The sequence below is a fragment of the Somniosus microcephalus genome, chromosome 1 (assembly GCF_052327205.1).
Source record: "Somniosus microcephalus isolate GS21.2 chromosome 1, FLI_Smic_1.0, whole genome shotgun sequence".
In the NCBI taxonomy this organism is placed as follows: domain Eukaryota; kingdom Metazoa; phylum Chordata; class Chondrichthyes; order Squaliformes; family Somniosidae; genus Somniosus; species Somniosus microcephalus.
The window spans coordinates 382,475,236-382,619,414 of record NC_140987.1 but is presented as its reverse complement, the minus strand read 5'-3'; the positions used below and the strand labels follow the sequence as shown (position 1 = coordinate 382,619,414).

The window sequence follows — 144,179 nt, the reverse complement described above, 5'->3', positions numbered from 1 at the left end:
GTCTTTTGCACTTATGTGCTGGGCGCCGGATCTCAGGCTAACTGGCCTGTAGTTCCGTGTTTTCTCATTCCCTCCTTTCTTGAATAGCGGGGTTACATTTACTACCTTCCAATCCACTGGGACCATTCTAGAATCTAGGGAATTTTGAAAGATCACAACCAACGCATCCACTATCTCTGCAGCCACCTCTTTTAGAATCCTAGGATGTATGCCATCAGGTCCTGGGGATTTGTCGGCTTTTAGTCCCATTAGTTTCTCAAGTATTTTTTCTCTATTGATATTTGTAGTGTATACCTTTAAGAGCCCCATATGTGCTGTAATGCCGGTAATGGCCACTCGGGCTATATAAGCCTGTATATTGTGTTATATCCGTTAGTACCCCTCCAGACTTTGCTTAGTAAACACCTATGAACCAACTCCTGTCTTCAGTGTCTCTATCAACACACGGACACTACAGTGGCGACAAAGTGGAAACGGACTTACCTACAATTTGGCAGCACCTCAAGGACATCGATTCCTCTGGTGTCCAGAAGAATCAAGAAGTGAAAGAAGCTGTTGTTTCACCAGCTAGCCAAGCTGGTGGCAGGTACTACGGTAATCCTTCCTGGGCGTCAGGCTGGGGCTCCAGCGGCTGGCTCTACAGTTGGGCCAAGCAGCGAAAGCGGAGGCAAGCAGTAACAGACGGGGAGGGAGCACTCTGGAGACGGCCGCGACTGCAAGCAGGTCGGCGTTCAGACCTACACAGAGAGTCCGGCAGGAACGAGTCTCCAACTGTAAATAAATAAAAAAAGAACGGAAACCGCGGGAAACAGCATTGTCATCGGCAGCAGCGGCGGGAAAGCACGGGAAGCACCATATCTTTTCTACAGAAAAGAAAGAAAAGCGGGGGAAGCGCCATATCTTTTCTAAGATGCCTAATTCTGGCAATATTGATGCTTTTGATAACGAGATAGAGGATTGGACCACATATGTGGAAAGAGTGGAGGTATATTGCACCGCAAATGGAATAGAAGATGAGAAAAAAGCTTCAGTACTTCTAAATCTAATGGGCACAAAGACATACAAGCAGTTACGAAACTTAATCACTCCAGCCGAACCAATGGACAAGAATTTTAAGGAGATTGTTGATACCCTACACTGCCAATTCGAGGCAGGACTGGCAGATTCTCTGCGAGACAAATTCGCCTGCGATCCCCTAAGTGTAGAAACACAAAAAAGGCTATTTTTTGAGAAAATTTAACACTGGACAAGGCTTTCAGTGCAATAGGAGCTGCAGAGATACAGCAAAGGCCACAGGACTTCAGCACCCATGAAATGACACAGGGTTTCGAGAGATGTTATCGCTGCGGCAGATCCACCCGTGACCAGAGGGACTGCTGGTTCAAGGACAAAGCATGCAGGCAATGCAGAAAGATGGGACACATTCCACGTGTGTGCCGATCTGGAAACAAAAATCCACTAACAGGAAAAGAATCAATAAGGAAAAGCACAGAAAGGTACAAATGATGACGGACAGTAGCTCCGAAGACCAGAAGAGCGATAGCGACTCCGGGAACAAGAGACTAAGCTCTCTCAAATTACATAATGTAATTGCCAAAGAAGATTACCAGACCATTTGGGTTACCCTCACAATAGCAGGGTCCCCAGTTAAAATGGAGCTAGATACAGGATCAGCTCTGACCGTCATAAATCGACGGGATTACGAGCGGCTATTTCCGCATATACCTTTAAAAGACACATCCATTATCTTGAAAACATATACGGGGCAGAAAGTATACCCCAAAGGAAAAATAAGGGTGCCTGTTGTATACAACGGCAAGGAAATACAGAAGTTGTATTTATACGTTCTACAAGATGGTGGTCCACCGCTGTTGGGATGTGAATGGATCAGAAAAATACGTTTAGACTGGCACTCCATTCAGGCACTGACGGTGACCAGTAAGGAAAAAAATGATGATGATGTCATACCTGAACGATTAAAAGACATCTTGGCCAACGCCAAGGAAATGTTTCAAGAGAAACTAGGAACCTTGAAAGGCATCACCGCCTCAATAAAAATGGAAGATGCAGCAATTCCCAAGTTTTTTAAGGCAAGACCGGTGCCATACGCAATTCGTCCAGCAGTCGAGGCAGAGCTGGAGAATTTGGAAAAGGCAGGCGTATTATCTAAAATAGATTGGAGTGAGTGGGCAACACCCATCGTCCCAGTCATGAAGAAAGCATTGAAGAATGATAAATCTGAAGAACAGAGAAAAATTTGCATCTGTGGAGACTTCAAGGTGACTGTAAACCCGGTCCTTCACACGGTACAGTATCCTCTTCCGAGGATAGAAGATATTTTCGCCTCACTATCCGGAGGGAAACGTTTCACCAAAATTGACTTGGCACAGGCATATCTACAGATGGAGGTTGAAGAGGCCTCTAAAAAATATCTCACGATAAATACACACAAAGGTCTGTACCAGTACAATCGACTGGTTTTCGGAGTAGCATCCGCTCCAGCTATCTGGCAAAGAGCTACGGAGCAAGTCCTCCAAGGGATTCCGGGGACTCAATGTTACCTAGATGACATCCTTGTAACAGGAGAAAACGACAACGAGCACCTTGCCAATTTAGAGCAGGTGCTCACTAGGCTGAGAGAACGGGGCCTACGAGCAAATCGCCCCAAGTGCGAATTTTTCCGAAATCAAATATCATATTGTGGCCACATAATAAATATAAGAAGTCACACGACACCAGGTTATAGTCCAACAGCTTTATTTGAAATCACAAGCTTTCGGAGCGCTGCTCCTTCTTCACCTGAAGAAGGAGCAGCGCTCCGAAAGCTTGTGATTTCAAATAAAGCTGTTGGACTATAACCTGGTGTCGTGTGACTTCTTACATTTGTCCACCCCAGTCCAACTCCGGCATCTCCACACCACACATAATAAATAAGGAAGGGTTGCATAAGTCACCTGAAAAAATTGAAGCGGTCATAAAAGCCCCAGCACCTGAAAATGTTTCACAATTAAGGTCGTTCCTGGGATTAATAAATTACTATCATAAATTTTTACCGAACTTATCAACTCTTCTACACTCTCTTAATGAACTGCTACAAACAGGAGTAATTTGGAAATGGAACGAAGACTGCAAACGTGCCTTCCATAAATGCAAAGACTTAATCACATCCAAAGAAGTTTTGGCTCATTACAACCCATCACTGCCAATCAGACTGGCGTGCAATGCATCCCCTTACGGCATAGGAGCAGTATTATCGCATAAATTCCCTGATGGCTCGGAACGGCCGATAGCTTTTGCGTCACGCTCATTGAACTCAGCTGAGCGTACTATGCCCAAATCGACAGGGAAGCACTCAGCCTGGTATGGGGAGTAAAGAAATTCAACCATTACCTACACGGACAAAAATTTACCTTGTTGACTGACCATCAACCCCTCATCTCCATATTCAACCCTAAAAAGGGTGTTCCCATTATGACAGCGCAAAGGCTACAGAGGTGGTCCCTTTTTCTAGGGGCACACCAATACAACATAGAATACAAAGGGTCAAAACAGCATGGGAATGCTGACGGTTTATCGCGCCTACCGTTGCCAACGGTAGAAGAGGCACCTACAGTAGACCCAATGGAGATGTTCCACTCTACCATAGTGGAATATCTACCAGTAACAAATTCTGCCATTGAAAGGGAAATGAGAAATGACCCAACTCTTTCACGGGTCTACGATTTAACAGTGAAGGGATGGCCAGCACATGGCGAACGACTGTTGCCATCATTCTCGCAAAGAAGAGAACAGCTGTCAGTGTGCCGAGGAACCTTGCTGTGTGGATCCAGAGTGGTGATTCCACCCAAACTCCAGGATAAAGTTCTAAAGGAGCTTCACGAGGGGCATCTGGGTGGAGTGAAAATGAAGAACCTAGCCAGGGCATTTGTATGGTGGCCAGGTATCGATGGAGACATCGAAGAAATGACCAAGAGCTGCCCAGGATGCCAGAAGGTCCAAAACGCTCCACCACAAGCCCCTCTACATCCATGGGAGTGGCCCTCATCTCCCTGGCAAAGGGTACACATCGACTTTGCTGGTCCATTTATGGACTCAATGTTCTTAATCGCGGTTGATGCACACTCCAAGTGGCCGGAGGTAATAAAGATGTCCTCCACCACCACGGAAAAAAAATCACAGTATTAAGGACCATATTTGCCAGGAATGGGCTGCCGGAACAGATCTGTTCTGATAATGGACCGCAACTTGTGTCCGAAGAATTCAGGAAGTTCTTAAAAAACAATGGGGTTAAGCACTACACGTCTGCCCCATACCATCCCGCCACCAATGGATTGGCTGAAAGGTTTGTCCAGACCTTCAAGAAGGCCATAAAGGCCATGGGTAATGAAGACATAAAACTTCAGCACAAGGTGGATAACTTCTTGTTCGCATACAGGAATGCAACACATATGGTTACCAACCAAACTCCCGCCATGATGTTCTTCAATAGAAACCTAAGATGCCGGCTGGATTTGGTCAAGCCCAACATCAGAAGGGACGTGGAGAACCGGCAGTTTCAAGGCATGAATGAAAGGCCAACTAGAACCTTCCAGATAGGTCAACAAGTTTTGGCCCGGGACTACCGTACCGAGAAATGGCAGCCTGGAACTATCTGCACACGACTAGGACCACTGATGTATACCGTGGACATTGGAGAAAGCATAATAAGGCGCCATGCTGACCAAATCATAGAGTCACCCGAAAAGGGACAACCTACACCACAACTCTATATGCCGGACAATGAAGTAGAGATACCCATATCTACCTCCGATCCAGTGATACTGGAACCCGATGAACCCAACACTGGCATTCAAGCCGAATCAGCCTTGCCAAAAGAACCTACTACACCACCAGAAACTACTACACCACCGAGGCGTTATCCGGACCGAGTCAGGAAGCCTCCAGAGAGACTGACTTATAATTAATTAACTACAGCAATGTGTATATTATTTTCTTATAACATGTAATTAATAATTACTTAAAATATGATGTACTGGTTAGCTAAAAGGGGAGGAATTGTAGTGTATGTGCCTTTAAGAGCCCCATATGTGCTGTAATGCCAGTAATGGCCACTCGGGCTATATAAGCCTGTATATTGTGTTATATCCGTTAGTACCCCTCCAGACTTTGCTTAGTAAACACCTATGAACCAACTCCTGTCTTCAGTGTCTCTATCAACACACGGACACTATAATATTAATTACTTTAAGTTCCTCATTCTTATTAGCCCCTTGTTTCCCCACTATTTTTGGCATGCTTTTTGTGTCTTCTACTGTGAAGACAGATACGAAATATTTGTTTAAAGTCTCTGCCATTTCCTTATTCCCCATTATAATTTCACCTGTCTCAGCCTCTAAGGGACCGACGCTTACTTTTGCTACTCTCTTCCTTTTCACATACTTGTAGAAGCTCTTACAATCTGTTTTTATATTCCTTGCTAGTTTACTCATATTCTATTTTCTCCCTTTTTACCAATTTTTTGGTCATCCTTTGCTGGTTTCTAAAGCTCTCCCAATCCTACGACTATTCTTTGCAACATTATAAGCCTCTCCTTTTAATTTAATACTATCCTTAACTTCTTTAGTTAGCCACGGATGGATCACTTTTCCCGTGGAGTTTTTATTTCTCAATGGAAAGCATATTCATTGAGAATTTTGGAATATTTCTTTAAATACAGCCATTTGCTTATTATGCAGAAAATAAAATCTAATTTCTTCAAAGTTAAAGCTAGCAGACCATATATCGTCCTGCTCTCGTCTGCCAAAACTGTTCACTCTTCCAGGATTAATCCAGAATGCAAAGATAACCCCCAGCTTCTATTCTCTACTGCTAACCGTCTTCTTAAACACCTCTCCCCGTCTCCTCCACCCTCTCCTCCGTCTCCTCCACCCTCTCCCCCGTCTCCTCCACCCTCTCCCCCGTCTCCTCCACTCTCTCCCCCGTCTCCTCCACCCTCTCCCCTGTCTCCTCCACCCTCACTTCCAACAACAAGTGTGAGGAACTCATGGACTTCTTTGTCTCTAAGATTGAGACCATCCGATCAGCTGCCTCTGCTGCTTCCCTTCCTTCCCCTAGCCGACCGGGCCAAACTTCCTCCTGCCCTAGCCCTGAATTCGCATCTTTCTCCAATTTCTCACTGATCTCCCCTCATGATCTCTCCACGCTCATCTTGTCCATGAGACCCACTTCCTGCTCCCTCAACCCTATTCCCACTAAACTGCAGACCACCCAACTTCCTTTTCTGGCTCCCATGTTAGCTGACATTGTTAACGGTTCTCTCTCCTCAGGTACTGTCCCCTGCTCCTTCAAATCTGCCATCACCACCCCTCTTCTCAAAAACCAACACTTGACCCCTTCGTCCTTGCAAACTACTGCCCCATCTCCAACCTCCCTTTCCTCTCCAAAGCCATTGAACGTGTTGGCACCTCCCAAATCTGTGCCCATCATTCCTGCAACTCCATGTTTGAACCCCTCCTATCAGGTTCCTGCCCCTGCCACAGCACTGAAATGGCTCTCAAAGTCACAAGTGACATCCTTTGTGACTGTGACAAAGGTAAACTATCCCTCCTCATCCTTCTTGACCTGTCTGCAGCCTTTGACATGGTTGATCAGTCCTTCCTCCTCCAATGCCTCTCCACCCTCATCCAGCTGTGTGGGACTGCATTCACCTGGTTCACTTCTTATCTATCCAATTGTAGCCAGAGAATCACATGCAATGGCTTCTCTTCCCACTCCCGCATCGTGACCTCTGGTGTCCCCCAAGGATCTATACTTGGCCCCCTCCTATTTCTCATCTACATGCTGCCCCTTGGTGCCATCATCCAAAAACAGTGTCAGTTTCCACATGTACACTGATGACACCCAGCTCTACCTCACCACCACTTCTCTCAACCCCTCCACTGTTGCTAAATTATCAGACTGTTTGTCCGACATCCAGTACTGGATGAGCAGAAATTTCAGCCAGTTAAATATTGGAAAGACCGAAACCATGTAAAGGAAATAGCCATATTCCAAGAGATACACCATCCTATGAACAGATTTCTGATATTATTAATACATGACATACTGGGTTTAAAAGTCTGGAAAGCCTCGGCGACACAGGCTGTCAATACAGGCTTCTGAGATAAGATCAGTTGTTAACACAAGTTGTAAACACCACACAAGCTTTTGAAATGGGAATTGATTGTTAATACTAAAAGAATGGCCCTATTGAAAAAGCAAAGGCTTGCTTCCAAAAAGTCTGCAGTTTGGAACCAACACAATAGCAATACCCAAGTAAAGTGTTAAAAACTGACACTTCGAACAGAAACATAGAACATTAAAAAACCATGTGCCTTTGTAAAAGTAACATCAAATGAAACAGGAAACATGATTAATATACAACCAATTGAAGTAACTAAGAAATGTATGGAACACCCTAGATGAAGTGTTTTTGATTTACATGTTGTAAATATGATACCTGCAGAAGACTTTGTAGATATGACTTCAATAAATACACCAAGCAATTACATTGTGTTTGTGTTGAACTTGGAACACATAAGAGTCATGATGTCTGCTTTCAAACAGCAGAGGCGATTTAGAAATTGAATGAAAGACCTTCGATAAGAATGGCATCAAAGAGATAAATCTGTTATAACCATTTTATGGTAAGTTTTTGAAACACCCATACAGTAGACAGGATTCTGAGAGTTGGCAACTGAAATGACAGTAAGAATAGAAAAGAATTCAACAAACAATGACTAGAGATAATTAGCTTACATCAGCAGAAAACTTCAATGGATAAACTACTAAAAAAAGGTATAACAATAGAGCTTTTCAGATGGAAAGTCAGAAGTTGCTGGAAAGGGCAAGCGTTTCTCAACTTCAGAGGCAGTCTCTGTAAGTTTTTAATTCTTTGAGTCTCGCAGATCAAGAGGTACTCTTATTTGATTTTGGTGGATATTCTGGATTAAGAAATGATAAGAAATGTAAAAATGTACGAAGTTAAGATTTGAGAATAAGGATCTCTGAGAATAAGAAATGTAAGCTATTTGTATTTTGAACTGTTAAAGTCATGATTGACTCACAAGCTGTTAACTGAATGTCGGTTCTTTAATAAATTTATATATTTTTAGAATTGTCTCAATTAGTATTTCTGTATCAAACTCGTGAACTCAATCTCTGTATACTCTTTTGTGAGGAGTTGCAGAATTCTGGGGGGGTTTCCAGACCCTCATAATATCCGGAAGGTTACAGTCTTGTTAAACTTATTAAAAGTGCTATCTGGAGGACGGTAACATCTTTAGTCGTTCCTTTCCTTTAGAGAGAGATAGCCTGGACCTTTAGACCCAATTAAGCGTCTTATAGAATTTGGCTATCTCTATCTTTAGTTGAAGTGAATGTCTGGGGAATACGCCTGATCTGGGGTAGCCCAAAAAGGGCTAGGACTAGTAATTATCCCTTCAACCGTTGTCTTTGGTCCCCGCCACAAATTCCATTCCCTAGCCACCAACTCCATCCCTCCCCTTAGCACCTGTCTGAGGCTAAACCAGACTGTTCGCAATCTTGGTGTCATATTTGACCCTGAAATGAGCTTCCGACCACATACTAAGACCGCCTTTTTCCACCTCCGTAACATTGTCCACCTCCACCCCGCCTCAGCTCATCTGCTGCTGAATCCCTCATCCATGCCTTTGTTACTTCTAGACTTGCCTATTCCAATGCACTCCTGGCTGGCCTCCCCTGTTCTACCCCCACCTCCCCCCGCCCCCCCCCCCCACCGAGATATCTGCGTTCCTCTAATCCTGCCCTCTTCAGCATCCCTGATTATAATCACTCATCTATTGGTGGCCATGCCTTCAGCTGCCTAGGCCCATATCTCTGGAATTCCCCCCCTAAACATCTTTGCCTCTGTACCTCCTTTAAGACGCTCCTTAAAACCTCCTCTTTGACCAAGCTTTTGGTCATCTGCCCTAATTTCTCCTTATGTGGCTCGGTGTCAAATTTTTGTCTTATAACGCTCCTGTGAAGCGCCTTGGGACGTTTTACTATGTTAAAGGCACTATATAAATACAAGTTGTTGTTGTTGGTGAAAAAGAAACAGGGGAAGCAGCTAGCAGTTTGTGACTATGGTTACGTTCAATCGAGAGGAGTAAAGGTACATTTTTCTATAATCTACTCCTGCAATGAGGACAGAAGTTCAAATCAGAAAGTCAGGCACAGAGATCAACGTGTCCAGTTGTGCCAGTCATGGATCCTCTCTGTTGACCCTGCCATTCTCATTCATTTCCAGGTAGCTGATGCTGTTGTGGTAGAATGGCTGTCTGCGGTTGCCTGTTATGGGAGTAGTGCATCACCTTTGCCCTCTGAGCTCTCAGTCCACCCTCTCCTACTGCACTAATTGATACCTAGCAATAGCCCTTGCACCCAAGCCATGGACCAAAAAATTCCTATCAGCTGACTAACACCAGATTTGGCCTGGTGTTCAATAATCATTAGTTTTTTTAATCCCCCTCATCCCTGTGTAATCCTGCATACATTTCTCATGATTGTCCTTTGACTAGCCCTTAGCAAGCAAAAAGCTCCATTTTGCTAATTCCTTTGAACCCATTTTAGAATGGAGGCACTATTTAGAGCACCAGCAGAAACTGACAAATGTCTGTCACCTTTTTTTTTACTGGCCTTGCACTCCTGCTTATACGCATCTATTTTTATATAAATTGTAACCCTAAAAGTCAAGAGTGTGAAGAGTGAACTTAGAGGAAATGTAGGGGCTGACATGCGATTTTCTGACAGCCGTTCACGTCAGATAAAGTTCCAGGTCTCACCTCATCAGCTGATTCTGCTTCTCCTCATTTGCATGACTCCCGCATCATCACCTGAGGAAAGTTCTGTGGTAATTTTTTTGAAGAAAGAGCCTGTTCAGAATTTTTTTTTGAAAAATCTGTTAATGATGTCACCCTTTTAAGATGCTTAGTCTAGCAAACAGTAAAAGCCTCCGGCATCAAGTTGACATTTCAATTCCATGCTTACGGCTGATCAGTAGATAAGAAATGAATCGCCCAATTATGGTTGCAGAGCAACCTCACACAACCAGCACTTGCTTGAGGTCATGGTTGGGGGAAGGTTGGAATGGGGTACAAGCACGAAGCAGAAAACCGCCTATGCACTGTGCTTGAAAGAAGACCCTTCCAAAAAGAATTGCTTATTAATTCCATACATCTAAAATCTAGGCCTTCAAAGAAGTAGAGACACAAGTAGAGCTTGGATACTCCTAAAGTGAGATAAAAAAGAGACAGTGGGAGCTGATTTAGTCCTTTCCTATTTTTCTATGTGTTGGGCAAGGGGGTTCCTTTTCTCTGTAATTAAATGATCCACTAATGAAGTTAAATGTTTCAAAACTGTCCATTATGTGGATCATTAATGCAGAGGAAACAAGCATTGTCCTATTTTTATGAAAAGAGAAATTTCCTCCTGGTTTGGTGCAAGTTGTTTAAAGTTGTTATTTTCAGACTGCTAGCTGTAAGGGACTTTACACAGTTTTCCAACGTCTAGTGCATACATTTAACCATTGACATTACATATTCCAATCTGTTCTATTCAAACCAAAGCCTCTCCACCATCTACAAGGCACAAGTCAGGAGTGTGATGGAATACTCTCCACTTGCCTGGATGAGTGCAGCTCCAACAACACTCAAGAAGCTCGACACCATCCAGGACAAAGCAGTCCGCTTGATTGGCAGCCCATCCACCACCTTAAGCATTCACTCCCTCCACCACCAGCATACTGTGACTGCTGTGTGTACTACTTATAGGATGCACTGCAGCAACTCGCCAAGGCTTCTTCGACAGCACCTCCCAAACCCGTGACCTCCACCACCTAGAAGGTCAAGGGCAGCAGGCTCATGGGAGCACTACCACCTCCAAGTTCCCCTCCAAGTCACACACCAACCTGACTTGGACATATATCGCCGTTCCTTCATTGTTGCTTGGTCAAAATCCTGGAACTCCCGATATTACCGCATTGTGGGAGTACCATCACCACACAGACTACAGCGGTTCAAGAAGGTGGCTCACCATCAACTTCTCAAGGGCAACTTGGGATGGGCAATAAATGCTGCCCTTGCTGGTGGCGCCCACATCCCAAGAATGAATTAAGTAACTTACAGCAGCCATAAGTGAAGATCTTCAGGCATTGCTTCTTTTTATCCCAGTTTTCTTGTTTTCACTTTTTACTCCTTCTCCTTTCCATTTTCTCTTTTTGACTACTTAATTTTATTACTTAGTTTGTCAGATATGAGATTTTCTAGCAAATGGGAATTGGATCCCTTCATGAAGAACTCATAAAATGGTTCAATTCAAATAGGAAACATTTGGGGGTGGGTTTGGCTGGGAGTTATATTTATTGACAGTCATGCTGAGCCAACAGTTGGATCCTTGTTAACTTTGCTGCTCATGAGGTAGGGCCCCTGTGGTCTCCTCACATAATAAGAACTGAAAACATCAGAGGATCCCATTGCTAAGGGGGTTATCAGACATGCCTTCCTCAATGTTGGACTTCCAGCTAGCCATTGTGCTGTGTATAGGATTTGAAGCAGGATCGGCTTCTTGTGCTTAATAATTGCCTACTTATTTGGGAGAAATTATTCAAGAATGGGGAGCTGTATTGGCATATTGAGAGAGAAAGCAGCAAAGGGTCCACACCAGTGTATGCTTGCGATTCCTTACCACCTCCATCAGGAAGGTGCGGAGGATAGAAATGGGCTTTCTTAGGCCTACAGCAGGGGCTGAAATACATTTCAATGATTTCCTGCTGGGGTGTCTGTCCAACATGGGGAGCATTATACAATTGCAAGTCATTGTTGTTGATGTAGTTGCTTTGCTTTGTCTGATTTAAGGTAGTGCTGATCCTCGTTTTTACAGTTTTTGGTTGTTCACTTTTTTATGATGTTTCATTTGATATCATTCTTAGTGTAAGATTCGCAAAATTTGTGCATTTCCCCGAAGGTTATTATCGATAAAAGGGACCCTGCGTGGACATTTCCTTTGAAATTAAAAAATGTACCCAAGATGGCGTCCGTGCCTCGTGGCAGAAAGCCTGCGGGTCTCCAAAATGGATTCTGCAGCCCAGGCAGTTTGAGGGAAATCGAAACTAAGGCTGCAGGTTTCCTGTGAAAAGAACTTTGTGATTTGGGACCCAGGCTAACTGTGAATTATGTATTAGGCCAAATTAGAGGCAGATCTGAATTCAATGAGGCCTACAGTTAAAGCCATCAAACAGTCTGCATACATAATCGGAAACAGATTAAACACATCTATCGAGGCCGGACAAGCCCATCAAGGACTTTCAGGACAATACGAGTCAATTATCGGGCCAGTAGATGCAATTGCCGGCCATCTAAAAACCCGTCAGTATAGATTGCTACCATTATTTTAACTAGCCCGTCAAAAATAAAACAAAGAACTAACCTGATTTGGCGGGCAGATAAGGTTTTTCGACGAAGGTATAATTGAAGGCCCCCAGGTAGCAATCAGGGTGGGTGGGTAGTCATTGGAAGAAGAAGAAGAAGACTGCTGCTCGGCTGCTGTCGGTATTGCCACTCCCTGGTCCTTCAGCCCCTCGCCCTCGTGGCTGCCGCTCTTTCCCCCATCCTGCGCTTACCCCCTGGCCTTTGCCCGTGTCCTCTCCAACTCCATCTGGACTCGCCCCGACACCGGGTCGGGCGAACACGGGCAATTCAGGCCAGGCGAAGCGGGACGCGACGAGGGGAGGAGGAAGACCACCCGGGGAAGGCCAACTGAGGGTAGGCTTCGAATTACCGGGCCTTCAGCCTCAGCCAACCTGCGAGTATCTTCATGCAAACTCAAGCTGTCGGCGAAGAATCACCCCTGCAAGGTAAAGTACCCAAGCAGAGACTGTAACTTTGGGGTACTCGAACCTGGACAATGCCCTTGCAGCACCCGGAGCCCACGTGACGACGGTAGGCTCCAGAGAGCACCAAGAGCGAACCCCGAACCCAACCGCTGTTTTGAGTCTAACAAACCCTTTTGATTGGTGAGCATGAATTCTGACCCCTCATAGATTAATCTAGTTAGGTATAGGGGGTGGGTTAAGGATAAAGGAATTGTTGAGATAGTTGCTTTCCCTCGATGTGCTGTGTGTTCCCCATTCCCTGTATAAGTGTAAAAAGTATTATTATGACTCTCTTGTAATTTTTGCCTGTAGAAGTGTGCACTAATAATTTTCCATAAGATTGTATCAAGTTCTTCCTCTTCAATAAAATCTTAGTTTTGTTCGCATCCAACCACCTGTCTACTCGAGTTTTCTCTGTATCGCTGCCTGTATCCAAGTCCGGTGTCCAGAACCCAGGGGGCGAGCGATTCGAACCGCTCAAGGAAGGTAGTCAGAGGCCAACATAGAAACATAGAAGATAGGAGCAGGAGTAGGCCATTCGGCCCTTCGAGCCTGCTCCGCCATTCAATCAGATCATGGCTGATCATCCAAGTTCAGTACCCTGTCCCTGCCTTCTCCCCATATCCCTTGATCCCTTTAGCCTTAAGAAATATATCCAACTCTTTCTTGAATATATTTAATGAACTGGCCTCCACCGCCCTCTGTGGCAGAGAATTCCACAGGTTCACCACTCTCTGGGTGAAGAAATTCCTCCTCATTTCAGTCCTAAATGGCTTACCCCTTATCCTTAGACTATGACCCCTGGTTCTGGACTCCCCGGCCATCAGAAACATCCTTCCTGCATCTAGTCTGTCCAGGCCTGACAGAATTTTATAGGTTTCGATGAGATCCCCTCTCAATCTTCTAAACTCCAGTGAGTATAAGCCCAATCGACACAATCTCTCCTCATACGTCATTCCTGCCATCCCAGGTATCAGCCTGGTGAATCTTCGCTGCACTCCTTCCATGGCAAGAACGTCCTTCCTCAGGTAAGGCGACCAAAACTGCACACAATACTCAAGGTGTGGTCTCACCAAGGCCCTGTACAACTGCAGCAAGACATCCTTGTTCTTGTACTCGAACCCTCTTGCTACGAAGGCCAACATACCATTTGCCTTCTTAACCGCCTGCTGCACCTGCATGCTTACCTTCAGCGACTGGTGCACAAGAACACCCAGGTCTCTTTGCACTTCCCCTTCTCCCAATCTATTGCCATTCAAATAATAATCTGCCTTCCTGTTTTTGCCACCAAAGTGGATAACCTCACATTTATCCACATTATAGTGCATTTGCCATGTTTCTGCCCAATCACCCAACCTGTCCAAATCGTACTGGAGTTTCACGACATCCTCCTCACAGCATACCCTCCCACCCAGCTTTGTGTCGTCTGCAAATTTGGAGATATTACATCCAATTCCCTCGTCCAGATCATTAATATATATTGTGAACAGCTGGGGTCCTAGGACCGATCCTTGCGGTACCCCACTAGTCACTGCCTGCCACTCGGAAAACGACCCGTTTATTCCAACTCTTTGCTTTCTGTCCGCCAACCAGTTCTCTATCCAAGTCAATACCTTGCCCCCAATCCCATGTGCCTTAATTTTGCATGCTAATCTCTTATGCGGGACCTTATCGAAAGCCTTCTGAAAGTCCAAATACACCACATCCACTGGTTCTCCCTTATCTATTTTACCAGTTACATCCTCAAAAAATTCCAGTAGATCAGTCAAGCATGATTTACCTTTTGTAAATCCATGTTGACTTTGTCCGATCCTGTCACTGCTTTCCAAGTGCTCTGCTATTTCATCTTTTATAATGGACTCTAGCATTTCCCCCACTACCGATGTCAAGCTTACCGGTCTACAATTCCCCGCCTTTTCTCTACCACCTTTTTTGAATAGTGGGGTAACATTAGCTACCCGCCAATCCATGGGTACCGTTCCAGAGTCTATCGAGTTCTGGAAGATGACCAGCAATGCATCTACTATTTCTAGGGCCACTTCCTTAAGTACCCTGGGATGTAGATTATCAGGCCCTGGGGATTTATCGGCCTTCAGTCCCATCAATTTTCCTAACACCATTTCCCTACAAATACTGATTTCTTTCAGTTCCACCCTTTCATCAGACCCTATGTTCCCCGGCATCTCTGGGAGGTTATTTGTGTCCTCCTTTGTGAAGACAGAACCAAAATATGTATTTAGTTGGTCTGCCATTTCTTTGTTCCCCATTATAAATCTCCCCAATTCTGACTGCAAGGGACCTACGCTTGACTTCACCAATCTTTTTCTCTTCACATATCTATAAAAGTTTTTACAGTCAGTTTTTATGTTCCCTGAAAGCTGACTCTCATATTCTATTTTCCCTTTCTTAATTAATCCCTTTGTCCTCCTTTGTTGAATCCTAAACTGCTCCCAATCCTCAGGATTATTGCTTTTTCTGGCCAAATTATATGCCCTCTCCTTGGACCTTATGCTATCCCTAATTTCCCTTGTTAGCCACGGTTGGGTCACCTTTTTTGTTTTATTTTTATGCCAAACTGGGATGAACAAATTCTGTAGTTCATCCATTCAGTCTTTGAATGTTTGCCATTGCCTATCCACCGTCAACCCTTTGAGTGCCATTCCCCAATCAATCCTACCCAACTCGCTCCTCAGACCATCGTAGTTTCCTTTATTTAAATTGAGGACCCTAGTCTCCGAGTCAACTACTTCATTCTCCATCTGACTGACCCGAACACGCCTGTGCAAAAAAAACCCTACATCAGATCTGACATGTCTTTTCTCCAGTCTAGATATATTAAACGTGTAAACATCCAGTATACTCTGTCTCCCCAGCAGCAATCTGTTTCTCAGCTTGCTTCATCCTACCATGAGAAGTTATTGCTATCTTGCCACAAACTGATCTCCATTTTCTTTCACTATAGATGCCTCCTGCCCTTTGCCAAGATGGTGCTGGGGTGGCTATTCTGCACCAGGACAATCACTCTCTTGAAATTGAGATATTACAGTTTTGCTCTGCAAAAGCACCAAAATGCCACTTAGAGGGAATAGAAAAGCTCATGCATTTTGGAAAAAGGATGCATTAGCTTCACAGAGAGCATTGGAGTAAAGAATTAAAGCTCCAGGATCTGCTCACACATCTTGCCATATTCCAGAAAGAGGCGGTACAGGGTAGAAGGCCTGGACTGTCACCTGACAAAGCTTACCTCGTTAGCTAATCCTTGATATAATGATCCCTGGTGGAAGTTGGGTTGCTTCTTAATATGTGCAAAATGTAGCAGCAGGTTGGATGAGCTATCCTCATGGTGCACAGTTGGAAATTCATTCAGGATTCACAGACGTTATTAATCAGGTGGTAGTCTATGTCAGATAGAGCAGAGTTCTTTGAGCTGTGTTTCTATGCCTCAGTTAGATAAAGCAAATGTTAGACTATCCACTCTTTGGTGGACAGTTTGGAAACAATCATGTTCTATTACTAGTGAGTAAAGCCCATGGTTCAGATAGTTTCCTCACTGACTTCTGCAAGAATTCATCACCTGATCTGGCTTCTTTACATCTCAAACTTATTCGCTATTTGATAACCACAGGGTGCATAAAGGAATAAGAGTAGGCTATTCAGCCCCTCGAACCCGCTCCACCTTTTAATTAGATCATGACTGATCAGTACCTCAACTCCATTTACCCGCCTTACCTCCATATCCTTTGTCCCACTAATTCTCAAAAAGGTTAAGTACCATTCCAATTTGGCTCCTACAGACCAGTCCATTTCCTAAATTGAGATATAAATGTCTTGGCAAAGATTCTGGCCATCTGTCTGAACAAAAGCTGTTTTATATGTAGGAGAGACATGTTGAGCAACCTCTGCTGTTGTCTCACAAAGTACAGACACAAGCTGAGGTTTCTGAGTTACTGTCCCTTTCAGCAGAACAAACTTTGTTGGTTGAATTGAGTTTTTTTTCCATGGGATGCTCAGAAAGGGGTTTGCTTTCACATTAGTTCCTCTTGTATTCTAATCCAAAGTCCTCGGTAGCGATAAACAGTATGCGATTGGAAAAATAAAAGGAGCAGGAATGAGTTACAGTACCTGAGTCAGTTAGGGAAATATCAGGGAAGTATGCACGTTAAGAAAAAATTGATTAAGAAAAGCGAGTAACAAGGAGAAAAAAAAAGATAATGGCTAGATGGGTGGAAAATCTAGTCTAATCACTGAAACAAGAAACAAGTCAGCTTCAAGAATAAGAAGTAACCAGGGTGGTAGCAAAGTTTAAATCACTAAATGAGGCCGAAAGACATGAACAGGAAATGGAAATAGCATACACAATAAGTAGGGGGAGATGTTCTAAGGTTTGGGATAAAGATGATTTGTTGAAGGACAGCAGGAGGAGCTTTACCCTACATCTAATCTGCTACACCTGTCTGGATGGGACAGTTTAGAGGAAGTTTTAACCTGCATCTAATCCATGCTGTACTTGACTTGGGAGCACTTGAATTCTCATTGCTAATACTGAGGGCCAAAGTTTTAACATCTTTCACTTTGATAAGCACAAGTGTTCACCAAAATGCAAAAATGATGAAAATTATATGTGAGAAATGTTTCACAATAATGGGTAGTTAAATGATGGCATTCCATTACTTCTGGATGGATATGGGATGAAGGGTATTATGAATGGGTCCTTCCACTCTGTACATAGTTAGTTAATTTGCTAAATCTGTATGTCAGAACTGCTCCCTGCAGACACAAGTAAACTATTTACTAAAAACATTTCTGAGATTAGGGGATCCACTGATTGTAATTTTGTGGATAAGAACATAAGGTTGGAGACATTACTGGAGTCATAATCCTGCCAGGACTTTCCCAGCAATTCAATACTGAACTGTCATCAGTCTTACTCACACGTACAGGAATGAGATTAGGTGGCAGCGGGCAGCACTGTAATGAGTTGTGGATGTCACAGTTACCACAAGTCACGCTCAAGCTGCTTGTTAGGAACCTGAAACCAATGGCAAGAATAGAGAGCTTGTAAAGTTTGAGCTACAACTCAGTGCGCAAAGGGTTAAAAAGCAGCTTCAAAGTGGCTTTATCTCACTTCAGACTGACAGTGTGATTAACATTTTTGGCTTTTTCTGCCAAATCAACAGTATTTTTAATTGGTGTAGGTAATAGTGCTGTCTCTCTAGTCTGTGTGCATATGTAAGTGGAATTTCACAATCTCCAGAACCAGGTGAATCACACGCAGGGGAGGGGAGGGGGGTTTCTTCGGCACAATCTCTACCATAGGTGCGTAGGTATTTTTAGAAACAATGACCTCACTGGTGGGAAAGTTCAAAGTGATTTAGAATGTCAAAGATATTCATTTTTTTTTAATGCAAACGTACCTAATTTGCATTAAGTTTTTTTCTGGTGAATCATTTTGCAGTTCAAGACAGACAAGGAAAGGTTGTGCCTCAACCACACAGGAAGTACTGTAAACACAGACCTGTGCTTCCCCACAGTAACCGCGACCTTTCAGACTCTTTTTGGGAACATGGAGCCAAATCGTAAAGGATAACGCTACAGAATGTGATATTTCATATTATCCCCCTTCCGTCCTCTCCAAAATAGGGGGAAATTACTACATTTTAGTCAGAGGACAGTTAGACCATCAAATTCATCGGTTTACAACAAACGATTTAACAGTGACTGGAAATGAAATTGCATCAATCTGTGACGTGAGTCCCTCCCACACTATTCAAAAGCAAGCAACATCCTGTCCTCAGTTGCCTTCACAAGTACAGTGTATTCAGCCACATCGTTGCCGTGAAATGTTCTCGTCGCTCTGTCCTAAGACTAAAAAGGAAATCGAAGAATTACTGCACTTGGGGAATTTCAGGGCAGATCTCACCTGGAATAACCTTTACATTTAAATTCAGTTTGCACTGAATTCGCTGATATCAGTCAAGGAAGCAGTTGGGACACTACAATGAGTCCCAGTGTCCCTTGGGCTAGAGAGGCGAATCTCAGTCAGGGTTTCCATTCCTGATCACTATCCAGTGATCCCTATTGGAAAGTGCAGTCGGTGGTTGAATAGTTTGCCAACACCCACTGTCTATCCCAATGCTCCCCTAGCCAGCCTCTGACCAGGCACCAATGTTCCCTTTAAGCTGCACAGCCGCGCGGCGCTCCAGGGAACCCGCGCAGCCGGCTTTCCAATGTAAAAACCCTGTTTTGAATGACCCGTGCAGCCACTTAAAAGGGCCGCTCAGGGCCCCAAAAAATTACAGGGAACACTGCCTTGCACCGTCTGTAAACTTGAGCTCATCCAATGCTCTGCTACTCATGTCTTAACGCGTACCAAATCCGGTTCACCCGTCACCCCTGAGCTCGCTGACCTACATTGGCTCCCGGTTAAGTAACGCCTCGATTTTAAAATTCCCATCCTTGTTTTCAAATCCCTCCATGGCCTCACCGCTCCCCATCTCTGTAACCTCCTCCAGCCCTATAACCATCCGAGATCTCTGCACACCTCCAATTCAGGTGACGTGCGCATCCCCGATTTTAATCACTCCACCATTGGCGGCCGTGCCTTCAGCTGCTTAGACCCTAAGCTCTGGAATCCTCTCCCTAAACCTCTCCGCATGTCTATCCCTCTCTCCTCCTTTCATACGCTCCTTAAAACCTACCTCCCCTGTCCTAATATCTCCTTCTGTGGCTCGGTGTCAAATTTTGTTTGATATCGCTCTTGTGAAGCATCTTGGGACGTTTTACTACATTAAAGGCGCTGTATAAATGCAAGTTGTTGTTGTCATCAAGTTCACACTGGAAGAATGGCCACTGGGCTAGGTACTCGAGGGCTGCTGATGCCTAAGGAATTGGAATCCAGTGCTTTCAAGTGAGAGAGGAGAATAAATGTAAGACAATTGCAAAACAAAAACAAAAAACATTTAAAAAGAAGTGGCACAAGATGGTACAGTGGGTTAATACATCTTCCTTCCATCTCCAGCACATGGATTTGAATCAAGCCTTGGTGATGGGATAAAAACATCGGCCTAGAAATTGAGTTTGCGCTGCGCCGGGGCTTAACGCCGGAAATTTAGCGCCGGTGCTAAGTCGCGCTGTGCGCGCCAAAAATTCAGTAGCGCCGCGCCCAAACGGCTGCCGGCGCTACTGAAGGCTGTTTGCGCCTGAAAACTGGCGCTACGCGCCGCATTGCGGCGCTATTCCGGCGCTGCGGCGCCCGATGCGGTGCGGCAGGCTCGGGAAGTGCAGGCCTCCTCCTTCAGTTAAGGAGGAGCTGCCTGCACCCGCCCGCTGGCCGGTTAAATCGCCACAAAAATGAGCCCGGCACCTCGGGGAAGTGCCGGGCTCGCAGCCGAGAAGCATCTGTTCCGCGGGGGGGGGGGGGGTGGGGGAGTCCGGGGAGGGAGGTGCGGGCAGGCGGCCGGCGGGAAAGCGGCCGGCCGCCGCTCCACCTTTATGCGCCGGCGCAAAGTCGTGTAAGACTCTGTTGCCAGAGTCTTAGTTGCGGCTGCCACGGGCGAGGCGGCCGCAACTGAATTTCGGCGCTGGGGCCCATCACCACGGCAACCGGGACGCTGCGCACACCGATGACGTCATCGGTGCCGGCGCAGCGCTACCGGTGTAACACCAATGTTGGGCCCTAGTCAATTTCAAAACCAGCTGTAAATCCAGCGCAATGCCCTCTAGCACCGCAAAATGGGCGCTAAGCCCACTCAATTTCTAGGCCATCTTCTCTCTCTCTGCTGGGTGTTAGGTTCCTCTACAAAATGAGTTTGAGGCAATCTCAACTAAATTCCTAAGGAGTGCCCCACAGCTCAAAATTGTCATAAATCAGTACAGATTGGCAATTTCATGCAGAGGGCTGTTTTGGGAAGGGGAATAATTCATGCTGATGTGTCTTTTGAGATTGGCATTAAAGCACTTGTTTGGGCTGAATTTGGTCTTCTTTACCTGACCTGCAAGTGTTTTACTCTACAACTGAACGGAAAAAATACTTAATTCCCCAACGCAAACATCCTTCAACCTGATGAGGCACAGCATGAAGAAACAAGTTAATGTAACAGATTTGTTTATGTAATTCCAGCACATACAATCAGTGCAGAGTGGGATCTAATAAAACTTATGAACAAGGCCCTTGCCATCCATGAGTTTATGGTGGATGATTGTATCGACATCATGGCCTTGACGGAAACCTGGCTGAGGAGTGATGACACCTTACCCCTAAATGAAGCCTCCCAGCCTGGCTATACCTTCCACCGCCAAGACCGTCATGGTGGCGGTGTGGCTCTCATCACCGATAGATTCCAGAACGGTCCCAACGGATTGGAAGGTAGCAAGTGTAACCCCGCTATTTAAGAAAGGAGCGAAAGAGAAAACAGGGAATGAAGCCTGACATCAGTTTTCAGGAAAATGCTGGAATCCATTATTAAGGAAGTGGTAACATAGCATTTAGGAAATCATTATATGATTAGGCAGAGTCAACATGGTTTTATGAAAAGGAAATCGTGTTTGACAAATTTATTACAGTTTTTTGAGGATGTAACTAGCAGGGTAGATAAAGGGGAACCAGTGGATGTAGTTTATTTGGATTTCCAAAAGGCATTCAATAAAGTGCCACGTAAAAGGTTGCTATGCAAGATAAGGGCTCATGGGGTTGGGGGTATTATATTAGCATGGATGCAGGATTGGTAAACGGACAGAAGACAGAGAGTAGGGATAAACGGGTCATTGTCCAGTTGGCAGGCTGTAAGTAGTGGGGTGCTGCAAGGATCAGTGCTTGGGCCTCAGCTATTTACAATCTATATTAATGACTGAGATGAAGGGACCGAGTGCAATGTATCCAAGTTTGCTGACGATACAAAGCTAGGTGGGAAAGTAAGAGGTGAGGAGGATGCAAAGAGCCTGCAAAGGGATATAGACAGGTTAAGGTGAGTGGGCAATAAGGTGGCAGATGGAGTATAATGTGGGAAATGTGAGATTATTCACTTTGGTTGGAAGAATAGAAAAACAGAATATTTTTTAAATGGTGAGAAACTATAAAATGCTGGTGTTCAGAGAGATTTAGGTGTCCTCGTAGAGGAAACACTGAAAGTTAGCATGCAGGTACAAGAAGCAATTAGGAAAGCAAATGGTATGTTAGCCTTTATTGCAAGGGGGTTGGAGTACAAGAGTAAGGAAGTCTTAATACAATTGTACAATTGTACAGGGCTTTGGTGAGACCACACCTGGAGTACTGTGCACAGTTTTGGTCTCCTTATCTGAGAAAGGACATACATGCCTTAGAGGTGGTGCAACGAAGGTTCACGAGATTGATCCCTGGGTTGAGAGGATTGTCCTATGAGGAGAGATTGAGTAGATTGGGCCTATACTATCTGGCATTTAGAAGAATGAGAGGTGATCTCATTGAAACATTTAAGATTCTGAGGGAGATTGACAGGGTAGACGCTGAGAGGTTGTTTCCCCTGGCTGGAGAGTCTAGAACTAGAGGGCATAGTTTCAGGATAAGGGATCAGCCATTTAAGACTGAGATGAGGAGAAGTTTCTTCATTCAGAGGGTTGTGAGTCTTTGGAGTTCTCTACCCCAGAAGGCTGTGGATGCTCAGTTGTTGAGTATATTCAAGACTCTGATCGATAGATTTTTGGACACTCAGGGAATCGAGGGATATGCGAATGGGGCAGGAAAGTGGAGTTGAGGTAGAAGATCAGCCATGATCTTATTGAAATGCAGAGCAAGCTCGAGGGGCTGTATGGCCTCCTCCTGCACCTATTTATGTTCTTAAAACTGTTTAACAACTCAATTTAAAATCTTGCTTTCATTCTGTGCTAACAGAAATAAAAGCTGATTGTGGTTTATAACAACAACTTATATTTACATAGTGCCTTTAACGTAATAAAACATCCCAAGGCGCTTCACAGGAGCGTTATCAAAAAAAAACAAATTTTCACCGAGCCATATAAGGAGATGGCAGGGCAGATGACCAAAAACTTGGTCGAGGAGGTAGGTTTTAAGGAGTGTTTAAAGGAGGAAAAAAAAGTGGAGAGGCGGAGAGATTCAGGGAGGGAATTCCAGAGCTTAGAACCTAGGCAGCTGAAGGCACGAATGCCAATGGTGGAGCATTTAAAATCGGGGATGTTCAGAAGGCCAGAATAGGCAGAGTGCAGAGGTCTAGGGGGATTATAGGGCTGGAGGAGATTACAGAGATAAGAAGGGGCGAGGCCATGGAGGGATTTGAAATCAAGGATAAGAATTTTAAAATTGCGGTGTTGCTTAACTGGTAGCCAATGTAGGTCAGCAAGCACTGGGGAGATGGGCGAGTGAGACTTGGTACGAGTTAGCACACGGGCGGCAGAGTTTTGGATGATCTCAAGTTTATGGGGGGTGGAACTAGGGAGGTCAGCCAGGACTGAGGAAAACTCATATCCTGGACTAATGATCCAGAGACGAGAGTTCAAATCCCACCACGGCAGCTGGGGAATTTAAATTCAGTTAATTAAATAAATTTGGAATAAAAAGCTAGTGTCAGTAATGGTGACCAAGAAACCCATCTGATTCACTAATGTCCTTTAGGGTAGGAAATCTGCCGTCCTCACCTGGTCTGGCCTATATGTGACTCCAGACCCACAGCAATGAGGTTGACTCTTAACTGCCCTCTGAAATGGCCTAGCAAGCCACTCAGTTGTACACAACCGCTACGAAAAACAGTAATAAGAATAAAACCAGATGGATCACCCAGCATCGACCTCAGCACCAGCTTCAGACACAACAACGGCCCACCCAGCCCAGTCGAACCTGCAAAGTCCTCCTCTCTAACATCTGGAGACTTGAGCCAAAATTGGGAGCGCTGTCCCACAGACTAGTCAAACAACAGCCTGACATAGTCATACTCACAGAATCATACCTCCATCACCATCCCTGAGTATGTCCTGTCCCACTAGCAGAGGTGGCGGCACAGTGGTATACAGTCAGGAGGGAGTGGCCCTGGAAGTCCTCAACATTGACGCCAGACCCCATGAAGTTTTATGGCTTCAGGTCAAGCAGGAGGTTTCCTTACCACCTACCACCCTCCCTCAGCTGATGAATCAGTACTCCTCCATGTTGAACACCACGTGGAAGAACTGAGGGTAACAAGGGCACAGAATGTACTCTGGGTGGGGGACTTCAATGTTCATCACCAAGAGTGGCTCGGTAACATCACTACTGGCCGAGTCCTGAAGGACATAGCTGCCAGACTGGGCCTGTGAGAGAACCAAAATAAGGGAAACACCTGTTGCAGATGCATCTGTCCATGACAGTATTGGTAGCAGTGACCACCGCACAGACCTTCTGAAGACGAATCTCTTCTTCACACTGATGACAGCCTCCATCGTGTTGTGTAGCACTACCACCATGCTAAATGGGATAGATTCAGAACAGATCTAGCAGCTCAAAACTGGGCATCACTGTGGGCCAACAGCAGCAGTAGAATTGTATTCCACCACAATCTGTAACCTCATCGCCCGGCAAAACCCTCACTCTACCATTACCATCAAGCCAGGGGACCAACCCTGGTTCAATGAGGAGTGCAGAAGAGCATGCCAGGAGCAGCACCAGGCGTACCTAAAAATGAAGTGCCAACCTGGGGAAGCTGCAACACAGGACTAAACAGCGGAAGCAGCATGCTATAGACAGAGCTAAGTGATCCCACAATCAATGGATAAGGTCAAAGCTCTGCAGTCCTGCCACATCTAGTCATGAATGGTGGTGGACAATTAAACAGCAAAGGGAGGAGGAGGCTCCATGAATATCCCCATCCTCAATGATGGTGGAGCCCAGCACGCGAGTGCAAAAGACAAGGCTGAAGCGTTTGCAACGATCTTCAGCCAGAAGAGCCGACTGGATGATCCATCTCGGCCTCCTCCTGAGGTCACTACCATCACAGAAGCCAGTCTTCAGCCAATTCGATTCACTCCACATTATATCAAGAAATGGCTGAGCGCACTGGATACAGCAAAGGCTATGGGCCCCGATAACATCCTGGCTGTAGCACTGAAGACCTTTGTGCTCCAGAACTAGCTGCGCCTCAAGCCAAGTTGTTCCAGTACAGCTACAACACTGGCATCTACCCGACAATGTGGAAAACTGCCCAGGTATGTCCTGCCCACAAAAAGCAGGACAAATCCAATTCAGCCAATTACCGCCCCATCAGTCTACTCTCAATCATCAGCTAAGTGATGGAAGGTGTCATCGACAGTGCTATCAAGCGGTACTTACTCACCAACAGCCTTCTCACCAATGCTCAGTTTGGGTTCCGCAAGGACCACTTGGCTCCCAACCTCAGTACAGCTTTGGTCCAAACATAGACAAAAGAGCAGAATTCCAGACTTGAGGCGAGAGTGACTGCCATTGACATCAAGGCAGCATTTTACCAAGTGTGGCGTCAAGGAGTCCTAGTAAAATTGAAGTCAATGGGATTTGGGGGGAAACTCTCCACTGGCTGGAGTCATACCTAGCACAAAGGAAGCTGGTTGTGGTTGTTGGAGGTCAATCATCTCAGCCCCAGGAAATCGCTTCAGGAGTTCCTCAGGGCAGCATCCTAGGCCCAACCATCTTCAGCTGCTTCATCAATGACCTTCCCTCCATCATAAGGTCAGAAGTGGGGATGTTTGCTGATGATTGCAGCGTTCAGTGTAATTTGCAACGCCACAGATAATGAAGCAGTCCATGCCCGCATGCAGCAAGACTTAGACGACCTTCAGGCTTGGGCTGATAAGTGGCAAGTAACATTCACGCCACAGAAGTGCCAGGTAATGATTATCTCCAACAAGCGAGAGTCTAACCACTGCCCCTTGACATTCAACGGCATTACCATCGCCGAGTCTCCCACCTTCAATATCCTGGGGGGTCACTGTTGTGTCTCCTTGTGTTCTTAAACTATAAGTAATACAGACACTTTTAGCTCATTTTAGTTACTGCTTTTACTAGCTGTATTTTTGCTTTGTTTCTGTGCTGCCGCATGGTGCGGCGTGATACAAGATGTCCGACGCTGCACTGTGCACTGCCCGTGCACAGTGTGCCACATAGCAATATAACTACACCATACCAAAGTAGTTCCATACCAAAGCAGTTCCATTTAACGATGTGATACTATAACAATGTAACATCCCTCTCTCAAAAAAACTAAAACATGAAATTTAACAATTTAAATTAACAAATATTATATCTAAACTATTATTATCAACTACAAAGAATCGTGAGTTTTTGTTTTATTCGTGATATCGCTCAGGTGGTTGGATGTTGTCCCTCCATCTTGTGGATTTGGTGGTGACCATTCCTCTCTGCGGTGTTTTGGTGTGTTCCGCTCTCGTTGTTGTTGTTGCTGTCGCCTTTGGAGTTGGAGTGTGCATGCTCGTGGTTGTTTGATTTGTAGCGCTTGTTTCTGGTGTTGTACTGCTTGTGGTAGCTGGTGTTGTCAATGTTGCTGATGTTGTCTGCTGCTTATCCAGTTCAGGTGAAGGTCTGATGTGGAGTCTGTTCCGTCTGTATTGGTTACCAGGTTCAGTCTCTACGAAGTAGGATCTTGGAGTATCAGCTTTTCCAATGACCTTGGCTGGATTCCAGGTTTTCAACACCGGGTCTTGCACATGCACTGATTGTCCATTCAGCAATTCTGGTAGCGTCTTTGCATGTTTATTGTAATGTTTGCTTACTACGATTTGTGCTTCTGCCAGCTTTTGTCTGAAGTCCTCCTGGTCCTGGGGAGGATGTATTTTTGCTGGTAGTGTAGTCTTAAACTTCCTCCCATTCAGCAATTCCGCAGGTGATTTCATGACTGCTTTCAGTGGTGTTGATCTGAGTGATAGGAGGGCAAGGTCTTGGTCTTCCCCCATCTCTCTATTTTCTGTTGAAAGATATCTTGACTGACCTTTAGCCCGAATGGTAGCCGCATGGATGAGAAGGATGATGATAATGATCACGACAATGCACTAAACATCGAAACCATAAAGATACAGTTTCACGAGATGGCCAGAGCGGAAAATACTCCGAGGAGAGAATTGCACACCATCATCCAAATCAAAAAAAGGTCAAAGGTCGGCCCAAAACCATCAACTTAAAGTTGAAGCTGGACACAGGGGCTCAGAGCAACATTCTCCCATTGAGACTGTACCAGCAGATCTTTCCCGAAAGCCTGAGAGAAGATGGCTACCCGAAAAATGGTTGTTTAAAGGCAAGTAATGTCACGCTGACAGCATACGGGGGGAGTGAGATTAAACAACTCGGAATAACCTTTATCAAAGGGACACATAAAAGAAAGAACATCAACTGCATGTTCTATGTCACCGACACTGAGGGGCCAGCGATCCTGGGATTAAACAGCTGCGAGAAGTTGAGATTGATCTCAGTGCATCATGAGCTGACAGAAACGCCACTGAAGATAGACAGCAACACCCCACTGGAGAACCGCCCACAAATCAAGAATAAAAAAGACTTGATAGACATGTATCCGGAATGTTTCGATGATACAATGGGATGTTTCGAAGATTTCCAATACCACATCACCATCGATCCAGAGGTAAAGCCCGTTATCCATGCTCCACGAAAAGTACCCATCGAGCTGAAGACAAAGCTTGAAAGAGAGATAAAGGAGATGGAAGAAAAGGGAGTGATCGTAAAGGTCACTGAACCCACAGACTGGGTAAACTCAATTGTGGTACGAGAAAAGCCAAACGGGCGTCTCAGAATATGTTTGGACCCCAAAGATCTAAACCAGGCGATAAAGAGGGACCATGATCCCACCATGTTGTGTCTCCTTGTGTTCTTATACTATAAGTAATACAGACACTTTTAGCTCATTTTAGTTACTGTTTTTACTAGCTGTATTTTTGCTTCGCTTCTGTGCTGCCGCATGGTGCGGAGTGATACAAGATGTCTGATGCTGCACTGTGCACTGCCCGTGCACAGTGTGCCACATAGCAATATAACTACACCATACCAAAGTAGTTCCATACCAAAGTAGTTCAATTTAACGATGTGATACTATAACAATGTAACAGTCACCATTGGCCCGAAACTTAATTGGACCAACCACATAAATACTGTGGCTACAAGAGCAGGTCAGAAGTTGGGTATTCTGTGGCGAGTGTCTCACCCTGACTCCCCAAAGCCTTTCCACCATCTACAAGGCACAAGTCAGGAGTGTGATGGAATAGTGCCTGGATGAGTGCAGCTCCAACAACACTTGAGAAGCTCGACACCATCCAGGACAAAGTAGCCCGCTTGTTTGGCACCCCATCCACCACCTTAAACATTCACTCCCTTCACCACCGGCGTACCGTGGCTGCAGTGTGTACCATCTACAAGATGCGCTGCAGCAACTCACCAAGGCTTCTTCGGCATCACCTCCAAGTCACACACCATCCAGACTTGGAAATATATCGCCATTCCTTCATCATCGCTGGGTCAAAATCCTGGATTTCCCTCCCTAACAGCATTGTGGGAGTACCTTCACCACACGGACTGCAGCGGTTCAAGAATGCGGCTCACCACCACCTTCTCAAGGGCAATTAGGGATGGGCAATAAATGCTGGCCTTGCCAGCAACGCCCACATCACAGGAACGAATAAAAAAAACTGAAATTAAGAATCCGACCCGCAGTCTTTATTTCCTGGTTTCGGGCACGCGATTTCCTCCCCCCATCTCCGCTCGGAACCCTCTTTTACATTAATATCATGGCCTAGGTGTGCAGTGCAAGATCCACATTTTGGGAGTTCAAGACAAGTATTACGGCGTGTGGGGATAAAGCAGACTCTTCTACCTTCCACTAAAAATTGGCTTTTTAAAAATCCAAATCGCAGGAAGTGGACGTCGCTGACAAGGCTGGCATTTATTGCCCATCTCTAGTTCTCCTGAGAAGGTGGTGGGAGGCCTTCTTGTTGAAATGCTGCGGTCCATGTGATGAAGGTGCTCCAATGATGTTAGGTAGGGAAGTGCTTTGATAACTGAATGGCTTGCTAGGTCACTTCAGAGGACAGTCAAGAGTCAACCATGTAGGTGTGGAATTGGATTCATATCTCAGCCAGACTGGGAAAGGAGGGCAAGTTTCCTTCCCTAAAAGATATTAGTGAAGCAGTTGGGTTTTTCCGACAATCCGTAAATCGTAGTCACTTTTACTGAAAGCAGTTTTTGTTTTATTTTCAACTGAATTCAAATTCTCAAACTGCCGTGCTGTGATTTGAACTCACGTTCTGTGGACTATTTACACAGGATTACATAGGATATACGGCACAGAAACAGGCCATTTGGCCCAACCAGTCCATGCCGGCGTTTATGCTCCACTCGAGCCTCCTCCAGTCTTTCCTCAACCCTCTATTCCCTTCTTCCTCATGTTTGTCCAGCCTCCCCTTAAATTCATCTATACTAATCGCTTCAACCACTCCCTGTGGTAGTGAGTTCCACATTCTTACCACTCTTTGGGTAAAGAAGTTTCTTCTGAATTCCCTATTGGATTTCTTGGTGACTATCTTATATTGATGGCCTCTAGTTATGCTCTTCCCAACAAGTGGAAACATTCTCTCTGTATCCACTCTATCAAAACCTTTCATAATTTTAAAGACCTCTATTAGGTCACCCTCTATTTTGTCAAGAGAAAAGAGACCCAGCCTGTTCATCCTTTCCTGATAGGTATACCCTCACATTTCTGGTATCATCCTTGTAAAATATAGTAATCTGGGATGTTATGATTAAGGTTATCCACCAGGTGGTGCTGTAGCTAGTGCTGCTGTTAGTTAAGGTCAGCAAGCGGGAATGCAAGGATGCAGGCCTGTATGTTTGCTACGCAGTTGTTAATAAAGGACACGAACTAATTCTACTATCTCGCCTCCTCGAGTTCCTTGTTTCACTACATGGAGTTATCACATTTGGCGACGAGGTAAAAGAAGAAGTGAAGTCTGCCGGGACTTTTAAAGAACAAACTCACGAGCTAAAGTTAGCTACAAGTTGGACGGAAGCATGGCTGCCACGGTAGGAACAGTCTCTGCTTTTGATATTCAAGCACAAACCTGGGAGGAATACTGTGAAGTGTTGGGTTATTTCTTCGAAGCAAATGAAATAAACAATGCCAGAGAAAGGAAAGCCATTCTGCTTAGTTCAGTGGGAAGCCAAACCTATAGTTTGATGAAGAATCTGCTCAGTCCTGAAAAGCCTGGAGACAAATCAATTGTTGAATTAGTGGCCTTGCTAAAAGAACATTTCAACCCCAAGCCAAGTGAGATTGTACAGTGGTTCAAGTTTAATTCAAGGAACAGAAAAGGGGAAGAGAGTGTAATGGACTATGTAGCGGTGTTGCGTAAATTAGCACAAGATTGCAATTATGGGAACAACCTGAAGGAAATGCTGAGAGATAGGCTAGTTTCCGGAATAATGGACGACCGAATGCAGCGTAGATTATTATCCGAGACTGGGCTTACTTATGAAAAAGCATTGGAACTTGCTCAAGCCATAGAGACATTGAACCGAGATGTAAAAGAAATACAGGGTTCAGACAGGGCTAATGCTAAGCAAGTTGCAGGTCAGGTTATTGTGCACAAGTTAAACATGCGTCAGAAACCACAACGTGAGCATGTGAAGGCATGTTATAGATGCAAGGGCGATCACCTGGCGAGTGAATGCCGGTTTCTGGAGGAAAAGTGCCACAAGTGTGGGAAACAAGAACACATTAAACGAGCATGCAGGGCGAAATCACCTGTGGAGGAATCCAAACCAAAAGGGGGAGGAAAGCAAAACCAAGGAAGAGAAGTGAAAAAACATGGCGCACACCACATCAGCGGGGAAGCTGAGGAAGAAGAGGACATGTTCATAATGTATAGCATGTTAGAGAACATTCCAAAAGTGGCTCCTATCACATTGCAACTGACAGTAAATGACTCTAAGGTGAACTTTGAAGTTGATACAGGGTGCGGTGCAACCATAATGAACAGGGCAGAGTACTCAAAATTGTGGAACCTTGCAAAAGTTCCAGAGTTAAAGTCATGCTCCCTGCATCTTAAAACATATACAGGTGAACAAGTAGTGACATTAGGTACAGCTAATGTAACTGTGCAACACAGGGACACAGTGGAACAGCTACCTGTAGTTATAGTATCGGGTACCGGACCAAACCTGTTAGGTCGGGGCTGGATAAAAGAACTTAAATTAGACGGAGGAGTAGTAAATCAAATAGATGAAGGCAAACAGTTGACTTTGCAAGAAGTGTTGAGTGAACATGAGAATGTGTTCAAGGAGGAACTTGGCACATTTAATGGCCCCCCAGCTAAGATTTATGTAGACAAGGAGGCACCGCCAAGGTTTTTTAAACAACAACCTGTGCCTTATGCCATGAAACCAATGGTAGAGGTTGAGCTTGACCGTCTATTGAGAGAGAACATACTGGAACCAGTGAAATGTTCAGAATGGGCAGCTCCCATAGTACCTGTTCTAAAACCGGACAATTCGGTAAGGCTCTGTGGAGATTATAAATTGACAGTCAATCGGGTGTCCAAACTAGAGCAGTATCCTATTCCCAAAACAGAGGATCTCTTTGCAAACCTGGCTGGAGGAAAGAAATTCACAAAGTTGGATATGAGTCATGCATACTTGCAGATTACACTGGATGACAAATCAAAGAAGTATGTTACCATAAATACACACAAGGGCTTGTTTACATATATTACCATAAATACACACAAGGGCTTGTCTCATCTAGTCCAGCTATCTTCCAGAGGACAATCGAAGGTGTACTGCAAGGGATTCCACATGTTTCCATCTATCTGGATGACATTCTGGTGACGGGAAGAGCCGACCAGGAGCATCTGAGCACTCAGAGAGGTACTACAGAGATTGGAGAGGGCAGGGTTATGGCTCAAGAGGAGTAAGTGTACTTTCCTGGGGAAGGAGACAGTGTTCCTGGGACACAGAGTGGACGCCACCGGGCTCCATCCAATCAAGGAGAAGGTACAAGCACTGCAGGACGCCACTGCTCCTACCAATGTGGCTGAGTTAAAAGCTTACCTGGGACTGCTGAACTATTATAACAGGTTTTTACCAAACTTGTCAACAGTGTTAGCACCTCTTCACAAACTACTGCGCAAGGAGACACAGTGGCAATGGGGAGAGGAGCAGGGGGTTTCATTTGAGCAGTCCAAGAAACGGATGCTGTTGTCGGATGTGCTGGTTCACTACAATGAAGAGAAAGACATCATTCTCTCTTGTGACGCTTCACCTTACGGGGTGGGGGCAGTTCTTTCACACCGCATGGAAGATGGAACTGAAAGACCAATAGGGTTTATGTCCCGAACTCTAACACCAGCGGAAAAAAACTATTCCCAGTTAGACAAAGAGGGGTTAGCAGTAATGTTTGGGTTACAGAGGTTCCACAAGTACATATATGGCAGGAAGTTCACCATATGCACCAATCATAAACCTCTTCTCTCTCTTTTCAATGAAATGAAAGCAGTTCCACAGATGATGTCACCCCGGATCCAGAGGTGGGCAGTGACGTTGAGGGCATATGAGTATGTCATCGTCTACAAGGCGGGCAAGTACCATGGGAACGCAGATGCCTTGAGCCGTCTTCCACTGCCAGGCACACCTATCTGTGCAGCTCCAGAGGACAGAGTTTTGATGTTGGAGGACACTGACACAGCACTTGTGACTGCAGAGCAAGTAAGAACATGGACAGGTAAAGATCCAGTACTGTTTAGAGTTCGAGAATATGTGGTGAGGGGATGGCCACAGCATCCGGAAGGGACTGACTTCACACCCTACAGTGTCAGGAAAACAGAGCTGAGTGTGCAGGATGGTTGCGTGTTGTGGGGAGCACGAGTGATTATTCCACAGCCAGCACGACAGTCTATCCTAGAGCAACTACATCAGTGTCATCCTGGGGTCTCGCGTATGAAAGCCTTGGCTAGGAGTTACTTGTGGTGGCCAAAGCTAGATGAGGAGATAGAAAATCTAGTCAAGACATGCAGCACTTGTCAGGTACACAGGAAGGCACCAGCAGCGGCTCCTCTCCACCCCTGGGAGTGGCCGGATAAACCATGGAGAAGATTGCACTTAGATTATGCAGGTCCATTCATGGGGAAGATGTTTCTCATAATCATTGATGCACATTCCAAATGGATGGATGTTTATCCTGTTAATTCTGCTTCCTCCACTACTACTATAGACTGCCTGCATCAGAGCTTCAGTAATCAAGGGCTACCGGAGATCATGGTAAGTGACAATGCCACTTGTTTTGTGAGTATAGAGACAAAAGAGTTCATGAGAAACAATGGCATAGTGCAGGTGACCTCGGCTCCATATCATCCGTCCTCAAATGGACTTGCGGAGAGAGCCATACAAACATTTAAGGAGATGATGAAAAAAAGTGCAGAAGGGAGTTTAGCAGCCAAAGTGTCACGGGTTCTGTTCAGCTACAGAATAACACCTCAATCCACCACAGGACTCTCTCCTGCTGAGATGTTATTAGGTCATAGACTACGCTCCACTCTTGACCTTGTCCACCCAGACCTAAAAAGGAAAATGGAAAACAGACAAAACAAACGAAAAGAGAACCATGACAAAAGAACAAAGAGCCGAAGTTTTGGAGAAGCAGATGCGGTCCTTACCAGGAATTTCAGTTATGGACCAAAGTGGATTCCTGGCTTCATAGACTCAATGACAGGTCCAGTATCATACAAGGTCAGGGTGGGAGATGGTGGGGTAGTACGCAGACATGTCGATCAGATACTTACCAGACAAGGGGAAATGGAAATCGAGGTTCCAGATGCAATGGCTGAGGACAGGTTTGCCCCCAGTTATCCAAGTGCATCTGTGGTGCCACCACCATGGACAGAGACAATTCCACAGAAACCCATTCGTCAAGAGGAAACCATCGTTGCAGAGTCAGATACTCTGAGCACTGCTCAGGAGCAGCTGGTGGCTTCACCACAAACAAGCAGGGACTTTACTGTTAGACATTCACAAAGGGCTCGCAAGCCACCAGAGAGATTGGTACAGACCTGTTAGATTCGACAAATATTGAACATAGTGAATGGAGACTTCTTATGTGACCCTTACGAATGGTTGTTTGTTAGAAATTCATACTGAAATCTTAAGGGGGGAGAAATATAGTAATCTGGGATGTTATGATTAAGGTTATCCACCAAGTGGTGCTGTAGCTAGTGCTGCTGTTAGTTAAGGTCAGCAAGCGGGAATGCAAGGATGCAGGCCTGTATGTTTGCTACGCAGTTGTTAATAAAGGACACAAACTAATTCTACTATCTCGCCTCTTCGAGTTCCTTGTTTCACTACATGGAGTTATCACATAAATCTTCTCTGAACCCTCTCCAGTGCCTCTATATCCTTTTTATAATATGGCGCCCAGAACTGTATGCAGTAATTGAAGTGCGGTCTAACCAAGGTTCGATACAGGTTTAGCATAACTTCCCTACTTTTAAATTCTATCCCTCTAGAAATAAACGCTAGTGCTTGGTTTGCTTTTTTTTTATGGCCTTGCTAACCTGCGTCGCAACTTTTAGTGATTTGTGTATTTGTACTCCTAGATCCCTTTGTTCCTCTACCTCACCTAGACTCACACCCTCCAAGTGATAAGTGACCTCCCTATTCTTCCTACCAAAATGTAATACCTCACATTTATCTGTGTTGAACTTCATTTGCCAATTTTATGCCCATTCTGCAAGTTTATTAATGTCCTCCTGTAACTTGTTGCAGTCCTCCTCAGTATTGACTATCCACCCGCCCCCACCCCCCCCCGCATTTTGATGTCTTCCACAAATTTAGAAATTGTGTTTTTGATTCCTAAGTCTAAATTGTTCATGTAAATTGTGAACAGCAGTGGTCCCAGCACTGATCCTTGTGCAACACCACTACCCACCTTCTGCCACTGTGAATAGCTACCCCTTACCCCTACTCTCTGCTTTCTGCCCTGAAGCCAGCCAGCAATCCATTCTGCTACTTGTCCCCTGACTCCGCATTCTCTGACCTTGTTCATCAGTCTATTATGGGGTACCTTATCAAAGGCCTTTTGAAAATCCAGATAAATTACATCTATTGCATTACCATTGTCTACTCTCTCTGTTACCTCGTCAAGCAAGATTTTCCCTTTTGAAATCCATGCTGACTATTCATTATTATATTTTTGGTTTCTAGATGTTCTTCTATTTTCTGCTTTAGTAGAGATTCCATTATTTTTCCTACCACCGATGTTAAGCTGACTGGTTTATAATTCCCCGGACATGTTCTATCCCCCTTCTTAAATATCGGTATTACGTCAGCTATCCGCCAGTCCTCTGGCACTGTACCTTTTTCTAATGAGTTATTAAATATGCATAGTAATGCCTCTGCAATCTCGACCCTAGTTTCTTTTAAAATGCGTGGATGCAATCCATCTGGACCAGGGCTTTTATCCTCTTTGAGTTTGATTAATTTATTTAATATATCCCCTTTTTTTTATTTTAAATGCACTTATCTCATAACTAATCTCATTATCCAATGTCATGTCCACCTGTTCTATCTCCCTGGTAAATACTGAAGCAAAATAATTATTTAATATTTCTGCCATCGCTCTATTGTTACCTGTGGTATTGTCATGACTATCCCCTTGATGGCCCTTATTAGTCCAGGCATTTGAATTACTAGTGCAGTAACATAACCACTGCACTACCATACCCACCACACAAAACCTGGCAGCGTGTAAAACAGATCGGCGATTTCATTGCGTCAATTTCCTGTCGCGAAGGTTAGTTTAAAACTATCGCCCAAGAGTTGAGCACATAATCTAGTCTGACATGTTAGACACAGTACTGAGGGAATGCTATACTGTTGAAGGTGCTGTCTTTTTGGACGAGATGCTAAATTGATGCCCTGGCTGCCCGCTCAGGTGGATATACAAGATCCCATGGCACTATTTAAAGAGCAGGGTAGTTCTTGCAATGTCCTGTCCAGCATTTATCTCTCAACCAAGACAACAAGAAACAGACTAAGTGGTCATTCATCTCATTGCTGTTTGTGGAACTGAGCTGTCCAGTTTGCCTACAAAAGAACAGTGACTATATTTCAAAAGTAATTAATTGGCTGTGAAGTGCTTTGGTGCACCCTGTGTGGTATATAAATGCAAGTAGTTCTCTCTCTCAATTAGGTACAGGAGTTTAACCAAGTGTGCTTAAATATAAAAACTTTTATTTCACCGCAAAAGTGGTTCTGTCAAAGCCAAGTAACAGTCACTTCAGGTTTCAGACTATTTGTCCACAGAAGTATTTTAGCGTAATTTATATTAACACGATGTCATCAAGTTAAATTCAATTCAAAATAGATTAATTCCACAATATGTAGTTTCTGAGAAATATAGACTAGATGCAGATGAGTCATCTGTCCAGAATGGTAATTAACACATATCACTTCAATTTAAGACAATGAAGGCTCATTTAGACATTCCAGTAATTGTTCACACCCAGTTTGACCTCGGTAGTGGGGAAGCTTTTAGAAACGGTAATCAGGGACAAAATTAAAAGTCAATTGGACAAGTGTGGATTAATTAAGGAAAGCCAGCATGGGTTTGTTAACAGCAAATCGTGTTTAACCAACTTGATCGAGTTCTTTGATGAGGTAATAGAGAAGGTTGATGAGGGCAATGCGTTTGACGTAGTGTACATGGATTTCCAAAAGGTGTTCGACAAAGTGCCACATAATAGGCTCGCCAGCAAAGTTGAAGCCGATGGAATAAAAGGGATAGTGGCAGCATGGATACAGGTTTGGCTAAGTGATATGAAACAGAGAGTAGTGGTGAAATTCTATAGACTCTGGAACAGTTCCCATGGATTGGAGGATAGCTAATGTAACCCCACTATTTAAAAAGGGTGGTAGAGAGAAAACCGGGAATTATAGAGTGTAAGCCTGACATCCGTAGTGGGGAAAATGCTAGAGTCCATTATAAAAGATGTAATAGCAGAGCACTTGGAAAACAGTGACAGGATCGGACAAAGTCAACATGGATTTACAAAAGGTAAATCATGCTTGATTAATCTACTGGAATTTTTTGAGGATGTAACTGGTAGAATAGATAAGGGAGAGCCAGTGGATGTGGTGTATTTGGACTTTCAGAAGGCTTTTGAGAAGGTCCCGCATAAGAGATTAGTGTGCAAAGTTAAAGCACATGGGATTGGGGGCAAGGTACTGTCTTGGATAGAGAACTGGTTCGCAGACAGGAAGCAAAGAGTTGGAATAAACGGGTCTTTTTCCGAGTGGCAGGCAATGACTAGTGGGGTACCGCAGGGATCGGTGCTAGGACCCCAGCTATTCACAATATATATATATAAATGATCTAGATGAGGGAACTAGATGTAATATCTCCAAATTTGCAGATGACACAAAGCTGGGTGGGCGTGTGTGCCGTGAGGAGGATGCAGAGAAACTCCAGTATGATTTGGACAGGTTGGGTGATTGGGCAGATGCATGGCAAATGCAGTATAATGTGGATAAATGCGAGGTTATCCACTTTGGTGGCAAAAACAGGAAGACAGATTATTATCTAAACGGCAATAGATTGGGAGAAGGGGAAATGCAACAAGACCTGGGCGTCCTTGTGCACCAGTCGCTGAAGGTAAGCATGCAGGTGCAGCAGGTGGTTAAGAAGGCAAATGGTATGTTGGCCTTCGTAGCGAGAGGATTCGACTACAGGAGCAAGGATGTCTTGCTGCTGTTGTACAGGGCCTTGGTGAGACCACACCTTGAGTATTGTGTACAGTTTTGGTCGCCTTACCTGAGGAAGGATGTTCTTGCCATGGAGAGAGTGCAGCAAAGATTCACCAAACTGATACCTGGGATGGTGGGAATGACGTATGAGGAGAGATTGGGTCGATTAGGCTTATATTCACTAGAGTTTAGAAGAATGAGAGGGGATCTCATTGAAACTTATAAAATTCTAACAGGATTAGACAGACTAGATGGAGGAAGGATGTTCCCGATGGCGGGGGAGTCCAGAACCAGAGGTCACAGTCTAAGGGTAAGGGGTAAGCCATTTACGACTGAGATGAGGAGGAATTTCTTCACCCAGAGAGTGGTGAACCTGTGGAATTCTCTGTCACACAGGGCAGTTGAGGCCAATTCATTAAATATATTCAAGAAGGAGTTGGATATATTTCTTGAAGCTAAAGGGATCAAGGGATATGGGGAGAAAGCAGGGACAGAGTACTGAATTTGGATGATCAGCCATGATCTCATTAAATGGTGGAGTGGGCTCAAGGGGCCGAATGGCCTACTCCTGCTCCTATCTTCTATGTTTCTATGAACGGTTGTTTTTTCAGGCTGGAGGAAGGTATACATACTGTGGTGTTCCCCAGGGGTCGGTTCTAGGACCACTGCTTTTCTTGATTAATGATTTGGACATGGGTGTACAGGGCATAATTTTAAAATTTGAAGATGACACAAAACTTGGAAGTATAACAGTGAGGAGGAGAGTGATAGACTTCAAGAAGACATAGACAGGCTGGTGAAATGAGGGACACGTGGCAGATGAAATTTAACGCAGAAAAGTGTGAAGTGATACATTTTGGTAGAAAGAATGAGGAGAGGAAATATGAACTAAATGGTACAATGCTAAAGGGGGTGTACGAACAGAGAGACCTGGGGGTATGTGTGCACAAATCGTTGAAGGTGACAGGGCCGGTTGAGAAAGCAGTTACTAAGGCTTACGGGATTCTGGGTCTCATGAATAGAGGTATAGACTACAAAAGCGTGGGAATTATGATGAACCTTTATAAAACACTGGAGTACTGTGTCCAATTCTGGGCACCACACTTTAGGAAGAATATGACAGCCTTAGAGAGGGTGCAGAAAAGATTTACGAGAATGATTCCAGGAATGAGGGACTTCAGTTACGTTGATAGACTGGAGAAGCTGGGGTTGTTCTCCTTGGAGCAGAGAAGGTTGAGAGGAGATTTGATAGAGGTGTTCAAAATCATCAAGGGTCTGGACAGAGTAGATAGAGAGAAACTGTTCCCATTGGCAGAAGGGTCGAGAACCAGTGGACACAGATTTAAGGTGATGGGCAAAAGAACCAAAGGCGATGTAAGAAAAATCATTTTACGCAGCAAGTGGTTAAGATCTGGAATGCACTGCCTGAAGGGTGGTGGAGGCAAATTCAATTGTGGCTTTCAAAGGGGAATTGGATAAGTATCTGAAGGAAAGAAATTTGCAGAGCTACGGGGAAAGGGCAGGGGAGTGGGACTAGCTGAAGTGCTCTTGCAGAGAGCCAGCAAGGGCTCCACGGACCGAATGGCCTTCTTCCATGCTGTAACCATTCTATGATTATGTGGGCATGGGTCTATTCATTTGAGCTTGCAAGAGTGTAGCTGCCAGCAAACCCCCACCTAAAAGGGCAGTAAACAGTTTAATTAGTGACTCAACTGGCCAATGCCTGGACATGGAAAGCTGGGAGAGGGTAAGAGGTCAAGCCCTTTGCTACTTGTCCAACTAAAGGAATAATAAGCAAACAAAGAAGCGCACGGTCAAGGACAGTTTTGTTTCATCTGACGGGAAAGTGAGGCCTGGAGAGTAAAGCTGCTCTCTTAAAATTCAGGGCTGACCATTTTCAGGGACTCTTCTGATTAGAAGAGTGAATATCGCCCACTAACAGGGACAGGGTGGTGAACTTATGGAAATAATTTGAAGTAAAATGAGATTTACTATAAATTTTTATCTTGTTCATTCACTTATTTTTTGTAAAATAAAATCAACCAGTTAATTTATAAATAGCCACATCTCACTAAAGTGTTCATTAGATTGCCTTTCGGATGATTAGAGACACTCACATAGTGACACATGTGGGATTTCAGTATCCAGTTCATACAAGAAGAGACTTCATTGTTACGGCCCCTCAAGTACCACTGTCCAATTCATAGATATTGAGCAGTACACTCCTAACGATGAGGGACGCAGGGTCCACTATGGAAGAGACCAGTGACGCTGAACCCGAATGATTATCTAGTGCAGACCCAAAATTTGTAACGCCAACACTTTCAAAGCTTACCAGATATCAGAAAAGCAAACTGTGTTTTTATAGGAAGAACCAAAAATCCCAAATCTAAGAAACATTTAACCTTTATTTGCATCTTTCCTTCTTCACTAAACATCCCTGCAACAGTACTTGATGTTACCAAAGAGCCCCTGTTTATATACTCGGTTCAAATTCAGGAATTTCTACCCAAAATTCCCCCGCTTGCTTGAATAACCCTCCTTCAAGTAACCCTTTTTTCTGGTGTTCATATTTTTGGAGCTCTCTCTCAGATACACAAATAAAATAGAGTCAATCACTGACAACACAGCACAAAATACAATATAAACAAACAACACAAAATTTCACTTGTTACACAAGGGATCACATTTTGGCAGTCGGGGTGAAGCCCAAACTCTGGGAGCACAAGGCAAGGCCCACACTTGGGAAGCCAAGCGCAAGGGCCACATTCTGGTACTCCAGTCTGAGAGTTATGCTCGAGTACACTGACAGAAATAGAGAGAGAGAGCCTGAGGTTTGCTGACAAACTCACCTGGTCAATATTGGATCTGCAGCATTCTCTGCAATACACTTGTTTAGCAGTTGTGTAAGCAAAATAAATACATTTGACATGTATAGGGTTTTGAGGTCAATAGAGCACCCTCTGCTGGACAATGGGAGTTTATGTTACATAATGACTTACATGCAAAACATGGAAGCCTTGGTTCTAGGATTCATAGTGAAAGAGATAAGGGGGGTGATTTTCAACGGCAGCTTCAGGTGCTAAAAGGGCCTCCGAGGTACCAAGGTAGGGTTTAGAGCTGAAATGCCGGTTTAGCCCGCATTTAGTGCAAGACGCCATCTTGGTAAAGGAATTGAAGCTTGCACTAGCAACAGCCACCCTGAGGATCATTAAAGGGCTGATGGCCACATAACTTGCCTGCTAGCACTCATTATCGAAGCTGCACGGCATTTTGGTGGATAGCACTTGACCTAACGGCCTTTCCTAACAGTGACCAGCTGATTGGGGCCTAGAGGAGTCCGTGTTCCATGTTTATATAGAACGTGTGAGGTTACAGCCACTGTTCCATTATTTGAAGGGCTGCGTCTTGATTTTTGGTTGCACTTCGGTCCCACGCTCCTGATCTTCGGTCAGTCGGTGCGGAGGGGAGCAGGCAGGTCAGAGGACCTCCTCGTAGGACTGCTTCTGAGCCTGGCCAAAGTGGCCATTAACAGGTCCAGGCAGCGGGCGGTCGAGGGGGTCATCCGGTCCAATTGCCTGTCTCTCTTCCACGGCTATGTTGGCGCCCGGGTGGCCCTGGAGATGGAGCACGTGGTGTCTGCTGGCACACTTGAGGCCTTCCGAGACCGGTGGGCGCCACAGGGACTGGAGTGCATTGTCACCCTGGGCAATGTAATTATAATTTAATTTTATATGTTTTATTTAAAGTTCTGTTAATTTTCAGTTAATTTGGTTCAATAAAAGAGGACCAGCTGATTGGGAGTAGACAAGTTGTTGTAGAAGATTGCGAGTGCTGCTTAAAAGGAATATCACCTTTTACTGTGCACTTGCTGCTGGAGGTTGGAGGACTTTTGAAACACATCAGGAGACTTTCTGGGATACTTTGTCAAAACTCCAACAGCACTCTATCAACATTTATTCTGGAAATTCTCTGAGGACTTCACCTAAAAAGAGTTAGTGCTGCGCTACTCTACCTTATAGGAGTCACTAGGAGAAAGGGAGTGCTTGGTCATGGGCATCTTGCTAGGGGTTCCCCCTTGGTCTGTAGGTGGAATGGGAGGAGGACACAAGGCCAGGCAGAGCAACACCAGCTGCTACAGGAGAGAGGGACGAGAGGGAGTGGAGGGTGAGGTGGACTCATTCCTCCTTGTGGTACTGGAGGACTGCTAACGTGGTACCATTGTTTTAAAAGGGAGAAAGGGATAGACTGAGTAATTACAGGCCAGTAAGCCTAACCTCGGTGGTGGGAAAATTATTGGAAAAAATTCTGAGGAACAGGATAAGTCTTAATTTAGAAAGACACGGATTAATCAGGGGCAGTCAGCATAGATTTGTTAAGGGAAGGTCGTGTCTGACTAACTTGATTGAATTTTTTCAGGAGGTAACAAGGAGGGTCAATGAGGGTAGTGCATTTGATGTAGTGTATATGGATTTTAGCAAGGCTTTTGATAAGGTCCCACATGGCAGACTGGTCATGAAAGTAAAAGCCCATGGGATCCAAGGCAAAGTGGCAAGTTGTATCCAAAATTAGCTTAGAGGCAGGAAACAAAGGGTAATGGTCGAAGGGTGTTTTTGTGACTGGGAGGCTGTTTCCAGTGGGGTTCCGCAGTGCTCAGTACTGGGTCCTCTGCTTTTTTGTGGTATATATCAATGATTTAGACTTGAATGTAGGAAGTATGATTAAGAAGTTTGCAGATGATACAAAAATTGGCCGCGTGGTTGATAATGAAGAAGAAAGCTGTAGACTGCAGGAAGATATCAACGGACTAGTCAGGTGGGCAGAACAATGGCAAATGGAATTCAATCCAGAAGTCTGAGGTAATGCATTTAGGGAGGGCTAACAAGGCACAGGAATACACAATAAATGGTAGGATACTGAGAAGTGCAGAGGATCAGAGGAACCTTGGAGTGCCTGTTCACAGATCCCTGAAGGTAGCAGGACAGGTAGATAAGGTGGTTAAGAAGGCATACAGGATAAGAAATAAGAGCAGGAGTAGGCCATACAAGAATCTGTATGTTTCAATGAGATCAACTCTTATTCTTCTAAACGCCAGAGAGTATAGACCCATTCTACACAATCTCTCATCATAGGACAGCCCTCTCATCCCAGGAATCAATCTAGTGAGCCTTCGTTGCACCGCCTCCAAGGCAAGTATATCCTTCCTTAGATAAGGAGACCAAAACTGTGCACAGTACTTCAGGTGTCGTCTCAACAAGGCCCTGTACAATTGTAGCAAGACTTCCTTACTCTTATACTCCAACCCTCTTGCAATAAAGGCCAACATGCCATTTGCCTTCCTTATTGCTTGCTAGATTTCTGTGTTTCTTGCACGAGGACATCCAAATCTCTCTGAACACCAACATTTGAAAGTTTCTCACCATTTAAAAAATATTCTGTTTTTCTATTCTTCCTACTAAAGTGAATAACCTCACATTTCCCTACATTATACTCCATCTGCCATCTTACTGCCCACTCACTTAGTCTATCTATATCCCTTTTGCAGACTCTGTGTTCTCCTCACAGCTTACTGTCCCACCTAGCTTTGTATCATCAGCAAACTTGGATACAGTACACTCGGTCCCTTCATCTAGGTCATTAATATAGATTGAAAATAGCCAATGCATCCACTATCTCTTCAGCCACCTCTTTTAGATCCCTAGGATATAAGCCATCAGGTCCAGGGGATTTGTCGGCTTTTAGTCCCATTAGTTTCTCTAGTACTTTTTCTCTACTTATATTAATTACGTTAAGTTCTTCACCCTCATTAGACTGTTGGTTCCCCATCATTTTTGGTATGCTTTTTGTGACTTCTACTGTGACGACAGATACATAATAATTTCTACCATCTCAGCCTCTAAGGGGCCAATGTTTACTTCTGCTATTCTTTTCCTTTTTACAAAGTTGTAGAAACTCTTACAATCTGCTTTTATATTTCTTGCTAGTTTTCTCTCATTCTATTTTTTTTCCCGTCTCAATTTTTTGGTCAACCTTTGCTGGTTTCTGAAACTCTCTCAATCCTCAGGCTTACTATTATTCTTTGCAACATTATAAGCTTCTTCTTTCAATTTAATGCTATCCTTAGCTTCTTTAGTTAGCCACGGTCGGATCTTTTTCCCCGTGGAGTTTTTGTTTCTCAATGGAATGTATTTTTGTTGACAATTATGAAATATTTCTTTAAATGCTAGCCACTGCTTATCTATCGCCATACCTTTTAATCTATTTTTCCAATCTGCCTTAGCCAACTCGCCCCTCATACCTATGTAATTGGCTTTATTTAAGTTTAAGACTCTAGTTTCAGACTTAGGCAAGTCACTCTCAAAATTAATGTGAAATATTATGATCACCCTGCCCCAGAGGATCCTTTACTATGAGATTGCTACTTAACCCTGTCTCATTACACAATACAAGATCTAAAATAGCCTGTTCCCTGGTTGGTTCCATGACATATTTGTTCTAGGAAACTGTCCCGAATGCATTCCATGAACTCGTCCTCCAGACTACCTTTGCCAATTTGATTTGTCCAGTCTATATGAAGATTAAAGTCCCCCAAGATTATTGCATTACATTTGTTGCAAGCTCTTACTATTTCATGATTAATATTCTGTCTAACAGTATAGCTATTGTTAGGAGGCCTATATACTACTCCTACCAGTGTTTTCTGCCCCTTGTTATTCCTTATCTGCACCCATACTGATTCTACTTCCTGATCTTCTGAGCCGAGATCCTTTCTCGCTACTGTTCTTAGGTCATCTTTTATTATCAGGGCTACTCCCCCTCCTTTTCCATTCTGCTTGTCTTTTCGAAACATCAAGTACCCTGGAACATTTAGTTCCCAACCTTGGCCACCTTGCAACCATGTTTCTGTAATGGCTATTAGATCAAACCCATTTATCTCTATTTGTGCCACTAGTTCATCTATCTTGTTACGAATGCTTCGTGCATTCAGATAACGAGCCTTTAATTTAAATTTTTAACCATTATTCCCTGCTTTGACCTTATTCTCTGCTGTACTGCTACCATTTAACTCTCTGTCCCTTCCTGTCACACTCTGCTTATTTTTACCCAAATTGCTACACTGCTCTGTTGCCTTGACCTTTCTCTTTAGATTTTTAAATTTCCCCTCACCTGACTCCTCCCCCCCCCACCTTTTTTAAGATACTTGCCTTTATTAGCTGAGGCATAGAATATAAGAACTGGGAGATTATGCTTGAACTGTATAAAACACTAGTTAGGCCGCAGCTAGAATACTGCGTGCAGTTCTGATCACCACATTACGGGAAGGATGTGATTGCACTAGAGAGAGAGGATATTTATGAGGTTGTTACCTGGGCTTGGGAATTTTAGCTATAAGGAAAGATTGGCTAGGCTGGGGTTGTTTTCTTTGGAACAGAGGAGGCTGAGGGGAGACCTAATAGAAGTGTATAAAATTATGAGGGGCCTAAATAGAGTGGATAGGAAGGACCTATTTCCCTTAACAAAGGGGTCAATAACCAAGAGACATAAATTTAAAGTAATTGGTAGGAGGTTTAGAGGGGATTTGAGGAGAAATTTTTTTCTCTGGAACTCTGCCTGAAAGGGTGGTAGGGGCATTTAAAAAGTACTTGGATATGCATTTGAAGTGTCATAACCTACAAGGCTACAGACCAAGTGCTGGAAAGTGGGATTAGGCTAGGTAGCTCTTTGTCGGCCGGCACAGACAAGATGGGCCGAATGGCCTCCTTCTTCTGTGCTATAAATTTATATGATACAGGACATCCCTCCTCCACCAGGAGCTCCAGTGCCGCGTCCGAGAACTTGTGTGCCCTCTCACTCGGCCTCTGAGCCATCTTGAAACCTAGCACTGTGTCAGCCAGTCCACTCAACACCTTCAGTGGAAGTGGGTGCGTGGAGCCCACATATACTGATCCATGAAAATGCGTCTAATCAGCGTTTGAGTGTTAAACCTGCAGCTGTCTGGTTTAGCACCTCCAGGCAAATTCAAATTATGGTAATCAGCAATTAGGACCAAAATTACATCTAAAACCAGACTTTCAAACAAGCTGGCCTAGAAATTCAGTGCCCTTAGCGCCGATTTTGCGGCGCTAGAGGGCCTAGCGCTGCAATTGGCGCCGGCGCCTAAATTGCCTGGGGCCCTTCCGCCGCGGTAGACCGGTAGCGCTGCGCCGGCACCGATGACGTCATCGGTGTGCGCAGCGTCCCGGTTGCCGTGGTGACGGGCCCCAGCGCCGAAATTGACTTGCGGCCGCCTCGCCCGTGGCTTGCACAAGTTTGCGCCGGCGCATTAAAGGCCCCGCGGCGGCCGGCCGCTTTCCCGCCGCCCGCCTGGCCACAGCTCCCTCCCCGGACTCCCCCCCCCCCCCCCCCCGGAACAGAAGCAAGCCCGGCACTTGTCCGAGGTGCCGGGCTCATTTTTAATAAGATTATCGCGGGCCGCGGCCGGGTGCAGGCAGCTCCTCCTTAAGGGAAGGAGGAGGCCTGCACTTCCCGAACCTGCCGCACCGCAGCGGGCGCCGCAGCGCCGGAATAGCGCCGAAATTCAGCGCATAGCGCCAGTTTTCAGGCGCTAACAGCTTTCAGCAGCGCCGGCAGCCGTTTGGGCGCAGAACCAGTGAATTTTGGGCCCGACCAGCGCGACTTAGCTCCGGCACTAACTTCCGGCGCTAAAGCCCTGGCAGCGCCAAAACTCAATTTCTGGGCCGCTGTGTCTTATTAGCACAGCACCCATTTAGCACCTGATTTCACCCTTTCACCAAAATAACTCCCATGGAATCAAACTGTCCTGTAACAGATTCCATCTCCTGAGTTTGAAAGATAGTCTAGATTTAGATAAATAGTGCCTAGATATCAGGACAATATTGTCGTCGTAATTCATGTATTCAATTTACTCCGTTTGTCTCCATAAGGTTCTTTGTAAATTCTAACTTATACTTATAATTTTATATTTTCTTTCCCTCTTGCTCACTTAATTATAGAGGTGAAATTCATTAATCTGCCCCAACCAGCTTGTAGTGGCGCTTCTTAGTTTCCAAACAGGCAGCCACTGAGCTGTGGGGCTGTTAACAACGAGTAGACGCGTGTCGAAATAAAACGTTCCCAAACGTAGCTTTGTCTTTTAAACTGTTTACTGTAACACTTCACAAACGGAATTACAAAGCAAACACGTATAAACGAATACGGTCAAAAACTGTATTGCTCCAAACCTCACAACTTCTGCCTCCTTCAGCCACGTGGAGTTTAAACTGTAAAATGGCTGCACACCATGTGTGGCTTAGGGACTGTACCATTGTGGCAAGAATGAAGGGGGTGTCTCGGACTATACTACTGGAGCAAGAAAATAGGGGGTTTCTTAATACAATAAGTCAATCAGGTAAATTAACTGTATTATGCTATTTAACCAATATTTTAAAGTATTTTCTTAAGCTTTTATGGCTCTTACATTCCAGCCCCTAATTGACTAGGCACATGAAGCGTATCAATTACTCAAACATTAAGAGTCATAAACTAATGAGTTCAACATATTTACAATATAAGTGTCCACTTTTTTCGTTCAGGAACTTTTCACGCTGCTTCTTGTAGCAGGCAGAGCTTTGTGATCGGTCTTTCCAGGGTACTGGTCTTGGTTTGCAAACAAACGCGACGAACGACGCCTCTGGAGTCTGGCATGGTCTTAATTATTTTTCCCATCAACCAAGAATTTCTAGGGGCTGAATCATCCACGATTAAGACAATGTCTCCGACAATGAAGTTCCTCTTTATTTTGGACCATTTTTGACGCTCCTGTAGCAGAGGTAAGTATTCTCTTGTCCATCTGGTCCAGAAAAGGTCTGACATATACTGAACTTGCCTCCACTTCCGACGGGCATACAGATCTCCCTTTTTGAAGACTCCCGGGGGCATGGCTGGCTGTGTTTTCAACAACAACAGGTGGTTCGGAGTCAGGGCTTCGAGGTCATTGGGATCATCTGATGTCTTCGTTATCGGTCGGTCATTAATGATGGCTTCGACCTCGCACAGAATGGTTTGGAGTCCCTCGTCGTCGAGCGCTTGCTGCTTCAGTACAGAACTGAGTAGTTTTCTTACGGTGCGTATCTGTCTTTCCCAGACACCTCCATGGTGGGATGCAGCCGGAGGATTGAAGATCCACTTAATTCCTGTTTGCATCATGGCTTCCTGTATTTTAAGCCGATTCCAACCTTCAATAGCTTCCCGTAGTTCTCTCTCCGCTCCGACGAAATTAGTGCCATTATCAGAACGCATAATGGACACCTGACCTCTTCTACAGACAAAGCGCCGCAAGGCATTAATACAGGAATCAGTGTCAAGCGTGTGTGCCACCTCAATATGAACTGCTCTGATGGTCAAACAAGTGAAAAGCACACCATATCTCTTGACAAGGCTCCGGCCTCGCTTTACCTCGAAAGGCCCGAAATAGTCCACCCCTACGTTTGTAAATGGGGGCTTGTCTGGTAACAAACGGTCTTCAGGCAGGTCTGCCATTTTCTGCTCCCCAGCTCTAGTGTGTAATCGTCTGCAAACAATGCATTCAGAGAGTATTTTTCTTATTACAGAATTAGCTCCTGGAATCCAGTATCTTTGTCTTAGCTTCGCAAGCACGTGATTCCTCCCACTGTGTCCAATACTCTGGTGTATATGCTGAAGAATGAGAGTAGCAACCCGGAGGTCCTTAGAAAGGATAGCAGGATGCTTGGCCTCCTCTGGCATAGCAGATTTGTTTAGTCTCCCTCCCACCCTCAGTACTCCATCTTGCAGTGTAGGGTCCAGCTTGTAGATATGACTACCTTTCTTGATTGGAGTATTTCGCTGTAAAGCTTTGATTTCTTCTGGGTATCTTTGTCTTTGACTGAAGCAAACTATCTCCATCTCAGCCTTGGCCAAATCCTCCACGGTCAATGAATTCTTACCCAATGTGGTCTTGTGCTGATGCATATACTGCTGTAGAAGCATTCTCTGCTTATCGGGGTTACTTTCAGACTGACTGATAGTGGCTCGGTACTCTTTTCTCTTACTGCTCAGGTGTAGCAGCAACTCTTTCAACCTTAGAAACCATGCAACTGCTTTCCTCAACTGGTGCCATCCTGAGAAATGGTTAACAAGCTTGTTCACTGTGTCAAAGTTCTCTTTCGTAGTTATGAGATTTACTGTGACTGATCTCTTGACTTCGACGTCATCTTCAGCAATCTGACTTGGCATATCTGGTCTTTCTGGCCATGATCTCTTTGTTTCCAGCAGATAACTTGGGCCTTGTATCCAAGTTTCACTCCTCATGAAGTTTTCAGCCTTCAATCCCCGTGAGGCTTGATCGGCTGGGTTTAATGAGGTGTTTACATACCTCCATTGGGATGGTTGTGTAGCTTCTCTAATGGATGAGATTCTGTTTGCTACGAAGGTCTTGAAGCGTATCTTCTCATTCTCTATATACTTCAGCACCGTCGTGCTATCCGTCCAGAAGACAGATTCTTCTAGTGGGAGCTGTAACTCTTTCCGCATCGCCTGGTCAACTTTAACTGCAACAACCGCTGCCGTCAACTCCAGTCTCGGGATGGTGACCTGCTTCAGCGGAGCCACCCTGGATTTCCCCATGAGGAAGGCACAATGTTTCTGGCCCTGTTGATTTGTCAGCAAGAGGTAAGTAGCCGTGCCATAGCCGTCCTCACTGGCGTCCGAGAAATGATGTAGTTGAGCCGCCTTTGTAACTCCAAAACTCACGGGCTTGATGCATCTACTGACGTTGAAGCTAGAAAGTTGTTGCAAATCTGTCAACCATCTGTGCCATCTCTGAGCTCGACCTTCTGGGATATCTTCATCCCATCCTCTCTTGTCTCTACACAGCTCTCGTAGCATCAGCTTCACCGGCAGAATGAGTGGTGCCAGGAATCCAAGAGGGTCGTAGATGGAACTGACCACGGAGGGAATCCCTCGTCTTGTGGATGGTCTTTCGTTCACCATTATCCTGAAGTTGAACGTGTCTGACTCAATGCACCATTGTACACCAAGAGCTCTCTCGATAGGAAGGACATCGTGGCTCAGGTCCAGATCTTTGACTTCAGTGGCTCTTTCCTTTCCTGGGATAGAAGCTAGAACTGCTCTGCTGTTGCTTATCCACTTAGTCAGATGGAATCCTCCATTCGAACACAGAGTTCTAAGGTCTCTTGACAGTGCGATGGCATCGTCTTCTGTTGACACGGACTTCAGACAGTCATCGACATAAAAGTTTCTGAAGATTGTCTCCACAGCCTCTGATGGTGCTTTGCCTTTGCCATCTTCTGCAGTTTTTCTGAGAGCGTAGCTTGCACAGCTGGGAGATGATGTGGCTCCGAACAAGTGTACGGCCATTCTACATTCCACCATCGCTTGACTAACGTCGCCATCTGGCCACCAAAGGAAACGCAGAAGATCAGCATCTTCATCAGGGATTCTGACTTGGTAGAACATTGATTCTATGTCTGCCATCATGGCAACGAGCTCTTGTCTAAACCTAGTCAAGACGCCAATGAGGGTATTAGTAAGATCAGGACCTTGAAGCAGCTGGTCATTCAGTGAAGTTCCTCTGAATGAGGCGGCGCAGTCAAACACTACACGGATCTTTTTCTTCTTTGGGTGATCCACACCGTGATGAGGAATGTACCAGACCCTTCCATCGTCTCTGTTCAACTGTTCCTCGGGCACTTTTACAGCATAGCCTTTCGCTATGATGTTTCTCATGAAGCTTTTGTAGTCTTCGTGAAAGTCGGGGTTCTTGTTCAGCTTTCTCTTTAGACTGATGGCGCGTTGCTCTGCTATGCAGCGATTGTTCGGCATCTTCGCGGTCTGTCTTCTCAGTGGCAAACCAATGTGATAGTGGCCATCGATGAACTGTGTAGACCTTGTCATCAAATCCATGAACTGATGGTCTTCTTGTGACATCTCTGTCTTTTCCTCGCAGCTGCGTTCTGAAAAGTCTGCGTTGAACTGCTGTATCAACAGCTCTTCAATGCTTGCGATAGAGATGCGATTAACTGTGACATTTTGTCGTTCCTCCTTGTTCGACTTGTTGCCATCATCTCTCCTTAACGGTCCATTGACTACCCATCCAAGGGCTGTCCTGACGGCGTAGGGTCCGTCATCCTTGCTGTTTATCACCTGCCATGGCTCCATAGTTTTGTAGGCATTGGTTCCAATTAATAGGCCAATTTCTGCTTCAATGTATGGGAGACGCACCTTTTCTAGGTAAGGCCATCTATCCACATCCTTCTGCAGGGCTAAGTTCCCTATTCTAACAGGAATCTCCCTCTGTGTGAAAACATTAGGCAGGTCTATGAAGTCCTTCTCTTCAAGTCCACACACTTCTAGGTCTGACAGGATATAACTTTGCATTGACTTCTCATGACCCATGGTGCGTAATAGGATTTCTGTTCTTCTGCCTCTAACGTTCAGCTGTCGCATGAGTGATTCTGTGCAGAACGTTGCTGAACTACCTGGATCCATGAAGGCGTAAGTCTCCACAAGCTTCTCGCTCCTCTTAGACTTGATCTTTACTGGTACGATGGCAAGAATACAATCACTGTCACCGGCCCCAGTGAGTCCACAAGTCTCTGGTTCTAGCGACACCAGAGCACTTGAAACAACCTTCTCGTCGGTATTGTTTTCTTCACTCTTCTTAGAGACTTGTTCTTCTTTATGGATATGCAGCAGACTGGGATGTTTCCGAGTGCACTCTCTGCATGTTGTTCTTTGCTTACAGTTTCTACTCAGGTGCCCCTGAGAGAGACATCCAAAACATAGGCCGTTGTACTTCAGGAATTCGATTCTGTCCTTATGTGGCTGTGCTTTGATGTCGCTGCAGAAATCCAATGTATGATTCTTCTGGCAGAATAAGCATGGCTTCTGAAAGGCATTAGCAGGCGTCACTGTGCTGCTCTTTTTGGGAGATGAGTTCTGGGGCCTTTCTTCCTTGGCCTGAGTGACGATAGTTGCAAAGCTGCTTCCCCTGGAACCACCTTTCCTGAGAGTCTTTGATTCAACAGGCTTGGCTTTCACTCTTCCATCGGTGGTCGGGCTGGCGTCCTGGATGTTTCCAAACAATGGGTCCCTAGCAATTTTAGCCTGTTTGTCTATGAAATTCACTATGTCTGCAAACCTGGCTCTACTTTTCCGTCTCTCCATTATCTCAAAGGCTGTTCTTCTCCATTGTTCTCTCATCCTGTAAGGAAGCTTAGAGATGATGATTCTCATAGTCGTAGGATTGTCCATCTCTTCCATGAATTCAACATCCTCCATGGTGTTGCGACATCCTATGAGGAAAAGAACATATGCGTTCAATGCCTCTCCGTCCTCCGATCTGATCTGTGGCCACTTGGTAGCCTTTTCAATATATGCAGTGGCTATCTTCAGCTTGTTACCATAGTGCTCCTGCAGCAACTTCCTGGCTTCTATGTATCCCCGGTCCGGTCTCATGTGTTCACAGCTTCTGACCAGGTCTTGTGGTTTACCACTGGTGTACTGTCCCAGGTAGTACAACTTATCACTGCTGCTCTCTGTTTTGGAGTCAATGGCTTGTTCAAAGGATCTGATGAAGGGCTTATACTTGAGTGGGTCACCTTGGAACACTGGTATGTCTCTTTGAGGGAGTCGAAACAGATTCTGTTGTTTTACAAGCATCTCTGTAATTTCGTTCTGACATTGCATCACTCGGTATAGGCTTCTCCCTGTGTCTTCAGGCCTCTGGTGGTCATCAGCAGGGTCTAGTCTAGACCGTCTGACGTCTGGGGTAGCATCACATGCTCCTGTTAGTGGAGAGGCCACTCTTCCACGCTGTAATGCCAGGGGATTGCCTTCGGACTCTCTTGTAACTCTTGAAGGTGCCCTGGATCCAACTCTATGTGACAAACACTGACTGGCAGTATTCGCTCCCGCCGTCCCGTGAGCCTTCATAATCTTCATACGCACTCAACCTGGCGTCTGAGACCGTGATAGCTGTTTTTATCTCCAGCTGTTCTTTCTTTGCCTGCACCTGGGCCTGTTGGGCCTGCAGTTGGGCCTGTTGGGCCTGCACTTGGGCCTGCAGTTGGGCCTGTTGGGCCTGTTGGGCCTGCAGTTGGGCCTCTTGGACCTGCAGTTGGGCCTCTTCCCGTTCAAGAGCTTGCTTCTCCGCTAAAGATGCTGCGCGTGCCATCAACGCCGCCCGTTCAACCTCCTCTTTCATGCGTCGCGACGAGCTTGTGGTAGAAACGACTGACCTGCGTCCAGAAACAGAGCTACCTTCTTTTCGATTTTTGCTCGGTCTGGCTGAAGTCTCTGAAATGCTATCATCTGGTCCGACTTCATCGTCAACTTTATCTTTCTCTGCTGTATCAGCATCTTGACGAATCTTTAACATCCACTGTTCTGTGGCCTTGATATAGTCCTTAATGCTGGTTGATTTAAGATCAAACCAGTTGTGCTGATCAGCGTTTCCCTCTTCTTCAGACAGAAGTGCTAATACATCTTCATTGAGTACATTAAATTCTTCATGCAGCTTGGAGAAATCGTAATACATTATGTCTTCAGCTTTCTTAATATTAGCATTATCTTCCATGAGACGATCAATTATCTTCATTTTTCCAGCTATCTGAGCTAATTTGGCCTTCCTTGCACCTATGCTTCTATGTAACTTCTCTTCCATTGCCTTTGGGGGGAGCTTTATTTCCCTCTTTTGGCCAGCGATCCTTCTGGCTGGGGGAAGCTCCTGGCTCCGTAAGGCCTCGGCCATTTTACCCGCAGCTCTTATTTAGCTTCTCAATAGAATGAACAAAGCAAGTAACAGTCACTGTACCTTCGCTTTCTTATATTGTCGTCTGGCTCCGTGACCATTCATGTATACGTTCGCCGACAATTCCGTCCTTTCCTTCTTAGGGAGCAAGTTTTTGACTAATGTAGTGGCGCTTCTTAGTTTCCAAACAGGCAGCCACTGAGCTGTGGGGCTGTTAACAACGAGTAGACGCGTGTCAAAATAAAACGTTCCCAAACGTAGCTTTGTCTTTTAAACTGTTTACTGTAACACTTCACAAACGGAATTACAAAGCAAACACGTATAAACGAACACGGTCAAAAACTGTATTGCTCCAAACCTCACAACTTCTGCCTACTTCAGCCACATGGAGTTTAAACTGTAAAATGGCTGCATACCATGTGTGGCTTAGGGACTGTACCATTGTGGCAAGAATGAAGGGGGTGTCTCGGACTATACTACTGGAGCAAGAAAATAGGGGGTTTCTTAATACAATAAGTCAATCAGGTAAATTAACTGTATTATGCTATTTAACCAATATTTTAAAGTATTTTCTTAAGCTTTTATGGCTCTTACACAGCTCTTTACCCAAAGTGCCCATTTTCTCCTTCATTGATAACTTATTGTCAAGACCTTATTGATCCTTAAAGTTATCTAGGTGACCAATGTTCATTTTACAAAGCATCAATACAATTCAATTTAGAACACAAGTCCATCAATACAACATCATGAGAAAGGTCACCAATTGACATGATGTGTACTACTATGTAAAAAGCTATATATATTGTACAATGCACATATACACATATAAAGTGTGCAATGTATTACAGAAGACTGCACATTCAAGTTCTTTGAGTGAGAACAACTAATCCCTATTAAGTACCCGAATACCTGTACTTGGTCAGTGTGGGCACACACAATCATTCACAAAAACAGGACAAACCAAGGTTTTGTTTCCAAAATATTACTGGGGAAGGGGAGACGTCAGTTTCAACCTCATCCTAGATAATGAATGACCTGAGATTTTTAGAAAATAATGTACCACACAAAGGATAAAGAACTGGTCCTGTTAAATTCTTAAATGGGGCTTCAGTGACAACCTGTATTAAATTGGTTAACTTTATGTTGTTATAAAATTAATATGACAGTTGGCCTCAGAAGAACTTGTGCGTTTGGAAGATGAGTGGGGACTGATGATTCCATCAGGAAGAGATCATTTCTCTTGCTCAGCAGTACATGAGATTGAATTGATTCTTGCCCTTTCTGGGCTTTACTGGTGAGCATGTGTTAGCATAGTTTGGTTATGTAGCCATTATTGACCACTTGTAAGACCAAGTGAAATGTCCTGAACTTGAGGAAGTAAACAATGAACACATTCCTCATAGAGCAAGGAACAACAGATCAAAAAAATATATAACTATAACGAGTTGAAGCTAAAACTTACACAAACTAAACAGATTTTTGAAATTTAAGCAAGACAGTTAATTATCATTAACATTTAGCCAGCTTCACTCCCATCTGTAGACAAAATCCTAATGACTACTACTTTGGTTCCCTCTGCTCACACATTGCAGTAAACAAACATTCATGTACTGGACTTACTGTTCTTAATTAAAAGGATAAATCCCACTAGCATCTTCGTGCCCAGTCCTTACTCAATTATCCCACCAAATATATTTATTCAACTCATGCCAATGTCTTTATTAGACCACCTCCCTATACCATAGAGAGTCAACCTTGTTATTCCTCATTATGCTTCTACTCATTCTATAGTTAAAATGCAAGCTGACCTCCCTTATTCTGATTTCCAAATGGAGAATAGAAACCAACCAGAACCCAATGTCTGCAAGATACAGATCAAGTAGCTTAATTTGTAGTCATGATGCGGAGGCTTTATATTAGGCGTTAATTAAGTTGTACTTGTTCAGGTTCTTGGTAAATAGATAATGTGTGAACACCTGCTCATGTGTCATCTATCCAACAGAATGTTCCATTGTGTCATTGATCATGATTGATTGCCAGTTCTGTCCCCAAGGGCCTTTTGTCTGTAATACTTACTGGAGACACCTAGTATATGAAATAGATATAGGGTACACATACACACCCACACACACTTTCTTCTCACCAAGCTCCTCTTCTCTCCTCCTGAAGGCATTGGCCTAAAAATTTGGTTGATTTGCGCCTCCCGTTAGCGTCCTAAGCAACTAGCGCCTGAGCACAGCGCCACCGATGCCTCCTGCAAAATCCAGCAGGAGGTTAGCAGTGGCAATAACCGTTAGCGCCCTGCGGCGCTGCACCAGCGGCGATGACGTCATTGCCGTGCGCAGTGCCCCGGCCGCGATCTTCGGTAGCACCCCCGACTTACCACTGGACACTATGTCCGACGGGGTCAGGAGGGCCTACCTGCGGCCGGGGTGGTGCAAATTAAAGGGGCGGTGCCAGGCGGCCATTTTTCTTGCTGGCCGCCTGCCAACACCTGCCTCCTCTGCTGTCCCCGGCCTCCTCTGCAGCCCCCCCGTGGGGTGCCGGCTGTGCTCCGTGAGCTCGGCACTTCTCGAGTGCCGAGCTCTTTTGCTGGCACTCCGATCCCTGGTGGCCCAGCTGGGCCCCGGGTCATGCTGTGCTAGGCCCCTCCCCTTTAATAAGGGGAGGAAGGCCTGCAGTACCGCGGCGCGAGGTGCCACAGAGCGTATCGCTGCAGCACGTAGCGCCGCGATATTCACTCGCAGCGCCCCAAGAGGGAGGCTGGTTGCTTCCAGTAGCGCCCTGCCTCCCTCTTGGGGCACTACTGGTGAATTTCGGGTGCCGGGGGCACTAATTTTCTTCGGGGCGCTAAAAGTAGCGCCCTGGCGAAGTTAGCGCCCAATGGGGGCGCAACCCAATTTTTCCCCCATTATCTCCTTGCTGGGGTAAGATTTAGCTTTCCAGGTGCAAATTATCCTCTCGTACCTCACCCAAGTGGGCATTATTCATTTGGGAGTCCTGGTAGTGAGCGTGGTAGGCTATTCGACTATTAGAGCCTAACCCAATCTTGCTCTTCATTCAGCATTCCTCTATACATGCCCTTAGCAGAGATTAAGGAGCTAATAAACCCATAAGTGAGTCTTTCTTCATTGGAATATGTGAATAGTTCCAATTATCATATTTAAAGAATTAATGGGAGATTTAAACTTACTGGCCCAAATTTTGCGTTAAGAATAACAGTGTGGCTATCAGCGCTCATCGTTATTATGGAGCAAATCGGACAACAACTTCCGGAGTCCGCACATGCGCAGTTAGATGCAGAAATCTGCAAGTTGCTGTCCGATTTGCCCTGCTCCTCCACAAACATCACTACACCGGCACCTCGCCAATACATGTGGTATTGAAATCAATGTAAGGGCGTCAGGTTGCAGTACTTACCCATTAGTAACTCAGTAAATTTGCAAGAAAAAGTCAGTGCGTGTCCATTCAGGTGTAAGTGATTTTTTAACAATGTGAAATATATTAATTACTGCCAAGCAACCTCTCTGCTACTGAAAATTTAATTTTACAAGTGTGGAATCTCTTTCCTTCAGAATTTAGCTATTGCCGGAGATTTTAAAAAAAATCTTTTTTTAACTTTTTTTTTCTGTCTCTTTTATCTTTCTTAATTAATCCCATTTTACTTTCCCTCTCATTATTTTGCTGTCTGTACATGATTTTGCAATGAATTAAATATTCTAATTTATACCCGTGCTTCCGATATATTTTCCTTTTTCCTCAACCGAGGATTCCCCTCCACCATAGTTGACAGGGCCCTCGACCGTGTCTGTTCCATTCCCCGCACTTCTGCTCTCACCCCTTCCCCACCCTCCCAGAACCCCAATAGGGTTCCCCTTGTCCTCACCTTCCACCCCACCAGCCTCCACATTCAACGGATCATCCTCCGCCATTTCCACCACCTCCAGTGTGATCCCACCACCAAACACATCTTCCCCTCCACTCCCCTTTCAGTATTCCGAAGGAACGATTCCCTCCGTGACACCCTGGTCCACTCTTCCATCACCCCCAACACCCGCTCCCCTTCCCACGGCACCTTCCCGTGCATGCGCAGGAGTCGCAACACATGCCTTTTTTAATTTCCTCCCTTCCCACCATCCAGGGCCCCGAACACTCCTTCCAGGTGAAACAGCGATTTACTTGTACTTCTTTCAATTTAGTATACTGTATTTGCTGCTCACAATGCGGTCTCCTCTGCACTGCTTTGCAGAACACCTCCATTCAGTCTGCAAGTGTGACCCTGAGCTTCCAGTCACCTGCCATTTTAATTCTCTGTCCCACTCCCACTCCCACTCTGAACTCTCTGACCTCGGCCTCCTACGCTGTTCCAATGAAGCTCAATGTAAGCTTGAGGAACATCACCACATCTTTCAATTAGGCACTTTACAGCCTTCTGGACTCAACATTGAGTTCAACAATTTCAGATCATAACCTTTGCCCCCATCAGCTGTTGCTGTTTTACAAAATAACCTGTTTAAACGACTACCGCCCCATAACACTCGCTTCTGTCATCATAAAGTGCTTTGAGAGGCTGGTCAAAACCCACATCAACTCCTTACTACCTGACACACTGGACCCACTCCAATTTGCCTACCGCCCAAATAGATCTAGGGATGATGCCATCACCACTGTACTGCACCTGGATAAGAGGAACACCTATGTGAGAATGTTGTTCATTGATTATAGTTCAGCATTCAATACCATTATCCCCTCCAGGCTTATCAACAAGCTCAGTGAGCTAGGACTTAACACCTCCCTATGCAACTGGATCCTGGACTTCCTGATGGGCAGACCCCAGGTGGTGAAAATAGGCAGTAAAACCTCCTCCACACTGATCCTGAACACGGGAGCTCCCCAGGGTTGTGTGCTCAGCCCCCTTCTGTACTCCCTGTTTACTCACGATTGCATGGCCACGCACAAATCCAACTCCATCATCAAGTTTGCTGATGACACTACCGTTGTAGGCCTGATCACAGATGGTGACGAGACAGGCTACAGGGAGGAGGTAAGAGCCCTTGGAGAATGGTGCAAGTACAACAACCTCTCCCTCAACATCAGCAAAACAAAGGAGATGATCGTGGACTACAGGAAGCGGCGGGGGGAGGGACACACCCCAATCTACATCAAAGGGGCTGAGGTGGAGAGGGTCAGCAGCTTCAAATTCCTGGGTGTATTCATTACGGAGAACTTAATGTGGTCCCATCACATCGATGTCATAACCAAGAAGGCATGCCAATGCCTGTTCTCCCTCAGGACTGAAGAAATTTGGAATGGCCCCCCAGATTCTCACCAACTTCTACCGGTGCACCATCGAGAGTATCCTGTCCGGCTGCATCACTACCTGGTATGGCAACTGCACCGCCACAGACCGCAAGACTCTACAGATGGTGGAGAAAGCTGCACAACACACTATAGGAATTAAACTACCTGCTGTGCAGGATATCTACCCCGAGAGGTGCCAGGGGAAGGCCCTGAGAATCATTAAAGACGCAAGCCACCCCAGCCACAACCTCTTCGCCCTGCTCCCGTCCGGTAAGAGATACCAAAGCATACGGTCTCGTACCAGCAGGTTTCGAAACAGCTTCTACCCCCAGACCATAAGACTCATGAACGAGTAATTTATTATTATTTATTACTGTTGTTTTATTTATTATTACTGTATTTCTATTAGTATTTTTATCATTGTTATGCCATATTTATTCCAATGTTGGGAGGACTCGTAAAAATCAACATTTCATTGTGCAGTACACACGTCTGCTGCATATATGACAAATAAAATTGAATTCAATTGATGATTCTGCTATTCCCATTTACACCTCCTCTGGACCCATCTTTTGTTTCTTTACTTGTACTATTACCCTCTTCTTTCGCCTTGCACCATCAACCATTTTGTCATTTAATCTCTCCTGCCTTCCACCCTATCACAGACCTTCTCTTTTGTTCTTTCCTCTCCTCCCCCCTTTCCCTGCCTCTGTACTTGCTTAAAACCTATTACATTTGTAACTTTTTCCAGTTCTGATGAAAGGCCATCGACCTGAAACGTTAACTCTGTTTCTCTCTCCTGCCTGACCTGCTGAGTGTTTCCTGCATTTTCTGTTTTTATTTCCAATTTATACTTTCTGGTTTAGACTCTGCGGGCTGGATTTTCATTGAGGAGGCAGGTAGGAGGCGGGACTACAACTTTCGGGGTTGTAGTCCCGCCTCCATCGAGTTCTAGCCAACCCACGCGATTTTGACTTGATTGACCTTGTTGAGCCTGCCCAGCAGGCTCAGCAGGCCAATTAAGGGCCACCCGGCAACAGATGACGTCACAGATTGAAATTTAATCTGTCAAGATCTTTTGACAGATGAAATATCAGCATTTCATAGCTGTTTGAAGCTGCCAAACACTGACAATCTGTACTCCAAGTTAATTCCTTCCTGTCAGGAGGATTTAGAGATCTCCCCGGAACAGAAAGCTGAATGCTGCAATTTTTGTCAGCTTGCAGCCATTCTGCTTTCTGTGCCGATGAGATGAGGGACTCCCGAGACCTGAAGGAAGGAAGGCTGTAAAAGTAAGTAAAGGTATGTAAAACTTCTTTAAACACTTTACACACACCAAACACACTTACCTTTGCACTCATGCACCCATCACTCACCTGAACACCAGACATCTCGACCCCTCCAAGCCCTTCATCCCGACGGCCCGCCTCCTCTAACTTGCCGTGGTTTGGAGCCGTCGGGAATCCCACACTTCAACCTTAAAAATAGGGATTAGGCTAAAAACTGCCTGTTAACTACCTGTGCAGGGCGGGCACCCACCTCCTTTGAAACTGGCATGGAAGTGGTTTGGGGGTGGGATGGTGTCGGGACCACCGATTTCAGGATTTTAACCCCCCCCACACACCTCCAATCCCGCCTGCACGGCCCAATGAAAATCCTGCCCTGCGTGTCTCTGAGGATTCTTTAATCTGATTGGTTGAAGAGGCACGCTGTTGCTTGACCTGTTTACACATGCCACAGATCCCCTGTAGAGGGCACCGTGCTGAAAAGGATCTCTAGGAACCATAAGTTGCCACTCAAAAGTCCGCGAAAAGTCTGTGGGCAACTGCAAGTGTAACGAACAGCGTCCGCCATTCCTTTGCTGCTGACCGCAAAATCCGGGCCATTAATGTCTGGGGTGCTAGGTCAATACCATAAGCACTACACTACCTTACCAGTATAAACAACATAAAATATTCACAGGGCCAGCTGTGTGGTAAATACATGGCAATTGGCTTATTACTAAACATCATTTTACAGTCACAACATTAACTCTGTTTCTCTCACCACAGATGCTGCCTAACGTGCTGAGTATTTCCAGAACTTTCTGTTTTTATTTCAGATTTCCAACATCTGCCGTATTTTGCTTTTATCGTTTTACAGACACTTGAATAAGAATGAAATGAAATGCAGCATGAACAAATCAGGTAATCTTCTGCACAGAAAACAGTTACAGGCACATAGCCAGTGCCAGTGCTTATAGATGCCAATCTGCCATTTCAAGACCTAGAATCATCCTTCAACGGCGTGACTGAGATTGGAAACTCAAAAAAAAATAGAAAAATCCTCAAAATGATGGTTTTTTGCTAGTGATTTTGTAAAGAGGTACTGATGACAAGACAGACCCTAGTTGCTTTTCTAATGTTAGCTAGAGATGTATTCATTCTCCCCTTTTGCATCACAGAAAGAGTTCAGTTGGAGTTCGAAGACTATATAGTGTGTAAGCATTAGTCACTTCCTGGTGGCTTCAGTCAAGTCCTGGATATTTCTTGTTAATTGCAAATTGTAATATATTTTGAGCTGACGCCAAAATGCTGACCCAATGTTCCTTAAGAGTTCCTGTCGTAGCTTGCTTTCCTGGGGATGTTTTGCTTTCTTCAAAGAATCAGTGTAATTTTCCATAATCCATCCTAAATTCAATCAGCTGTGATTGTCGTACTCTGCAAACGTCTAGCACACTGTGGTACAGATGGGACCATTTTGCAAGCATTAATTTCCAAACACAGAATGAGAGCACTGGCTTTCTGTGTGTTTTTGGTCCTTCTCCTTATCAAAGACTCCTCAATGACAGTGAGGAAGCATTACATTGCAGCAGTGGAGTTTAACTGGGATTACAGGAGCAGCAATCTCCTATCGGGGCTGGGAGCTGGAAACATAAGGTAAGAGTTTAAGTTTGTTCTCGGGTAATATCAATATGAAGTACCTGTCACAATACCCCCCAATATCACAGACCTACTGATTTAGGTGGTGGTTGTTTTTGTATTTTCGCATTCTTCCCTTGGAGAACAGTGTGAAGTAGTGGATGGATTTGCCGACTGATTAACAGTCTGACGGGCTGCGACATGAACGCTCTAATTCCTGTTGTACCTGTCGAAGCATGCTTTACATGTCAGCAGAGCAAAAGATGAAGTATTCCATTCTCCTTTTGCCAAACATAACAGTTAAGAATTTGATTAGGTTTTTGCAACTGTATTCATACTTATATTAATTATTGTTTGTCAATGGGGCAGTTCGATAGTGCTGTGGCACAGAACAGAGCGTGAGGTACAGGTCTGCACTCATACCCTGAGCTTTGATTTCAGTCATGCCACCATGGTGAGAATAGAAGAGGGAAAGCCTGTCTGGACTATTCTTGCAGCTTGGTTTACAGCACTCTTTCTGGAGTCACTAGCTAATCAGAGATGATGAAGAATGCAGGATAACCCAACAAAATGAGAAAATAAATAAACTTGTTTAATTTTTTTTTGTGCAGCCCACGATATACTTCCAGAACTTTCCCTCAGTACAGGAAGGCAGTTTTTGTGGCATTCACAGATTCTTCGTTTCTCACACCAGAACCAAAGCCCAAGTGGATGGGTAAGAACATTTTTTTTCACATGTAGTGAGCATCAGCATGACATTACTAAATTGGCTCTGTCAGTGTTCCTCAGGTCAGGGAACCTGTGCAGGGAGACAGGGGAAAGGGAAACAAGGATAGAAGCAAAAGACAGGAAGGAGAAAAGCAAAAGTGGCAGTCACAGAAATCAAGGGTTTAAATCAAACATGGCCACAGTAAATAATAATTCTAAAAGGTCTAAGAGTGTTAAAAAAACAAGCCTGAAGGCTTTGTGTCTTAATGCGAGGAGCATTCGTAATAAGGTGGATGAATTAGCTGCGCAAATAGATGTAAACGGACATGATATGATTGGGATTACGGAAACATGGCTCCAGGGTGACCAAGGCTGGGAACTCAACATCCAGGGGTATTCAATATTCAGGAAAGACAGGCAAAAAGGAAAAGGAGGTGGGGTAGCATTGCTGGTTAAAGAGGAGATTAACACAATAGTAAGGAAGGATATTAGCTCTGATGATGTGGAATCTATATGGGTAGAGCTGAGAAATACCAAGGGGCAGAAAACGTTAGTGGGAGTTGTATACAGACCCCCAAACAGTAATGCGGAGGTTGGGGATGGCATTAAACGGGAAATTAGAGATGCGTGCAATAAGGGCACAGCAGTTATCATGGGTGACTTTAATCTACATATAGATTGGGCTAACCAAATTAGTAATAATACTGTGGAGGAGGAATTCCTGGAGTGTATACGGGATGGTTTCCTGGACCAATATGTTGAGGAACCAACTAGAGCTCAGGCCATCTTAGACTGGGTATTATGTAATAAGAAAGAATTAATTAGCAATCTTGTTGTGCAAGGCTCATTGGGGTGGAGCAATCATAATATGATAGAATTCTTCATTAAGATGGAGAGTGAAGTATTTGACTCAGAGACTAGGGTCCTGAATTTAAATAAAGGAAACTACGATGGTATGAAGTGCGAGTCAAGTAGGATGGATTGGGGAATGTTACTTAAAGGGTTGGCAGTGGATAGGCAATGGCAAACATTTAAAGATCGCATGGATGAACTACAGAATTTGTTCATCCCTGTTTGGCATAAAAATAAAACAAAAAACATGACTCAACCGTGGCTAACAAGGGAAATTAGGGATAGCATAAGATCCAAGGAGAGGACATATAAATTGGCCAGAAAAAGCAGCAAACCTGAGGATTGGGAGCAGTTTAGGATTCAGCAAAGGAGGACAAAGGGATTAATTAAGAGGGGGAAAATAGAGTATGAGAGTAAGCTTGCAGGGAACATAAAAACTGACTGTAAAAGCTTCTATAGATATGTGAAGAGAAAAAGATTGGTGAAGTCAAGCGTAGGTCCCTTGCAGTCAGAATCAGGGGAATTTATCATGGGGAACAAAGAAATGGCAGACCAATTAAATACATACTTTGGTTCTGTCTTCACAAAGGAGGACACAAATAACCTCCCAGAGATGTCGGGGAACATAGGGTATAATGAGAGGCAGGAACTGAATGAAATCAGTATTTGTAGGGAACTGGTGTTAGGGAAATTGACAGGATTGAAGGCCGATAAATCCCCAGGGCCTGATAATCTACATCCTAGGGTACTTAAGGAAGTGGCCCAAGAAATAGTAGATGCATTGCTGGTCATATTTCAAAATTCTATAGACTCTGGAACAGTTCCCATGGATTGGAGGGTAGCTAATGTTACCCCACTATTTAAAAAAGGTGGGAGAGAGAAAATGGGGAATTATAGACCGGTAAGCCTGACATCGGTAGTGGGGAAAATGCTAGAGTCCATTATAAAAGATGTAATAGCAGAGCACTTGGAAAACAGTGACTGGATTGGACAAAGTCAACATGGATTTACAAAAGGTAAATTGTGCTTGACTAATCTACTGGAATTTTTGGAGGATCTAACTGGTAAAATAGATAAGGGAGAACCAGTGGATGTGGTGTATTTGGACTTTCAGAAGGCTTTCGATAAAGCCCCGCATAAGAGATTAGCGTGTAAAGTTAAAGCACAGGGGATTGGGGGCAAGGTATTGACTTGGATAGAGAACTGGTTGGCAGACAGGAAGCAAAGAGTTGGAATAAACGGGTCTTTTTCCGAGTGGCAGGCAGTGACTAGTGGGGTACCGCAGGGATCGGTGCTAGGACCCCAGCTATTCACAATATATATAATGATCTAGACGAGGGAACTAGATGTAATATCTCCAAGTTTGCAGACGACACAAAGCTGGGTGGGCGTGTGTGCTGTGAGGAGGATGCCGAGAAACTCCAGTATGATTTGGACAGGTTGGATGATTGGGCAGATGCATGGCAGATGCATTATAATGTGGATAAATGTGAGGTTATCCACTTTGGTGGCAAAAACAGGAAGGCAGATTATTATCTGAAGGGCAATAGATTGGGAGAAGGGGAAGTGCAATGAGACCTGGGTGTCCTTGTGCACCAGTCGCTGAAGGTAAGCATGCAGGTGCAGCAGTAGGTTAAGAAGGCAAATGGTATGTTGGCCTTCGTAGTGAGAGGATTCGAGTACAGGAACAAGGATGTCTTGCTGCAGTTGTACAGGGCCTTGGTGAGACCACACCTTGAGTATAGTATGCAGTTTTGGTCACCTTATCTGAGGAAGGATGTTCTTGCCATGGAGGGAGTGCAGCGAAGATTCACCAGACTGATACCTGGGATGGCAGGAATGACGTATGAGGAGAGATTGGGTCGATTGGGCTTATACTCGCTGGAGTTTAGAAGAATGAGAGGGGATCTCATTGAAACTAATAAAATTCTAACAGGACTAGACAGACTAGATGCAGGAAGGATGTTCCCGGTGGTGGGGGAGTCTAGAACCAGGGGTCACAGTCTAAAGATAAGGGGTAAGCCATTTAGGACAGAGATGAGGAGGAATTTCTTCACCCAGAGAGTGGTGAACCTGTAGAATTCTCTACTGCAGAAGGCAGTTGAGGCCAATTCATTAAATATATTCAAGAAGGAGTTAGATATATTTCTTAAGTCTAAAGGGATCAAGGGATATGGGGAGAAGGCAGGGACAGGGTACTGAGTTTGGGTGATCAGCCATGATCTCATTGAATGGCGGAGCAGGCTCGAGGGGCCGAATGGCCTACTCTTGCTCCTATCTTCTATGTTTCTGTGTTTCTATGTTTGCTATTAGTCCAGTGCCAGAGGACTGGCGGATACCTAACATAATATCTATATTTAAGAAAGTAGATAGAGCACGTCCATGGAACTATAAACCAGTTAGCTTAACATTGGCAGTAGGAAAAGTAATGGTATCTCTACTAAAGGAGAAAATAGAAAAACATCTAGAAATCAAAAATAAAGTAATGAATAGTTAACATGGATTTCAAAATGGAAAATCTTGCTTAACCAACCTCATTGAATTTCTTGAAGAGGTAACAGAGAGAGTAGGCAAGGGTAAAGTAGTAGATGTAATATATCTAGATTTCCAAAAGGCCTTCGGTGAGGTAGCACATAAATGTCTAATGAATAAGGTCAGAGCATACAGAGTCAGGGGACAAGTAGCAGAATGGATAGCTAGCTGGCTATAAGACAGAAAGCAGACAGTAGGGGTAAAAGGTACTTATTCGGAGTGGCAGAAGGTGGGAAGTGGGGTTCTGCAAGGATCAGTGCTGGGACCACTGTTGTTCACAATTTATATTAATGATTTAGACTTTGGAATCAAAAACACAATTTCTAAATTTGTGGACGATACCAAATGGGCTCGGGGAGGGGGGCGGTGGTGGGTGGTAGTCAATACTGAGGAGATCTGCAACAAATTACAAGAAGACATTAATAAACTTGCAGAGTGGGCATATAATTGGCAAATGAATTTCAACATAGATAAGTGTGAGGTATTACATTTTGGTAAGAAAAATAAGGAGGTCACATATTACTTGGAAAATAAGAATCCAAATGGGGTAAAAGAGCAAAGGGATCTGGGAATACAAATCACTAAAATTTGCAATGCAGATCAATCAAGCCATAACAAAAGTAAACCGAGCACTAGAGTTTATTTCTAGAGGGATAGAAATGAAAAGTAGAGAAGTTATGTTAAATTTGTATCGAACCTTGGTTAGATCACACTTGGAGTACTGTGTACAGGTCTGGTCGCCCTATTATAAAAAAGGATATAGTAGCACTGGAGAGGGTGCAAAAAAGATTTACAAGGATGATACCAGAACTGTAAGGTTATTCCTATCAGAAAAGGATGAACAGGCTGGGTCTCTTTTCTCTTGAAAAGAGAAGGCTGAGGGGTGACCTAATAGAGGTCTTTAAAATTACAAAAGGTTTGATAGAGTAGATACAGAGGAAGTGTTTTCACTTGTGGGGAAAAGCTAAACTAGTGGCCATCATATAAGATAGTCACCAAGAATTCAAATAGGCAATTCAGAAGAAGCTTCTTTACCCAGAGAGTTGTGAGAATGTGGAACTCGCTACCACAGGGAGTAGTTGAGGTGAATAGCATAGATGCATTTAAGGGGAAGCTAGATAAGTATATGAGGGAGAAGGGAATAGAGGGTTATGCTGATAGAGGTAGATGTGGAAGGCTGGGAGGATGCTTGAGTGGAGCTGGCATGGACTGGTTGGGCCGAAAGGCTTGTTTCTGTGCTGTATATTTCTATATATTTCTATCTATGTATTTATTTATAGCTCTGTATTAGCATAGTTAATTTTAAATGTATAAAACAATTATTTTTAATACATTTCTTACTGTCATTTAGCAACCCTCCCAAAGCACCCTTTCCTAGGTAGAAGTTTAGCCAGAGATCATTCTTTCATTGCTACTCATTGCTATTCATTGAGATCCACAAGACTAGTCCAATGTGACCAACAATCTCTTATTTTCTCTCCCTCCCCTCCTTTCTGTATGAATTGCTGGGACTCTGGTTTGCCCCTTGGCTTCACAGTATGGTTAAGATCCAGAAGTTCCATATAAGAAATTGCGAGTATCACCTTATGTCCTACCACCACCACCCCTCCCCCACCGCCTCCCCCGGGAGAAGCATATTGAAATTGAAGCACCAATGAGGGGCACCAGCAAAATTCATGATTTTGTTTAAGATGTAAACATGGTCCTCAAGTTGAAGGATATCAGTGCTGGGATGTGGAATGCTTTTCTACTTCCCCGTGTAGTTTCAGCAACAATTGCTGATAATTAGATGCAGAGTAAAGCTCAACGCGACACTGCCCCAACAAGCACTCCCAGGTTAGATGCAGATTAAAGCTACTCTGTCCTAACAGCAGGTCTATTTTTACATGGAACATGCATACATTGCTTTGGTTTGGGATGTGGGAGAAACAGGAAAGACAGAGACAGAGGCAGACAGGTCTGAGAAAAGACTGATGCTCTCAAGTTGCACAGGTCAATGGTGCTTAATAATTTATTATTAGACCTGACCCATCTGAATTAACTGGAATAATTTTAAAAGCAACCCAGACTGAAAAAAAATGCAGTTATTGAAGAACATTTCTTCTTTTAAGATTGTTCTTTCTGATATAGAAAGTAACATTCTCAATAATTATAGCGGGTCATATAAAGACACTCTAAGGCATAAAGTGAAATTAGATTCCATTTTGGAATATTTCTGTTTTTGCAGAATTTTATTTACATTTTTCTCTTTTTGATTAGAGGTTAAGTTCCTCCTCTTTTCCTCTGGTCATTCCAGGCTGCACGCTAACTGAAGTTGAGTAACTTGCTCCCAAGTTTCACAAAGACAGCGCCAAATCTGTCCATTAGGAGGTACGGACAGCAGGCCAAGAACGATTTTCCCTCCAGTGTTTCCCTCCCCTCTCTCCCTCATGGGGAAATGCCCCTGCTGAGCTCACCACCTCCTTTCAGTGATACGACTGAGATCAGTAACTGAGCAACAGAAGGCAGAATTCCAAACCTACATCACACTACAGTGCTCTGAGGTATTTTTGCCACGGCACTGCCCGGATTTTTCTGCCATTGAATGTTTGGGTCCTCAATTTAGTGTGAGAAGGTTTCTTTGGCAGTGAGTTTGTTTTCAGTACTGTTCCAGAGTTTGCTGCATACCCGGGTGTGAGTGTGTCTAAATCTGTGAAAAATCACTTCCATAGTGAACAAATGTGTGTGATATGCTGACCCGTCACTCGCACTCGGAAATCTCTACAGCACATGGCCTCAGTGTAACCTTCTACCCTCTCTCACACTTTCTATTCTGAGTGACTCACAACTCTTCATGGAAGCTACTGCCAAGCATAACAGCTCAGGTCTCATGCTTTCACAGTCAGTTATCAGGCAGGTCCATCAACTGAGAGCATTTCCTCACAGAGCAGCCAAAAGAAACAAATATAACAAACAACTTAAATATATTTCTTAGTTTTTGCTGAAAGATGTCATGAAGGGTCATATTGTGACTTGTGTTTTTTTAATGTCACCTCAGCAATAGACTGCATATTCAAACCTTATTTGAAAATTCCAAGCAATTCAATTTGATAACAGCAATAAACTGAGATGTCAGACTCAAATATAAAGAGATTCCCAGGAATGTAACTGGATAAACTAATTTTCCCTGAAAAGTTTCTGATCAAGGGGTCTTTATTTTTATTGTAACTGTTCCATCGTAACTCTCTCAAAAAATATAAATGTCTACACTATGGTGCAGAATCCTCCAAAGTTAATCGTGAAACTTAACCTCGAGTTACTGGTGCTGTACAGTACACTGATGTGACTGATGCCCCATGAGTTTAAGATGGATGGACTCTATCCCTCTGAGAGTTAGGAAAGTCTTTCCTCTTTGACTTGGACTAGTACAATGACTCTCTTGCTCTGGATTTATGGCCCAGATTGGGAGGACAGCTCTGTGCTCTTCCTGCAAGAGATGAGTGATCTGTCAGGTAGTAACTGGTTATTTTCCAAAGAGCTCAGAAAAGTTGACACTGAGAAAAATCTACAAGAATGATGTCTGGAAAATTCTACTGCGCAATGAGTGGTGAGCTGTAAAACAAAGCCATTCATCTCAAGTAATTGCACTGTATTTCACACTCCATTTCTGATCTTTAATTGCTTATTTTTCTGGTTTTCAGCTACCCTGATCCTTTGTGATCTGTAGCAGCTCCTTCCTTACAAGTCCCACACAATACCAAGAGTATATTTTATTTGAATTAATTTCTTTAGTTCGAGCTCATAGGACAATATTTGGTATATTAAAGGTTTTATTTAGATGAAGGGACTGGTGGTGCAACAGGGTACTTTTTGCTTACACTTTTGACCTAAGTTCATAGGGAATGTTGGATATTGTCTTGTGACCGCAAAGGAACAAATAAAACAAAGCAATACAAGAGTTTTACTCTGCCTTCAGTAATTGAGTAAGGCTTAATAAAATAAAATAAGGCTTAATTAAAATGTACTTTTTACCATTCTACTACACTGCAAGTAGGTGGCTCACAGATTATTGTCTCTCCTAGGGATTCTTGGTCCCACAATTCGAGCAGAAGTCAATGACAAAGTAATAATTCACTTTAAGAACCTAGCCTCACGGCCTTACAGCATTCATCCATTTGGGATCTCCTACTGGAAGATGTCTGAAGGTGAGTCCAACACAGTTATTTTTATCTTATGCTTTCAGATAATTAAGCAGTATAACTCTTCCAATAAAAGGCATCAGCCTCAAAGAGATCTATTGATTGTATATCCATAACATGAATACTTGTTATAAGTCTCTATTCACTCACATATTTAAATGTGTGCGTATGTGAAAATCAACAAGAGACACTATTGCTATAAAACTCATGTTGCACTTTCTCCCGTCACCAGCATCAACATGACTGGCCTAACAAAGCAGTGTTCTTGTTATAGTGATACATAGCATATAATAGAGATATATCTGAGGTGTCAATTCTGTGGTAACAAGTTAGACTCACTTTAGTATTATCAGATAGCGCTGCTAAAAGCATTCATGCCTTTGTCCACTGTCATTTCACATCACACACAGAACTGAAAAGAGACGTCCAAGAGTTGGAGGAAGATCACAGAATGGACACTGCGTAGCCTGGCTACTCTGCTCTTATTAACAGACTGAAAAACACACAATCAATTTTCCTTTGCCCTGCCCCCCAAAAAACAGATGTAATGCAGAGGAAAAATCCTTTGCTCCCATTTTCCTACTGAATACACCGTACATAAAATTCCTTTACAGCTGAAGTGAGCGCAGCAATTACAGCCAAATTTCCTCTAATAGCACCGGGTGTAGATCAGGTGCAAAAGGCCCCCAATTGGTGCTACCAATTCCTGGACTGTTGTTTATACGTGCTCACTCATCCTGGACATGGACTTGACAGGCTGGTAGTATCAAGATAGGGCTTTACTTTTACTTTTGAATAAAATGAAATGGTTTTGCCGCTTCACAGCTTGTTGTCAAATGCTGTTAGTCTTTTACACCTATGAGGCAGGCTGTGTTCAGTACCTTGATCCCACCCCACAAACACCCTTTTACAGTATGGCTTATCTGGAGACAGCTGATGAGAAAGAACCCTTGACAGCTACTGAAGTCACTCACCTGGCGCCTTCCTGAGCTACAGTGTACAAATTACGTCCCCCCCACCACCAAGCTGTACTGCTGCTCCAGGCCACGTTAAATAAAAAGAGATCGACTACAATTAATTTCAACACTCACCTGCAGCTGCAACTTTTAATATTTGATGTTCCATTTACCAGGAATTCCCGATAAATTGCTCTTTCTCTTATGAGGTATCTACTGTGCGTGGCCTCCTAAATGCAGTGTCCAGGCTTCCTCCTCTATTCATATTGCACCCCAGCCGTGCCTACCTATGCCCAGTATGCACATGCAGAATGAAAATGATTCCCCATAAGAAATTAAGGCGCTCAGGTCTTGGTCCTTACGGGGCGCTGTTTCGCTGGGCTCACACGAATTGCTTCCGGACAGAGCCGGAAAAGGGACGTCGGCCTGGCAATTAAAATTTTTTATTGGGGGGCGGGGTGGAGAGAGTGCTAGAAAGAACTTGCATGTGCTTCACTGTTGTTTAAGCAAGTGTGGCAGCCATTTTGCAAACAGCAAAACTGCAATGACCAGCTAATTTTTTTGGTGATGGTGGTTGAAAGAGAAAAGCCATCCAGGACCAGGACAACCCATGCTGTTCTTTGAATAGTACCATGGGATCTTTTACAACCACTTTAACTATTGGAATAGACATATGGGACTGTCTGTGGTTTAATGTCCCATCCACAGGACAGCATTTCCAACAATGTAGCACTCCCGCTGCCCTGTACTGAAGTCTTTGTGCTCAAGTCCTAGAATGGGCTTGAACCTACAGCCTTCTGATTCTGAGCCAAGCTGGCACTTGAGAAGGAGTGCCAATGTGACTTTGTGACAACTGTATAAACAATTTTAAATATCTTATCAGATTTAGCAACAAAGAATATACTTATCCATGATAGCACACAGTTTCTCCATAAAGAACTGGGGAAACTCCTTGAAATTTTGCCACGATCTTCCACTATACAAGGGATAGAATGTTGGGTGAACTTGCAGCATATAAATGAGGACAAGCCTGCTGCACATTCAATGTCACGACATGGAATTCAATGTTCCAGATAAATTCAGTGAATTTTTGTCTTTAAATTACAAATTAAGATGTTTGCAAGGAGTGAGAAAATGCAGAGTGAAACAAGACTTACATTTAATTCTAAATACTCAAATCACTTAAAATTTATATTTTAAGTGTCTCTCTTATTAGGGATCCATTTCAATAGTGTTATATTTCTTACAGTACCTGAAATGTGGAATAGGTGCAATTTATGTACCCGACGCTTTTGTACTTTTCTTAAATTGTAGCGGTTCGTGTAGATCGCCACTAAATAAGAGAGTTTGGCTTCGACGAACTATAAATAAGTTGTTTATTTACAGGAACAGGCTAATTACAGCAGGTAAGATGGCTGACTGTAGGAGCACTGTGGTGTAGGTCTTGTCCCAGCGGGGACTCCACGAGGACTGAGTTCGCAGTCCTGTGGGGAGCGCGATGACGTCATCGCGTTTGTGTTGTGACGTCATCACGTTGCTCGCGTTTCCCGCGCTTAGGGTGTCACGTGATGTGCGTCGTTGCGTCGCTGGCCATTGAGGCCAAGGTTGCGAGGCCGGGCTGTGCCGGTGCTTGCCGCGGGAGCGGAAGATCGCGTCGCTCCCGTCGGCTGGCCGTTGAGGCCGAAGACGCTAGGCCGGGCTGTGCTGGTGCTTGCCGCGGGAGCGGAAGATCGCGTCGCTCCTGTCGGCTGGCCGTTGAGGCCGCAGACGCTAGGCCGGGCTGTGCCGGCGCACGCACATCACGTTGTCCGTGACGTCAGCGCGCTAGGGCGCGTTTTAAAGGGGCAATGGCCCCAACAGGTAAGTTAAAAGGGCAACGGCCCCAAAAGGTAAGTTAAACATACAGTAAGGTAAGTTAAAGGGAATTATGTGTCTCAATGTAAGGGACAACCAGTGGTACCGCCACATAAAATAATAATTATTCTACACTTGGCAGGTGTTTAATCAGGACATCAGTGGAAACAGATTTATGGTAATTAATCAATTGTTCCCCACCCTCTCCCCCCAACCAGCCACAGCTGACTTGTTTATATGGTACGTGCATTTAAGGGGAAGCTGGATATACGCGTGAGGCTGAAAGGAATAGAAGGTTATGCTAATGGGGTAGGAGGAGGCTCATGTGGAGCATAAACACATGGGCCAGTTGGGCCAAATGGCCTGTTTCTGTGCTGTACATTCTATGAAACTCTGTCATAGGCCTATGTTCACGAGTGTTTGAGTTGTCATCTTTAACTAGTTTTCCAGGTTGGTATATATGTGAACATAAATAAGCACAGGGAAACCATTATTCTCTGCAAAAACATATTAAGCCATTATACCCTAACCCCAAAACAGAGTGATTACTCAGGGATCACTGTGTGTACACGTACAACCTAACAGAGCAAAGGTACATGAGCAGAGAAGGAAGGCAAAAGGTCCAATATTGTGGAATTTATGAAGCCTGAAGCCAAGTTCATTAGACTGATTGGAGCACCAGAATACCTCAGGGACTCAGCATCTATCACTGGAATAGCAGGGTCATGGACATACCTCTTCACCACCACACTGCTGGGAAAGGCCTACCTGCCTTCAAGTTAAATGACTGGACAATACATACACAACCACTGCCCTTCTAACTGTAGTGTGAAAGAATACAGATGAACCCTCTCCGTTAAACACATAGGGAAGAAAAATGCTCCAACTCTACTAGACTACCAGCAAGTAGAATCATTATCCCACCCCCACTCTACACTGCCAGGAATACTGGTGCTCTCCACAGCACCATAGGACTAAAAAACAAGTTTATTAATTGCTACGGTGATGGGAAACATGGCACTGTCTCTTCACAGCAAGACTGAAACCAAATTGAGTGAAATGAAGATTAATTCATAAACACCAATTCAGATCACTATGATAAAAAGTTTAATTTAGCTCACAATCTTTAATATTTATAAATATTTCACAACCCATTGTGCATGGTAATTACCCAAATATTTTAAATATAATCTGATATTTGACAGTGTAATAGTTTGGACATTTTGCTAAACCTCAACAAAGTGATCGTTACAATTCCTTTGCTCTTCACTTCCCTTACACCTTTATGCGAGTTGTTACTAATAAAGAACATTCTGTACTCAGGAGCTTCGTATAATGACCACACATCCAGTTCTGAGAAGAAAGATGACATTGTGGCACCCAAAGGTGAATACATATATGTCTGGGAAATAACTGAGAATCTTGGCCCAATGAATGGTGATTCCAATTGTCTCACCTATGCCTACTCTTCACATGTGGACCCTGTGAGGGATTTCAACTCAGGGTTAATTGGAGCAATGCTCGTGTGCAAACAAGGTGAGTGTGAATAAGGTGCAGGAATAATATTCACTTTCTAAACTGTTTTACTGTTGTGTCTATTCTGAGTGATGTATTACACCGCAGACCAGTACTCTCCATTCTGTGATGTTACTAGGTGAAATTGTTGTAGCAAAGATCAGCTCTCCCCATTCTCAAACTCTGTTAGTCCTGAATGATATGGAGTGTGACAGGGATATCCTTTAACTCCTCCACTTTATTGAGTCACATTACTAAAATTATTACTGGCTGCATAGTCTGCTGTTATTGATTAGCTGAAGATACTTAGGTACAGTTAGTTGCCACTTTAAACTATTTTATAAGTTAATATACACAGCTTATTTAAAATTTTTGTTTTCTTTAAGTTGTTCTGCCTTTTCAATTAAAATATAATATTGTTTTCTATATTGAAAACAAAATAATTTCCAAATTATAAACATTATCTCTTCAGGAACTCTAACTGAACTTGGAAAGCAGATCAATCGACAAGAGTTTGTGCTTTTGTTCTCGATCATTGATGAAAGTAAAAGCATGTACCTTGAAACAGACAGGATCAGATACAGGATTCCCGGCCCTCGGAAGACCAAAGGGCAGATGTACTCAATCAATGGCTATATCAATGTCTCCTTACCAGGTAGGTACGAACACATTCCTTAGATCGATGTGCTTAGCTTCCCAGGATGGCAGATTTTTATTAATGTATGAAATTACAATCAAACACAAGAAGTAATCAAAAAGGCTAATGGGATGTTGGCCTTTATCTCAAGGGTGTTGGAAAAGAAAAGTGAGGAAGTGATTTGACAGCTTTGGTCAGACCCCATCTGGAGTACTGCATTCAGTTTTGGGCACCGCACTTCAGGGTGCATATATTGGGGACAAAATTCAGTTGCTTTGCGCCTCCTGTTAGCGCTCTAAGGGGGCGCTAACGGGGCATAAAGCAACTAGCGCCCAGGTGAAGTTAGCGCCCCAAAGGGGGCGCGAACAAATTTTTCCCCCATTGTCCTTGGAGGGGGTACATTGCACATTCTCCAGAATGAGACTGGGGTTTAGAGGGTTAAATTATGAGGATCGGTTGTATAAACTTGGCTTGTATTCCCTTCAGTTTTGAAGGCTGATGGGTGATCTAATTGAGGTGTTTAAAAGTGTAAAAGGAGAAACTATTTCTGGTGGGGGAATCTAGATCAAGGGAGCACAATCTTAAAATTAGAGTTAGCCAATTCGGGAGTGAAATCAGGAAACACCTTTTCACTCAAAGGGTAGTGGAAATCTGAAATTCTCGCCCTATGAATCTGTGGATGCAGGGACAATTGAAATTTTCAATACTGAGATGGAAAGGTTTTTGTTAGGTAAGGGTATCAAGGGATATGGATCAAAGGCGGGTAAAGGGAGTTGAGGTACAGATCAGCCATGATCTAATTGAATGGTGGAACAGGCCCAAGGGGCTGAATGGCTTACTCCTGTTCTTATGTTCTATTTGTGTTTAAATTTCTTATTCACTGATTTGCTCTGCTTGAATTTCATGAAGCTGCAGTTTTGGAAAGAACTGTTCTTAGTGCTGGTGCCTCATTCTAAATGTTAGTATCAGAAACTTGGCATATATGCAAATTATTGGGAACATGGATTTATCCTTTATATATATGTGGTCCATGAGGCTCCATTGTACACACCTAAGCAGCCCACAAAGATATAAAACTTGGGCATTCCTAATCTATATAGTCTTGAAAAGGAGGTGGGGGTCGGGGAAAGTGGCAGAGGGCAAGTGTCAGATAGACATTCAAAACTCTCTAGACTTTGATGGTTTAATTAGTCCATGCCATGAGCTAATAACTCCTAGCTTCTTGGATTAAAGTTGTGAGATTCATTTTCTACAAAAATAAGGAACTCAAATTCAGCTGACTTTTACCCTAAGATTACATTAGTGATTTAATGAGGTCACTAAAGTAATTCTGCCAGAAACAAAATGGGGAAATAGGACCACTGTTAGGTGACATCATCCCAGGAAGGGAGGAGAGGGAAATATTTATGTCATTGTCTAGAGTTTCAGAAACAATTTAGAATAAGATAGGGATCATTAATTAGCAAAGATAGGGAACTTTTAGTATTGTGGTGCAGATACTGTTTGGTTTCGTGGTTAGAAATAGGTGATGGAAAAGTTTGAAGTTCAGTCTCCTGTTCGGTGCATTTTGGCTTATGTGATATGGATCTGGCTCAAACCTCAAACCTTCAATGTGGGTGGAAAAGGAGTTCCAATCTTCTTTAACAATTATAATGAGTAAGTCTTGACTCCATTATAACCGTGCCTTCAAAATACATTTATTACTCTGCCATTACTGTTTTCAGATCTGAATATTTGCAAAAACAAAGATGTCAGCTGGCATTTAATAGCCATGGGCTCCACCCCAGAGCTGTACTCCATTTACTTTGGTGGATATGGGCTCCTACTGCGCGACCACAGGGTTGTCTCAGTTGAACTGGCTCCGACTGCGTTTGCGACAGCAGAGATGATCCCAAGTTATGAAAGCAAATGGTTACTTAGCTGTCAAAGTCCAAACCATCAACAAGGTAAGAGTGGCAGCAAGATGGTGCTGTGATGACAGTGCTAATATGTGAAATACCTGCTACTTAAACAGAAGGGGCCTCACCCTCAGAACCTCTTTTAAAAGATCACACTTGTAAGGAATTGTCAAGTTTAAAATTCTCTTAAAAATGGGGCTTGATTGTGCAACAGTACATTGTTCCTTCAGCTTTGGAACTTGAGTTTGAATGCCACCCAGAATAAATAAATGAAAGTCTATACTCAGGGCCAGATCCTACATGAAATGAGTTTGAGGCAATCTCACAAAGAAGTCCATAACCGCCCACAATAAGGCACATATGGGTACTTTCACTCAGACATCATAAAGATAGATTAATGGAAATGTCATACTGATGCTCTTCTGGGGCTAAGGTTATGGCATATTGGACAGAGTAGAAGGTTCTTTACTTTGTCTCTAACCCATGACCTAAAAGTGCTTAATGGGGCAATGTCTTGTATCAGCCTGTGCTAAATAGGGAGTTTGCTTAATAGGGATGTTTGGTTAAAGAGATTTTTTTTGTTTGCCAAACAAGAGATGCATGAAGATTTCTCAAGTTCCTTTTTGCTGCTCCTCTCTTGCAACAGCTGGGATGAAGGCCTACTTTAATATAGAGGGAATCTGTGAGGAAGACAACACTTCCGTTTGGAAACTGGAAATGGAGAAGGAGGATTACGATGATGGTAATGATGAATATGAGGATGAGGATGAGGAAGAGGATGAGCAGGACTATAAGATACAAATTAAATACATGCCACGGACAACAGTTACCAAAAGTAGGTCAATGGAATGGATTTATTATATTGCCGCTGAGGAGTGTAATTGGGATTATGCTCCAACCCTTCCAGACTATGTGAGCAGGTACAGTCCTTTTGTTTTCATACTCTCATTGGTGTGTCTAGGGGTGCCTGCTGAGGTGACATTTTCTATAGGAGTATCCCTAGTAGAGCTGAATCCAATAGATGCATCTCTTACAACAATATCTCCAGTAGTGGTTTCTTCTGCAAGAAGTCTCCAGTAGGGAGTCTCCAAGGGTATAACAACGGAAAATGTTGGAAACACTCAGCAGGTCAGGCAGCATCCGTGGAGAGAGAAACAGAGTTAACATTTCAGGTCTGTGACCCTTCGTCAGAACTGGAAAAAGTTAGAGATGTAACAGGTTTTAACCAGGTGCAGGGGCAGGGAAAGGGGGGGCGAGGAAAGAACAAAAGGGAGGGTCTGTGATAGGGTGGATGGCAGGAGTGGTTAAATGTTGCAAATAGGGATGGCAAATCATCAACAGCTGCCGCCTGAAAAAATAGGGGCAGGGGTTATAGTCTGAAATTGTTGAACTTAATGTTGAGTCCAGAAGGCTGTAAAGTGCCTAATCGAAAGATGAGATGCTGTTCCTCGAGCTTACGTTGAGCTTCATTGGAGCAGAAGTGCAGGAAATGGAACGGACACAGTTGAGGGCCCTGTCAACCACAGTAGAGGGGAATCCTCGGTTGAGGAAAAAGGAAGACATGTCGGAAGCACTAGTATGGAAGGTGGCATCGTCAGAACAGATGCGGCGGAGGCGGAGAAACTGGGAGAATGGAATAGACTCCTTACAGGAAGCGGGGTGGGAGGAAGTGTAGTCCAGGTAGCTGTGGGAGTCAGTGGGCTTATAGTGGATGTTCATCAATAGCCTATCCCCAGAAATGGAGACATAGAAGTCGAGGAAGGGAAGAGAAGAGTCGCAGATGGACCATGTGAAGGTGAGGGAAGGGTGGAATTTGGAAGCAAAGTGAATGGAATTTTCTAGTTTATGGCGAGAGCAGGAAACGGCACCGATACAGTCATCAATGTACCGGAAAAAGAGGTGAGGGATGGGACCTGAGTCGGACTGTAACAATATCCCACAAAAAGGCAGGCATAGCTAGGGCCCATGCGGGTTCCCATAGCAACACCTTTAATTTGGAGGAAGTGAGTGGAGTCAAAGGAGAAGTTGTTCAATGTGAGAACAAGTTCAGCCAGGCGGAGGAGGGTGGTGGTGGATGGGGATTGGTTGGGCCTCTGTTCAAGGAAGAAGTGGAGGATGCTGCTCCCCTGTGCTAACAAACAGTCATGTCCAACATCTGTCCCAGCCCTTCCACCCTCGAATAAATAGCATCTGCCCAAAGACCAACATAGCTATTCATGTCAACTAACAGTGCAGAGTCACCAGCTTCTACAGAAATACTCTGCACTAAAATTTCAAAAAGGTTTATCATTTTACTGGCTTACACAAATGCCTACACTAATTATCATCCAGGAAACTGAAAACTGTTAAAGTGGCAAAGGGCGTCAGAAGAGTCGCAAATGTAGGTCTCCAAGAGTAGGTCAGTGTCCAGTAGTTCAGACTTGTAGAGGTTGTCCAATTTCAGGGTCTGGAGCATCAGTGCTCATTGGGGAGGTGCAGAGCAGTCATCCCCACAGTGAGGAAATGAGAAACGGCTGAGGTTGTCTATTGGCATATTGAATTAGTATATCAGCGTAATCACAATAATGACCTATAATAATTCTTATATTAATTAATATAATTATTATAATAATAAAGTCTCGGCAACTACCATGGAAAGCGAATGATATGGAGAAAGAAAAATCATTGCCCTATATGGAGGGAGGTAAGATCAATAAGCAAATCCTCATCCTCGCAGGTTACTTTTGTCTATGTCTCAGCAGTTTGGCACCGAGCAGCTTTGGCAGAGTATAGGAATAGGGCACCCTCATCTGGTCTCAGCCATGGAATAAAGGATACCACGGACAAACCATAAAACAAAAGAAATTAAAAATAAGAAACAGCTAAAGAACAGGGTCTATGATAAAAGGAACAACTTGCTGCTGAAATTTACTTCTATATATTTCCATTTTATTTTATTTTTTCCCTTCAGAGATTTAAGAGGAAAGTATCTGGAAAAGGGGCCAATACGGATTGGGAAGGAGTATAAAAAGGCTGTTTATGTGGAGTATACTGACAGCACCTTCACAGTTGTAAAACACAAACCAGAATCAGGGTCGTCAAAGGGGATTCTGGGCCCGGTTCTACGTGGAGAGGTTGGAGATCGCTTTAAGGTAAAATGTTCCAATATACTTGGGTGGTTTGTAATTGTCGTGGAATTGCAATGCCATGGAGCACTCTATCTGGACACATATCAACTGAGACTGCGACAACAGTATATTTTTTATCTATATTAATTTTTTATTTGTACTTTGTGTAGCTAGAAACTGCTTTTAAGGGGTTACATAGAATTACATAGACTCTACCACATAGAAACAGGCCATTGGGCCCAATAGGTCTATGCCAGGTTAATCCCCAAAGCCGTATTCTTTTCAACAAAAAGCCTTCAGTTTGAGTCAGTTTATCTGCTAGATTTTCTTCAAGGTGTAAGTTTGTTTTGGCAAAAATGGTCCAAAGTGTCAATTAATTTATCAGACCAGGTGGCCATTATTCACAGGCCGAAAAATGTAATGCTATTGTCAAAGGTGGCATCTCATTATTCCTCAGGAGTAGACAGAGCTCTTCAGCAGCAGCTGATTAGAGAACGCTTCAGCTGATTAATCGCTGCTCCCCTGTACTAACAAACAGTCATGTTCAACATCAGTCCCAGCCCTTCCACCCTCGAATAAATAGCATCTGCCCAAAGACCAACATAGCTATTCATGTCAACTAACAGTGCAGAGTCACCAGCTTCTACAGAAATACTCTGCACTAAGATTTCAAAAAGGTTTATCATTTTACTGGCTTACACAAATGCCTACACTAATTATCATCCAGGTGTGAGCCCGTGGTGCTTGTCTTAAGTGCTCTCTTACCTACTCTAGTGCTCCTTCAAGGTGCTGTTCCTGTGGCTTCAGCATGGGGGGAAGGGGGGGCGGGTGGTGGTGGAAGGCTGCTGTGACTCAATCGAAAACTCTTGAGATGCTCGTGGTTGGTGACCTCCAGTTTCTGGTGCCTGAGTGGGCCGGCCCGACTGCAGCCACTCAGCAACTGCCGTGCCAGCTGGCCTTCTAGCTCCAGTGCAGGCATTGGTTAGGGGTGGTGATGCAGATGTGTTGTCATCCTGAGAGAGGGCAACATGTTGCATTCTCATTGCATGACAGCCGCTGCTATCAACACTCCTACTGATCTGTGAGAGAGCAGACTGCAGGACATCTGTGATCCAACTGAAGTCCCAATCCATTTGGTCTCTGAGCCTGTCCAAGGTCGAGGAGATGGTAGAACCCAGAGCCTACCTGGCTTCAGTATGAGCATCGCTGAGAGATTCTACAACTGGAGTCACAGGCTCCTGTAAGGAGGGCCTAGCTGCAGCATTCATTGATGTGACCACATACTGCATGGTTGACTCCGTCAATGCCGTGCACCAGAGAGGTTGGTTGTAGACTCCTCCACAATGTTCAACCTGTTTTGGAAGCTCTCTGGCTGACAGAAATTGTTGGTGCATGGAAATAATTTTTTATTTTAAAGACACCTAAAGACTGTCCTCTTCAGCAGTTGTAGGATGCGAGCTTGGCCTCCAGTGAACTGTTTCCTTTCCATCTGCACCTGCTTCAGCTCATCTGTTCACTGAATCACCCAATACAGGCCCCTCTAACTCACTATCTATTCTTTGTGGGGTGCAGATTCCTCTGCTGGTGCTTGGGAGGGTAGGAGTAAGTCCCCCCAGTGACTGTGGCTGCAGGGCCCAAGTCTTCTGAAGGGCCTAGACAAAGGTCAGAGAGACAGGGTGTAGCCTGTAGTTGTAAGTGTAAGTGGTAGCAGATGAGTGGCAGCACAATGCAGCACCACATTGCCCTGCTGTATGTATGAGAGTTAAGTGGAAAGAGAAAAGGAAGGAAATATGCCCAAACACTCTGCTGTCTGCGGCCTTTAGCCTCGCCATCTCCGACGCTGTGTGTCCTCTCTCTGGCAATGATGTTCATGGCTGCATGCTCGATTGGTATCAGAAGTTGCACTGTAGTGGGACCCGCTCCTGTTCCTGAAGTCTCCCTTTGATAGTGGGCCAGCTTGGATAAAGGCCAAGAAGAGGAGCAGTGGATTAGTGTGTGCCCTGTTGAAGGGTTTTGAAAATGTGTGAGGCAGCTTAGCATAGTGTGCATGCTGAGAGGAAGAAGCAGCAAGTGTGGTCAAAGGGAGGGAGAAGTAGTTGTGAGGGCAACAACAGATGTTGCGTGGGTGAGTGCAAGCAGAAGGAGGTGTCGTGAAGTATCCTGTTGTGATTGGAGGAGAGGCATGGGAAGTGGGAGAGGGATGGATTGCTAAGACTGGGGATAAAGTAGGTTGTTGCAGGGCTATTGAGAGAGTAAGAGAGATGTGAAGGGAAGTCCTATCTTGGCAATCTGGTCAGATCATTCAATTTCTTCCTGCACTGCAGCCAGATCCTTGGAACAGTACTGCTGGCATTGACCTGATCAGCCACCCCTTTCCACTGATGCTGGCTAATTTAACAGGGCACCGTCATCCACTGCAGGGAAAGAGGACATCCTTCTTGATTCTCACGCTTCACAAACACCTTGACGGCTGAATCAGAGAATTTGGAGACCCTAGACGGTGCCATGCTGCCTCAGTAACATGTTCTCTCTATAGTTCACCCTTGAAAAGTGCGCCTCCCTTTAAAGAGCTGCAGGCTGACTTTAAGTGGCAGCTACCTGTCGGATTTCCCATCCTCCCAATTGGCAAGCTGCCTATAAGGAGCGCGATTAGCGTTGGCTGAGTGGATGCCCTGTCCACCATCCGCCCAATGCACACCATATCCAAAAAGTGCCTCCAGTAACAACATGTTTGAGACTGGGAGCTCTGTGTGGAGGATTGTGGGTGCCAATACCATGCACCTCTTTGTAACTTACCTTGATGCATCCCATGCCCCATGTTCCTCACAGCAAAACTCCAGAATACACTGTATATTCATACCCTTTACTGTAACATTTTCTGATGTACCATGCCCTTTGCTATATCACACCCTGATACAGCTTGTGTACCCCATAACCCTCTCTTTAATAATAACAAGACCCCTCAGACATGTTAACTCCAAGCTGGAGAGTCCATCAACACTGGGACTGTCCACAGTTGTCTGATCTCAGCATCTTCCCCACCAAACTGCACATTGGCAAGAAGAATTGAACACATGTCCCAACTAAAACATTAGTTGGGGTTTGAAGCCTTAATGCTGTTACCTTACCCTAACCTTCATCAGCCTCCAGCCTCTAGCTCCATGCTGTGGTGAAGTATTGTCAGAACCCCATCTCACATTTCCCATTGACATCCATTTTATTGCGATATTATTGACAGTTTTTGCACTTCTGCATCTATAAACGTGGTTCTTTTCTGTATGATGCAGATCATCTTTAAGAATCTCGCTAGCAGACCATACAATATTAATCCACATGGATTGACAGAAATAAAGGTGGATTCAGCTGGAGGTAAGAAATAACAGTGATAGAGTGACAAAGTCAAAGCAGCCCTTATTGGGGAAGTACTGTGCTGGATCTATACTTAGGACCTATAGAGGTCCTCTCTGATCTGTAAGAAACTTTTTTTCTGTGTATCTTTAAGAGTTGTAGAAAAAATTGCTCCAATGTTGTTAAACATAGAAACATGCTACATTACAGCTTACTGGAAATCTGCAAATACAAACACAAAAGACACAAGTAGGGTGGGAATTATGAGGGTTTTAAACAAATGCATGCACTGTTGTCTGGGGACTGGTGGGCAACCACTGGAGTCAACTAGACATCAAAACATCCTTCCTACCCTATTACTTAAATTTGGTCTGCTCTACCAGTGTTAATTTGCTTATGAAGACTATGTTACATTATGCACCTTATATAGTTATACACAGTGGAGATGGAGTTACTCAGTGACAGGTCCTGTTCTTCATTTATAGAGATTTTCCACAGAATCACATGTCCAGCAAAGAGTAACCTCTGTCCTGCAGAGTGGATGCTTTGAAGAGCAAATCACTTTTGTCCTTCCCTCTACCTTAGGCTAGTGGCACAGTGTGACACAGAAGAGCACCATAAACTAAGAAAAATTATTTAAGGCCAGAGAAGAACGCACCTAAATACTTATTGGTGAAAGTGCCTACTCACTTCCTTTAATATCGTTCACATACATTGAGACATGATATTTGTGAAATGCAGATTAATCCAGTTATTATTTGCAAATCAAAGATTAACAAATAAGGATTGTGCTACCAAACAGTGGACAGGATTTTACACACACATAAATTGTGTTCTTTGCAAGTATGTAAGTAATGTATTTTTCACAATTATGTGGGCTATACTCTCTCCATTAATGGTACCTTTAGTTATATAATTTTTCCCCCTGCCTTGGTCTCCTTTGCACTGCACCATAAGTGGCCAAAAAGGTATGGACATGATCTGCTCGTCACCCTAAACCAGTGTTGCTTTGTGATTAGTTCTGGCTTTCATATCCCCATCAACACCAGCAAAAACAATATAACTGGTCATACATTCATTCATTACTGTTGGTGAAATCTTGTGTATAAAATGGCTGCTACATTTGCCTACATAACAGCAGTCACAGCACTTCAAAGTAATTCATTGTATATGAAAGCTTTGAGATGTTTGAGACATGTGATAACATATAATATACATGCAAGCCTTTCTTTTTTTATTTAAGTGCTAGGAATTATGTGAGAAGGAAATGGGATGGCTCTCCTTGGATTTTCCCCATTTGTTTCATTAAATAAGCAGTTCTGGTGAATATCAGGATTTAAATTAATTTTGTCATAAATTAAATGGATAGGTTGTCATGTTGATTTTAAATGCAGCTCCCGGTGAGTTTTCCTCATTTTTGTTTTAAAAATGTGTCATAATCCAGATTGGAACTGCATTAAGAATAAAAATGTTACTCCCAAACAGTCCATATACATTTCAACTACACTAATATGTAACGGCGAACAGAACTGCTCCATCTCGCAGAGCACCCACCCCTCATGTTCATCAAAATGTCTCACTTATGTGCTCTGCTGGACAATGTCCTCAGTGGAATGTTTCTCTGAATAGAAGACAGACTATTGAATAATAAGTTTGTGGAAAGCATCTTAATGGAATTAATAGTTATGGCAGTTAGATTCACACCTGGTATGAACAATGTTGGACATTTTTAGGTGCCCTCCAATTATTGGGCCCAATTCTGGGTGCCGTATTAACTCTGGCTGGATTCTCTCTCCAGGTCACAATATAAGAAACCACACCGTTCAGCCCAATAAAACAGTCACTTACTTCTGGAGCGTGACCAGAAGTGATGGACCCACCAACTCCGACCTGGGTTGCCTGACTCGATTTTATTTCAGCAATGTGAACATGGATCGCGATATAGCCTCGGGGCTCATTGGGCCTCTGCTGATCTGTGCGAAAAACATGCTGGACACCAACGCAAGACTGGTGAGGAGAAGCCCAGTGTTAATAATTCGAGATTATTCAGCACGTGCTATCTGCAGTTTTGTTTGGTATTTGGCAATGTTATCCAAGTTGTAGTTTCAATAACTAGGGGGAAATGGTGGAGAGAAGCTGTTTGCAGCACTGATACTATGAAACGGGCTTGTTGGACTCATTTCACATATATTTGCATTGGTGTTCAACCTATATCAAGTAAGTGTGTAGGTGTACTAACCTACAGTTTACAGAATGGTAGAACACAGTCAAGAAGTAAGTGTTGGCCACATGCCCTAACGCCTGACCAAAGATGGCCCATATATTCCGATGCCTACGGGTGTGTACAGGCTGTGTACATGCGCTGAAATCCGGTATTTCCAATCTGTCAAGAATGCTCTTGACAGATCGGACGCCTGCCCTAGAGAAGGGCCTCTGCGGGCGGATAGTTCCGCTTTCTGGAGAACCTCCGCCCGCAGAAAACCCTTAGAAATCTTACGCCTGGTAAAAGCAGGCGTAAGGCCTGCTTTTTCCAGCATAAGAGTTGAAAAAAAGTTTTAAAAATAAAAACATTTTCACTCATTTATAATTTTAAAATACTTTTTAAAAAGGTAAGTTCATTTTTAGCCCCGCAAAAAACTTTAATTATTTTTTTCAAAAATGTGATTTAAAAAAAAAATTAATTTAATATTTTACAGTGTTTTGGTGTGATCTCCATTCACATATATGACAGGTCTATCTATCAAAAGTGTGAAGGGAGATTCCCTTCTGCTAATGGCTTGCCTGGCCCACGTGATCCCAGGGACGCTTGCGAACTGCATGCACCCTGGGATACGTGGGCCCTGCGCATTTCGAGTTTGGAGAGGCCCAGGAGCGGAAGTGTACACACCTCGGGAGCCCTCGGGCATGTTCGTAGATTTTTAACACATCGGAGGCCTCCGCACGCAGGAAGCCTCCGATCGGAAAATACGGGCCGTTATGTTAGTCTCAAGGAAGGTTGCATGCTGATCCTCTGAACAGCTGAGGCATCGGATCTTCATACAACCTACTCCCAAAAGGCAGAAAAACTGAACATTTGTGCCCAGCATTGAACAAAATACTAAGAGTCACCAGTGTATCCAGTGAATAGCTGAGCTGTACAGACCAGGAAGATCCCAGGTTCAATTCCCGAGTTAGTAGGTATTACCTGGGGCAGTGGGAAGGGAAATACAGTTGGCTACAACACCCCCAGGGCAAAATTAGTCAGGGATCCTGCTCCTCATCATTATCCAGTGATCACTGCTGGAATTGTACACTTGTGGAGGTTGGGTGAAGACAGGATTAAGATTGGTTGTTGTGCTCTTCATTAACAAATAGCCACCCAGTACTAACTGTCAAGGCCCTTGGATGAATAATGAGCACTTCTGACGAGGCATCAGAAGGCACCTAGCACCCATGGAACGTTACCTCAGCAAGGCGATTATGCCTTCCGAAAAGGAGAAAATTTGAGGGAAGAGAGAAAAATAGAGAGCCAACTACCATCAGAGATTGCAGTCCTGCACATAAATCTGATTTGGAAACCCCAGAGAAATGCAGAAATGCAACCCCACAGTTTTTACACTAATATATTTCTGGCAGGTCTAGTGGTGGATTAACAGGCTGCATCATGGAGTGGCAAAATACATGCCAAGGAAGGCGAGGATTTATAACATAGAATATTAGGTTGAATAGTGTGTCAGCTGTGGTTCAGTGGGTAGCACTATTGCCTCTGAGTCAGAAGGATGTGGGTTCACGTCCTACTCCAGAGACTTGAGCACAAAGATCTAGCCTGACACTCCAATGCAGTGCTGAGAGAGTACCGCACTGTCAGAGGTGCCATCTTTCAGATGAGATGTTAAACCGAGCCCCTGTCTGCTCGCTCAAGTGGGCGTAAAAGATCCCATGGCACTATTTCGAACAAGAGCAGCGGAGTTATCCCCGGTGTCCTAGCCAATATTTATCCCTCAACCAACATTACTAAAAAAAACAGATTATCTAGTCATTATCGCATTGCTGTTTGTGGGAGCTTGTGTGTGCAAATTGGCTGCTGCGTTTCCTACATGACAACAGTGACTACACTTCAAAAGTACTTCATTGGCTATAAAATGCTTTGGGACGTCCGGTGGTCATGAAAGGCGCTATGTGAGTGCAAGTCTTTCTTTCATTTTTAGATATTCTGGAATTTCATTTCAGTTACTTTGAGCAGCAGCGAGAAACTTGGCAGAAGAATTACGCAAAAGGTTAAATGAGTTATATATAAAACCATGATACAGTAGATTGTACCCGATCTGTAGAAAGAACAAGCTTGATGGTTGGAAAGCTGTTTTTATTATTTTGTCCAATTTCAGCCTGTCAGAAAATTCCTTGTTGAAATTGAGATGTTTTATTGTTTTGAAGCAGATTTTCTAAGTTGAGGAAACCATGGTGCTTTATCTTTCTGCTGTTATTTATAATTTTGCTTCTGCAAATTTTATTTCTTAATAAATCTAATTCATAGTCTGCAGCTTGCTCTTTCCTTTTGTTCTTCCCAAGCTCCAAATACAGCGACTTACATACTTTTCTCCTCCCGCATGGTGCTGAAATCAAGACTTATTGCACCAAACCTATTCTAACTCACGCTTTCCTTAGACCTCAAAACCAAGCACTTCCTTATCCCCTGCAGTCTTCCCTTCTTCCTGCAATCTACAACTTTTAAAATCCAGACACTATTTGTATTCTTTCCTAGTCATCTTAACTTTGGTGGTATCTACCATGGGCCTTAGTCCTTCACCTAGGTTTCTTCAATAAAAGTCAACTCAGTGTGACATGTTTTTCCAATAGGAAGGGCATTTGATTGTCCATTGAGACAAAGATTTAAAAACATTTGAGAAAATAAATATGTCAATAGGGTATGCAATGTAATCAAAATGTTTATTACACCCTTACAGTGACTGCAATGATTTGTCAATCACTGGAGTAGCTATACAATTCTCCTCAGAGAGCTATCTTTCAGATGCAGAACAAGCAGAGGACTCACTCACCCTGTACTAGTAGAATTTTAAACCTTCAACTCACAAGATATGGCAAGTGACATACCTCCACTGTGACAAAATTGACCCTAAATGTTACTTTTTTTTCCATTTTCTTCACAGGTAAAGATTGACAAAGCCAAATACCTTTTCTTCTCCCTGTTTGATGAGAATAAGAGCTGGTACATAAATGAAAATATTGAGAAATACTGCGAAGACCCAATACGGGTGAACCCAAATGATCCTGAATTTTATGATTCCAACCTAATGCACAGTGAGTGATTAGTGATATTTTAGTTACATGAGCCTTCCAATCTAACCCCAAATGATCTTTTATATATCCTTATAGGGATGTGTATCTGAAGTTTGCATTTGACTTTGATGTTAGCAGCAGTTTGGATGATCTGAGGGTACTACAACTGACTTTTTCCAGTTCCCAGCTTAGACTGCTCCTGATTAACACCAGGCCAGTCCTCAATGCTGATTTATGGGTTTCTATATGAAGTTGCTGGGCCACACACTTGTAACTGGTGTCAGTGGAATTACTTCCTGGTAAGAGGGAGAGAGAGATGAGTAATAAAGAGGTCTTCCACCAGGTAGAAGACTATTTTCCCAATTTTTATTAAATGATATCGATTAGAGGAAGCACTTTGTATTGTTAGTACTCCTACTATGTTATCCCTCTTTAGGGTGTGTGCCTGTGCATTTTATCGTGCAGTATTAATTAGTGTATACACTCCTGGGGGGGAAATATTCGGTTACTTTGCGCCTCCCATTGGCGCCCTAAAAGGGCGCTAACGGGGCACAAAGCAACTAGCGTCCGGGCGCAGCCATGTTTGCGCCGCTCGCGAAATTGACCAGACATTTTGTGGCAGCACTAAACGCTACCGCCACGATCTCCTATGCCCGCAGATCGTGACGTCAGTTGAGCATGCAACGTCTGGGTAGCACCCCGTACCAGATATTGAGTGGCGCCCCCTGCCATTCCGCCTGCCGCTAGCAACGACAGGTTGAGGAGAACATTTTGCAGTCGGGAAGGGACTGGGGGAGCGCTATTTAAAGGCAGCCGCTTCCTGCCTTTTTTTGTCGGCGACATTTTTGCACCACGCATTCTGAGAGAGAGAGAGAGACTTCTGGAGAGATTCAGTGCTGTGTGTAGGAGTTTTGGGTGACTGAGCAGCACTTTGCAGGTTCATTTTGATTTGACCTTCCTTGCATCGATTTAGAAGAGACTATGGGGGCTGCACTCTGAGCTCTTTCCCTGGGTCTCTCCATTGTTCTTTCCAGCAGAATTGATGTACAGGTCTCTCCAGGCCAAGATTCAAGGCTGCAATGAGCAGGGTGTGGATGGAGAGCAAGATTGACCCTCCCCTTTAAGAACTGGCCAGAGCCAGTGTGTCTGTGTTCCATTGCTGACTGACATCACATGAGCTTTGCCAGCTCTGAGGTAGCACCTCGGTGTTAGCACCTTAAGAGAGGCATGTAGCGCCTGATATAGCGCTCCAATCACTTCCAGGGGCGATAGAAGCCAAGTTTGCAGTTGGAGACGATAACTAGCGCAAGGCGCTAAACTTTGCGTCCGGACGATAATTGCACCCCAAACGGGGCAATACCGAATTTCTCACCCCTGGAGTATTGATGTTTATTTGTGTGTATGCTATTCTGCACTAATAATATTTATGCATCCGTTATCCTTCAGGTATTGATTTGTATATGTGTCTACTATTTTGCAGGTATTAATGGGTTTGTATATGAAAATGTCCCCAAGCTGAATTTCTGCATGAATGAAGTGATTTTTTGGCATATAATACTTGGTGCCCAAGACAACTTTCTTTCAATCTACTTCCATGGACAAACATTTAAGTATGACGGGGTGTATGAAGATGTGTTAACTCTCTTCCCATTTTCCAGTGAAACAATCCGCATGGACATGGATAATGTTGGTCAGTAATGCAGTGTATTGCTTTTTCTTGCAGGGAAATGGGACATATGGGCCCCACAAATCCTCGAGACGTGATCCTGGCAGTTATGCTGGGATGGTGGCCTCTGGTGCACTCCAGTGCTGACTCCACCAGTTTATGGGGGCAGTGGGACAATATCTAATTTGCACGGAGCAGACAGGCACAAGCACCACTGTGGGTGCATCTCCAGCACCCACATGACCCACGTGGCCAGAGAATTCGACCCCACCCATGATCCCTTAAGGGAGCCAAAAGACACTTTTTTTTTTAATCGCCCCCCCCTCCCCCCCTCCACTTTCTTTGGGGTGGGTTGGGATCCAGACCACATTACCCAGTGGGCCTATCTGGAGGCTGACATGTCAGATCCTGACTGAGCCAAGTAAGTGGGAACTCCTAGTATAGGAAGGCCCTGCCCTGGCTTTGCCCCCCGCCTCCCCCGACAGGATTGGTTGGTGGTTTTGCCGTTTACAAGTCATGTCACAAACTCCAGCAAATGGTGGAGTACTTGCACAACCGGGTCGGCACTGTTTTCCAGTGGGTTCTGCCAGGTTTCTGCTAGAGTTACGACCGGTCCATGATTTGTAGCCCAGCTGTAAATTATATTTTTATTAGTAAGTTGCTTTACATTGTGGACTCGTTCTACATCATTACTTCCTGTACGAATATAAAATGGTGGCAGTCATTTTATTTCTGTACATCAGTTAACAGTAAATATTCTTAGGATTTGAAATTTTATATCAACACTATTGTTTGCAGAATGATTTTCCGAAATTATATTGGAGTATCAATATGCAAATCAACTTTCCCACGTTCTAATGAATGTTCCAATAACCTTGGTTGAGCAAGTAATAGTTAACTCTGCAGTTAAATAGAGCTTCAGCCAATAACAGTGTTTAGGCAAGTTCCAGACAGGAGAAGCCTCATGTGAAAGTGTCAGCCGTGGCTCAGTGGGTAGCACTCTCACCTTTGAGTCCGAAGGTTGTGGGTTCAAGTCCCACTCCAGAGACTTGAGCACAAAATCTAGGCAAACACTCCAATGCAGTACTGAGGGAGTGCTGCACTAGCAGAGGTGCCATCTTTTGGATGAGACATTAAACCGAGGCCCCATCTGATCTCTCGGTGTCCTGGCCAATATTTATCCCTCAATCAACCATCACTAAAACAGATTATCACATTGCTGTTTGTGGGAGCTTGCTGTGTGCAAATTGGCTGCCACGTTGCCTGCATTATAACAGTAACTGCACTTCAAAAGTACTTCATTTGCTGTAAAGCACTTTGGGATGTCCTGACGTCATGAAAGGCACTATATAAATGCAAGTCTTTTTCTGCCTAGGCCCTACGCACTGGTATTCACCTCCCTAAACCTCTCTACCTTTCTACCTCATCTTCTCCTTTAAGACCCTCCTTAAACTACTCTCTTTGACCAAACTTTTGGTGACCCCTTCTAATATTTTTGGCTCAGCTTTGTCTGATTTAGTCTCTGTGAAGGGCTTTGAGAGGTGTTTCTACATTAAAGGTGCTATGTAAATATGCGTATAGCGTTTTTAGATTGATACACAATGTTGGCATGCAGCTACAACAGTTTGTGTTCCTGGCATAAATGTGCTGGTTTGGCATAACTCCTGTTCTGTTGCACAAACTCGTAGAGGGAGGACTGACAGCCCAGCTACGTCACTTTAGAAACTGAAGAATTACTAAATGAAACTGGTTATGTTAGGTTGCACTTAATTTTAGGTAAAGATCGATTCTTTCTGGCTTGATAATTTTATTTGGTTACTCACCTTGTTATTAATCTCCCAACCTTAGGTTTGTGGCTCCTGGAACCCCTCAATTATCGTTACCAAATTCAGGGCATGAGGGCAAAGTTCAGAGTTCGTAACTGCGACAATGATCCGGATTACTTAGAAGACTTTGTTATGGAAATTGATTCGAGAGAGGATGATCATGACTTGGCATATGGAAACATACTTCCAGAAGAAATAAAGCAACTTATTTTCACACCACGAGGATTCAAGAGGCATAACACGAATTTAACAGAGCTCTATGAAGCACTTGAACTGGAGGAACTAATGAACATTACCAATGATGGGGAAGATATGATGGAGAAAGACCCTATCTGGTCACATTGTAGACACAAGCAGCATCACACTTTAGGTGAGCAATACAGTAAGGAAAAGAAAGAAAATCATGGAGTTGGTAAACATTTGTCCAAAGACACCAATGAACTGAATCAGAGTCAAATGATTAGAAAGGATTTCTATGATAAAGCTAAAGCCAGCAAGAACCAAATCACCATAGAAACTGATAAGATGCAGAGTAACTCTTCATTCACTAAGGACAGCAGAGTTAATAAACAAAGTAAGAATGAGGATATTGTTGAGTTAATGAAAACAAATTACAGCTCAGATGATCTTGTTCAAACAAACAGAATGAGAGAGATACTTGATCACCCAGAATCTAACCTGACCTTTACGGGAACAGATGGAAAACTAGATTTGCTCCATGCAAATCAGATTCTAAAGCAAGAAGAGATTGTATCAACAGACAAAGTGAATCCAAGCCAAAAGCTGGAGGATGGTGTTATCACAAAGACCCAGCCTCACAAAGCGTTTATGTTTAAACAGGTAATTGGCAATGAAACAAAGGGAATGAAATTATGGGATAATGATACAGCTGCAACCTTTAGGGAAGCTGAAGGTATAATATCTAATCGGACATCATTTGACAAGAATGCAACCACAGAAACTGGAATCAATTCCCAACAGGCCAGGAAAGAGTCTCTTGACTATGACGACTACGAAGAAGAAACAAGCAGTGGAGTCGGTGATGAATCCAACTACAGAGATCTGCCTGATACCAATTTCAGAACTTCCTCCAACAGTGAGTGGTGCCCAGAGGAGGCTCCAAGCCACATGCTACGATCGTCCAATTCACAGTCTAAATACTATTACATTGCAGCTGTAGAGCTGATCTGGGATTATGAAGTCAGTCAAACAGCTGGAGCTTCCAAGAACAGGTAAGTGAGTCTCAATTTTGCATCATAAGGGTGGATATATTAAAGAAGGTAACTAAATATAGGCACTTACCCATAGATTGCACTTGTAGCATTCCTCCAGTGTCAGCTGTGGCTCAGTGGGTAGCACTCTTGCCTCTGGGGCGACCTTGCCAGCCCTGGGGAGGCGGGTATGGAGGCGGGACTGCCGGGAAAATGGCAGAATCTGGGGGCGGGTACCCATCCCGCCCCCAACCCGCCTCCATGCCATCTTCCCAGGAGGCGGGTACCCGACCCGTGCTGGGAGCCGCCTCCTTGAGGCGGGAAGGGGATTAGTGCCAATGAACTGCCTGTTAACAGGTAGTTAACAGGCAGTTTTTGGATAATCCCTATTTTGCCACCTAAAGTGTGGGCTTCCCGACAGCTCTGAACCTCGCCAGGGTCAGCGAGGCGGGCCGTGGGTCTGCAGGGGTCGGAGGGGCCGAGATGTCCGGTGTGCAGGTGAGTGATGGGTGCATGTGTGCAGAGGTAAGTGTGTGAGGTGAGTGTTGACTGTTTTAAAAGTTTTACTTACCTTTGCTTCTTCCTCCAGGCTTCATCCATTCAGGTCTCGGGAGTCCCTCAGCTCACCGGCAGAGAAAGCAGAATGGCCGCTGCATTCTCAAATGCATCAGCCTTCTGCTTTCTGCTCAGGAAGGCTTTTTAATTGAGTCTTGAGTAAAGACTCAACTTAAAAGACAGATTGTCAGTGTTTGACAGCTTCACAGAGCTGTCAAACGATGACAATTCATCTGTCAAAAGCTCTTGATAGATGAAACGTCACTCGCTGACATCACCAGTAACCGTCTTTCCCTTAATTGGCCTGCTAAGCCCGCTGGGCGGGCTTAACAAGGTCAATCAAGGGAAAATAGCATGGGTTGGCCACAAGTTGATGGAGGCGGGACTAAAACCCGACAAGTGGGAGTCCCGCCTCCAAAAGCTCCCCATTGAGAAAATCTAGCCCTCTGAGTCAGAAGTTTGTGGGTTCAAGTCCCACTCCAGGGACTTGAGCACATAAAGCTAGGCTGACACTCCAGTGCAGTGCTGAGGGAGTGCTGCACTGTCGGAGGTGCCGTCTTTCGGATGAGATGTTAAACCAAGGCCCCGTCTGCTCTCTCAGGTGGACGTAAAAGATCTCAAGGCACTATTTTGAAGAAGAGCAGGAGAGTTATCCCTGGTGTCCTGGCCAATATTTATCCCTTAATCCACATAACAAAAAACAGATTATCTGGTCATTATCACATTGCTGTTTGTGGGAGCTTACTGTGTGCAAATTGGCTGCCGCGTTTCCTACATTACAACAGTGACTACACTCCAAAGTACTTCATTGGCTGTAAAGCGCTTTGAAACATCCGGTGGTCGTGAAAGGCGCTATAGAAATGCATGTCTTTCTTTCTCCTTCAAGTCCGCTACTCATCCAATTGTTCCAACAAACTCTGGAACAGATATTCTAATGGTATATATTCATCTGCTTTCATTGCAACTGCTGAGAATCATTTTAATAAAGTGAACAAATACTTGGTCAGGGCTAACTGTCCCTTCTCCCAACAAGCATCCTATGGCTCATCTCCAAAGAGACCAAACACATTGACATGCGATACGGAGCAGATACAATTCAAGGGAATCTCGTATGTATCTGCTGCAGTCAGTGTTGCAACATGTGACTGTAGAAATGGCTCCAAATTCACCTAAAACCATACAATTAAATTGATAGATTCTATCGTTATTTGCAATTCCCATAATTTGTGGAAGTTTTTTAATGCTCGAAATTCATGGAGAATTTAAATGTAGCTTTCTACGTGTTCAAATTTCGTAAGTGAACCATAGGTATTTAAAAAAAACTTCTGCACATTACGGCACCCAGGATTGTTGGGAACACAGTAATGTGTTTCTTGCAGAAGAGTACCATCTGTCCATCTAATTATTCCCTCTCTATCCTGCAAGAGGTCATATTTATAACATTTAATAACCATGAATCCTTTCAGATGTTAACACTGTGATGGTAAATCCTTACATCAAGGCTATTTTGGTGTGCCTTCTAGTGGATGATTGATAAAGCTGCAGTGTCTCACAAACTGCCCACCTCAATTTTGCAAGGCGGAGACCAACCACTTTAGAAAATGATAACATGGTCAATTAGAAAAAAAAAATCAATTACAGGTTGAGCGTCCCAAATCCGGAGTTCCGGAATCCGGACTTCGGGACGGTTGGTGGCAGGGGTCCAGAATCCGTAAAATGTTCCAGAATCCGGACGCCCTGAGGGAGGCTTACCAAAAGTATTGTTCCATGGAAGCTCAGCGTAATTAGGCACTCTACAGCCCTCTGGACTCAACATAGAGTTCAACAATTTCAGATCATAACCTCGGCCCCTATCCCCTATATTATATAATTAATTAATTTTTTTAATCCACCCTTTCGTCTGGCCTTTTTTCTTCCCTCCCACATGGCAGCTGTCCTTCATTCTGCCAGCGCCATTCACACTTCATCTTGAGCCATCCTTTGTTCCTTTACCTGTCCCATCACCACCTCCTCTTGCCTTCAATATCTCTTAATGTCTCTTTATCTCTCCTGTTTTCTATCCTATCACTGACCTTCCCTTTTGTTCTTTCATCCCCTCCCCCTTTTCCCAGCCCTAAATTTGCTTTAAAATCGATTCCCTTTCCTGCTTTTTTCTAGTTCTGACGAAGGGTCTTCGACCTGAAACATTAACTCTGTTTCTCTCTCCATGGATGCTGCCCTGGCCTCCTGAGTTTTTCCAGCATTTGCTATCGTACCAAAAGCGCAACCTGGGCCCAGGCATTTCCGGACTCGGCACGTGTTTCCAATGTCCGACGTCCAGAAATATCGCAACCTGAGCTCGGGCGTTTCCGGACTTCAGACATCAGAAACACGTTCCAAAGTCCGGAAAAATCCGAAAACCGGCTCGGCCTCAGTCCCGAGGTTGCTGGATTCGAGACGTTCTACCTGTATTTTTAATATTGTTTGTCCAATACTCTTTTTATTTGGTCTGGCATTGTTGGAAGAATGGAGATGTAAACCTCAACTTTTAGTGAGGACTTTGCTCCATTTAAGTCAGCTTATGATAGCTTCAAATTCCAGGTGTTTGTAGTATTCTTATGACTGTGATACATGGATAATTTTATAAGCAAAAAATACTTTTCATTTGAACTAACGCTGGTCATTGGATGGTGTTCAGCTCTGCTGCTCTACAGTCAACTGCAGTAAACTCTGTCACCTGCCCTCCTTCTTGGCTGGGGAATGCTGTGGGGCTAAAGATCAGAAGATGCAAAGAGGCAAAAGAGATAAAACATGAATTCAAAACAAAAGAAATATAAAAAGACAAGGTTTTTAATTGAATGTTTATGGTAATTAGTCATCTACATCAGTGGTTTTACTGTTTTTAACACATGTCTGGTTAGGCATTCATTGAGTATTGCAGCATTCACTGGCTATTTATTAAGGAGTTGTAGCACTTAGTAGTTATTTGCTTTACAGTGTATTTTAAGTATGTACTAGATATTTATGGTATTTACTGGGCGCAGAACTGTACTACTGCCATTTGCAAGATACTGAGGGTATTTTTATAGAAATCACTGCATTCAGTCATTAATGGCTCTAACTGGGGCAAATATCATCAGCTCAGTATATCAAAGACTGGTGTGGGAGAAATGGGTTTTGCTTCCTGGGATAACAACAGAAAATGCTGGAAAAACTCAGCAAGTCAGGCAACATCCGTGGAGAGAAATTTGAGTTGACGTTTCGGGTTTGACCCTTCTTCAAAACTGGAGAGAAAAGGAACTAGATCGAAGGCAGGGCTGCGATCGGACAAAAGAATTAAAGAACCAAAAGAAGTAAAAGAGATTAGAAGCTAGACGAGATGGTAATAGGCTGTGATTAGGTGTAAAGTGTACTGGCAGGGCAAAAGATAGCTGCCAGGTGTGAGAGAGAAACAAAAGGAAAGGGGGGGGGGGGAAAAGGAAAGGAGTGGAAAAATATAAGTGAAAATGAAATAGGGGACACTGGCACCAGTACTGGGGCAGGAGGGAGCTGTTCCGTTGGAACGGGCTTCACTTGGCCAGTGCTGGGACTAGAGTCCTGGCGGATCATATAACTAGGGCTGTAGAGAGGGCTTTAAACTAACTAGTGGGGGGGAGTTTCCTGGAGAGCAAATAATAAAAATGACAACAGAGAAGGTCATAGACTTAGGTAGCAGTGGGGAAATTAAAAACCAGAGCGTGTCAGGAAGGGGCAGAAGGTATGGAGTAAAAGGTAAAGTAATAAAAAGGGCAAAAGCAGGAAATAAGTGTCACAAAACATCTTTGAAAGTTCTCTATCTGAATGCACGTAGCATTCGTAACAAAATAGATGAGTTAATGGCACAAATAACTACATATGGGTATGATCTTGTGGCCATTACAGAAACATGGCTGCAGGGTGACAATACCTGGGAATTAAACATACCAGGTTATTAACGATCAGGAAGGACAGGCAGGAAGGAAGGGGAGGTGGGGTGGCTATGTTAATAAAGGAAGGAATCACTGTAATACAGAGAAATGATATTGGGTCAAAAGATCAGGACAATGAAACAGTTTGGGTGGAGGTAAGGAATAATAAGGGGAAAAAAACACTAGTGGGTGTAGTCTATAGGCCTCCGAACTGTGGCAACTCTGTTGGACGGAGTATCAATCAGGAAATAGTTGAGGCTTGTAATAAGGGAACATCTATAATTATGGGGGATTTTAACTATCATATTAATTGGACAAATCAAATTGGGCAGGGCTGCCTTGAGGATGAGTTCATTGAGTGTATTAGGGATGGGTTTCTTGAGCAGTATGTAACTGAACTGACCAGGGGGCAGGCAACCTTAGATCTGGTCCTGTGTAACGAGACAGGATTAATTAAAAATGTCCTAGTAAAGGATCCCCTTGGAATGAGTGACCATAACATGGTTGAATTCCATATTCAATTAGAGGGTGAGAAGGTTGGATCTCAAACAAGCGTGCTAAGCTTGCATAAAGGAGACTATGAAGGTATGAGAGCGGAATTGAGTAGAGTGGATTGGGAAAATAGATTAAAGGGTACGACGATACATGATCAATGGTGTACATTTAAGGAGTTATTTTACAACTTCCAAAAAATATATATTCCACTGAGAAGAAAAGGGTGTAAAAGAAAAGACAGCCATCCGTGGCTAAGTAAAGAAATTAAGGATAGTATTCGACTAAAAACAAGGGCATATAAGGTAGCCAAATCTAGTGGGAGGATAGAGGATTGGGAAAACTTTAAAAGACAGCAAAAAATAACAAAAAGATTGATTAAGAAAGGGAAGATAGATTATGAAAGTAAATTAGCAAAAAATATAAAAACAGATAGTAAGAGTTTTTATAGTTATATAAAAAGAAAAAGGGTGGCTAAAGTAAATGTTGGTCCCTTAGAGGATGAGACCGGGAAATTAATGGTGGGAAATATGGAGATGGCAAAAACACTGAATGAATATTTTACATCAGTCTTTACAGTAGAAGACACTAAGAATATCCCAACACTGGACAAACAGGGGGCTAAAGGGGGGGAGGAGCTAAACACGATCAAAATCACTAAGGAAGTGGTACTCGGTAAAATAATGGGACTCAAGGCGGATAAATCACCTGGACCTGATGGCTTACATCCTAGGGTCTTGAGGGAAGTGGCGGTAGGGATTGTGGATGCATTGGTAATAATTTTCCAAAACTCCCTGGACTCGGCAATGGTCCCGGCAGACTGGAAAACTGCTAATGTAACACCCTTATTTAAAAAGGGCAGTAGACAGAAGGCTGGAAACTATAGACCGGTTAGCCTAACATCTGTGGTAGGTAAAATTTTGGAGTCCATTATTAAGGAGACAGTAACAGGACATTTGGATAATCATAATTTAATAGGACAAAGTCAGCATGGTTTTATGAAGGGGAAGTCATGTTTGAAAAATTTGCTGGAGTTCTTTGAGGAAGTAACATATAGGGTGGATAAAGGGGAACCAGTGGGCGTAGTGTATTTAGACTTCCAAAAGGCATTTGACAAGGTGCCACACAAAAGATTATTGCTTAAGATAAAAAATCACGGGATTGGGGGTAATATTCTGGCATGGATAGAGGATTGGCTATCTAACAGAAGGCAGAGAGTTGGGATAAACGGTTCATTCTCAGACTGGCAATCAGTAACTAGTGGTGTTCCGCAGGGGTCAGTGCTGGGTCCCCAGCTCTTTACAATCTATATTAACGATTTGGAGGAGGGGACCGAGTGTAACATATCAAAGTTTGCAGATGATACTAAGATGGGGGGGAAAGTAGTGAGTGAGGAGGACATAAAAAACCTTCAAGGGGACATAGACAGGCTAAGTAAGTGGGCAGAGATTTGGCAGATGGAATACAATACTGGAAAGTGTGAGGTTATGCACTTTGGCAGGAAAAATCATAGAGCAAGTTATTATCTTAATGGCAAGAAACTGGAAAGTACTGAAGTACAAAGGGATCTGGGGGTCCTGGTGCACAAAACTCAAAAGGTTAGTATGCAGGTGCAGCAAGTGATTAAGAAGGCCAATGGAATGTTGGCTTTCATTGCTAGGGGGATAGAATATAAAAATAGGGAGGTATTGCTTCAGTTGTACAAAGTATTGGTGAGACCGCACCTGGAATACTGCGTACAGTTTTGGTGTCCATACTTAAGAAAGGACATACTTGCTCTCGAGTCAGTACAAAGAAGGTTCACTCGGTTAATCCTGGGGATGAGGGGATGGACATATGAGGAGAGGTTGAGTAGATTGGGACTCTACTCATTGGAGTTCAGAAGAATGAGAGGCGATCTTATTGAAACATATAAGATTGTGAAGGGGCTGGATCGGGTGGATGCAGGGAAGATGTTCCCGATGATGGGTGAAACTAGAACTAGGGGGCATAGTCTTAGAATAAGGGGCTGCTCTTTCAAAACTGAGATGAGGAGGAACTACTTCACTCAGAGGGTGGTAGGTCCATGGAATATGCTGCCCCAAAAAACTGTAGAAGCTACATCATTACATAAATTTAAAACAGAAATAGACAGTTTCCTAGAAGTAAAGGGAATTAAGGGTTATGGGGAGCGGGCAGGAATTTGGACATGAGTCTAGGTTCGGATCGGTCATGGCCCTGTGGGTAGCGGAGTGGGCCCAGGGGCCGTGTAGCCTGATCCTGCTCCTATTTCGTGTGTCCAATTCTGTTAGATGCAGGAGATGGTTCTGTGATAGTGGATTGGCGGTTAGGATCAGATCAGCCATGATCTTATTGAATGGCGGAGCAGGCTCGAGGGGCCGATTGGCCTACTCCTGCTCCTATTTCTTATGTTCTTATGTTCTTATATTAAACTGATGCTAATGTCACACAGCTGGAGGCAACAATCAAGGGAGCAAAGACTTGGCAGCAAATTCAAGAAGGCAATGTTTCTGCAGTATAAGGACAGCATGTTCAAACATCCTGTAGTCCGTGGAGAAAGTGAAGAACACTTGGGCATTCTCGGGCCTGTCATCAGAGCCGAGGTCAATGATATCATTGTGGTGAGTCACCCACTTTTAAAAAATATATAGATTTTAAAATGAGCTTTTGCAAATTGATCACAGGGCTAACATAGGCTCCGGTTTGAGTTTTATGTTAAACTGGACTTCAGGAGGTCCAATTAGTTCCTATCCGGATACCTCTGTGTCTACATTTTGGCTGCCATGCGGGACCTCAATTCCTTCCTTCTTTTGCCGGCCATCTTCCCTCATGATCTGGACCCCCTTGTCCATCACTTATTTTCTTTGTCCATGTCATCAATCGCCTACCTATTGCCTCATGCCCCAACCCACTTACCTCTACTTTTCTGCCGGCTTCCTGACCCACTGCCACCCCCACCATTGAGTCCCTCCTGCACAATCCCAAAGCTACCATCTGCTCTATTCTAGCATCCTCTGCCATGTCCATTGGAGCTCTCAGGGTTGGCTCGGTCAACGCAGCAATCCATATTGCCTCATTCTCCTATTTGTAAGTCCCTCCATGGCCTCATCCCTCCTTACCTCTGGAACCTCTTTCAGCCCTATATTCCTGTATGCATCCTCCACTCTTCGGACTCGGGCTTCCATTGCATCTCCCGCTCCCTCCACTAAACTTTCGGTTGCCGTGTCTTCAGCCATATCGGCTCCACATTCTGGAAAGCTCTCATTCCGCTTGCTATATCTCTCCCTTCTATGGAAAGCCTTCTCAGAACCTACCTCTTTGACCATGCCCTGAGTTACCAACCTAATTCTTCTGCCCCCACCTCACTCTTTTCACCTTGCAAAGCACTTTGAGATGCTTTGTTACTTTTAAGATGTTTCATAAGTGCAAGTTTTTGTTAGTTCTATCCAGATTATTTTTTATTATTTGTCTCACTGAAACAAAAGGGCTTATAAAGGGCAGAAACAAATTATAGGTCACCAACAAATCTTAAACTAAACAGTTCACATGTTCTCCATTATTTTCTATGAATTAATGTTTAATATTGATAAGCTGTAATGTTCTTCTAACCCAAGCACTCTGGCCAGCATCAATTATTAACAATTCCACAAAATTATTTTGTAACATTATTAGAAAGGTCTCAACATGTGACCACACATTAAGAGCTAGCTTCAATTGAATTTGTAATTTGAACTTTTTAACTTACATTTGTAGGGGTATTTGGCATAAATTGCTCCTTTTTTCAGTAATGTTTCTCCATTCTTTGTTCATTTGGTCTGACACTCGAGGTGAAAAGGAAAAAATGCATGATTTGCTCCGAGCTACTGCTGATACCGTCTTTAGTAGGCTGTCTGTGACCACCAAGGCATGAATCTTTCTCTCAATTTTCCTTTCCCTCTGTTGAAAAGCACCACAACCTTCACTCAGAGCCTTTCCAGTTTTTGCACAGCTCAGATCAAGACCTGAGCAAAGTGTTTCTCAAATCTGCATCCATTGCACTAAGCCTTAACATTACATCAGCACTAACTTGTATAAGATTAACCCTTTATAAAAATCTAGGCACCACCAACCAAGAATGTTTTCATAAACCAGCTCTAAGCATATATTACATCAGAGACATGTGTAGAAATACTTGAACAGATGCCGGTACCCTGATACACAAATGCATCAGTCTCACCTACACTTTTGCTTAGTGTGTATATGGTCAACCAGTGTGATTACTCTGCCTTGTTTGCTTGGTTCCTCTGATTTGAGCTAAATTTGTTGTTGCAAAGTGCACTAATCCTCCAAATGTTATCTAAGTTCCAAAATTTCACAACATCCAGTCGTGGACTGCAGCCTCCCACTCTCACATTATAAGTGACACAGTTAATTCCAAAGCTCAGGTATTTGCTGCTGTAACATCAGGACTTGGTGAGAAATGAAGTAACAGACAGCCAAGGTAGTTTATTACAAAAGACAAGTAGTATTTTTGGTCTGAGTTAACATGAGGGCAGAAATCATACTCACTTATTAAGGCCCAAACCAAATAACAATTATACCCTGAAGTTCATGTGGTTCTCAATTTCTAATAGCAAGCAACATCAGGACCTGAATGATGACCAATTAAGGTCAATGGAGGCTACAACTAGGTGACTCAATTTATATTATTTTTCAGTCACTAATTGTACACAGAGTTTAAGGTGATGTCTCTTTGTTTTTGGAGACTATAACCTAGTAAGAAGAATCCTGCCATGGCTATTGCTGGCGTTACAAGATTTTGTGATTTAGGTGCTAATTCAGGAAAACAGATGCTTGTGGATTATGCCTTTTAGGAAAAACAGGACCCAAACTTCAGAATGGCGAGTAAGTGGGCTTTTTAGATTGAAGAGACACATTTAGTCTGACAGAGACAAAACAACTGGGTAAGTAAGATGTAGTTTTGAAGGCTATTCCATTTCTTGGTGTAAAACCATTCTATTCATACAGGTAAAGTTCAAGAATATGGCCTCCAGGCCTTTCTCCATTCATGCTCATGGTGTGCCACGTGAGATACCACTCGAATATACATATGATGAAGAGGAGGTGTTGATAGACTGGCCTAGAAAGATGGATGATATAGTTTATCCAAATAAAACAAAGGTGTACATTTGGCGTGTAACAAAGGGATCAGCGCCCACTGATAAGGACTTTGACTGCAGAGCCTGGACATATTACTCAGACGTCAACCCAGTAAGTCAACCACAGGCAGCAATGTGATAATCTCCAGATAATCTGTTTTTTATTGATGTTGGTTGAGGAAGGATGTCAAGGCCTGGGAGAGGGTGCAGAGGAGATTTACTAGAATGGTACCAGGGATGAGGGACTTCAGTTACGGGGAGAGACTGGAGAAGCTGGGATTGTTCTCCTTAGAGCAGAGAAGGTTAAAGGGAGATTGAATCGCGGTGTCGCATTAAATCTCCTCTTAACCTATAGGTAGAGGGGAAACTGTTTCCAGTGGCAGGAGGATCGGTAATCAGAGGACACAGATTTAAGATAATTGGCAAAAGAACCAGAGGGGTGATGAGAATTGTTTTTACGCAGCAAGTTATTGTGATCTGGAATGTGCTGCCTGGAAGGGCGGTGGAAGCAGATTCAATAGTAACTTTCAAAAGGGAATTAGATAAATACTTGAAGGGGAAAAATTTTGCAGGGCTATGGGGAAAGAGCAGGGGAAGTAAGCCTAATTGGATAGCTCTTCCAAAGAGCCCGCACAGGCACGATGGGCCGAATGGCCTCCTCCTATACTGTATATCAACAATTGGAGATTGATGGGAGTGTAGATGTAAACGTTGCATATGAGCGCTCTGCCGCCCACCCCGAGATGCTCCATGTTACATCCCTAACTGGCCCAGACACACCAGCTAACGGAATGTGTTGTTCCCCCCTCCCCCCCAGTTTCTCCCTATCTACTCTATCAAAACCCAGGTCAAAATCCTGGAACACCCTCCCTAACAGCACTGTGGGAGTACCTTCACCACACGGACTGCAGCGGTTCAAGAAGGCAGTTCACCACCACCTTCTCAAGGGAGAATAGGGATGGGCAGTAAATGCTGGCCTTGCCAGCAACGTCCACATCCCATGAATTAATTTTTTTTTAAATTGATGTTTGCAAAAGCTTCTTGGTGAGTTGAGTTGTATGCAGTATGAATTGGCATTCTGGCTTATTCCTATCTTTGGCTCTTTATGGGAATTTTTCAAATAAGTTTCAACTCCAGTCTCATGAGCTAACTTTAACTCTGCTGGGTTTCAGCTCCCCATTTAAACAATCTCTTGCCTCACATTAGCAATCCTGAATGAGAAGAAGGTATTATGCTGTAAGCCCACAGGGTTACATGGAGCAGGCTGCACTATTACAGAGTAACATTGTGCTGTTCTTCTAATCAGGAACGAGACATCCACACGGGTTTGGTTGGTCCTTTAATCATCTGTAGAAAAGGAACGCTGCACAAGATCTCTAGTGGCACCCTGAAGGTTCAGGAATTCTCTTTGCTTTTCATGACTTTTGATGAAAACAAAAGCTGGTACTTGGAAGACAACATCCAAATGTTCTGCAAGCCTCCTTGTCATGTCAAACCAGAGGATCCTGCATTTCAAAACAGCATTAAATTTCATGGTAAATGTCCATCAATTGATTTCAGTTTTTGGATGATTCCAAGAATGTTTAGCTTGAGCAGGACAATGTCACTGAGTGCTAGGGCAGAGGATCATGCCTGTAATTCCCCACAGAGTGAGTACACAATTTCTAGCAACTGGCTCAATAGATATCGAGGCCCAAGGCTCAAGCTGCAAGCTATCTTTAGTTAGAAAATGCTACAGTTTCAATCGGGCAATCATTTAAATCAGTCAAAAAGCACTATCTATTTCCATTCCATTATAGTCAATTACAAAGTTGCCACTTACAGCATGTTAAATACTCCATGTTGTAAGGGGTGGTGTGTGGGGGTGGTGTGTGGGGGTTGTTTGTCAGCTTCATCTCTGACTCCTTTGAGCGGTTCGAATCGCTCCCACTCCCTTTTGTTCTAGACTTTGGACTTATTTGGGGGTCGTAATAAACTTGCAACAGACACCTGAGTCAGTCAAAAGAATTCAGATCTTTATTTTGAGACAGGAAAATATACAATACAATAAAACTTATACTTTAAAAGGGTGGGGAACACTCGGAAATAAGCGAGGGAGAATTACAATACACAAAAAACCCTTACCCTCCCAACCCCACTACACTAGCTAGGCTGGAATCCAGAGGACCAGGAAATGCTCACCAAAACGACTCTCTTGACAGATGTAGAGGTTCGCGATTTCGGGGTTCTCTTTAGTTGTGGCGGATGGGGCCTGCCGTACCTCGGACGTGGTAGAAGACTGTACCTGCGTTGGGTCTTCAGTTTGGGTTGGTCCGCTGATGCGGTTAGTTGCGCTGTTGGAGCTATCAAGTAAGTACCCAATTTTCTTTGGTTAGGGCTAGTTTTAGGGTCTTTTGTGTCCAAATCTTACCCAGGGGTAAGTCAGATTAGCCTGTAGAGTGGAAACAAGTCTTTGGTTCGTGAGTTTTTCGGCGGTTGGTTTCTTGTTGGTCACGGTGGCCCAATGTTACCTGGTTGGTGGTAATATTGGCAGTTGTTGGTTTCTGTAGGCCTTTGGTAGCCGCGATCTCTGTTTCTTCTTTCTTCCTTCGAGTCTCCGATGATGATCTCTCTCTGGAGCTGATTGGCTGAACTTGAACTCGAACTGGCTGCCCTCTGAGCTGACGAACGAACTGTTTAACTGAAAAGGCAGGCCTCAATTATACTAATTTGGGGCCTGGCTTATCTGACTGCCAAATCTCGGGTTTCTTTGTTAAATTTGGCGGGCTCGTTATTTTTAATGTGTTTTAAAACATTAACGAGCTTCGGGGATGGCCCATCCAAACTTAACAAGTTTAGGGGATGGCTCATCCAAACTTAATCGGCCTTTAACTGGTTTCGGGATTGCCTTGAAACCAGTTTAAAAATGCAAAACGTTTGCCAATCTCTTTAATTGATTTTGGACTGTGGTTTGTTTGTGGTAATCTGTAGGGCTAATGTTCCTTCCTTTGTATTCCTGGGGACATGTCCTGTTTATTCGATACCTGGCACTGCGAATTCTCGGCGGGAAAACAGGCTTCATTGTCCTTATGTAAAACTGGGGCGGCCCTGGACATTCCTTAGACAGTCCAATATCCAAACTCAGGGGGCCCACTCTTCTCCCCTTTGTCCCAGCCTTTTGCAAGCCTGAACATGTCTTTTAAACCAGCAAAACCTCCTGGGATTTTTATTTGAAATCCCTTTTGCCCAATAACTTTTTAAAACAGTCCAAAAGTCTCTTCCTTAATTTAACTGTTTGAAATCTTCTGTTTGGCCCAACCACACTTTTATCCCTTTTTACAGATTTCTTCTGTGATGTTCCCAAAATCATTTAAAATAAATGACTTTCCTTCTGTTCTGAGGTTGTGCAGAAATTTTCGAACCTTACAATGTAGAAACAGGTGTTCACTCAGTAATTAGCACCTCGTTAGGGTGCGATTTGATGTTAGCTGAAATTAAAGCTCATGGAATTGAAAAGCAAAATACTGCGCGGATGCTGGAAATCTGAAATAAAAACAGAAAATGCTGGAAAAACTCAGCAGGTCAGGCATCATCTGTGGAGAGAGAAACCGAGTTAACATTTCAGGTTGATGACCCTTCGTCAGAAAGCCTTGGTTAGACCACATCTGGAGTACTGTGTACAGTTCTTGGAAGGAGTACAGCCCTGATTCACCCGGATGTTACCAGGACTCCAAGGGTTAAATTATGAGGCGAGCTTACATAAACTAGGCTTGTATTCCCTGGAATATAAACAGATAAGGGGTGATTTGATTGAGGTTTTTAGGATTTTGAAAGGAATTGATAGAGAAAAGCTTTTTCCGCTGGTGGGGGAATCTAGAACAAGGGGACGTAACCTTAAAATCAGAGCCAGACCATTCAGGAGAGAAGTTAGGAAACACTTCTTCACACCAAAGGTGGTAGAAGTGTGGAATTCTCTCTCAAAAAGCAGTAAATGTAAGCTCAATTAATAATTTTAAAGCTGAGAGCAACAGATTTTGGCTAGCCAAGGGTATTGAGGGATATGGAGCTAAGGTGGGCAAATAGATTTAGGATACAGATCAGCCATAATCCCATTGAATGGCGGAACAAGCTTGAGAGGCTGAATGGCCTACTCCTATTCCTAATTACCTTGTATACTTAATCATCTCTAACTGGTGTTACAGCTTGCACTACTCAGCACTGACTGCAATAACAAAGTAAATAACACCTCCTTAATGTCCAAAGTAGCCAGCAGATAATTGTTCATCTCCGCTGTAGTACGATCACCTTACAATGCCATTTCATTCATCATTTATTTTTCAGCTTTCTGAATACACCCACCTAAGGAATATTCTAAAATATCCAAAATCATTACATACTTCTGCACAGGAATAGCTGAATCTTGATAAATTATTTTTTTATGCATAGCTGTCAACATTTTAGCATTAAATCTATTTCGTTGATATTTGAGTCCTTTCCTCTGAACATCATGTGTGTTGCAGATGGAGGGGATATACCGTCCAACGCGTATAGTGGGCAAATCGCATTAGCGCCAACACGCCTGCTATAAGCGATAGAAAATACTAGAAAGGCAATGAATATTCCAACCTGTTTTTGTCATTCCTTTAGGGTGGTTTGTTGAAAATGTCTTTCTTCACAACACCTTACTGAGGCTCAGTCGGTTTCTTACTGCTTTGACCAATCACATGGCATTGTGACAGCCTGGCTCAACTATTATGAGCAGATTGTATAACTCATCTCTTCCTCACTCAACTGCATCTAAAGGGAGTCCCTGAAATAGGTAGTTGATTGAGTAATAACTTCTGCAACTCATCCACTTATTTATAACTCCCTTCCGCCTTCCTTTCTGAGCATGTAGGTGGTGATTCGTGTAGGATCAGATTCATCTTAAATATATCTAAATAACCTGGAAAACCTGAAAGTCAGGGAGTGTATTGAACATTACGTGCTAGCGGGGAGGAAATATCTCCGTACTATCACAGTGCAGATTTGCAATAAAACAGCATTCAAAACAATTAACACTACGTTTTGTGATGTGCCTATTGTTAAAATCTAGCTGCCATGGCTACGATACGCCCTGTCTATTCTTGGCCTGGCCTCAATGTGGAGCTACTCACCACAGCACAGCATTTCCCCAAAGGACCCAACTGCCCTGATTTAATTCTCTTGTAGGAACGGAGGTTCCTATCAAAAAGACTGAGTTCGACTCAGGTAATTAAATTAATGAACTTTAATGAAAACAAACGAGTTTAAACTGGAAACTGCTAGGACACATCAATAACAGGTCTATTCTCCTTGAGGGCTCCACGAGGACTGATCCCCAGATCAGGAGAGTGACGTCATGACATCATCACGTTCTTCCCGCCATTGGGGCATCACATGACTAACGGCATGACATCATCACATGCTGTAAAGGTAACTGGCATTGTACAGTCAAACAGTGTAATTAAAGGTACAGGCATAGACAGTAACTACATTGCTGTTAAAGGAATTATGTACAACCGCTCTGAGTCCTTTGGTGGCTCCGCCACATGCGCCCCCCCCAGAATTGTCTTTAACAGAAAAGGTGAGGCGAGGAGGAGGCCTGATGAGCCTGTCCGATCGACTTCGATACCCTGGTAGAGGAAGTTGACAACCGGTGGACGCGTTGGCAGTCGGTGGCGGCTGAGCAGGCACAGCGAGCGCAGTCGGGTTGTCAGGCAGCTTTGGTTGATCAGGTGCGGTGGCAACGGGCGGTCGGCCATGTTTGGGTGGTTGAGCGATTACGACAGGGTGGTCCTTGTCAGCTCCGGAAACTCCCCAAGGAGCCGCGTGAAGTCATCTGGAGGAGGGAAAGCACAAGCAATGGAACGCGCCACGGAGGTACCGTGGAAGCACGGGATCGAGTGGAAGGTGGCTGCGTTGATCAGCCAGCGGTGTCGAACATCGACTAGCAGGCTGTTGGCACACAGAAAATCTGCCCCTAGGATAGGCTGTGAGACTGTAGCCGTGACGAAATCCCAAAAGAAGCGCTGACCGCCGAAACAGACTTCGACCCGCCGCTTTCGGAACGTTCGAATAGCAGCGCCATTAGCCGCTACGAGGGAAAAACTGAGGTTCCCAGTCTGCGTGTCGAGTTTCGACGTAGGTAGAATGCTACACTGCACCCCGGTGTCACAAAGGAAACGGCGGCCCGAGAGGGAATCGGTGATATAGAGGAGTTTCCCCGTAGAGCCGACGGCCATCGCTACCGTGGAACGCCCGTTAGACTTGGTCATCCGTCACCAGGGACGCCGCCTGCGCCTTCTTGGTTTTTTTTGGCGAAAAACTGCAGGGGGAACGGCAGCATTGTGCTTTCGCGCCAAAACGGGTGTGGTAGGAGCACCAGCCCGCTGTAGGAGAAACCGGGACTGCATTTGTGGGGGGTGGCCGCCTTGTGGCTGCGCAGCACTGCTGGGTAACCGTGAAAATCTTATCGGCTTCGGCCGCAAGCTTGGCACAGTCAGTTATGTCGGAGCTGGCCAGGGCAGCCTGAACCTGTTCAGGCAGTTGATAGAGGAAAAGCTCCCGGAAGATGAAACATTCCGGTTCAGCACCCAAGAGCGTGAGCATTTGGCTCATGAGCTCGGACGGTTTGGAGTCCCCGAGGCCGGGCAGCGTGATGAGCCGGCGAGCACGCTCCGACTTTGATAGCCCGAAAACCTGAAGCATCCACGCCTTAATTGCATCATACTTGCTGTCAGTAGGAGGACTACCGATGAGGCTGATGATCCGGGATACAATTGCGCTGTCGAGGGCGGAGACCACGTAATAATAACGGGTCTGATCCGCGTTGATGTTCCGAATGGCGAACTGGGCTTCAGCCTGGGTGAACCAGGTGCCTGGTTGTTGCTCCCAGAACTGTGGCAGTTTCAGCATGACGGTGTTCGTGTCCATGTCAAATCTTCCACGAAAATCGTTCGTAGAAGTCGGGGTCACCAATGTAGGAACGGAGGTTCCTATCAAAAAGACTGAGTTCGACTCAGGTAATTAAATTAATGAACTTTAATGAAAACAAACGAGTTTAAGCTGGAAACTGCTAGGACACATCAATAACAGGTCTAGTCTCCTTGAGGGCTCCACGAGGACTGATCCCCAGATCAGGAGAGAGACGTCATCACGTCATCACGTTCTTCCCGCCATTGGGGCATCACGTGACTAACAGCATGACGTTATCATGTGCTGTAAAGGTAACTGCCATTGTACAGTCAAACAGTGTAATTAAAGGTACAGGCACAGACAGTAACTACATTGCTGTTAAAGGAATTATGTACAACCGCTTTGAGTCCTTTGGTGGCTCCGCCACACTCTCTTGATTTCCAAGCTTAAAAGGACTATTGAAACCATCTTTTTTTGGAATTAAAGGATTAAATTAAAAGCAGGTCTGCCGTATTTCTTAGTTTGTTTTATTCACACTTCTAAATCACAGGGATTTACCAGCCAATTGTAATTTAAGGTTTAAAGTTAGACAATAACAAAGTGTTAATCTCTGATTAAGAAGTGTGAGACAAAAAACAAAATCAAGTACATTCAAAGCCAAAACTCTCCTAACTTGAATTGATAGAAACCATGGGGCCAAAAGTGAATGAGCATTCCGGCACAGTCCTACCACAACTCCAGCGGGAGTGAACTGAAGGGTCAGAATTTAGGCCGGGCCTCGGCCTTGTAGAGTGGTCCCCGGGGCCTTGTGGGTACAGAGGCTCCACCCACCCCAATCAAGACCAGCAGAAGAGAGCGGTGTGTCTCCAGCCACCTGAGAAATATGGTGAGAACAGATGTACCATGTTGCCAAATGGCAGAAGTGGGGCTTACCTGAGAGTCTAGATTAGGGTTGTGTCCTGGACTCGCCAAAGATTTTTAAAATTATTACAAAGGATTTCAGCCCCTTTACAAAAAAGGGCTGATAAGTGTTGTTAAATATTTTTTTGTAGGCACCTGTCAGTGGGATGCAATTTAGGGCACCGCCTCCTGATCTTGGAAAGTCTGCCAGATAATAAAATAATGTCTCTGATTTTTAAGTAAACAAACTGGGAGCATACATTTCACCTGAAGAAAAGAAACTTAGATGGTCCAATTCATCTGCAGCAAGCAAGCATTTTGCTGGCCAAAGGCAGAGTAGTAATGGTATAAGCTGTTGAAAGTCCAACTTTCTGAACCATTGAGGTCTAGTGTGCACTTTAGAGACATCCAGTAACATTCCTTTAAGTCTTATCTTTGATTTTTCTTGCAGCAATCAATGGGCATGTGGCAGAAACCCTGCCTGGGCTGGTAATGGCGCAAAACCGATTAGTCCGCTGGTACCTGATAAACATGGTTGGATCTGCTGGTATCTACAGTGTGCATTTTCATGGTCAACCTTTTATAATGAGAAGGTCCAAAGAGCACCGGATGGGAGTTTATACACTATTGCCTGGTGGGTATTTCAAAATATAACTTCTAAACTTAAACTCTTCATAACATAGCAATCTCCAATACACCCTACACCATTTACTGTAGTACACACTGATATATCCCATGCCCCTCACTATAATACACACAGATATACCACATATTAGGCACCATTTCTTAACTGTCTATAATACAGATTGTAATGTCGTCATCATCTAATGAGTGAGATCCCTGAATGCTTTGTCCCTCTAACATGCAATGTCCGTCCATCAATGTTCTTCCTGTAAAATGTAGGATTAGATAGCAAGCGGTTTACTTCTATCTGTCTTAACATAGACCCGCTGGCACCTTCTAATACGTCAGACCCCATTGTACAATATTGAATAATATAATGTTTTGGCGGGGCAGTGATGAGATTTACACTATTTCCTATCCATACGTTCTATCTGCTTTCCCAAATCTGTGATATTGAACATGCAGTTTTTTTTTGTGTCTTAAAAAGACAATGACTCGCCAATGACTCGGCAGGTTTGCATAATCAGTAACAGTGACAAGGAAGGTCATGTGTTTGGTCCCCAGTCGGGTTCAGTTAGCTGATTTCAGCAACGGTGGTGGAAGGCATGCTACAATTGGCCTTTCAGTGCCCGTGGGCTGGGGTTTAGAGGGGGAAATAAATTGGCCAGGGTTCCTGCTCCTGGTCACTTTTCAGTGACTCCTCGATGAAGGTGCGCAGATGTGGACATTGGAGGTCAGGATCACGCTTTGCTGCATTACCCCTTGTGATTGAATAGCCTACTGACATTGTTCATAAATAATGACCCTTTGGCAAGGTACTGGAGAGAAACGGGTGCCCATATCCCAGGGAGGAGTAAATGTCTACAGGAGAACAGGACAGAGGAGGAATTTGCTGGAGGGAAGAAAAAAAATTATCTTATTATTATCCAGTAGTTTTAATGTATTTTTTTTGTAGTTTTCTGCTTCCATATTTATTAATTATGTGAATACCTTTAATGTGCTCATTGTCACAGGCTCATTTGGAACCATCGAAATGTACCCGGCCAAAGTGGGCTACTGGCTTGTGGACTGTGAGACTGCTGAACACCAACAGGCAGGGATGCGTGCCATCTTCCTAGTCTACAGCTCCTGTGGGTATTATTCTCTTGTGTTAGTCAGGAATATGGGGAATAGATGAAGATAAAGTAGATAATGCTACATCATTGGAAAAAGACCTGAATAATTATCTGAACAGGGACAAGATTTTGATTGAGAAATCAAGAAGAAGGGCCCTGGCTCTGAAATCCAGTAAATTAGGTGATGCCGAGCTTAGGTTTTTAAAAAAACTGAAGATAGTAGGAGAAAGGAAAGCTGAGGGAGGAGTTGAGGTTTTTTTCTTGGTCAGCCGGGTGTCTAGCATGCACGTAAACCAATTGCCAAGTGTAAGAATGTCCAAATCATGTTACTGAGAAATCTACACCTATAGAGTTAGTGTTAGCTCAATATGGACTGCAGAACCTTTCACCAAAGGGACACACCCAACTCACATAAGTCCAGAGTTGAGATACTGGGTCTATTTCCACTGGAGAAGAGAAGGCTAAGAGGAAATTTAAACTTTTTTTTTAAATTATGAAGTGTTTTCCCAGAGGGAATAGGGAAAGACTATTTCCACTGCTGGGGAAGGGTCATTAATCACTGTGGGCTGGATTTTCATTGAGGAGGCGTGTAGGAGGTGGGACTACAACTTTCGGGGTTGTAGCCCCGCCTCCATCGAGTTGTGGCCAACCCATGTGATTTTCACTTGATTGACCTTGTTGAGCCCGCCCAGCAGGCCAATTAAGGGCCACCTGGCAACAGGTGACGTCACAGACAGACATTTCATCTGTCAAGAGTTCTTGACAGATGAAATATCAGCGTTTCACAGCTGTTTGAAAGCAGACTGCTGCAGTTTTTGACAGATCGCGGCCATTCTGCTTTCTGTGCCGGTGAGATGAGGGACTCCCAAGACCTGAAAGAAGGAAGGCTGCAAAGGTAAGTAAAGGTAATTAAACTTCTTTAAACACTTTACACACACCAAACACACTTACCTCTGCACTCATGCACCCATCACTCACCTGAACACCGAACATCTCGACCCCTCCAAGCCCTTCATCCCGACGGCCCGCCTCGCTAACTTGGCATGGTTTGGAGCCATCGGGAATCCCACACTTCAGGGATAAAAATAGGGATTAGGCTAAAAATTGCCTGTTAACTACCTGTTAACAGGCAGTTAATTGGCACTAATCCCCTTCCCGCCTCGTGGAGGCGGGTCCCAACACAAGTCGGGTATCCGCCTCCTTTGAAACTGGCATGGAGGTGGGTTGGGGGCGGGATGGGTTCGTGCCCCCCGATTTCAAGATTTAAACCACCCACATGCCTCCAATCCTGCCTCCATGGCTCAATGAAAATCCTGCCCTAAGAGTGAGGAGAAAGGACAGGAGAAATTTCTTTACACAGATTTGTTAGAACATGGATTGCTTTGCCACAGGGAGTAGTTGAGACAGACACAATTGTATCTTTTAAGGAAAAAGTAGATAAACCTTTGAAGCAGAGGAAAATACACAGCTATGCAAAGAGACTAGGGCAGTGGGATTCTTTTAGGAACGCTCTAGCAAAGACACAGCTCAGACATAAAAAGACAAATGGCCTCCTTCCTTGCAGTAAAACGGTTTGGTTCAGAGAGGATAGGTGCAGGTTGTCAGAACTAAGGCATAGGGATCCCAAGTGTATGCAGAAGTACTGATGGAGTTCAAATAGTTACAACCAGTTAAAGGCACAGAGCACTGGCAAGCTCCCTGCTACCTGTCCGGTTTACTAGTATTCAGAAGGGCCCAAGATTCCAGAAGGCCTCAGCGTTGGCATGAGTAGAATATCTGTACCTCCAATGAGCATAATAAAGAAACTAGAGAAATAACAGCACTGAAATACATAGAAATTCTGAGTTTTCAATTCAATCACTTTATTGCTCAGAAACTAGTTAATCCAACTCAACTTTGGTATAGTACATGCACTTTAAAGCACACCAGGCTGCAGTAAACACTGGAACTGTACAGTAATCTTCCTTTCCACTTTGAGCTTTGGTAATATACTGACACCGTAAACAAAGGAAAACAGTGGATTCGTAGACTGAGTAACAGTCTGACGGGCTGCAACATGAACGCTCCTTCCCTGGACATAACCATAGTTACAACAGCCGATATGGTGGTTATTCCTATACAGCGGAAGGATTTTATAGGCTCTCACAACCCATATGATGGTACCCTCTGTGGTAAACCACTGTTTGTATTCCACTGTGTACATGCCTGGACATGCCTCGGCTGACTCCTCCCACAAGTCCTAGTATAAAGGTGACTGCTCCCCAGCCCTTTGTATTTCTGGACCGGTCGACCACTCGAGGCAGACCTTCATTCTTTTGTTAATAAAAGCCTTTAGTTACTCTCTTAACTCTCAGTCTTTTATGAGTAATTGATAGCGCATCAATTTTATTAACAAAATTTTTATAATGGAGAAGATCCTCACACCAGCATGCCTGGACTTAGATCATCGGGAGGCGGACTCATCCACCAAGTTTACTCACTGGCTTAAGTGTTTCGAAAAATTCCTGACCGCCTCCGCAGCAATCAAATCGGACGAGGACAAACTGGATGTCCTGACCTCCAAAGTGAACCACCGAGTGTACTCAGTCATCCAAGACGCAACCTCGTACACGGACGCTATCAAGCTCCTCAAGGACCAGTACACGCGCCCAGTGAACGAAGTGTACGCCAGGCACCTTCTGGGGAGTCGTAAACAACAACCTGGGGAATTGACCGTGGAATACCTTCAGGCACTGTCTGTGCTTGGCCGGGCCTGTGGTTGTAAGGATGTAAAGGCCGCCGTGTACACAGAGGAAATTATCCGGGACGCTTTTGTAGCGGGCCACAGATCCAATTACACCCGACAGCGACTGTTGGAGCAGAGTGACCTCGACCTCAACAAGGCCTCTGAACTCGCACTATCATTGGATGCAGCCTACCGGGGCATGGATGCCTACTCCTCTGCACCGTGGACGCCGCGGGGAATGACAGCCTGGGACACGGTAGGACCGCCTCATAGCGCCGTGCCACCCCAGCCACACCCCAGCAACGGCCCAACTACCGCAGCAGTGTCCCAAGGCCAGACAGCAGTGCCCCAAGGCCAGAAATGCTACTTCTGTGGCCAGGCAAAACACCCCAGAGCGCGCTGCCCGGCGAAAAACGCGATCTGCTCGGGCTGCAGGAAGAAGGGACACTACGCTAGCGTCTGCAGGGCCAAAGCCACCCCGAACCCCAGCAGCGCCGCGTGTGGGCCATGCGGGCCGCCATCTTGGGCCTCCCCGGCCATGTGCGAACCACCGGTACAGCAGCCATTTTGGACGCCTCCAGCCACATGGGGATCATGGACGCCGCCATCTTGGACGACAGCCGGAACGCAGCAGGCCCCCAACACCGCCTCATCTGATACCCGCAGCGACACACCGACCCCTACGCTGGCATCCGTTACACTGGACCAAGCGAGACCGCACCAGCTGGCCAGTTCCACAATGGACATTAAGGTAAATGGTCACGATACAATCTGCTTTTTTGACTCTGGGAGCACGGAGAGCTTTTTCCACCCCGACACGGTGCGGCGTTGCTCTCTCCCAGTCCTGCCTGCGCACCAGCGGATTTCTATGGCCTCCGAGTCCCAGTCGGCGGACATCGGCAGCTACTGCGTGGTGACACTCGTAGTAGACGGGACTGTGTACGATCATTTTAAACTTCTGGTCCTGCCCGACCTCTGCGCTGCCGTCCTGCTGGGGTTAGATTTTCAGTGCCACCTTAAAAGTGTTACGATGGCGTACGGTGGACCCCTACCCCCACTCACAGTCCGCAGCCAGCAGCTTCCAAATTGCCCGCCGCGCACCAGGTGCAACCTCTCCACACTCAGAGTCACCCCCCCCCCCACTGTTTGCTAACCTCACCCCCGACTGTAAGCCCATCGCCACAAAGAGCAGGCGATACAGTGCCGGGGACAGGGCTTTCATTAAAACCGAAGTGGAGCGGCTCCTGAAGGAAGGGATTATTGAGGGCAGCACCAGCCCCTGGCGAGCCCAGGTTGTGGTCGTTAAGACCGGCGAGAAGCAGCGCCTGGTCATCGACTACAGCCAGACAATAAATCGCTACACCCTGCTGGACGCCTACCCACTCCCCCGCATAGCTGATATGGTCAACCAGATCGCGCAGTACCGCGTCTTCTCGACCATTGACCTGAAATCAGCGTACCACCAGCTCCCTATCCGTCCTGAGGACCGCCAGTATACTGCCTTTGAGGCAAACGGCCGCCTCTATCACTTCCTTAGGGTTCCCTTTGGCGTCACCAACGGGGTCTCCGTCTTCCAAAGGGAGATGGACCGGATGGTAGATCAAAATGCGTTGCAGGCCACTTTCCCATATCTGGACAATGTGACCATCTGCGGCCGTGACTTGCAGGACCATGACGCAAACCTCGAAAAATTCCTCCGCACCGCCCAACTCCTGAACCTGACATATAACAAGGAGAAGTGCATATTCCGCACAAACCGCCTCGCCATCCTTGGCTGTGTTGTGGAACACGGAGTCATCGGCCCCGACCCCGACCGGATGCATCCCCTTATGGAACTCCCACTGCCCCACTGCCTCAAGGCCCTGAAGAGGTGCCTCGGGTTTTTCTCCTATTGCGCCCAGTGGGTCCCCTACTATGCGGACAAGGCCCGTCTGCTGATCAAGTCCACCTCTTTTCCCTTGACGGCAGAGGCCCGCTTAGCCTTCCACCGTATCAAGGAGGACATTGCCAAAGCCACCATGCACGCAGTGGACGAATCCATCCCCTCCCAGGTGGAAAGCGACGCGTCCGACTTTGCCCTGGCCGCTACCCTCAATCAGGCGGGGAGACCCGTGGCCTTCTTTTCACGAACCCTCCAAGGCCCGGAGACCAGACACTCCGCTGTTGAGAAGGAGGCCCAGGCGATTGTGGAGGCTGTGCGTCATTGGAGGCACTACCTGGCCGGAAAACGATTTACCCTGCTCACTGACCAGCGTTCAGTTGCTTTCATGTTTAACAACAAGCAGAGGGGCAAAATCAAAAATGACAAGATCTTGAGGTGGAGAATCGAACTTTCCACCTACAATTACGAGATCTTGTACCGGCCTGGGAAGCTCAATGAACCCCCGGATGCGCTATCGCGTGGCACCTGCGCCAGCGCGCAGATCGATAGGCTGCGGGCCCTCCACAATGACCTCTGCCACCCGGGGGTCACCAGGTTCTTCCACTTCATCAAGGCCCGCAACCTGCCTTACTCTATTGAGGAGGTCAGGACCATGACCAGGAACTGCCAAGTCTGCGTTGAGTGCAAACCGCACTTTTATAGACCAGACAGGGCCCACCTGATAAAAGCCACTCGCCCCTTCGAGCGCCTGAGCGTTGATTTTAAAGGGCCTCTCCCCTCCTCCGACCGCAATGTGTACTTCCTCAATATTATTGATGAGTACTCCCGTTTCCCGTTCGCCATCCCCTGCCCGGACATGACCAGTGCCACGGTCATTAAATGTCTGAACGACCTCTTCACCCTGTTCGGTTTCCCCAGCTATATCCATAGCGACCGGGGCTCATTGTTTATGAGCGACGAACTCCGTCAGTACCTGCTAACTAGGGGTATTGCCACAAGCAGGACCACCAGTTACAACCCCCGGGGGAACGGACAGGTGGAAAGAGAAAATGCGACAGTTTGGAAGGCCGCCCTGCTAGCCTTAAAGTCTAGGGGCCTTCCAACCTCCCGCTGGCAGGATGTGCTCCCCGATGCGCTCCACTCTATTCGGTCACTGCTCTGCACTGCCACTAACGCCACCCCTCATGAGAAAATGTTTGTCTTCCCAAGGAAGTCCACATCGGGAACATCGCTACCGCCATGGCTGACGTCCCCAGGGCCGGTCCTACTGAGAAGACACGTGAGGACCCATAAAACGGACCCCCTGGTCGAGAGGGTCGACCTCCTCCACGCCAACCCCCAGTATGCTTACATTGCATACCCGGACGGGCGGGAGGACACAGTCTCCATAAGAGACCTTGCACCCTCGGGGGCCGCAGTAACCCACTACTCACTACCACCCCCCCCCACGATCCGATATCCAGCCCCAGCAGACGGCAGGCCTGGGCCCCGCGACCCGCTCGACATCTACGAGGACGACACGCCTGTGCCACAGCCCACGCAGGACTTGACGCCGGAAGCTCCACTACCCCTGCTGTCGCCACGCCGATCACAGCGGCAGACAAGATCTCCGGAGAGACTCCAATACACTAACTTTTAATACACTTCACCCCGCCGGACTCAATTTTAAACAAGGGGTGAATGTGGTAAACCACTGTTTGTATTCCACTGTGTACATGCCTGGACATGCCTCGGCTGACTCCTCCCACAAGTCCTAGTATAAAGGTGACTGCTCCCCAGCCCTTTGTATTTCTGGACCGGTCGACCACTCGAGGCAGACCTTCATTCTTTTGTTAATAAAAGCCTTTAGTTACTCTCTTAACTCTCAGTCTTTTATGAGTAATTGATAGCGCATCGCCCTCCTGATCACAAGTATCCTGCTGGATGCCAACCTAGATTCAGAGCTAGAGCTCAGGTCCCTACTCACTGGGATTGTTTGGAGTGGGGTTTGAACAGTGCCTGAGGAGTAGGCACTGATATTTTAATCTAAAATGTCAATTTTTAAAGGAACGCTTTAGTGTGCTAACAACTTCTTGACATCAAAAAATGACGAGTTCCCATAGTCTTCAAGGCAACTCTTTTGTTCCAAATTTGTGTCAGCTCCCTAACTGGGGAGGAAGTGACCTTTAACCTTCCTACCCAGGTGAGGTAATTTCCAGGCACAAGCCAGAGAAACTAATTTAAATCAGATTCTGAATATAACGGCGCTTCTCAACAGCAAGTAAGATATGAATTTGACACGGAAACACCACAATGCATCCGTGCTTAGACTGTAATAAATCTGATGATGTGCGCAAATTGGCTGCCGTGTTTCCCACATTACAACAGTGACTCCACTTCAAATAGTATTTAATTGGCTGTCAAGCGCTTTGAGACGTCCGGTGGTCGTGAAGGGCGCTATATAAATGCAAGTCTTTCTTTCTTTCTTCATATTTCAGACTGCAGAGTGCCCCTGGGTCTAGAAACTGGAAGAATAGCAGATTCACAGCTCACAGCTTCTGGTTACATAGGTCAGTGAAACTTTACTTAAATGTTCTATTATTGACAAGGGGGGGTGCAGGGGAAAGGGGATGTGGTGTTTAACCCTACCCGCCCGGTGGAAACTGGGCAGGGGGGCAGTTAAAATGCCCTGGGTTACTTATCTGCTGGAAAGCCGTCTGGATCCCACCTGTCCGACTTTAACCTGCTCTTCTGAGCAAGTAGCAAAGGTACTCACCTGAAGCTGGTGGTGTAGTGTATGTACCCGTCTACCTTTAAGAGAACTATTGTATGTAACCGTTCACCTTTAAGAGAACTATTTTAGGTGTGGCACTACTTTGTTTGGCTTCTGTATACGGTAATACCGACGGTGACCACACCAGTATATAAGTGTTGTGCCAGGAGTTATTGGGCAGATTCGCCCTGACCTTCGAATAGTAAAGTCCTGTTTTAAGTTACTCTTGGAGTCTGTGTATTAATTAACTAAACAACCCACAGACTTTACAGTGGCGACGAGTCCGATCGTACCCTGCGGCAACAATAATTCCGAAGCAGTTAACGAGCGTCGAGAAGAGGCAACCGCCCTCGTCATTCTGCTGGGAGAAAACTCGAGTCTGCAGAGCTGGAAAGGAGGAAGAATTCAGAGACAAAGACTTCCATCAGCAACAGGCACTGACTGTCCCTTCTGCCACGGTGAGGAGTGAGCTGATCAGCACGAGAAGCAAGGCGGCCACGGTGACTGTGAGTAAGGGAAAAGTAAAAAGAATAACCGGAGGATAAGGGCGGTGCACTCGACCACGGTCGAGGGGGAAAGGAGCCGGACAGAAGTCGGGCCCAGAGGCGCTGAGACTGGGGCAGCGTGGAGCAAGGAAGCCGCGGTACAGACAGGCTGGGGATGCAACGGCGTCGTGAGACAGCTAGACCGCGACCGGCGAAAAAGGCCGGGCAGCGACCGAAGCCACGAAGCGCTGCGACCGGGGGCGTAGGCGCGGGAAGATATAAAAACTCAGCCGCAGCCGGGGAGGGAAGCACCGGACTGCGAGACGGCTGGGAGAGGCGTTTGGGAGCCGAGCGAGCGGGAGAGGCAGAGCCGATCAAGGGAGACTGCGCGAGAGCCAGTCCAGCGGCTGAAACTGTTCTCCGTCAACGGGGTGTACCCAGCGCCGGTAGAGCCGAGCGAGCGGGAGAGAGACAGAGCCCGAGCAAGGGGAACTGAGCGAGAGCCAGCCCAGCGGCTGAAACTGTTCACCGTCAATGGGGTGTACCCAGCGCCGGTTGCCCTGCCGAGAAAAGGGAAAGCACTGAAGCTGACGCGCAGGCTGTGAACCTGAAAGCCAGCGGCCGTCGCCCGTGGGGAAAGTGTACCCCTCCCGCCAGGGGAAGAAACGCGGGAAGCCGCCATTAGGTGGAGAAGAAGACAGAAGCGGGGAACCGCCATTGAAGTGGGCGGGGAGAGAAGATAAGCGCGGGAAGCCGCCATTTTCGCGGGAACCGCCATCTTGGAAAAAAAAAAAAATTTAAAGAAATAATTCGTGGTGTTATCAGGAAGAGAGGAAGATGCCTAAGTGTGGTAACATCAACGATTTTAATTCCGAGGTAGAAGACTGGGCCACGTATGTGGAACGCATTGAGATCTATTGTGAGGCCAATAAAATAGAAGAAGATGACAAAGCTATAACCTTGCTAAACTCGATGGGCACGAAGACATACGAGCTCTTGAAGCATCTACTAGCACCAGCTAAACCAACGGATCAGACTTTCGATGATATTGTGACTGTTCTGAAGGATCACTTGAACCCCACACTGTTGATGTTGGCGGAACGATTCAAATTCTATGCGAGAACGCAACGGAAAGACGAAAGCAACGCAGAATACTTGGTCGAACTGCGTAGACTAGTGAAATACTGCCAGTTTGGAGGGAATCTGACAGAGGCATTGCGAGACAAGTTCGTGTGCGGGTTGGCAAAGGAAGGAACGCAAAAGCGACTACCCGAAGAGAACGACCTTACACTTGACAGGGCTGTCCTTATTGCAGCATCGCACGAAGCCGCAGCGAAGGGAACTGCGGAAATGCAGCTAAAGACAGCAGCACTAAGTGTGGATCAAATTACCTCAACAACAACAAAATGCTATCGTTGTGGGAAGACAACACACGACCAGAACCAATGCTGGTTTAAGAACCAGGAATGTAGGAAATGTGGCAAACTGGGTCACATAGCTAAGGTATGCCGGTCAGGGAAGAAGACCAACAACCAAAGGACCAACAACCAAAGGAAGCCATCACAGGAAAAGTACAACAAGGTACACAAGGTGGCTGAGAAGAGTTCAGACGAACAGAATTCAGACTCAGACCCAAACGGCCAGGAGCTGGGTAGTCTGAGAATTCACAATGTGAGTAAGGAAGCTGACCTACAAACTATCTGGGTCATGCTAAAAATAGCTGGAATCCAAGTGAAAATGGAGTTGGACACTGGATCAGCTCTATCAGTCATAAATCGAAGGGATTACCACCAGCTATTCTCACATATACCCTTAAGAGATACCAAGTTCGTATTGCAGACATACACGGGGCATAAAGTATACCCCATGGGAAATATAAGAGTCAAAGTGAGAGATAGGGGTAAAGAACACCCAAGAATGAACTTATATGTACTACATGAGGGAGGACCACCACTTCTAGGACGGGAGTGGATCAAGAAAATAGACATGGAATGGCACTATCTAAAAGCCATAACGAGTGAGGACTCGGTGCAGACAATCAGCTCAGATTCTGAAACGGATGACGATAAGACCAACCCAAATATGAAAGACAAGGCTGAAATGGACTTGCCGACGAAGGTTGGAAAAACGAAGGCATGCATAAAGGCTTATGCTCCAGAGAAGAACAAAGTTTCAGACCAGAACTCCACCGAACAACGACAACCTAGTTTGACAGAAAATTCTGAGCCTGTTCAAGTTACGGACATATCCATGACGGAAGAACACCAAGCTCGGACTCAAACTTATTTCAAATTACGACAACAATTAGAACAATTGAGTTACCGTCTCGTACAAGAGATGAAAACAATGAAAAAGTTCTATGACACCGAATGGGAGAATCTGGAAAGACAACAGAAGCAGCTAGCTCAAGCAGAGAGCGACCATAGAGCCATCGTGACCAATTACCGATCACATCTCCCTTATGCTGTTCAGGAGTTAGAATATTTGCAGGAAGAAGCAAATGAAGAGGAATCTTCAGGAAGCCAGGATTTTATTCCAGTTCTTCTCTACGACTCCTTACAAGCAGAGTGTGAGAAGTTGAAAGAACAGTATGAACAGGCCCAGGCTACAATTCTGGAAGGGTAACTCGGCAACCTCCGAAAAGCTAGTTTCAGTGGAAGCATATGAGCAACTGAAGGTTGAACATGAGCAAGAAGTCCAAAGGCTGCAGGAAATTCTTGATGAGCTCAAGGCCAAGACAGACTCATCGGTAGAGGTTCCATCCATAGATGAGAAATTAGAGGTGAAAGACATGGCAGAACATGAAAGACAAGATGTACAAGAACTCATAAAAATATTAAAGGAAACCCAAGACAAATATGGGGCGGCAATGACCGAGATTCAACAACTTGAAGAACAGATTCAACTGGGAATCCGTTCAGTGGAAGAAAAGGGAACTGTAAGAAACACAGAGACTGTAAGAATGGCCTCTGAACATGAGCTAGAGAGCATCAAGGCGCAACTTCTCCGAGCGCTGGAAGCCAAAGTACAAGAGGAAAAGAAGGTGAAAGCATTGGAGGAAAAGGTGGATGAAATGGAGAAGACTCTGACCCACAGTGTTCCCGTGGAAGAGTTAACGGTCAGCCAACTCCTTCATATGCTGAAGGACAAGACTCTACAATGGGAACAATCTGAACACGAGCTTCAATCTTCAAAGGGAAGGAGTTCGGAGCTCTCAAAAGTTATGGAAATAGCTGAGGTTGCAACACAGATTTTACAGGGATGCCAAAAGTACGCTGAATCACGTCAATGTGAACAGCAGAATGTTGAAACAGCTGCTCCAGTAGAAGGATTGAATAGCCTGATCAATCAATCCCCGAGGGAAGGGGAAGTATTGAAATCACAAACGAGGTCATTAGTGAAGGATTTGCAGGAAACCCAGGAAGAGCGGGATGAATATGAACGCATGAAGAAGTCTCTTCAGGAAAGATGTCTAGGGAGGGAACAACAGTCGGCTAACGTCCAGTTGGGTACGGAAGAAGTAGCAGGCCCTCTCGCTAGACTAGCTCAGGACGACACCGAATATTACCATGACCTGTTGAGTGACACGGAATATTACGATGACTTGGTCTGCCCAGCTTGTGATGAAAACTCCCAAAGTGCAGAAATCAGGATGAAGCACTTAAAATCTAAGGAACATAGGGAGATGGTGGCGCTACAGCTGGCAGCGGATAAGGGAGCCCTGAGAGTCTCCAAGAAGCAGAAAAGAAAAAGACGAAGCAGAAGACGATAACCATCTAAATCATTATCACTTCTATCAGATCATGCACGTGGGCCCACGAAGGGGGCCAAATCAGTTGGAAAGTAGGAAAAATTACCAAGGCAGTCCAGCTGTTTGTAAAAGTCAGCACTGCTGGTTCAGCAGGACGGAAGTTCAAGCTGTTAAGCCAAGGGAAAGACTATTGGATGAGTCACACTAGAAATGTGAACTGGCTACACCACAGAGATGTTGTTCGGACCGAGTCAAGACCAGAGACTGAATCTGTGAACTGTTCCCGCAGAGACTGAATCTGTGAACTGTTTCCCGCAGAGACTATATCTGTGAATTGTTTTACATGAAGTTGATTGTATGTTATGTTTAATGGGGAATAAGTATGTTGTAAGCTAAAAAGGGAGGATTGTAGTGTATGTACCCGTCTACCTTTAAGAGAGCTATTGTATGTAACCGTTCACCTTTAAGAGAACTATTTTAGGTGTGGCACTACTTTGTTTGGCTTCTGTATACGGTAATACCGACGGTGACCACACCAGTATATAAGTGTTGTGCCAGGAGTTATTGGGCAGATTCGCCCTGACCTTCGAATAGTAAAGTCCTGTTTTAAGTTACTCTTGGAGTCTGTGTATTAATTAACTAAACAACCCACAGACTTTACAGGTGGGGTCCTCCTTTAAATATGCTAATCAGAGTCCAATGACATCACTCAAATTCCAATGGCATTTTAACTCGGCCTGAGCGGGCAAGTCATTCCAGATATAAAGTGTACCGGCAACATGGTAATGAGACCCAGTGGTTAAACTCACCTTGGCCTCATGCTGCTGCTAGCAGGCAGGAAAACTGACTCCCACAGTTTCCCACCAGAAATCCCCTGGAACCTGATAGCTACCCTACTCATTTTCCTAGAACTATTCCAGCATCTGCTTGGCCATAGTCAGACAGAAAAGATGAGCTGAATGGTCTTGTGATTTGTGTTCGTTGGATAGCTGTGCATTCATAAAATCAATTGTGACAGTGGCTAACCAATGGACAGCTTATAAAAGGCCACTTACTGAAGATTTACTTGGGGTACCTGCCTAATGTTTCAGTGGGTAAATGCAGTGTAGTGTAGTAAATGCAGTATAGTGTATAGCCACACAAAGCAGGTAACCCAGGAACATTGGTGTACGGTCCTCTACAACTCACAAAAACTTGTTAACTAGCCCTCCAGCCCAAATAATTGCCGACCCCTGACCTAAACCCTTCATGATGTTGAACACCTCTATCAAATCTCCTCTTGGCCTTCTCTGCTCTCAGAAGAACAACCCCAGCTTCTCCAGTCTATCCACATAACTGTAATCCCTCATCCCTGGAACCATTCTAGTAAATCTCTTTTGTACCCTCTCCAAACCCTACACTTCCTTCTTAAAGTGTGGTGTCCAGAATTGGACACAATACTCCAGCTGGGGCCAAACTAGTGTTTTATATAGGTTTAGCAGAACTTCCTGGCTTTTGTACTCTATGGGCTAGATTCTACTCACCGAGACGCATTGGGGGCGGGACTGCTGCCTTCCGGGTTCTAATACCGCCCCCAGCGACGTCCGATGCACAGACACTATTTTCCCCTGATTGGCCTTGTTAAGCCTGCCCTGTGGGCTTGCCGGCCAATTAAGGGAAAGTCGGTGTCAGATGACGTTGGTTGATGACGCTTCATCTGCCGGTTTTCTTAAAGGCACATGAACGATAACTTTTTGACAGATGTTTTGACAGTGTTTGACAGCATTGAGGTGCTGTCAAACACTGACAATCACTATACACAGGTGAGTCCTTGTACCCAGGCTCTCCAATGACTCTCTCCTTAGGATGAAACAGATGGCAGCTGCAGGTGAGATTACAGAAGCGATCTGTCACTTCTCCCATTGAGGTGAGGCCACACAAACACTTCAAAGCTTGTCACCTACAGAAAAATCTAAACACATTAAAAATGACTTTCCCAACATTTCCTTACCTCTGATACTCACCAGTGTCCCATTGCATCCTTCACAGCACTTCTGCAGCTGTCATCTATACACCAACATTACAACAGACCCACAGCACGCCTCATTTACCCTGGTGGGGTTCCCCAACGTCGGGAAGCCCGCAGCAGAAGTCTCAAAATTGGAAAAAGCCTCTTAACTGCCTGTTAACTTTCTCTTCCTGCCGCTAGGAGTCTGGTCCCTGTGCAAATCGGGGACCCAACTCCCGGGAAGATTGGTTGGAGGCGGATTGGTAGCGGGTTCGGGACCCGCTCTCATTCTTTTTGACTTTCCCAGCAGTCCCACCTCCTCAGGCCTGGTAAAATCCAGTCCTATGCCTCTATTTATACCCTGGATCCCATATGCTTTATTAACTGCTTTGTTAACCTGTCCGGCCACCTTCAAAGATTTGTGCACAAGCACTCCCAGGTGTCTCTCTTCTTGCAGTCCTTTTAAAATTGTATCATTTAGCATATATTATCTCTCCTCATTCTTCCTACCAAAATGTATCGCCTCACACTTTTCTGTGTTGAATTTAATCTGTCATGTGTCTGCCCATTCCACCAGCCTGTCTATGTCCTTTTGCAGTCTATTGCTATCTTCCTCACCGTTTACTACATTTCCAAGTTTTGTAGCCCACTAGCACTCATAGAATCATAGAATGGTTACAGCACAGAAGGAGGCCATTCAGCCCGTCGAGCCTGTGCTGGCTTTCTGCAAGAGCACTTTAGCTAGTCCCACTCCCCTGCCCTTTCCCCGTAGCCCTGCATATTTTTTCCTTCAGATACTTATCCAACTCCCTTTTAAAAGCCGTGATTGAATCTGCCTCCACCACCCTTTCAGGCAGTGCATTCCAGATCTTAACTACTCGCTGCATTAAAAAGTTTTTCCTCACGTCGCCTTTTGGTTCTTCTGTCAATCACCTTAAATCGGCGTCCTCTTTTTTTTTATTCATTCATGAGATATGGGCATCGCAGGCAACGCCAGCATTTATTGCCCATCCCTAATTGCCTTTGAGAAGGTGATGGTGAGCCACTTTCTTGGACCGCTGCAGTCTGTGTGGCGAAGGTACTCTCACAGTGAGTTTGTTGTAGTGGTTTTTGGTGGACCTGAGTGGCTTGCTAGACCATTTCAGAGGGCAGTTAAGAGTCAACCACATTGCTGTGGGTCTGGAGTCACATATAGGCCAGACCAGGTGAGGACAGCAGATTTCCTTCCCTAAAGGACATTAGTGAACCAGATGGTTTTTACAACATGTCCTCTTGAAGTCTATCACTATCATCCTCACTGTTCACTATACTTCCAAGTTTTGTGTCATCTGCAAATTTTGAAATTGTGCCCTGTACACCCAAGTCATTAATATATATCAAGAGAAGCAGTGGTACTTGACCCAACCCCAACTTGGACAAGGTACCAGAGGGTCACCAGCCTCATGGAACACTACCTCAGTGTCACAACCCTCAGGAGAGGAAGAGAGAAAAGAGTAAAAATCTGAAGGAGAGGAAGTTACTTTTGGGTGCTTATAGGTAGTGTCTGTAAAACAGACTCAAATAAGCAAATATGTATGTTTATTCACAAATGTGAAGATGGAACAAGTTCAACTTGTAACAAATATACTTGGAAATAATTTGATTTCACTATAAATGCAATTACATTTATAATTCTACAGAGGAATCATGGGTGGATATTCATTCCCGTAATTATACGGGACTCACAGTGGAGTCCTTGTTCCTGTAATCGTATGGAAGTTGGGGGGGGGGGGTGATTTCCTGATTTTTGTTTACATTTTAATTTACATACAGTACTTGAATTCTGTGTCAATTCTACCTGGTTTAAGGGGCAGCTTGTTATCTAACCCCATTCATGATCTTTATCCAACTGACAAGTTGGGTATGACAATAAAACTGTCACTAGTACCTGAGGTTCACTCTTACTGGATTTTGTAGGGAAATGGACACCTCAATTGGCAAGGTTACACAACTCTGGATTCACCAACGCATGGCGGGGCAAAGGAAGCCGACCATGGATTCAGGTACAATTGCCAACAGGGGACTGTATTGGATTTATTTCACTGTAAGCTATATTTAAACACAACCTGACCTCCACAATTTGCTATCGAGGGCAGATGGCCTCATAACATCAGATTGCTAATAGAAGTAGGGGCTACACCTGAATTAAAGGGATCTGTTTTCACTAAAAAAAAGTATTTGGACAAATATTTTTCCTTTTTTAAAATTGAGAGACCTACTGAAAAGGCAATGTCACTAGTGCAGGATACCACCAAAGTTGTAAAGGAAAGAAGGCAATGTAAATCCAGCAGGAATGATTAACGTTGCGAAGCACTAATTTTGAAAGATTGTAGATTGAAGGAGGAAGAAGTGACTGAGGGAAGAAGGAGTTCCATAGTTTTGAATCTTTACTGCAGTGAGTTACATCCATTTTCTATAAAGTCGACATTAGCAATCTTACAGATTTACTGACAATGTCATTCACTCCAGATAAGATAGTAAGAAGCTCTTCTGAAAGGGCCAACCTGCAATCTATAGTAAGTACATGTTGGGAAATGAAGATCCTCATATCTATATCAAAATGAGGATACTGTGCTGAAAATTCTTCCCCCACCCCCACCAACAATCCGGGACAATGAAGACACTGTCACATGATGGGGTGAGGACGACACTTGTGAAAACAGCAAAGCACATGTGAGCAATATATTCTCCCAGCACAGGAGCTTTACAGAAGGGTGGAGGAATATGCGATGACAGCAACATTTTTCGGCTGTGCAAAGATGACATAAGAGAAATAAAGCCATTATCTACTTGAGAATCCTTTTACCATACATTTGCTGGTGCCACCATACATTTCTCCAAGAATTTGTAGGAACAATGAGGAAAGTAAGGGCTGTTACAAACCCTTTATCTGCACCATTGAGAATACCGCCCCCCCCCCTTCCAATTCTGTAGAGAAGTCACGTCAAGTGCAGATTTAGTATTAGTATTGGGAGGCATAACATTTATCAAAAGAAGAAAAGTAAGCAGTTTGCATCCAATGGCATAGGCAGGATTTTGGGGGGGGGGGGCAGTGTTTGGATATGAACTTGTCAGACCAAACACAACCACTTCAAAAGCTCTATTTTTCAGATAAGAATTTCACAGTAAGATTCAAGTAAAAACATTATTACTTCCATTAATATAACAATTCAAATAAAGCAAATTGTAAGAAAATTTTGTCGGACAAAAACTCAAGCACAAAGTCCAAGCGCCAGTTATGTGTCGCTCGTCTTATAAATAACTTTGGTACTATTCACTGAAATAGCCGGTGAACATTTAGAAATGCAAGCCCAACTTTTCACGATTCAAATTGCGGAACTGACTAGCTCTGGAAAAGCATTTGTTGTTTCTGTGTTTTATCAAGTGATCTAAAACACATTCTTTTGAAAGAAGGAGTGGTCCGATTAAAAAAAACATAGAAATGTCGAGATGTGTTTGAACATTCCCTCTGTCTATGCCCATGCTTGCTTCCCTTCCATTTGTAATCTATGATAAATGCTTACTGTTGCTTTATGCGAAAAGTAGTATCTCAGGATTTCAAACACTTTGAAAAAATGTAGCTTTTCAATTTGTTTATTGAATCCTAACCGTTGGCTTGGTAATGTGCTTCCAGGTTGATTTAAAAACACCAATGTTAGTTCATGGAATAATTACACAGGGTGCCCGCCACTATTTTAGGCACCTCTATATGGATCACTTCTATATTTCCTACAGCCTGGACACCTATGCCTGGAAACATTACAAAAGCAATACCACCTTAGACATAAAAGTAAGTAACTTTTTTTCCTACAAAAAAAGCAGAATGAATTGGTGCATGGTGTCTCAGACTGGGTCAGAATTTCACCTTTCCCAAGTAATTATAGTGCTGAAATTCTTCTCTGCTGCCTTATCACTTGAAAGTGGATTCACGGGGGGTAATTTGGGCGATAGTGTAAAACGAGCGATATCGATTCAGCCGCATGTTATCCCAATTTTCATGTCCATTGACTGCAATGGAAATAAAAAACCTATGATGTGGGATACTGTTTGTCTGAATTTCCCCTGTGAGAAAGCAGGTGTCTTCAGGATAAACTCCAATCAAAGAATGAGGAGGACGACACCAAAGGTGAGTAATCTAACTTTCCCACTGTCCTTTGGTAAAGAATGCACCAAATAGTTTAAAGGCCTAGGCCTAGAAATTCGGTTGGCTTTGCGCCCAGTTTTCGCCCAAAGAGGGCTTTTGCGCCAATAGAGGAGTTCGCGCTGATATTCAGCGCTGCGGTAATGGCGGCGGTAGCCGGTAGCGCTGCGCCGGCACCGATGACGTCATCGGTGTGCGCAGTGCCCCAGTTCCGCCCCGATGCCGGCCCGAATCCCATATTCAGTGGCCGCCGCCTCCTCCGTGGCGGCCGCTACTTACATCCAGAGACCAGGGCCTTACTGCAGCCTTAGTGGGGCGCATAAAGGTGGAGGTGCGGCCGGCCGCTTTTTCGGCGGCCGCCTGCCCGCACCTCCTTCCCCGGCCTCCTCCACCACCACCCCCGCGGCATTGCCGGCTGCTTTCCGCGAGCCCGGCACTTCTCCATGGTGCCGGGCTCATTTGCCGGCACAATCCAGCGGCGATCTCCCCGTTGCAGGCACCTCCACCTTAAGAGAAGGAGGAGGCCTGCAGTACCGCAGCCTGCCGCACCGCATTGGGTGGCGCAGCGGCGCCTACAGCGCTGAAATTCAGTTTCAGCGCCCCAAGCGGGGGCGGGCACACCCTGGAATAGCGCCCAGTTCCGACTTGGGGCGCAAAAACCGAATATCTGACGGGCGCAACTGGCTCCGCGCTCAGCGCTAACTTTTGGGCGCAAACCAGCTGGCGGGCCCAAACTGAATTTCTAGGCCCTAGTGTTGTTAAATGGTCACTCAAAGAACACTGACCAGGAGATTTCCTCACTTCAAACATAATTGCAATTAAAGTCCTTTCAGTAGCGATAGAGCCAAATAAGAAAATAAACGAGAGGGCAAACAGAAATCAAGATGTTACAACAAACATTATTTTGAGTGGCGTTGTAAACAATATCTCCATTTCAAATCATTTTGAAACATTGTGGTTATGGCATTTAGATTTAACACCATTTTTAATCTTAATAAACAGGTCTCTTTAGTCACTGGCAAGAACCCTATATGCATCTTTACTTGCAAGGCTTCACATTTCCATTTTTTAATTCCAGATATTTGTGGGAAACACTGATGGAATAGGGCAGGTGAGGAACTATTTCATTCCACCAATCATAGCCCGGTACGTCAGAGTATACCCGAAGCCAAGCGTAGGACACTTGGCGCTACGAATGGAGCTGCTGGGTTGTGATCTGCAGAGTAAGTTCAGATACATAATCCCAATCATTTTGAAAACTTATCCCAGAATGGTCAGAATTGAAAGTAGAAAGAGAAAACAGGTGTCTGGCATGTTGCTAAGTACTTCTAAATGTGAAGATAGAGGAAGGGGGGGGGCGTAAAAACTGGTGATCACATTGGTGCACTGCACTAACAGGCCTCCTTTCACCACATTAAAAACAGCATTTAGTCGAGACTTGGGGTAGCTTCCCTATCTGACTGGCCTTCGGGTAAGACACGGTACATGGCACAGGTGAGCCTATAAAGGAAGAAAATACAGATACATTTAAAAAACATGGGTAAAAAGTAAAACTCCAAACAACTTAGTAATTGTGTAGTTATATTTAGAAACTTCTGCCTAGCTGTGTAAGATAGCTCCAGCAGTAACTTTCATCCCCTCAGATAGAGATGACACAAAGTGATAAGTACATCCTGGTAAAAAAAAAAATCTCGACTCTGCATAGATATACAACCTTAACTATTTATTCAAATGGACACAGAATAGTGTTCGCCATGTAGTGCAGTGGTCTAGCTTTTTGTGCAGCAACAGTCTACATCTAAGTGTTAATATGTGTTTTGTGTTAATTTTCCATGCAGTGAGTTCTCGGTGTTTGTTGAAGCACTAATCTAGAGAGAGAGAGAGAAGTTGAAAAGGGAAGTTTCTCTCCCTACCCTGTTACCAATTCCTTGTGTACCCCACTGTGTTTCCTGTTGTTCCCATTCTCCCTCATGCTGATTCTGTGCCTTACCTGTCACTCCGCACCTTCTCTCCCTGATGTTGCCGTCTTCAACCTGATTTCCTCTGTCCCTGCACTTATCTCTACTGACTGTCTCTCACTAGGCATTCCTCAATAACCTGCCTCCTCTCCTACACAGTCTGCCCACGCATCACTTCATCCTTCGTGCCAACTGATAGCGCTTTTCTTCTTAGAGCTAGCCACTCTTATTGGAATAAATTTAAGGGATGATGTAACATGTTGGTGCAGTAACATGGAAACAGGTAAATTCCCCCCAGATTTCAAATTGATCATCTCAATTGAGTCATCAATTGAGGAAGCGACAAAATATTAAGTCAACCCACATCACTTGTAAACTTAGAGAACAACTTTGGCCGCAACCTCTGTTGATGTTACTTGCTTAAACTCCCCCTCAGGGATTTAGTAAAATGGCATCAGCAGAATGAATGTACAGCCAGTGCTGAACTCAGACCAGGGTGGGGGTCAGTAAATGATATTAAAAAACATCCACTGCCCTACTAGTGACAGAACCATAATCCATTATTTGATAACATAGCAATGGTCGTTAGTCCACTACCGAGTCGTAGGATTTGGATTCAGTTCACAATACCTCACACACTGACTTCTCTCTCTGCTGTGCCACTTGTAGAAACAATGGCAGGTGGAAGCACTTCTCCACATGGAGGGAGAGGCAGCCTGAGGGACATCATCCTACACCTTGCATGGCAGCTCTTTACAAAGCACCACCTTGGCAGTAGGTTGCTCAATGCTCTCATCAGTCATAAACAGTGGGTGCTGGTCTCGTAGGAGACCAGCAAATAGGGTAAAATTAAAAGATGTACTTAAATAGGGCTAATCTGAATCCTTTTCCTATATGTTTTCCTACTTAAACAAGAAGAACTTCTTTTATATAATGCCTTTAATGTAGCAAAACATCCCAAGGCACTTAACAAGAGCGGTATTAATAAAAACATTTTTGACATCAAGCCACAGAAGGAGATATCTGGACAGATAGGTAGGTTTTAAGGAGCATCTTAAAGGAGGAGAGAGATGTAGAAAGGCGGGGAGTCTTAGGGAGGGAATTCCAGGGCTTAGGGCCAATGCAGCTGAAGGCATGGCCACCAACGGTGGAGCGATTAAAATCGGGGATGCACAAGAGGCCAGAATTGGAGGAGAGTAAAGCTCTCAAAAGCTTGTAAGGCTGGAGGAGGTTGCAGAGCTAGGGAGCGGCGAGGCCATGGAGGGATTTGAAAACAAGGATGAGGACTTAAAATTGAATTTTAGAATATTTTAAAACACTTAGCAAAAATAACATTCTACCTGGTCTTCAAATGAACAACTGAGTAAAATTCATTTTAAATGTTTAAATGTCTCCTTGCTGCCCACACAATTATTTGGTTTACAGCTTAAATCTAGCCTTTCAAAGCAGGAAGAACAACGAGGAGGAAACAGAATGTGCAAAGAAATCTTGTACCACTATTTGGAGGCAGAGAAGACATTTTATTTTGCATATGGATTTCTAATATAGGAAACAAACTCTTCCTTTGCTTAAAAAGTTTTAATGAGTTTACCCAGCTCTCTCAGCAACACCAGAAGATTGCACCCCAGTCTCTCTTTCTTTATGTTTCTCAGGTTGTTCTTTGCCACTTGGGATGGAGAATAGAATCATCGCAGACCATCAACTCAGTGCCTCCTCATTCTGGATTAGCATGAGTGCCTGGACTCCATCACTGGCTCGCCTCAACAAAGAAGGGTTCACTAACGCATGGGTACCAAAGGTAACAAAGAAAACAAATACACAAAAGAATGTAGGATACTCAGAAGTGAGTTACAAGCTGGAATCTTATGAAATGATTCCAGTGGTTTATATCGCAGAGGGATCCGTCTGCATTCATTTTTTAAATTCTGTATTATTTGAATTGCTAGTGTATTATTTCTGTTGCTGTACATAATAAAAAGAGACAATTTTGTGTAAATAAAGTACTACGAATTGTTTTCTACTCAGAGGAACAACCCACATGAATGGTTCCAGATCAACTTCCTACACAGGAAAAAGATGACAGGGATTATAACCCAGGGTGCCAACCACCTTGGACAGTCTATGTTTGTGAAGGAGTACATCATCTCGTACAGTGATAATCGTAACAGCTGGACAGTCATTAAAGATAGACAAAACCGAAAAGGAAAGGTAGGTTCTGAAATGGTTTGTAATAAGAGACTTCAAACCGAACTATTAAAGACTGATGGAATGTGGGTATAATTGTCGAGCAATGTTTTTGTTTATCATTAAAAACTGGACACATGTTCTGAGGTATTCCTTCTGTATTGTGTGTAAGTATGAAGCTTTCCCCATATCCTCAACCCCCTCTCAAACCCAAGAGACTCTCATCCCTCTTCTTTCTCATTTCTCCCCCTCTCCCACCAAACAGAGCAGACATGGGAGAGAGCCCAACTTACCATCAATGCATGGAAACAAACTTGCATTCCTAAAATGGGCACCATCAGCAGCATCTACCATTCGAGTTTGTTTTGCTTAATCACTCAGTCGCCTGAATGAGCAGCAAATGTAAATAGAGTTTCCATTATTAAGTGAATACCATTACTGCTGTACGTTTCATTGCGGTATGGGACAGTGGTGCTTGGAATTGAGACATTTTGAAGCCAGAGTGGCACAATCCAGCTGTGCAATACATGGTACCATCCTATCCAAACCAACTCCTCTAATCTGGACAACTACGTTCTTCAAATGTTTTCAACCCGAACTTGTCTATTGTTGAATCACTGCCAATGAACTTCTTTGCTGCCATATGAAGATCCTCTTGGGTCTCTTTATGCCAAGCACCATTCCAAATAAAAAGGCGCATATCTATATATATAAACGAATCGATCTGTCTGTCTATCTGTCTGTCCTTCTGTCTGTCTGTCCTCATGTGTGCGTCTGTCCGGCTATGCGCTCGAAAGTTATAGAGCATACCTACCCGCGCGTTACCTCCAAAGAAAGCTTACGCTTCCGGGACAGTCATAAGCGTATTTACTTTTCGGTCGGACGAAAATTGTTCGCGCCTTATGCAAAAAACCTTCAAAATTAAACTCATTATCTGCTACTTAGCATTGATTGACTGACGTCAAGGTTCCACCAATCCTGTGCCGTCACGATTGACCAATCCTACAGTACAGTCCCCTGATGGTTGGCCAATCGGTGTGTGTGTGTGGGCGGGACTAATCGTTTTCATCTCAGGGATGTGCCAGCCATTGTTTCACTGCTTCCAGCTCAAACTACTCTCCTTATCCAGCTTTGAAAAAGTTAGTATCTCTTTTAAAAATAACATAACATTTACCAAAAACGTTTTATAAGTACTTTCACTTTCATCCTTCAAGGTATTAAAAGGTATAAATGTTGCCCGGCAGCAGATTGAGAGAGGGACACAGACAGGGCCCAAAAGCCTGAGACTCGATTTAAAATGTTGCCCGGCAGCAGATTCACAGAGGGACACAGAGAGGCCCCAAAGCCTCGCACTCGATTTAAACTGCCTGGCCCAAAACAGCCCTGGCAAAGCCGGGCTCCCCCAGCTAGTATATATATATATATATCTGATCTTCTGCCCATCCCAATCTAAAACTGGTTCTTTCTTGAGAATTATTAACGCTTAAAAATGTATTTGCTGTTAGTTTTTAAATAGTTACCGTCTCTAGGGAACTATGTTGTGTCATTAATTAAAACTCTTGGTGACAAGAGCTCTGTGTCAAAATGAGATTAGGTATTACAATCCGGTTACTTGTGAGCACAACTCTACAACACAAGACAGCCAACAATTCAATACAAATTGATACCAACCTGGAAAACTCACTGAAAGAGGTATTAATAATAGAATGGTGTGGAAAATGTAAATATTACACTGGTGCAGTAAGAAGTGCTCTTCTGGGTTAAGGCATTGTTTGGGTAGAGGTAGTTTTATTCTAACTGACCTGAGAATGTTTGATAGAGTAGAGTGGAGGGAACTTCAAGAGAGCATGGAACAAGGCAACATTATATAGCTTGTCAAGCCTGTTCCTTCTACAGACCACAAAGAATCCATTCTATCATGGACATTACACAATTCATTTAACTGCTGAGAAAAAGTTCTGCAAAGTTTCTTTCTCCAAAGGTAAATCAGGCAAAAACATAGCCAACATATCCAGTCTCAAGCCTTCAATGTTCATTATTGACCATTTATCTTCCTGAACAAATCTCAGCATCTGAAAAATTTCACATTTCACACAGCATTTGATGATGTCTTCTGCATTTATCCCTATAACGCTTAATCCCATTCCTAACCAGATATTCATCCATCATTTTTTAAAAATTGTGTTAGTCAACAGAGTATTAACTGTTTTAGCTGAGAATCTATTCTACACTAATGAGCGGGGGTTCTAATCTCAAGTTTGTCCTGAAACTTATCGATATAAGTTTTGCACTCAGCTAATTAAGATATTTGCATTCACATTATCCATTCTCGTCATTTGAAAAACCTAGGATGATATCGCCTCTCACTTTTGTCTAACGAAAACATTTCCATGAGACTCTTCATAACTTAAAGAGCCCCAAGTCTTGGATTCATGCTTGTTGGTCTTCCCTGAACAATGTCCAATTAATCAAAGTCCTTTTGAACGAATTATACCCAAACATGCACACAATTTTCTAATTGTGGCCTCAGCAATGTTCTGTAATTTATTTTGACAATCAAATGGTGTTCCAATCCCCAGAATTAATGTTTCTCACCTTGTGAACAGAGTTGGGGGGTGGGAAATAAAAGTAAAACAAAAATATCTTAGGATGCTTCACAATCTGGCTGTAATAAGCTACTCCTCCCAGCTCCACTACAAGGTTCATCTGTGTTAGTCTAATGAAAATCCATCTTATGTTCTTTGAACAGATGCTGATCTATATCTTGAACTGTTCATTCCACAGGTATTTAAAGGGAACATGGACAGTAAAAGCCAGGTTCAGAACACCTTTGATCCTCCCATATTTGCTCAGTATTTGAGAATTGTTCCACAAACCTGGCAACGAAACATTGCCCTACGTGTCGAGGTATTGGGATGTGAGACAGAACAGAGACTTTAAAGACAAAAATAAATGTATTAAAAATGAACAAAACTAAATACATATTAAAGATTATTGAAAGAAAATGTAATAATAAATAACTACACTTCCAAGTTTTGCTTCTCTTCCAGTGTATCATGTCAATGTATATATGTAAATATGGCATTGTTGCCTAGCATGTATAGCGATAATCAATATGACCACTTATTTATCTATCCCTTTGATATCGGTCACGAGGTTATTATACAATCGATTTACTCTTTGTCTCCTCCCAAAATATGAGAGCACCCGGAGCATCGATTGATTAAACCACAAGCAACAATTATATAAAAATCAATATTACTAAAGGATCCCACAAGTATTGAGACTTTATAAAATCTCTCCTTCATAAATCTGTGTTCTTTAAGGATTTCTGTAATACTTATGAAGCAAAGACTGATTATCTGCTTTTCACAGGTAAATTGGCATCATTTTTGAAACTTTAATCCATATCTATTCATCTCACTCCTCTATTTAAAAAGAAAAAGACTTGCATTTATATAGCACCTTTCACAACCACCAGACGTCCCAAAGAGCTTTACAGCCAATGAAGTACTTTTGAAGTGTAGTCACTGTTGCAATGTAGGAAACACAGCAGCCAATTTGTGCACAGCAGGCTCCCACAAACAGCAATGTAATAACAGCCAGATAATCTGTTTTTGTTATGGTGATTAAGGGAAAAATGTTGGCCAGGACACCGGGGATAACTCCCCTGCTCTTAGTGCCATGGGATCTTTTACATCCACCTGAGAGGGCAGACAGTGCCTCGGTTTAACGTCTCATCCAAAAGGTGGCACCTCCAACAGTGCAGCACTCCCCTGGAGCGTCAGCCTAGATTTTTGTGCTCAAGTCTCTGCAGTGGGACTTCAGCCTACTGATGTGCCTCAATAAATCCGAGACTCGATGTTAGCGAAACAAAACAAGGCTTTTATTGACTTAGAAGGTAACACACAGAGGAGAATGTATCTTCCATCCAGAGGTCTGCCGTACTGGATGTGCTGCAGGCTGGGCCAGCTTACATAGGAGCCAGGTATGGGCGGAGCCCTACACACAGTACAATACAATGGAAATGAAACTGAAACCAACCACAGTCACAGGCAGAGAAATACTGATGAGTGATGAATGGAATATTTCATCACATTCACCCCTTCTATAGATTTAGTCTGTTCGGGGGTTTGATAGTCCTCTGCGACCGACGTGGCTGTTGTGGTGCCGCGGGTGTCGGCTGGGTGTCCCCGGTGGCCTCCTGGGTCTCTGCCGGGGGTGCCGCCAGGGTTGTTGAAGGGGTAGTTGGTGGGGGTACCGTTGGTCGATGTTCTCCCGGGGGTGATGAAAGAGTAGTGGGTGGGTAAGAGTTGCTGTGGTCGTTGTTGCTGCTGTTGTCGTGGTTGTTGTCATTACCGGCTGAGGCAACGTCTTTTATGGACACGGTGTCCTCCCTTCCGTCGGCGTGCCGGACATACGCGTATTGGGGGTTGGCGTGGAGTAGGTGCACTGACTCCACGAGAGGGTCCGTCTTGTGGCCCCTCACATGCCTTCGCACGAATACCGGACCTGGGGTGGAGAGCCATGACGGCATGGATACGCCTGAGGTGGATTTCCGGGGAAAGACAAACATTCGCTCGTGAGGCGTGGCATTAGTGGCAGTACACAATAGCGACCGTATCGAATGGAGCACATCTGGGAGGGGTTCCTGCCAGCGGGAGATAGGGAGGCCTTTGGTCCTTAGAGCTAGAGTGACTGCTTTCCATACTGTCCCGTTCTCTCGCTCCACTTGACCGTTACCCCGGGGGTTGTAGCTGGTGGTACGGCTCGTGGCGATCCCCCTGGACAGCATGTACTGGCGTAGCTCTTCACTCATGAAGGACGCCCCCCTATCCGTATGGATGTAGCTCGGCATACCGAACAGGCAGAACAGGCTGTTGAGGCATTTAATGACCGTGGCGCTGGTCATGTCTGGGCAGGGGAAGGCGAATGGGAAACGAGAGTATTCGTCCACAATGTTCAGGAAGTAAACATTGCGGTCGATGGACGGGAGGGGGCCCTTGAAATCTAAGCTGAGCCGCTCAAAGGGCCGTGTAGCTTTGATTAAGTGGGCTCTCTCTGGGCGGTAGAACCGAGGCTTGCACTCAGCGCAAGTGCGACAGTTCCTGGTCAGGGACCGAACTTCCTCAATCGAGTAGGGTAAGTTGCGGGACTTTATGAAGTGGAACAGCCGTGTGACCCCTGGGTGGCAGAGGTCATTGTGGAGGGTCTGAAGCCGATCCCCGGTGGCGCTGGCACACATCCCTCGTGAGAGGGCGTCGGGGGATTCGTTAAGGGCCCCTGGCCGGTAAATGATGTCATAATCGAAGGTGGAGAGCTCGATCCGCCACCTAAGAATCTTAACATTTTTAATCTTCCCCCTCTGTTTATTATTGAACATAAACGCTACCGACCGCTGGTCGGTAAGTAGGGTGAAGCGTTTGCCGGCTAGGTAGTGGCGCCAGTGGCGCACTGCCTCCACGATGGCTTGGGCCTCCTTTTCTACGGAGGAGTGTCTGATCTCGGGCCCTTGGAGGGTCCTCGAGAAGAAAGCTACGGGCCGCCCCGCCTGGTTGAGGGTGGCCGCCAAGGCAAAGTCAGACGCATCACTTTCCACTTGAAAGGGAGTGTTCTCGTCCACTGCCTGTAGCGTGGCCCGCTCAATATCCTGCTTAATGCTTTTGAAGGCGGCATGGGCCTCAGCAGAGAGCGGAAAAGAGGATGCTTTCAAGAGGGGGCGGGTTTTGTCGGAGTAGTTGGGGACCCATTGGGAATAATAAGAAAATAACCCCAGGCACCTTTTCAGGGCTTTGGGAGTGTTGGGCAGGGGCAGCTCCCGTAGGGGGCGCAATCGGTCGGGGTCTGGTCCGATTTCCCCATTCTCCACCACGCTGCCTAGTATGCAGAGGCGCGTGGTGTTGTAAACGCACTTGTCCTCGTTGTAGGTGAGGTTGAGTTTTTGTGCGGTTTTCAGGAACCTCTCGAGGTTCGAGTCGTGATCCTGCTGGTTGTGACCGCAGATGGTGACGTTGTTGAGGTAGGGGAAGGTTGCCTGCAAGTGGTGGTCATCGACCATGCGGTCCATCTCCCTCTGGAAGACCGAGACCCCATTCGTCACCCCAAAGGGGACTCTGAGGAATTGGTAGAGGCGTCCGTTCGCCTCGAAGGCGGTGTACGGGCGGTCCTCTGGTCTGATAGGGAGCTGGTGGTACGCTGACTTGAGGTCGATGGTGGAGAACACCCGGTATTGGGTGATTTGGTTCACCATTTCTGATATGCGGGGTAGCGGGTAGGCGTCTAGTTGGGTGTACCTGTTGATCGTTTGGCTATAGTCGATCACCATCCGTTTCTTCTCGCTACCCCTTACCACCACCACTTGGGCGCGCCACGGGCTATTGCTGTGTTCAATAATGCGCTCTTTCAGGAGCCTGTCTACCTCGGTCGCGATAAACCGCCTGTCCTCCCAGCTGTACCTCCTGCTTTTGGTCGCTATTGGCCGGCAGTTAGGGGTAAGGTTCGCGAATAGCGAAGGCGGCTTTACCTTCAGGGTAGCCAGACCGCACACTGTGAGGGGCGGCTGGGACCCACCGTAATTGAGCGTGATGCTTTGGTGGTAGCACTGGAAATCCAGGCCCAAGATCACGCTCGCACATAGATTCTTCATGATTAATACTTTAAAATTATCGTATACAGTTCCGTTAACGGACAATTGTACCGTGCAGTAACCCATAATGGTCGATGTCTGGGTTTTATCAGCCATAGAGATGGTACCCCGAGTAGGGACCACCTTTAGGGAGAGTTGTTGTACCAGTTCAGGGTGGATAAAACTCTCCGTGCTTCCACTGTCAATTAAACATTTAACCCTGCACCCGCTTACCTCGATGTCCACCATTGATTTGGATAGCGGGTGCGGCCTGGTCTGGTCCACTGTGACTGATGCCACTGTAGGGCCCTGATCGAGACAAGATGGCGTCCACGCTGTCTGCTCACAAGATGGCGGACCCCACGAGGTCGGGCAAGATGGCGTCCAAGATGGCCGCTCCCACGGCGCACACGCGGCGGTGGCGGGTTTTCCGGCGGGGTTCCCTCTGCACACCTTCCCGAAGTGCCCCTTCTTACCGCACTTAAAGCAGGTGGTGCCTTTCGCTGGGCACAGGTTTCTGGTGTGCTTCGGCTGCCCGCAGAAGTAGCAGTTGGGTCCCCGACGCGTCGCGGCTGTCGTAGGGCTTCTGGGGGGAGAGCGGGGCCCCGACGGTGTCGGGCTGCCGGGCGGGGAAGATGCCTTCCAAGATGGCGGCGCCCTTGGTGCGCACGTGGCGGCGTGGACGGCGCGGGCTGAAGAGTAGGCGTCCGAGTTTCTCTGGGCCACATCCAGGGATTGTGCTGTGTCCGCAGCCTGTTTCAGGTCCAATCCCGTTTTTTCCAGCAGTCTCTGCCGGATGTAAGTGGAGCTGAGGCCTGTGATAAAGGCATTGCGAACAAGCTCGTCAGTGTACACTGCGGCTTTTACATCTTGGCACTTGCAGTCTTTGCCAAGCGTTTTCAGGGTGCCTAGGAACTCCTCCACCGATTCCCCAGGTCGCTGTGCGCGAGTAGCGAGCAGATGCCTAGCATACACCTCATTCGTAGGCTGCTGGTAATGCGCCTTTAAGATGTCGCAGGCGGCCGGGTACGTGTCGGCATCTTGGATGAGGGGGTAAACCCGGTGGCTTACCCAATTCCGCAGAATTCCGAGTTTCATATTCGCAGCGTCCGTAGCGTCTTTGACGGCTGCAGAATTATCCAGGAAGAATTCCATACACATAAACCAGTGTCCGAGGCGTGCCGATGCGTCCGAAGCATGCTGGTCCAAATCCAAACGTTCGGGTTTCAAGAGTTGATCCATTGTGTTGAAAATTAAGTCAATAAAATTGATGTGCCTCAATAAATCCGAGACTCGATGTTAGCGAAACAAAACAAGGCTTTTATTGACTTAGAAGGTAACACACAGAGGAGAATGTATCTTCCATCCAGAGGTCTGCCATACTGGATGTGCTGCGGGTTGGGCCAGCTTACATAGGAGCCAGGTATGGGCGGAGCCCTACACACAGTACAATACAATGGAAATGAAACTGAAACCAACCACAGTCACAGGCAGAGAAATACTGATGAGTGATGAATGGAATATTTCATCACACCTACAACCTTCTGACTCAAAGGCAAGTGTGGTACCCAGTGAACCACAGCTGACACATTTAGATGAATGTGTTCCATTGAGCTAATTCAGAAGCAAACAAAATCTACTTTATAGTATCTAGTCCTGTTACATAGTTTACTGCCTATTGAGTACCACCCAATATTCGGAGTTCATCATGAAGATAAAACGAATAGCCCTGTTTGTGTATTTCAAGACTTAGGCAGTCCATAAAGATTACATGACTTGCTAGTCAATAGCAAATTTGACTTTCCCTCATGTCTTTGTGAAATTGAGTACTTGTGTTTATCTGTCCAAATGTGGCGCATTTTCCCCTCCATGTTTGTGCATGTCTTTCCCTCCATGTGTGCAGTGTATGTTTGTGTATCCACCTCAGTATCATACATGTATAGACACATGAATAGATGATGCTCATTATCTCTCATCTGGATGGATGTGACCTGGCAATGTGTTAAAATATTCCAATCTTTAAGTAAATACCTTAAAATGTTCTAATTGAGGGTATATTGTGGAGTGATTTCTGTTTTTAGAAAAAGTGCACTTCCAACCAAGTTGGTCCCACTCCCTCAGTGTCAGCTGGGTGACAGGCAGAATAGTAATCTTATCCCATTTATTACTGGAGACATGCTGCATTTTACTAAACTGAGGAATGACAACCCTAACAAAATAGCAGCAGCATACAGTTTTTGTAAGCAATAATGCCAATAAATACCGCTGACTTCAATGTTGAAAAAACACCATTTGTCCTATTGAGCCTACTTCTTCTTAGAAGCCTTGTACAATATCAAGAACACCCCACAATTTATTTAATCACCCAAGGGAGATGAATAACTACATTAATCCTGTTTCCTGAAATTTCTGCTTCAAGCCTTCAAAATTTACTCCTAACAATCCCAAAGTAAAATTTTACACACAACCTTAACGAACATTAGTCCAGATAAAGGCCTAGAAATTCAGGATCGCCATGTTTGGGGCGCTACAGTCGAGCGTGTGCTAAATTTAGCGCCCGGCGCAACTTAGCGCCACCTTCAGCGAAATTGAGTTGCTTCGCCCCAAGAGGTTCTTGCTGTGCTAAAGCAGGCGCTGCACGACTATCCTAAGGCGCTAAGCCGGAGAGGCGAGGTGCTACCACCGAGGGCGGGCGCAGCGCAGGTGCGGCCAGTTAGCGATTGCAGGCAGACACGCTGGCGCCGGTCACCTCTTAA

General features: G+C 44.7%; 1 protein-coding gene across 1 annotated transcript; it reads left to right on the top strand.

The window, feature by feature from the left end:
* The first annotated feature begins 61,451 nt into the window (after positions 1 to 61,451).
* f8 (coagulation factor VIII, procoagulant component) lies at positions 61,452 to 137,830 on the top strand. The gene is made up of 25 exons (XM_085996457.1): positions 61,452 to 61,682; positions 62,276 to 62,379; positions 69,818 to 69,940; positions 74,068 to 74,280; positions 74,732 to 74,914; positions 76,621 to 76,842; positions 77,441 to 77,714; positions 79,745 to 79,925; positions 83,189 to 83,270; positions 85,048 to 85,259; positions 88,397 to 88,547; positions 90,007 to 90,216; positions 92,041 to 93,250; positions 100,655 to 100,823; positions 103,210 to 103,452; positions 104,647 to 104,875; positions 111,607 to 111,789; positions 112,793 to 112,909; positions 119,979 to 120,050; positions 128,433 to 128,518; positions 130,150 to 130,305; positions 131,735 to 131,879; positions 134,267 to 134,412; positions 134,640 to 134,822; positions 137,583 to 137,830. Exons 1-25 carry the CDS (start codon positions 61,531 to 61,533, stop codon positions 137,736 to 137,738), a joined length of 5,202 nt encoding a protein of 1,733 aa, XP_085852583.1. The 5' UTR covers positions 61,452 to 61,530; the 3' UTR covers positions 137,739 to 137,830.
* Positions 137,831 to 144,179: the final 6,349 nt, after the last annotated feature.

Excerpts from the sequence above, each read along its gene's own strand:
- f8 (XM_085996457.1), top strand. The coding sequence starts at position 61,531 with ATGAGAGCACTGGCTTTCTGTGTGTTTTTGGTCCTTCTCCTTATCAAA. Across the intron at positions 90,217-92,040 it reads CATGGACATGGATAATGTTG|GTTTGTGGCTCCTGGAACCC; the intron begins GTCAGTAATGCA and ends TCCCAACCTTAG. Across the intron at positions 93,251-100,654 it reads GCTGGAGCTTCCAAGAACAG|CTGGAGGCAACAATCAAGGG; the intron begins GTAAGTGAGTCT and ends AATGTCACACAG.